Below are 144179 nucleotides of genomic sequence, written 5' to 3'. Positions count from 1 at the left end.
ACTCGTCACGTTGCATATACGCCATTACCCACATAATTCATATAGCAAATAGCTCAAGGATTCCCTTAAAGTCACTTACCAATGTATTTGGGAAAAACAGTCTCTTGGAAATGTAACAACTTGAATTGTCGTTTTAAGAATTAGCATCTCGTTTAGTGACTTAAGGTCTCGAGCATCTTTGCAATATGTCTTATGACCCACGGGTGTGGTCAAGTTTGATTTACTGAAGATCCAAAATTAAATTAAAAGAACAATCCTTATTTAGAAGTTTAAATGGAAAGAGTTGACCAGAGAGTTGACTTTTGAGAAAATGACTCCGGAATGGAATTTTAATTATATCAATAGCTCCGTATGGTGATTATGGACTTAGGAGCATGTCCGAAATTTTTTTGGAGGTCTGTAGTGGAATTAGGCTTGAAATGGCGAAAGATAAATTTTTGGGAAGTTTGACTGGAGGGTTGACTTGTGTGCAAAATTTGAAGTCATTTCAGATTAATTTAGCGTGATTCATCATTTTGATGTTGTTTGATACAATTTGAGGCCTCGAGCAAGTTCGTAATGTGATATGGGACTGGTTGATATGATTGGTTGAAATCTCGGGGGCCTCGGGTGTGTTTGGGGTGGTTTCGTAGCATTTGGAGCTGTTTCGGAACTACTGATTATGGTGTCTGGTTTCCTTCTTCGCGAACGGGAAGGAAGTCCCGCGATCGTGCAGAAGAAATTTTGGGGGTGCTAGATTTGACCTTCGCGAAGGTAAAGAAGTGGACGCGAATGCGAGTCAAGGTCTGGTCGAGCTTACGCGAACGCGACGCAGTGGTCGCAAACGCGAAGAAGGAAGGGGAGCCGAGACCATGAGCTATTAAGCCTTCGCAAACGCGAAGCTTAGACTGTGAACCTGAAGAAGGAGGGCAGTTGGCTACCGTGAACGTGAGAGCTTGAACGCGAACGCGATGCAGTGCATGGTTAGGCCTTCGTGAACGCGAAACTGGTCACGCGAATGCGAAGAAGAAAAGCCTGGGCAGTGAGTTTAAGTTCTGAACTTTTTGACGGATTGGAGCTCGGGAAGAGGCAATTTTCGGGAGTGTTTCAAGGAAAATAATAGGGTAAGTGTTCTTAACTCAATATTGGTTAAATTACCCGAATCCATGGTTGTTTTGAACATTTAATTGGTGAATTAAGTTGGAAAATTATGAAAACCCTCTTGGTTTAATTTGGAGATTTGAGGGTCGAGTTGATGTCGGATTTGGGTAAAATTGGTATGGTTGAAGTCGTACCGGAATGGGTGTTTGGATTTCATGAAAATCATATCAGGTTCTGAGGGGCGGGCCCCGTGATGACTTTGGTTGACTTTTTGGAATAAATGTTTAAGTCAACGTATTATTATCCGGAATTATTTCCAATGAATTTTAATGAAGTTATACAATTATTTTGGATAGATTTGAGCTGTCCAGAGGTCAATTCAAGCAAGGAGGGAATTTTAGAATATCGGCATAACTTCAAAAAGGTAAGTGTCTTACTTAACCTCGAGTGGGGGAATTACCCCTTAGGCATCGAGTCTTATGTGCCATTTCTGAAATATGAAAAGCCGTGTACTCGAGGTGACGAGTAAGTTCTCGGGCTTATATGTGCAAAATATATTGGGATAAGGTCTTAGGCATGTTGTGTAGTAAATTGGATAATTTTTGGCATTTATTAAATCATCTATTTTTTCATGCCTCAACTCTTGTTAGTTTAATTTATTTTTATATGATAATTTGATGTGATTATTACTTGTATATTTATGTGTACTCAGTGAATTGATGATTTGATATTTCTTGAAAAATAATTTCATTATGGATTTTCCATCTGAAATTAATTAATTAAATAAGATTAAGAATAGTTGTTTAACCAAGAAACGACCTCTAAGGGTTCAACCAATACCGGCACAAAGCCTAAACACCATATCTAGCATCATCTACAACTCAACTAATTTATCACCTGATGAAACATGGATATCAATAGGATAGAGTCACTAAACGGTGCCATAGAATCACCCAGGTCACAATTCTCACAGTGCACACCCACACGCCCATCACTTGGCATGTGCGTCACCTCAATACCAATCACATAGTATATAATTTGGGGTCCTGAACCCTTAGAACCAAGTTTGAAAATGTTACTTACCTTAAACCAAGCAAAGTCCTACTCTGGAATGCCCTTGCCTCTCAATTCGTCCTCCGAACGTCCCGAATCTAGCCACAAGTAATACAATATGATCAATATAGGCTAAAGGAATCATTTCCACAAGAAACATTCCAAATTATTGCCAAAATCCGAAATCAACTCAAATCAGGCCCCTGGTCCCATGCCTTGCAATCCAACAAAAATCATAAAACCCGGAAGCCCATTCACTCATGAGTCTAACCATACCAAATTTATCAAAATCCGACCTCATTTCGTCATTCAAATCCCCAAAAATCCAATCTCAAAAATCCCAAGCCCTAACCCCCCCAATTTCACTCCAAAACCCCACTACTTAGGTGAGAAATCAATAGAAAAACACCATAGCTAATGATAATTAGGCTCAAGGAACTTACCTCCTTGAATAACCTTGAATTTCCTTCAAACATCACATCAAAATCTCCAAAGTCCGAGTTCAAAATTGTGGAAATGAGGAAAAATCTCTAAGTCCTCTATTTATACATTCTACCAAGTGAAATCGCACCTGCGGTCCCTTTTGTCGCTTCTGCGATGCCAGATCAGCGGACCAAGATCTGCTTCTGCAAAAAGTCACTTAAAACCCCTGGACCGCTTCTGCGACTCTTGACCGCATCTACGATCATCGCAGGTGTGGAAAATACCTTGCACCAGTAGATTCCCTCTCGTACTTGTTCATGCCTAGCCGCATCTGCGACTCTCGCAAGTTTGGGAATACCTTCGCACCTACGGTTCTTGCCCAGGTCCTCCATGGCCACATCTGTGGCTCCTCAGTCGCTACTACCGCTCTTACTCCGCAGGTGCGAAAGACACCAGAACCAGCAGCTTCAGCTGTATTTCATCAACTCCAATTCTTCCGTTAACCACCCAGAATCACCGCGAGGCCCTCGGGACCTCGACCAAACATACCAACAAGTCATATGAGCCCCTGCAAACTTAATCGAACATTCGAATCACCCAAAATAACATCAAAACACCAAATTACCCTCGGATTCAAGCCTAGTAACTTTTAAACTTCCAACTACTGCAACCGACTCCAAGACCAATCAAACCACGTCCGAATGACCTCAAAATTTACACACTCGTGAAAAATGACACCACAAACCTACTCCAACTTCCGAAAATCCATTCCGACCACGATATCAAAACTTTCACTACCGACCAAAATTGCCAAATTTCCAATTTTCGGCAATTCAAGCCTAATTCTCTTATGGACCTCTAAATCATATTCCAGATGTGCTCCTAAGTCCACAATTAGCTAACGAAGCTAAAGGAACCATCAAAATAAAACTCCGAGATTGTTTACACATAAGTCAACCTCCAGTTGACTTTTCCAACTTAAGATTATAATAAAGAGACTAAGTGTCTCAATTCACTCCGAACCCGAGCCAACTGACCCGGTATATTACAATATAGTTGAAGAACACAAAGAGAAGCAGAAATGGGGAAAACAGAGCTATAACTCTCGAAATGACCGGCTGGATCGTTACATGCACCAAAATTTGCTGACAAGCTTTAAATTGTAAGACATACCTGTTTCAAGTTTCAAGATCAAAATCTGAACCCGTTAGACATAAAATCAGATTACAATCAAAGTTAGGAAATTTCCAACTTTCAAAATACATGTTTTCAGCAAAATGAGTCAAATCAACCTAGGGAACTCCAATTTAAATTTCGGATATACGCACAAGTCCAAAATCAAGATACGGAATTACCGGAATTGTCAAAATACCGATCTGAGGTCGTTTACACAAAATATTAACTGCGCTCAACTCAACTAATTTTAAAGCTAAATTCATGTTTTCTTCAAATTTTTCATATAAATATTTTTCGGAAAAATACACGGCTTGCGGACGCAAATCCAGAAATATTAAATGGAGCTAATATAACTCTCGAAACACGAAAATAAGGGCTAATACTAACAAGGACCTATCGGGTCATCACACTAAATATATATTTTCACTTTTATTTGTTAATGCTAGCAAATCAGGAGAAAGATAGTCTTTGTTTCTTGTTTTACCCTTATCATTAACTACTCATTCCCCAAATTATTTTCTAAGACTTTTGAAATGCTATCATTATTCTTGATAAAATTGTAAAATATATATACTTCATTTATTTTTTCTTAAAAGGTGTGCAAAGTCAAAAATAGACAACTAATAGTAAGCGGAGGAAGTAATATGAAGACAATTTCAAAAATAATTACATATCATAAATCAATGAAGAATTTATATTGGTTAAATTTATGTGTTTAAATTCTCCCTTTGTGAAATTAAAAAATTACTATAGTACTAATAGAGAGTCATGACTGTTAGGCTTATTTGATAACTCTTTAATGTATTTTTCTGTGCATATTTAGCCATATTCGTGCTATAATATTTGAGTTTTAGCCTACGATATGTGTGCCATGCGGCTTTAAATGTGACTCGGTAATTCGGGTAAATAGTTATGAGGTCTTCATGCCTCGCGATTTGTTGTAAGTGTTGTGAAACTTTGAAACGAGGTTTTGGTTAATATGAGGTTAATTGACAATGCTGGAATTAATTATAAACAGCTATTATGACCAGAGACATGGTTATGAGCATACATATGATGTGTGCATAGGCACGAGTAGCTACAACCTGTTGAGACTAACACAGTGTATTTATATAAAAAAATCATACCTTTTTAAATTAATTGGGGTGTGAGAAATTTGGTTTTAAAGTTTATAAATGTGGATAAAATAAATAATCTCAACTGAGATGGTGTTTTCAGATTCATGTTAAATTTGTGGTGACGTATGATCACCCGTGAATATGTGTGTAATAATACACTCTGTAATTTAATCTCCTCAGAATAATTCTTGGAACGTTCGAGGACGAACGTATGTTTTAAGAGGGGAAGAATGTAACAACTCAGCTTGTCGTTTTGTGAATTGGCATCCCGTTCAACGGTTTAACTCATTTAGTAGCTTCGTAAATGTATTATAACGTACGTGTGCGGTAGAGTATTGACTTCTGAGAAAACGAATCCGGAATTGAATTTTGATGATTCAAATAGCTTCGTATGGTGATTTCGTACTTAGGTGTATGTATGGAATTGGATTTTGAATTTTGTAGGTCAATTCGACGCGTTTTGGCGAAAGTTGGAAAAAGGAAGATTTTTAGAAAGTTTGATCGGGAGTTAACTTTTTTGATATCGGGGAAAACTTAAATTCCCAAAGTTAAAATAGGCATGTATTATAATTTATGACTTGTGTACAAAATTTGAAGTCAATCGGAGTTGGTTTGGTATAAATCACCATTAGTTTTAGAATTCGGAAGTTCATAAGTTTCTTAGGCTTGAATCGATGTGCAGTTTCTGATTCTATTATTGTTAAAGGCAATCTGAGGCTTCGAGCAAGTTCGAATTATGTTTTGGGACTTGTTAGTATACTTGGTTGCAGTCTCATGGGGCTCGGATGAGTTTTGGATGGGTTTTTAACGTGTTTGGTGTTCTGTCATTATTTTGAGGATAAACGTGTAATGACCCAAAGGTCCATTTTTAGTTCTAGAGATCGAAATTCAATTTCGAGAATTCTGGGACTTTGATAATGAATTATAGGAATGATCTGGAATGTTTAGTCTAATTTCAACAAGTGGCGATTAGGCTTTTAGCATTAAACATGATTTAATTGTTTAACGAGCGAAGTTGGTATCACATTGAACAAATGAGCTCTGAATTGAGTTTTGATTGAACGACTAGGTTTGTATTATTATTTGTGACTTATAGGAATAAGAATCGTCGAATTTCGAGTTTGTATGATGCAGTTAGAGACTTTTTAGTAAACAATAAATTGCTGGTGTAAACAATTCTGGTGCGAACCTTTAGCGACCGGATTTGGCACGTTTAACAACGTGAATTAGACTTTTAGCGAATATATTAGTGTTTTTATTGGGCAGAAACTTAAGAACCAAAACTGATCATTTCCTTCATTTCGTTTTGGATTGTTGGAGCATGGTTCTTGGGCGATTTTGACGATTTCTTCACGAATTCAACTTGGGTAAGTGTCCTATATCCGAAAGTAATTATATTTCATAGATCCATGGTTATATTCATCACTCAATTCAGATCTATGGAAGAAATTGAGATTTGTGCAAAAAGTTTCCCAAAAAAGAAATTTAAGATTTAGAGATCGAGTTGTTATCGGAATTTGATAAAATTGGTATGGTTGAACTCGTATTCGAATGGGGGTTCGGATTTCATGAAACATCTATCGGGTATCGAGAAGCGGGCCCTGTGTTGACTTTCAGTTGTCTTTTATGATTTTAGACCCGTTCGAGGATGAACGTTTGTTCAAGAGGTGGAGAATGTAACGATCCGCCCGGTCATATTGCTTTCTAGATCCTCGTTTCCCTAAATAAGAATCCCCGTATGTGATTTTACTATTTTATGACTTGCGGGGATGGTTAGTACGGGATTTGGAAGGGTTCGGGTTGAAATCAGAACACTTAATTCATTAATATTGGCTTTGAAGGGTTAAGTTTGACTTGGGTCAACATTTCTAGTAAACGACTTTTTAATGTGAAATTTTAAGTCGACGTTATATTATCCAGAGGTCAATTCAATCCAGAAGACTATTTTGGAATATCGGCCTAACTTAAAAAATGTAAGTATCTTGCCTAACCTTGAGTGTGGCCTTATGTAATGACCCAATCGGTCATTTTAACTTTTAGAACCCCGTTCCCCAAAGTAAAACTTTCTGTAGGTGCTTGTAATGATTTATGACTTGCGGGGATGGTTGGTTCAAGATTTGGAAGTGTTTGAGGTGAAACCGGAACACTTGGTTCCTTAAGTTGGCCTTAAAGTGCTAAGTTTGACTTCAGTCAACATTTTGAGAAAACAACCTCGGAATAGAATTTTGATGATTCCAACAGCTCCGTATGGTGATTTTGGACTTAGGAGCTTGATCAGAATTTTATTTGGAAGTCCGTAGTGAAATTAGGCTTGAAATGGCTAAAATAGGAATTTAAAGTTTGAGAGTTTGACCGGAGAGTTGACTTTTTGATACCGGAGTCGGAATCCAGTTTCGAAATTTTTCATAGCTCTGTTATGTAATTTATGACTTGTGTGTAAAATTTGAGGTCAGTCGGAGGTTATTTGATAGGTTCCGACATTGAATGTAGAAGTTGAAAAATCTTAGCTTCATTAAGCTTGAATTGCGGTATGATTCATAGTTTTAGCGTTGTTTGATGTGATTTGAGGTTTCAAATAAGTTCGTATGATGTTTTAGGACTTGTTGGTATAATTGGTTGAGGTCCCGAGGGCTTCGGGTGAGTTTCGGATGGTTAACGAATCTAAAGTTGGACTTAAAAAGCTGTTGTAATTTTTCCTCTTCTGTTGGGCATTCTAGGTCGTGCTCGAGCACAGGTATCGAGCCCATGTATCGAGCCCAGATATCAGGCCCAGGGCATTCTGGGCTGTGCTCGACCTGCAGGATCGAAGGTCCAGTTCGAGGGCCAGGATCGAAGGTCCAGTTCGATTCCATGATCGAGAGCAAGGCTCGAGGGATAGGATCGAGAGCAAGGCTCGAGGGACAGGATTGAGAGCAAGGCTCGAGGGACAGGATCGAGAGCAAGGCTCGAGGGACAGGATCCAGAGCAAGGCTCAAGGGTCACTATCGAAAGACCATGCTCGAGGACCACGATAGGAGCCACGATCGAGGTCCCGTTCGAGGCCCAAGTTGAGGCAGCCGAGACCCAAGATCGAGGGTCACAATCTAAGACTCAAGCTTGATGCCATGATTAAGGCTATGAACGAAGGCCCAACCTCGATACCCTGATCGAGGCCATGGACCGAGGTCCATGATCAAGCCTGAGATCGAAGACAAGGCTCGATGCCCTGATCGAAGGCACATGTTCGATGCCGCGATCGAGGCCATGTTCGATGCCCAGTTCCGAAGTGCTGGGCAGTGTTATAAAAAGAGTGCATTCGTCCCATTTTGCCATTTTTGACGAACTTGAGCTTGAGCAGAGACGACTCTTGGCAGATTTTCAAGGGAAAAACATCTGGGTAAGTGATTCTAACTCGGATTTGGCCATACGAATATATCATTGTTTTCACCATTTAATTAGTGTTTTGAAATGGAGATTTGGGAAAAGGTGTAGAAATCTCATAGGAACGAAATTTTGGGATTTCGGTATCGATTCGGAGTCGGATTTGAGTGAAACTGGTACCGTTTGACTCGTAATTGAATGGGTTGTCGTATTTCGCAACTTTCGCCCGATTCCGAGATGTGTTCCCCGCGGGTGAATTTTTAATTAATTTCGGGATTTTTATTAAAAATGTAGTATTTACTTATAGAATTTATTTCCTATAACTTTTAGTGATTGTATCGAATTATTTTGGCTAGATTCGAGCCAGACAGAGTTGGATAATCGTGGAAAAGTCAAAATTTGGGATTAAATTGGAGCAAGATGAAGTAAGTCTCTTGTCTAATCTTGTGTGGGGAAAATTACCTCATAGGTGATTAAGATTAAATAATTGTTGCTAATTGTGGGGGCTACGTACGCACGAGGTGTCGAGAGTCCGTGCGTAGCTACTATTAAATGCTAAAGTCCGGGTAGTTTTGGACTCAAAGCATGTATTACTTGTGTAAATTGTATTCTTTGATTAATTAATATTAATTGATATCTATGAATATATATTGTGAATTGGTTCATAAAGATATTAAAGGATGAAAATCCCATAGGCTTGATTTCTATTTAAATCAATTAATTGTCAAAAGAAATTGTTCTCCTCCCAAATTTATCTTATAATAAACATACTGTCTTTCCGGAGGCACATAAGAAAATGTCCTCCTTTCTTGTGGAGCGGGCCGAACGCCTCGGCAGGATAGATGCATTTATGGATCGTGACGCACGTCCCTCGGCAGTGTACACGACACTCTGGATCAGGCCGTACGTTCTCGGTAGAAATCGTGCTTAATAATAATAATTATACGATACTTTAATAATTTATTTCAGCTTGTGAAGCTAAGTAATAAATTGGAAAAATCCTTGGAAATTAATGAATTATTATTCTTGCTTCTTTAGGGATTAATTGTTACTCCTGTAAATGAGATTCAATTGATAAATTGGAATTTACTTGAATTGAAGGAATTTAATTAATATATTGAGAATTGTTACATTTGAAGGAATTTGATTATCTCTGCTGATTAAACAAATTATTGTAAATTCTGTAAATCATGCTGATTTAAATATTCTAGATATATTTCAGTTATTGTTATTGACCTATTGTTAGTGTGAAAGTCGGTCATCTCGTCTCTACCACTTCGAGATTAGGCTTGATACTTACTGAGTACACGTTGTTTACGTACTCATACTACATTGCTACACTTTTTGTGCAAGGATCTGAGACAGGTATTAGTGGAGGACCTATCATCACATACCCAAGTCATCCAGAGGCATAGTGGTGAGCTGCCCTTCTGAGCCATTCTGTAGCTGCCAGTGTCTCTTCTTCAGATATTTATATTCTGTCTATTTCATTTCAGACAGTATTTGGAGTATTGTATAATCTACTAGATGCTCATTCACTCGTGACACCAGCTCTTGGCACACACATTGGTAGAGCTTGGGTTTTATACTTTTCTTTGTTTTAAATTTTATCAATATATGCCTAATTTATAAGTTGGCTTGCCTAGCTGTAGTGTTGGGCGCCATCACGACCTACAGGTAAAATTGGGTCGTGACACCTTAGGCATTGAGTCTTATGTGGAAAATGTGTGATTGAGAGATATGTACGCGTGGTGATGAGTACGTACTTGGTTTATATGTGCAAATTATACCAGTAAAAATTTGTAGACACCCTTATGTATTAAATTGGAAAATTGTTGGAACTTATTAAATCCTTTATTTGTCATGCCTCATTCCTTGCATGCCGGGTTTCTTTTTATATGATAATTTAGTGTGATTTTCACTTTGCTTTTTATGTGAAATGTCGTGGTTGGTTGGGTTGACATCCCTTAGAAATATTTTCATTATGGATTCCTTATCTACAAAAGAATTAATCAAATAAGTATACAATGAGGCATCAATATATATATTTATCAAAATTTTGGATTAAAGAAGGCGTTTTCTATGCTGAGTTACTTTTCCATCTCTGTTGTTATTTTTGAGGTTTTATATACGTTGTGTGGAGCCTTGGACTATTTGATGTGAAATTTATTGATTTTATTGTATCTTTGGAATTGGTTGTGTCCATTGGGCAATTTGTGATAAGAACTGATTGTGTTGTGTTGTTTTGATAATATTCCGTGTAAATTGTTGGGTGATTTGAGTTGTTGCTGTGACGACATAAGGGTGTAATTTCACTATTGATAATATGCGGACATAAGGGTGGTATATCACTGTTGTTATGTATGTTAGGGTATTTTCTGAGAGGAGAGATAAGTGAGGCTACTATAAGGAGAGATAAGGGTGGATATTGGAGAGATAAGAGTGGATATATAGGCGATAAAGGTAGCTATTGATATTATTAGGATGGAGGGATGAGGGTGGATATTATTATGGAGTGATACAGATGGCTATAAGAGAGATAAAGGTGGCTATTGTCAGGGATGATACGTGATGTAGGATTATTGTGTTGTTTTATGTGATGTTGTGATTTTCCTTGCGTTTATTTTTATCTCTTGTGCAACTTGTCTTGTTGTTTCGGTAAACTTGATAATAGTCTAATTCATGTTGAAATTGTGAGTCTGTCGCTATTGCCGGGCGATGTGATATGAAATGTGGGCACGAGGTGCCGGGGAAATATGATGATTTTAATATTGGCATGTGAGTTTTCCGTGCGGTTATGAACGAAATATATGCATGAGGTATTGGGAAAATATGATGATTTTATTATTGGCACATGAGTTGTCCGTGCGGTTGTGATAGAAATATGGGTACAAGGTGCCGTAGAAATATGAAAGTAGGATGAGACCCGTAATTTTTATGATTATGAAATGAGGTGTCACATGGTGACTTTTACTTGAAAGGAATTATATTCAATGACAAAACATGGAAATCTGGCATCATTGTTAAGGGCTTCGACATTCGTCCAAACTAATTGGATAGATCTTTACCCGGTGGCCTTTATGTTTTCTGTTTTGCATCTTTGTTGTGTTTTTCTTTAAGATTTTCTAATAAAATCACTCTTTCTCTATGATAAGAGTGAGCTTGTTGTAAGTGCATGTGATCTTATATATGATCCATCTTTTTTACCTTATTCTGAATCATAAAAACATATTCTACGATTTCTACTACTTAGATAATTGGTGTACTCTTGGATTAATAAAAAGCAAGAATATTATAACAAATAAAAGAGAGAAACGCAAATTAAAGATGTTTTTATCATGTGTCTTACGAGAATAAGAAAATAACTCATAAACATCAAATCCTGGTTCTATCCATACGTTCTTACATTGTGAAAATGAGTTCGCAGCTCGTATAAAGTAAAATACAACAACAACAACCCAGTATAATCCCAGTAGTGGGGTCTGGGGACGGTAGTTTGTACGTAGACCTTACCCCTGTCTTGGGGTAAAGAGTTTGTTTCCAATAGACCCTCGCCATCCTTCCCTCCAAGAAATCCCCAAAATAATTTGTACGCAACAATAAAAACAAGAAAACAGGAAATGGAAGTAAAGCAGCTAACTCATGAAAATGAAATCGAAATGTAACTACCAAAAAGCCTAGAATAACAAGTCTCATAATCTCGTTACAATATCGAGTCAAATCAAACAATCACAAACAAGTACCACACATACAATTCGTTACGGCGTGCAACCCGATCCCACCATATTGTCATCTATCAATATCATAATCCATCCTTATTCCACCATTTTAATACATTATCTTTCAATTTCCGTTGCGGCGTACAACCCGCTTCACAAACCATTTCAATCAACACAAACAATTCAATAACTAAATTTACAAGAATTTCGACATCAAGGGGTAAATGTATAAGGCAATAAGGAACCATAAAGAATCTCAACATCTCGAAGTCTCAACTTTACCAATTCGTCGGTATCTATGAAGTATACAACTCATGCAATGGAATTCACATTTATAGAATACATCAAATATTATAAAACAATAAGGCAAGTAAAGCATGTCACAATTTAGTTATGCAAGTAAAGCAAGTAGAGGCAAGTAGCAACTAAGCATGGAGTCATGGAAGGGACACATAATTTAATACAAGAGTAAGTAAATGACAAGTAACAATTACTACATAGAAGTGTCATGACCCCAAATCTAACTAGCCGTGATGGCACCTAACCCAACCCGTTAGGTAAGCTAATTTACAAATATCCAATACAATTAATATCTAACTGACTCTAATACACTCCCCAAGAACTGGTAGTACAATTCACAAGTTTCTTAGATTAAAATTTACAAAGCATGTGTGAAATAAAAATATGACATTTATTTGAAATATACATGAACATATTAAAATTCTAAAGCTACCATGAACAAGAGGCAGTTATGACAGGAACGCAGGTACATCTTCATATCCAGCTCCCCCCCCCCCATGTACAGTAGCATCTACATCCAAAATTTACACGGAAGGTGCAAAAGTGTAGTATGAGTACAATCGACCCATTTACTGAATAAATAACAAACCTAACCTTAGGTTGAAAGTAGTGACGAGTTGGGACAAGAGTCAGAGTCCAACTCCAATAACTAATAACATCTTATAACAATACAATTTAAAGCAACACAAGTAATAACTTAGTAATAAAATGCTCATCTCGTACAAAAGTCTGGAAAAATAACAATTTTCTTTTTAATATAATAGTAAAACTCAAATCATTTTGCCAAAAGTCACCGAAAATATGAGTAAGTATGAAACTTGTAATATTTCTCAAAAAATTTAATTACATATAAGAAATCTCATTATTAGATGACATGAGAAAAAATACTTCTCTATGCCTATATATCATGTATGCATGTCTAATGCAATGCAGCACAATGATGAACTCATGTACTCACACTCTCAGAGTACTCAATCTCACAATAATATTTATAGCTAATCAGCCTAGGAAATATCCATCCCAAATATATATACATAATAACTAACATTTAGTCACTCAGTACTGTACAGGGCCAATCCAGCTTAGGGAACTCCATCCCAAATATAAATAAATAAGGCAACTCCATGCCTAGAGAATTCCATCCCAAATATAAATATATAAGGAAACTCCATGCAAAGGGAACTCCATCCCAAATATAAATAAATAAGTCCACTCCATTCCCACGGAACTCCTTGCCTAGGGAACTCCATTCAAAAAATAATATATATCCACTGCGCGCATTGTGGGGAGGTGCAGACTCCGGAGGGGCTCCTTCAGCGCAAGTGCTATAATAAATAAATAAATAAATAAAAACATGATGCGGCGTGTAGCCCGACCCCATAAAATCCTCACAATCTGGCCCTCGGCCTCACTCAGTCATCAATTTCTCCAATCTCTCAGGCTCACAATGTCATGAAACTAGCCCAAAATGATGATATGATGTATCAATAAATAACAATAGAGATTTAGATATAATATGTAATGAATGAACATGACTTAGTATGAAATTACAATTTAAACAAATAACTCAACAATAATATGACCTTTGTTGGTCTCAATAATAACGGCATATAGCCTCGGCATGATTTTCAATATGATTCTCAGCTCAATTTCCTTAACACATGAAAGTACATGGATGATGCCAATATTATTTAATTACAAAATTCTACGGAATCACTTACGTCACAAATTTACACGGTGCATACCCACACGCCCGTCACCTAGCATGTGTGTCACCTCCAAATAGTTCATATAACACGTAATTCAGAAATGTTACTTACCTCAAACGGTACAATTCTTTATTCCAATAAGTCTTTTACGCGCGATTCGATATTCAGTCACAAATAATACGATACAATCAACACGAGGTGTAGGAATCAATTCCATATGAAAATGCTAGATTTCACAATAAATCTGAAAAAGTCAACAATGGGGCCTATGTCTCGGAACCCGACAAAAGTTACAAAATATGAACGCTCATTCAAAAGTTCAGACATCAACTCGACCTTCAAATCCTCATATCTTATTTTTAACTCCCTAGGCCCAAATTCTCGAATTACACCTCAAAAACACGTAATCTAATCAAAATATTCTATGATAATTCAATATTATTGACTAACAATGATCACAAGTGACTTACCTCAAGATTTACCGTGAAATTCAATGAAACATCGCCCCCAAGCCATGTTCTTTCGCCCAAAAATGTTGAAATGAGCTAAAGAAACAAAACTGCTCAATCAAAACACATTTCCCATCACTGAAAATCCAATGCCCGTCACTAAAAGTCTATTTCCCGACCCCAAAGATCCGCACCAGAACTTGCTTGCTCGAGCAATTTATATTTTCACCAAAAAGGCTCTAACTCCATCATACGAACTCATAATTTGACGATTCTTATTCCTATGAGTCACAAATAATAAAATGAACCTAGTCGTTCAATCGAAGCTCAACTCGTACATCATTTGCTCAATCCGAATCAATTTCGTTTGTTTAACAATTAACTCATGTTTCGAGCTAAAACCCATTCGCGACGTGATGAAATTAGACCAAACATTCCAGATCATTCTTATAATTCATTATCAAACTCCTGGAATTCTCAGAATCAAATTTCGATCTCTAAAACTAAAAATGGAGCTTTGGATCAGTACATGCTTATGCTCAAAACACCAAACTCTTCCAAAATCTCTTCCAAAACACATCCGAGCCACATGGGCCCCAACCAAGTATACTAACAAGTCCCACAACATGAAACAAACATAGTCGATGCCTCAAATTACATTAAGCAACACAAACACGAATCGTACCTCAATTCAATCTTAATGAAAACTAACAAATTCCAAATTCTACATTCGATACCAAAACCTATCAAAACAAATCTGATTGACCTCAAATTTTGCACACAAGTCATACATGACATAAACAGACCTACTAAAATTTCTAGAAATGGATTCTGACCCCGTTATCAATAAAGTCAACTCCCGATCAAACTTTTAAAACTTCCATTTCCCACTTTCATCATTTCAAGCCAAAATCAACTACGTACTTCCACCTTACCACGCATATACCTGGGGTGATCCTACGTCACCCTGTTGCATATAGGCATGAAAACACAACATAATTGGAAATCATTACTTTAACCGTGGCCCATGAACCTTGGAACCCAATTTCTACCATCCGAAAGTCTTTTCAGGACCCGAATCACACATCTACACGCTTTTTAAGTCTGAACAATTTGTATTAAGCCTTACCCATAACCTTAGATATAATCACATAATATACTACATAACTCGCATACTCGCAACACCATTTCCGATCACAGTAACTACTCAAAACCATCCAAGTACTAGTATTAAACCCCACATTCCACACACCCTCATTCCAAAACTTTCGTACATTACCGATAATGAAAGAAACATACATGAACTCACAACTACTAACCAGATCAATATGTCATGGAGCTTTCACTCGTTCAACGCGTACCATAGCCAAATATTTAAGATGAATTCTAAATTATTCTTCCAACACGCTTTAATCAAACCTAATAGTATCCATTCTAGGTCCAATGACCTTATATCACCAAACACAACTATTCTAGCTATTCCGGGGTAATCTTGCCTTTTAAAAATAAAATGGCACAATACATTTAATAAAACCAACTCATCAAATTCTGTGAGAAGAACATATGTTTGTGCATGTTCACAATTTTCTCAAATTTCCCTGATCGAGAAATATCACAGCATGTAGAGGAAGGAAATAATTAATCAGATAAACGATCAAGGAAATACGATTTCCACACCCTGCATGGACAACTCACGTGCCAATAATATCAATATATGAATCTGCACGGATAACTCACATGCTAATAACATAATCCGCCCGGTATAGTCCTAGACCTCCAGTCCAACATATCATATGGGAGCATTTAAACAGGTATACATGTATATGATGAGTAAGATAAGATTCTCATGTTCCTGGACTGGTATAAATGGCATGCCAAAGCGTAGGCATGTACAAAGTGTGCTATCGTAGGACAAATCAGAAATATTTCATCACTAAGGCATTTATCAAGTTCGTCTAGGGGTTTTAACCCCTATGTAACCTCAAACACGGCTCAAATAGCTCACGCAATGTTACATATATGAGAAACATCATAGCTTAAAGCTTAACAATCAATTCTAGGCTTATTATAGCCTAAACACAATTCGAGAATGAATAAATAGTCCTCTAAAAAGTCCTCAATGACTTAACCATAACACGTACTATTATCTAGTTAACATGGCATCATTTTCACGGTCCGCGGCCCCGAAACAATTTACTTTTGAGAACTCCCAGTCCCCAAATTCATAGAACACATGAACCACCATAACTGATCACAACTGCATCGCTCGAATGACTAACACATATTTCATGCACGATCATCCCACTAGGAATACATCCATAATTTTTCTGTGCCATATAGAAATAATTTTAATACCAACAGTCTATTAACCAGGTGAGTACCACAACACCAATGAACATCCGTAAGTCAAAACAACATGCGCGTTCTGAAATGCACACCCTTTTCAGGAATTACTGAGTAGTTATAACATTCATCTAAATATCTGAAACTGACCATGTTGTCCAAAAATCATGACCTTCCATTTTAAGACTGAACTGTCACCTTGTACATGTAAATCTTAATCCCTCACAACACACCACATATATCATGCCATAATTTGACAAGCACACGAATCTCATTATCAACTCTAGGTAACCATAAAATTACATACCCGGTCATTTAGAAACCTTCAATTTACTCTTATCTATGAGAAAATCACAATACACAACATGTTCCTCATACCGGTAGAAAACATCTGGCTTAAACAATGGTAGAAACCATCAAGAACTCTTTGAAATAAATTTGCACATAACCAAGCTATCAGAACTAAATTCCTCTAACTCGACCAAGCCACACAGGTCACAAAACCCAAGAATATTTCTACCAAAACGTCTGTAAAGCCTCACCACATCATAATTACCCCTCATAAATACCACAACCGAGACACCCACTCTGAAAAGACCTTATGTGAACTTAAAATTGTTCTTTTACCTTTCTTATACTGGAATATAAAATATATAGTCATATAGAATTACTGCAAATCCCGGCACCATCAAATGCAAATCTCAGATTCTCTCCACACACAAGTCCAGAAACATTCTCAATTTCTATATATAAATCTCGAACCCATTAGAATCTTTTTGGGAGTCACCCAATTTGCTCAAATCTAAATTGTACTACCCAAATGGGCCGAAATACATGTGCCTCATTGCACAACAACACTCAAAGAAGTGACTCCCGCCTTATCGCAATTGAGCAAATTCATACTCCATGCACACTACATCCTTCACAAATAACAAATCACTCATCTCATGATTTTTATATACTCATAACGTGCAATATAACCTGTATCTAAAAATGTTCCTTACTCGAGTCATCCTCAATCTCAACCTCCCCAAGCCATAACGGATCTGCAATTATTCCTCAGACCCAAAACTAGTATTTAACACATAACCATGAAATCAAATCGTCAAAATCAGTCTCCCCCACTTGGCTCAAAGCCATAGAGTACTTATAACTCTCTATTCTCATACTCTACTATTACTATAATCACGCACATAAATTCAACTAAATCCTTTGCAAACTCATGTACCCCGCCGGTAGAAATGAAATCCTCCACACAACATTATAGGGATCACACATCCATAGATTTCTCCGCAGGTCATAATCCATATGCCTAGCCTCAAACTAACATCTTTCTATACCCTTTCGCAGCTACAATTACTACGCAATCACTTAATCTTCCTGAGTCTGAACTCATCAAAAGGACATGAGAATCTAATTTGTTCCACAATTAAACAACATGAAAGATCCTTCAACACACAAATTGAGACAGCCACCAAGCACCCAATAGCCCATTTTTCATCACATTCAAGCCACCTGAACACATCCTGTTGTCATATCATACTCGTCACATAGCCATTCAACCACTCATCGAGCCACAGATCCCACTCATAGGTACACTACCGGACATATAAGTCCAAAAGCGTATACTCGCACAACCGAAACTACCGAGCCTAAGTTGTAGTCTAAACCAGGCCTCAAGTCCTCCAGACTATCCCATCACCACAACACACAAAACCCATATTGTACCTCATTCATAGAATCACAATTCGTCGATGCAAAACTGATACCGAGCATTCACACACGCATATGAGTGAGTGGAAGATATTCAAGGAGGTACGCTTCAAGTTGAATCAATGTTGCGCGATAAAGAAAGAAAGATGGGAAGTTTATCCTAAATGCCATGTAGCCTCTCGAAGATAAGTATGGACGTCATCATACCTATCTGCAAGACTCTACTAGATACTTGCTCGTGTGTCATGACCCTAAACTCAAACCTGTAGTGATGGTGCCTATCGATGGTACTAGGTCATCCGACTCCCACAATATTACAACAATGCATTCAAAGATATGCCAAAAGGCGTCTTGTATAGCATAATTTCATAATAGAAACAATGGTTGAACTCAAAACAAAAATGCGGAATGAAAAGTCCCCAAACATCGGGGCATCACTGAGTCATTAGAAACTACTCAAAACTGGTCCGACAACAACAAGACTAACATAGTCTGGGAAAAACCCAAAATACAACTAATGGGAAGATAAAGAAGAAAAAAAAGGTTGCGATCGCCGGCCAGTTACCTTGCTAACTCCAATGATCAGCTACAGGAATATAAATACCCACTACCATGACCAAAAATGCCTGGATCTGTACACAATGTGCAGGGAGTAACGTGAGTACACCAACTCAGTAAGCAATAGAAGTAAATAAAGGCTGAGAAGTAATGATGAGATAAATGCAAGTATTGTTCATATCATAAGAATTTAGTAAAGTGCGGCATGCTATGCAAAAAGATTTTAAGTCAAATCAGTTTGTTTAAATCAAGTTCAAGTAAGACAATCATAAATATATTTCAACAGTTCTCAACCAAGGACTCAAAGTAACTATGAGCATGGATGATGAAATCATGTACTGCCCATCGGGCTAACATCACTCAATCCTCCCAATCACCCCAACCTCACAATTGCTCAAACTCAAAATCTCTCAAGCCTCACAATTGCTCAGCACTAGGCACTCGCACTTAGTAGGTACATGTGCTCACTAGGGGTGTTCAGACTCCGGAGGGGCTCCTACATCCCAAGCGCTATAATCTGCATGGACAACTCACGTGCTATAGTATCATATCAGAATCTGCACTAACAACTCACTCAGTCCTAAACCTCTCCAGTCTCTCGGGCTCTAGGAAATCAAAGAAATCAGCCCAAACAACATTACACGATCCAACAAATAGAATAACAGAGACTGAGTTATGATGTAAAAATACATGAACATGACTGAGTACGGGATATCAACTAAAGCAGTGAGAGGACAGCAAAAAACGACCTCTAAGGGTCCAAACAATACTGACATAAGGCCTAGACATGGTAACTAGCATAATTTACAGTAAATCTTTCTAAAACACATAAGGAGCATATAGCTACAACAGATTGTTCAATTTTATAGTTGCTACGGGACGGACCATGTCACAATCACCCAATGGTGCATGCCCACACGCCTGTCACCTAGCATGTGCGTCACCTTCAAATAGTCACATAACACACAAATCCGTGGTTTCATACCCTCAAGACTATATTTACAATCGTTACTTACCTCAATCCGAGCGAATCTCTACTCCGCATGCCCTTGCCTCTCAAATCGGCCTACGAGCGTCCTGAATTAGCCACAAGCATTATAATACCATTAATATATGCTAAAGGAATCAATTCCACAAGAAAACTACTAAATTATACACAAAACCCGAAAGACCATTCACTCACGAGTCTACTCATACCAAATGTACCTAAATCCGACAACAAAATCCCCCTCAAAACCTCAAAATTCCATCTCAATAACTCTTCCACTTTTTCCCTAATTTTTCACCCCAAATCACAATTAAGATGATAAAAATCAAGATATAATCATAGAATTTAACCAAAACCAAGTGAGAAACACTTACCCCAATCAACTCCCTGAAAATCCCTTCAAAAATTGCCTAAATCTGTGGTCTCTAGCTCAAAATATGATAAATTGGTTCAAACCCCTGATTTTGAAATTTAACATTGCTGCCCAGATTTCCTTCTTCGTGAACGCAGAAGTACCCTCGCATTCGCGAAGCACAACTGCCTCTGCCCAGAAATCCCTTCTATGCAAACACGATCTACCACTCGCGAACGCGAACCTTTACTAAACCTTCTCGTCGCGAACGCGACGTCACCCTCACGAATGCGTAGACTAAATGAATAGGGTCCCCAGCTGCCTCTTCTCTTCTTCGCGAACGCGTTACTCACCTTGCGTTCGCGAAGCTCTCCACTCCTAAACCTTCGCGAACGCGTCCCTTACTTTGTGAACGCGAAGAACAATTCTTCCTCAATCTCCAGATACTCTTCATGAACGTGAGACCTACCTCGCAAACACGTAAGAGGAAACCAGCAACAGTAAAAAAACTAGCAGATCAGCTATCTCTCAAAGGCCATAATTGGTCCGTTAACCACCAGAAACTCACCCGAGACCCTCGGTACCTCAATCAAACATACTAACATGTCCCATAACATCATACTAACTTAGTCGAACCTTCGAATCACTCAAAACAACATTAAAACACAAAATTACCCCCGAATTCAAGCCTAAGAACTTCTAAACTTCCGAATTCCACTAACGATGGCGAAACCTACCAAACGTCGTCCAAATGACCTCAAATTTTATACATGTCACATATGACACCACAAACCTACTCCAACTTCCGGAAATCCATTCCGATCCCGATATCAAATTTTCCACTACCGACCGAAATCACCAAATTTCCAACTTTCTCCAATTCAAGCCTAATTCTACTACGGACCTCCAAATTACATTCCGAATGCGCTCCTAAGTCCAAAACCACCTAGCGGAGCTAACGGAACCATCAAAATTCAAATCTGAGATCGTTTACACATAAGTCAACATCCAGTTGACCTTTCGAACTTAAGGTTCTAAATAAGAGACTAAGTGTCTCAAATCGCTCCGAAACTACTCAGGGCCCGAACCAAATAACCTGAAATATCATAATATAGCTAAAAGCATAAAAGAAAGAAGAAATGGGGAAAACGGGGCTATAACTCTCAAAATGACCGGTCGGGTCGTTACATCGTGACTTGTAGAACATATGAACCTAAAGCTCTGATACCAATTTTTCACGACTCCATCCTAGATATAAATAAATAAGGCAACTCCATGCCCAGGGAACTCCATCCCAAATCTAAATAAATAAGGCAACTCCATGCCCAGGGAACTCCAGCATAAAATCGGGGATGTCCCCCACCACTCGGAGCTACATCTCTGGGACGGCCCCTAACTGGCTGGCCTCCACCTCTAACAACCTAACCTCCACCTCTAGCTGTCTAACCCCTGCCTCTAGTGGGCTAGGCGGGTGGTGGAGCAACCGGTGCTTGTATGATGGCACGAGAATCCTGCTGAGATTTGTTGCTCGACAACCTCGGGTAATACCTCCTGATGTGACCAATGTTCCCACACTCATAACACCCATCCTGCTGCCGTGGCTGCTGAAGCTGAAGCTGACCCGAATGGGCCGGATATCCGATATAGTGACTCTGGAGCATTGGTGCACTGATATGATATATAATGAATGAACATGACTGACTATGGAATTACAATTTAAAAAAATAATTCAACAATAATATGTCCTATGTTGGTCTCAATAATAACGGCACATAGCCTCAACGTGATTTTTAACACATGAAAGTGCATGGATAATGCCAAGAATATTTAATTATAAAATTCTACTGAATTAATTACATCACAAAGTTACAACGTGCATGCCCACACGCCCGTCACGTAGCATGTGCATCACCTCCAAATAATGCATATAAGACGTAATTCATGGATTCATACCCTCAGCTCCAAGTTTAGAAATGTTACTTACCTCATACCGTGCAATTCTTTATTCCAATAAGCTTTTTCCTCGCAATTCGGCATCCGGACGCCTTGAATCTAGTCACAAATAATTGATACAATCAACATGAGGTGTAGGAATCAATTCCATATGAAAATGCTAAATTTCACAATATATCTGAAAATGTCAACAAAAAGCCAACAATGGGGCACACGTCTCGAAATCCTATAAAAGTTACAAAATATGAATGCTCATTCAACCAGGAGTCCAACCATAACAAATTTACCGAGTTCCGACATCAACTCGACCGTCAAATCCTCAAATCTTATTTTCAAATCCCTATGCCTAAATTCTCGAATTACACCCCAAAAACACATAATCTAGTCGGAATATTTGGTGATAATTCAATATTATTGACTAATAATGATCATAAGTGACTTACCTCAAAATTTCTCACGAGATTCTCTAAAGAATCGCCCCAAGTCGTGTTCTTTCGCCCAAAAATGTTGAAATGAGCTAAAAAAAATGCTCAATAAAAACACATTTCAAGTCACTCAAAGTTGATTTCCCATCACTAAAACTCCATTTCCCATGACTAAAGGTCTGCACCAGAACATGCTTGCACCAACAATTTAATTTTTCAATAAAAATGCTCTAATTCCATTATATGAACTCGAAATTCGACGATTCTTGTTCCTATGAGTCACAAATAATAATATGAACCAAGTTGTTCAATTGAAGCTCAACTCGGAGCTCATTTGCTCAATGCCAACCAATTTCTCTCGTTAAACAATTAACTTATGTTTCGCGCTAAAACCCCAATCGCGACTTGATGAAATTAGACCAAACATTCCAGATCATTCCTATAATTCATTATCAACCCCCCGTAAGTCTCGAAATCAAATTTTGATCTCTAGAACTAAAAATGGACATTTAGATCATTACAGACTTATGCTTAAAACACCAAACTCTTCCATAACTCATCCGAGCCCCATGGGACCCTAACCAAGTATACTAACAAGTCCCATAACATGACACGAACTTAGTCGATGCCTCAAATTACATTAAACAACACTAAAACATGAATCGCACTCCAATCAAGTAAATGAAAACTAACGAATTTCAAATTCTACATTCGATGCCAAAACCTATCAAATCAAGTCTCATTGACATCAAATTTTGCACACAAGTCATACATGACATAACAGACTTATCAAAATTTCCAGAACTGGATTCTGAACCCAACATCAATAAATTTAACTCTCAGTCAAACTTCCAAACCTTCCTTTTCCAACTTTTGCCATTTCAAGCCAAAATTTACTACGGAACTATTGGAACCATCCGGATACACTCCTAAGTCCAAAATCACCATACAGAAATATTGGAATCATCAAAACTCCATTCTTGAGTCATTTACAAAAAAGTCAAACATCGGTCAACTCTTTTCATTTAAGTTTCTAAACAAGTATTGTTCTATCAATTTAGTACCGAATCATCCGAGAGCCAAAGCCGACAATTCACACAAGTCATAATACACATTATGAAGTTGCTCAAGACTTTAAATTGTTGATAGGATGTAAATTCTCAAAACGACAAGTCGGATCGTTAAAAGAAGTCAACTAAAACATGTGACAATTTAGGTATGCATGTAAAGCAAATAGAGGCAAGTAGAAACTAAGCATGGAGTCATGGAAGAGACAAACAATATAATATAATAGTAATTAAATGACAAGTAACAATTACGGCATAGAAGTAAATTAAAGCATGTAACAATTAAGGCATGAATCAAGATATATCGTGGAATAAACATGGAAAACAAATATCATGACAACGTATATACACTCGTCACCTAGTATATACGCCATTACCAACATATTTCACATAGCAAATAGCTCAAGAATTCCCTTAAAGTCACTTACCAATGAATTTGGGAAGAATAGTCTCTTGGAAAATCGTCTCTAGAGTATTTAATGTTCTGAAGCGGTGTAAAATGAGCTAAGTCTCGATTTTTCCCTCTTTTACCCAGTTGTGAATGTCGCAATTGCAAAGTAATGTTCGCAATTGTGGACATCGCAAATGCAAGACAAGGATCGGAAATGCGAACCCTTTCACAGAAGCCCAGAAATCGCAATTACGACAAAAGGTGAATAGGCCCACCTTCGAAAATGCGGACAAACCCTTCGCAAATGCGAAGATCACTCAAGAGCACAATGAGTCCCAAATGCGAATGTGGTATCGTAAATGTGACCTCTGAGAGTTTGAAGATGCGAACATTTTCCTCGCAAATGGGAGAATAACCTAGCCCAGTCCATGCTCCCAATTACGAACTCCTATTCAAAAAAGCGAGGCTCGCAAATGCAAGCAAGGCCTCGAAAATACGAGACCTGCAGTAGCCACTAAAACTGGTATTGCACCAAGAATCTTCACACTAACCAAACTCATCTTAAACACGTCTGAAACTCGCCCGAGCCCCTCGGGCTCCAAACCAAACATGATCACAAGTGTAATAACATCATACTAACTCACTCGCACAATCCAATCACCAAAATAACATCTAAATCTACAAATCAGCCCTCAAAACGAATGAAATTGCAAAGTAAACTCAAGAACAACTAGAATCACATCTAAGCGTCTGAATCGTGTCAAATAAATTTTGAATTGCACCAAAATTTGCTGACAAGTTTTAAATTGTAATACATACCTATTTCAAGTTTCAACATCAAAATCTGAACCTGTTAGCTATGAAGTCAGATTACAATCAAAGTTAGGAAATTTCCAACTTTCAAAATACATGTTTTCGGGAAAATGAGTCAAATCAACCTAGGAACCTCCAATATAAATTACGGGTATACGCACAAGCTCAAAATCACGATACGGACCTACCAGAATCGTCAAAACACAGATCCGAGGTCGTTTACATAAAATATTGACTGCGGTCAACTCAAGTAATTTTAAAGCTAAAATTCATGTTTTCTTCAAAGTTTTCATATAACATTTTTTCGGGAAAAGACACGGCTTGCACACGCTAATCGAGAAATACTAAACGGGGCAAATAGAACTCTCGGAACACGGAAATAAGGGCTAATACTAACAAGGACCTATCGGGTCATCACACTAAATATATATTTTCACTTTTATTTGTTAATTTTAGCAAATTAGGAGAAAGATAGTCTTTTTTCTTGTTTTACCCTTATCATTAGCTACTCATTCCCCAAATTATTTTCTAAGACTTTTGAGATGCTATCATTATTCTAGATAAAATTGTAAAATATCTATACTTCATTTATTTTTTCTTAAAAAGCGTGCAAAGTAAAAAATGGACAATTAATAGTAAACGGAGGAAGTAATATGAAGACAATTTCAACAATAATTACATATCATAAATCGATGAAGAATTTATATTGGTTAAATTTATGTGTTTAAATTTTCCGTTTGTGAAATTTAGAAATTACTATAGTACTAATAGAGAGTCATGCCTATTAGGCTTATTTGATAACTCTTGTATGTATTTTTCTGTGCATATTTAGCCATATTCGTGCTATAATTATTGAGTTTTAGCCATAGTCTGTTTGAATAGTACATAAACAGAGCTTCTATTAATCTAAAGCTACCATGAACAAGAGGCAGCTACAATAGGAACGCAGGTACATCTTCAAATCGTGCAACCATCGAGCACAACAACAACAACAACCAACATTTGCACGCAATGTGTAGAAGTGTAGTATCAGTACAACCGACCCCATGTACTGAGTAAGTAACAAACCTAGCCTTAGGTTGAAAGTAGTGACGAGCTTCTACCAAGGTCGAGTCCAAACCAATATTCCACAACAATCCATAACATCGTAAAACAAATAATACCAGAAGTAACTCCGAGATACATTGCTCAGCTAAATCATGATTTCAAAATTTGTTCTTCCTTTCAAGTACATCAGTGAAAAACCCAGATAGTTTACCGAAGTTTTCGAAAATATGAATAAGTTTGAAAACAATAATTTTCCCCAAAAATCCTTTAAATAATAAATGAGATGTTTCATTTTCCTTCCAGATAACCCGTGTAAAAACAAATGCATCACTATGCCCATCTGTCAAGATGTGTGAGAAACCATGAATCATGTGATGTTGTACAACATGAGGAAAATGCATGTCTATGCCTGTATGTCATGTGTGCATTCTAATGTGATAAATCAGTGATAAAATCATAAACAGCCCCTCGGGCAGACCTCACAATCACTCGTATACAACCCCTCGGGCATACCTCACCATCTCTCATGCCTCCTAGTCACTCAGCATTCGTCACTCGACACTCGCACTCAGTAGGTATCTGCGCTTACTAGGGGTGTGTACAGACTCCGGAGGGGCTCCTTCACCCCAAGCGCAATAATCTGCACGGAAAACTCACGTGCCATAATATAAATATCTAGATCTGCATGGCCAACTCATGTGCAATAGTATAATATAAGGATCTGTACGGCCAACTCACATGTTGCATGGCCAACTCACGTGCAATAGTATAATATATGGATCAGCACGGCCAACCCACGTGATGCATGACCAACTCACGTGCAATAGTATAATATATATAAAGCCAACATGGCCTGCTGCGACGTGCCGTCCGATCCCAAAATTATCCTCACAATCAGGCCCTCGGCCTTCCTCAGTCATCAATCTCTCCAGTCTCTCTCTCATCGGCTCACAATGTCATGAGAATAGCCCAAAATGATGATATGATGTATCAATAAATAACAACAGAGACTGAGATATGATATGCAATGAAATGAATATGACTGAGTATGAATTTTCACTTTAAAATAAATTATTCACAACAATATGACCTATGTGGGTCCCAATAATACTGGCACATAGCCTCAACGTGATTTTTAATATGTTTTTTAGCTCAATTTCATTAACACATAAAACCGCATGGAAAATGCCAAGATTATTTACTACAAAATTTCCTCAGAAACAATTATATCATAATTTCTATATTACACGCCCACATGCCCGTCACCTAGAATGTGCGTCACCTCCCAACAATTCACATAATACATATATTCAGGGTTCATACCCTCAGCTCCAAGAATAATAGAGTTACTTACCTCAATCAAGCCCAAATCCAATGTCGAGCAAGCTAAACAATGCTGCAGAAATCCCATTATGTGCGTATCAACTCCCGAACGACTCGAATAGACCACAATTAATTTGATTCAGTCTACACAATTTATAGGAATTAATTCCATATCAAAATACTAATATTTTCCACAAAATCCGAAATTACGCCCCAAAACTCACCTATGGGGCCCACGTCTCGAAATCCAACAAAAATCACAAATTCCGACAAACCATCCAAGTACGAGTTCAACCATTCTAATTTTACTCAAATCCGACTCTGAATGGGTGTTCAAATCTCGAAAATTCATTTTGTGACATTATAGAAATTTCCTTCTATTTCTCTTGAAGATTCAATAATCTTACACCAAAGATGAAGATTAATTCATGAAATATAATCACAAAGGGAGTCAAGAACACTTACCCCAAGTTGTGTGGAAAATTTCCTCTCCAAAATCCTAAAATGGATGAAAATGTCGAACCCTCGAATTTTAAGGTTCTGTCACAGCAATTTCCGCATCTGCGGACATGGGGTCTCACTTGCGGCCCTCGCTTCTGCGGAAAAATGGGTACATTTTTGAGCCAGGCCGCTTCTGTGGAGAGCCAAGCGCGGATGCGATGCCGCACCTGTGGATAAAAATTCTGCACCTGCGGTGCCTGGCTTCCTCACCCTTTTCCACTTATGCGCAAACCCTTCGCATATGCGGCCTCGTAGATGTGGGAAAATTATTCGCACCTATGAGCCCTGCCCAGTTCCACTCTTGGCCGCTTCTGCGACTGATTTCGCGCACATGCGGCTTCGCACATGCGGGTTCGCACCTGCGATCAAAAACTTTGCAGGTGCGATCACACCAGTAGGTAGCAGTTCCAGCATTTCCTTATGTCCAAATTTGATCCGCTAAACATCTTAAACTCACCCGAGCCCCTCGGGACCCCGTCCGAACATACCAACAAGTCCCATAACATAACGCGGATCTACTCGATGCCTCAAATCACACCTACGAAACGACGAATTACACCTTAATTCAAAATCAGCATACAGAGTTATTGGAATCATCAAAACTCCATTCTGGGGTCGTTTGCACATAAGTTGACATTCGGTCACTATTTTAACTTAAGCTTCAAACCTTGTAACTAAGTGTTCCAATTCATTCCAAAACCTCACTGAACCCGAACCATTTACCGCGGCAATTCACACAACAACTGTAAAATACAATTTGAGCAGTAAAGGGGGAAGCGGGGTTGTAATACTCAAAATGACTAGCTAGGTGTTACATTCTCCCCTACTTAAACACACGTTCGTCCTCGAACATGCCAAGAGTTGTTTCCAAGCCATAAAATCACAGTTCCATCTTACCATACACGTACCCGGAGGTGAACCCATGCCACCCTATTCCATGTAAGCTTGACAACACAATACAACTGAAGTCATTGATTTAACTTCAACCCATAAACCTTGGAATTTAATTTCCAACGTTTAGAATTTCTTTCAAGACACTAATCTTACATTCACCCACTGTATGAGTTTGAACAAGCTGTATCAAGCCATACCATCACCATAACCACAGACATAATCACCTAACATATTACACAACTCGCATGCTCGTAGCACCATTCCTGATCGCAGTGACTACTCCAAAACCAACCACACACTAGTATTAAACCCATATCGAACCAAACCTCATCCCAAAACCTTCGTACACTATTGATAATAAAGGAAACACGCAAAATTTCATGACCACTTACCAGATCAACAAGTCACGGAGCTCTCTCTCCCCAACCATAACCATAATCGCTTTCTGAGCCGACTTTCAATATTATACTCCCGAACATACCGAAATCAAACCTGCTAGTAACCACTCTAGGTCCAATGACCTTATATTACTGAACACAAATATTCCAGAAACATGCCGCACTAATATAACTCAGAGCCACGTGCAATCCTTGCATCAATACGCAACAATTCAAATGTACTCAGTCATGGAAAAATGACTAAAATGAGAAAACTGCCCCGCCAGATTAACAAGTACAACCACAATGAAATGTTGAAAATTCACCATACACCGTAGAACCATCACCCGATCCTAACACAAGGTTCATACCTTAACATAACTCTGCTGCAATGTGTGACCCTATCCAAACGCTGGTCCATAATATATACCTCGAGCCACCCCACTCAAAATCAATAACCATAGAGAGGCAAATGACAAAATGCCACACAAAACCTGAAAGTACATAACCATTACGCAATCTATCATGCAATACCCAAATACTCATCACGCTCAAATTCTGCTATAAGGCTCAAATAGAACCGCACCTTATGTGCACATAACCAATAAATTACAACTCCTCGTAGCATAAAGGAGTATCTCACAGATCATTTCAGAACACGAATAAGATCAACATCAACTGAATGACACGTCCCTCAATAATAGCAGTATGGAGCCAACCATCCCGGCTCGGTATAGAATACACATCTTAATTGAGCCTACCAATGGACCCCCAAATCAACTTTGGTCACTCATAAATAGACAAACAACCCTTTGAAAATTCACCGTGACTGATTCATAATACATACTATCATCTGGCTAACTTCGGCCATGACTTCACAGTCCACCGCCATGAAACAGTCTGCTCCTGACAACTCCCAGTCTCCCAATCCCTAGAACACGCGAACCACCATTTCTAGTCCCATCTCAACCAGAAGAGTGCCGCAATACCTATGAAATCTCCATAATTCAAAATATATTGCGCCTTCTTAAATGTATAATATTCTCGTGCAATACCTAATAATTATAACATTCATCTGAACATCGAAAATTGCTCATGCCCTCTAACAATTTATGACCTCCCTTTCAAAGCTAAACTGTGACCTTGTCCACGCCAACCTTAATCCCACACAACTCACCGCATCTATCATGCCAACATTTGAAAAATATGAGAACCTCCTAAACATTTTGAGTCACAAGAAAAATACATATCCGATCAACCAGAAGCCGCCCATTTGATCCCATCCGGTAGAAAATCACAATACTCAGCATGCTCCTTAGGCCGGTAGGAAATTACCCATCAAATCAATATGGAATGACTTCAAATTTTTCACACAAGTCACAGTTCATATTACGGACCTATTTCAATTTCCAGAATCGGATTCCGACCCCGATATCAAAAAGTAAACCCCCCTGTCAAACTTCCCAAAAATTTAACTTTCGGCAATTCAAGCCTAATTCCACTACGGACCTCCAAATAATTTTCCGGATGCGCTCCAAAGTCCAAAATCATCATACAGAACTATTGGAATCATCAAAACCCCATTCCAGGGTCGTTTGCACATAAGTTGACATCCGATCACTGTTTGGACTTAAGCTTTAAACCTTGGAACTAAGTGTTCCAATTCATTCCAAAACCTCACCGGACCCCAACTATTTACCCTGGCAATTCACACAACAATTGTAAAGTACAATTTGAGCATTAAAGGGAAAAACGGGGTTGTAATACTCAAAACAACCGGTTGAATTGTTAGATTTTGCTTTCTAGATCCCCGTTTTCCTAAATAAGAGTCCATGTATGTACTTTTATTGTTTTGTGACTTACGGGGATGGTTAGTACGGGATTGGGAATGGTTTAGGTTGAAATCGGAACACATAATTCCTTAATATTGTCTTTAAAAGGTTAAGTTTGACTTGGGTCAAAATTTTTAGTAAACGACTTTTTAATGTGAAATTTTAAGTCGACATTATATTATATCTGGAATTATTTCCGATGAATTTTGATGAAGTTTTACAATTAATTTGGATAGATTTGAGCTATCCGGAGGTCAATTCAAGTAAGAAGACTATTTTGGAATATCGACCGAACTTCAAAAGGTTAAGTATCTTGCCTAACCTTGAGTGGGGGAATTACCCCTTAGGCGTTGAGTCTTATATGGAAAATGTGTGTTTGAAATCCATGTACGCAAGGTGACGAGTACGTACTTAGTTTATATGTGCAAATTATACCAGTTAAAATTTGTAGACACTCTTATGTATTAAATTCGAAAATTTTTGGAACTTAGTAAATCCTTTATTTGTCACGCCTCGTTCCTTGCTTGCCGAGTTTGTTTTTATATGAAAATTTGGTGTGATTTCCACTTTGATTTTTATGTGAAATGTCGTGGTTGGTTGGGTTGACATCTCTTAGAAATATTCTCATTGTGGATTACTTATCTACAAAAAATTAATTAAATAAGTTTACAATGAGGCATCAATATATATATTTATCAAAATTTTGGATTAAAGAAGGCGTTGTCCTATGGTGAGTTACTTTTCCATCTATGTTGTTCTTTTTAAGGTTTTATATATGTTGTGTGAAGCCTTGGAATATTTGATGTGAAACTTATTGATTTTGATGTATCTTTGGAATTGGTTGTGGCCATTGGGCAATTTGTGATAAGAATTGATTGTGTTGTATTGTTGTGATAATCCAGATAATGTCATCTTTAAATTCAATAATTAATTATGTGTTCCAAGACCTCAAAAAGCACTATTCATCATTACTTGACTTGCGTGCTCAATACGTAAAAATTTTTAGAAAGTTTTTATGTGAAAAAATGAATTAAAATGTGAATTGGAGCTTTAAAACTCAATTGAGTTGACCTTGGTCAACATTTTTAGCAAACAGACTCAGATAAGTGTTTTGACAGTTTCCGTAGGTCCGTATTGTGATTTGGGACTTGGACGTATGCCCGGAATCAAATTCCGAGGTCCCTAGCCCGAGATATGGAATTTTGAAGAAAAATTAAAAGTTTAAATTTAAATAGTGACCGGATGTCGAATTATGTGCAAACAACCCCGGAATAGAATTTTGATGGTTCCAACAGCTCCGTATGGTAATTTTGTACTTAGGGGTATGATCGAAATTTTATTTGGAAGTCTGTAATGAAATTAGGCTTGAATCTATGTGTGATTCATGTTTTTAGTGTTGTTGGATGTGATTTGAAGATTCGACTAAGTTCGTATGATGAATTAGGACTTGGTTGTACTTACGGAAGGGGTCCCGAGTACCCCGAGTGCGATCAGGATTGAAATCTGATCAATTTCTGGACTTAGGCAAATTCTGACATTTTGCAGCTTCTGGCATCATCGCAACTGCGGAGGGACTGACCGCAGGTGCGGCCTCACACAAGCGAGTTGTGGTTCGCAGAAGCGGATGAAGGGCTGCCCAGTTGGAGACGCAGATGCGGCTCATGTTGCGCAGAAGAGCTTGCGCAAAAGCGAGAGGAAGGGCGCAGGTGTGGGTAGGTCCACATGTGCGATGGAATTTTCCGCAGATGCGGTCCAAAGCTTGCAGGAGCGAAGGCAGCTGGGCTGAGAAATTTCCGCAGATGCGGTATTTCACCGCAGATACGGGACCCCGTGTGCGATAATTTTGTCCGCATGTACGAAAGCACTGACCATATTACAAAACATAGGGGTTCCGACGTTTTTGTCATTTGGACATTTTGAACACGGTTTTGGGCAATGTTTCAGAGAGAATTCACGGGGAAACTTGAGGTAAGTGACATGTGTTCATTATTAGTCAATTATATTGGATTATCATTTAGTATTTCGAATAGATTACATGTTTTTAGCTGAAATTAGAGGATTTGGGTCTAGGGATTTCAAAATGAGAATTTGAGATTTGAAGGTCAAGTTGATATCGGATTTTTGTAAAAATGGTATGGTTGGACTCGTAGTTGAATGAGCGTTCATATTTCCTAACTTTTGCCGGATTCCGAGAAGTGGCCCCCACTAGCCAATTTTGAATTAATTTCGAATCTTATTGAAAATATAGTATTTTTTTATGGATTTGATTCTATATTTTTTGTTGATTGTATCGAATTAATAATGACTAGATACGAGTCGATCGGAATCGGAAAATCGAGGGAAAAAAGCATACTACTTGGTTAAATTGGAGCAAGTCGAGGTAAATGACTTGTTTAACCTTGTGAGGGGTAAATTTTCTCTAGAATTTATATTAATGTGATTATTGAAATATGTTGAAAGTCGTGTACACGATGTGACGAGTGTCTACACGGGCTAAATATGAAAGATTATATTTTTAAATTGTGTAGATCATTATTGCGCATTTATTATATTATTTTATCTTGTTATATTATTCATCATTGATATGAGATATATACCTTAAATTTGTTTGACATTTTCCTGCTGATTGTTATACATGTTTAGTTGAAACTTGGTTTCTTTTATTCTGTGCATTTTTTTGAAGGGTGATTTTCTTTAAATTAAACATTATTAATATGAAGTATTTGACATTTTAAATTTGATATTGAGGCAACGTATTAAAGATTTTGAAATATTATTTTCCTGAATTATTTATTCTTGAATATTTTGTAAGATTTTTGTACTCATTGTGATGGAGCCGTGAGCTCTTTATTGTGGAAAAATATTATTGATGATTTATTATGGCATGAGCCGTGAGCTCTTTATTGTGGAAAAATATTATTGTTGAATTATTTTGTCAAGATACATTATTTGAGCACTTGATGTGCAAATTGTGATATTGATATGCATGCGGTGGTATAAGGTTTGGGTATTGAAACGCATGCAGTGAGATAAGGGTGGCTTGATACGCGTGGCTAGTAGGGGGAAACTACTAGAAGTCATGCGGTATGATAAGGATGACTAAAACGCGGGATGTTATTTTGGGAAAAATATTTTCTTTCAAATAAATTGTGAAGGCTCCCGCGGTGAGATAAGGAAATGAGATATTGTGAATTTGTTTATGATTTGGGACTACGTGGCGGTACCTCGAGAGTGCCCTTGTTGATATTGATTTATGGCCGCATTTGCCTTGATTATTTGTTGTGATTTTCTTGAAGTTGAAAGGAAATTCGGTTTTGTTTCCACGAGATATTATTTGAAATTTTGTTTTGTTTCCACGAGATAATATTTGTCATTATTTTTCTTTATTAAATGGTGATACACTACTTGATTCATTTCGAATGTCATTTTATTTTACTATATTGTTAAACATTTTACCATGCCATTATTATATTTCAGTAGGGCTTCACCTGACCTCGTCACTACTCTACTGAGGTTAGGCTTGGCACTTACTGGGTACCGCTGTGGTGTAATCATACTACGCTTATGCATATCATTTTGTGCAGATCCAAGTACATCTTACTACCCTAGATTTCAGTGAGTTACCTGCGCACGGGACTTCGAGGTATATCTGTCAGCGTCCGCAGACTCCGTAGTCCCCTTCTCACATTTTTATGTTGCTTCCTTATTTTTCCTTAGACCTTGATATATAGAGACATGGAGAATAAATTATTAGAAGCAATGGCTATTTTGGATAGGCAGGTTCGAAAGCTGAGGTCAAAAAACATTGCTTCCGTGAAAGTTCAGTGGAGGGGTGATCCGGTCGAAGAGGCGACTTAGGAGACAGAGCATGATATGCGCAACTGTTATCCACACTTATTCACCAGCTCTGGTATTTTTTCTAACTCCGTTTGAGGACGAACGTTTGTTTTAGAGGTGGAGAATGTGATGACCAAAAAAATGTCAACTTTAAATTTAATAATTAATTATGTGTTCTAAGACCTCGAAATGCACTATTTATCATAACTCGACTTGCGTGCACAATCCGTAAAATTTTCCCGAAAGTTTTTATGCGAATAATGAATTAAAATTTGAATTGGAGCTTTAAAACTCAATTGAGTTGACCTTGGTCAACATTTTTAGCAAACAGACTCGGATCAGTGTTTTGACAGTTTCGGTAGGTCTGTATCATGATTTGGGACTTGGGCGTGTGCCCGGAATCAAATTTCGAGGTCCCTAGACCGAGATATGGAATTTTAAAGAAAAATTAAAAGTTTAAATTAAAATAGTGACCGGATGTCGAATTATATGCAAACGACCCCGGAATAGAATTTTGATGGTTCGAACAGCTCTGTATGGTAATTTTGGACTTAGGAGTGTGGTCGGAATTTTATTTGGAAGTCTGTAATAAAATTAGGCTTGAATTTATGTGTGATTCGTGTTTTTAGTGTTGTTGGATGTGATTTGAAGACTCGACTAAGTTCGTATGATGATTTAGGACTTGTTGGTATTTTTGGATGGGGTCCCGAGTACCCCGAGTGCGATCCGGATCGAAATCTGATCAATTTTTGGACATAGGAAAATTCTGAAATTTTGCAGCTTCTGGTGTCATCGCAACTGCGGAGGGACTGACCGCAGGTGCGGACTCGCACAAGCGAGTTGTGGCTCGCAGAAGCGGACGAAGGGCTGCCTAGTTGGAGCTGCAAATGCGACTCATGTTGCGCAGAAGCGCTTGCGCAAAAGCGAGAGGAAGGGCGCAAGTGTGGGCAGGTCGCATGTGCGATGGAATTTTCCGCAGATGCGGTCCAAAGCTCGCAGGAGCTAAGGCAGCTAGGCTGAGAAATTTCCGCATATGTGGGACCGCATGTGCGAGAATTTTGTCCGTAGGTACGAAAGCACTGACCATATTACAAAAACAGAGGGGTTCCGACGTTTTTGTCATTTGGACATTTTGAACACGGTTTTGGGCGATGTTTTAGAGAGAATTCATGGGGAAACTTGAGGTAAGTGACATGTGTTAATTATTAGTCAATTATATTGGATTATCATTTAATATTTCGAATAGATTACATGTTTTTGAGATGAAATTAGAGGATTTGGGCCTAGGGATTTCAAAATGAGAATTTGAGATTTGGAGGTCAAGTTGATGTCGGATTTTTGTAAAAATGGTATGGTTGGACTCGTAGTTGAATGGCCGTTCATATTTCGTAACTTTCGCCGGGTTCCGAGAAGTGGGCCCCATTGGCCAAATTTGAATTAATTTCGGATTTTATTGAAAAATATAGAATTTTGTTATGGATTTGATTCTATAATTTTTGTTGATTATATCGAATTAATTATGACTAGATACAAGTCGATCAGAATCAGAAATTAGAGGGAAAAAAGCATACTACTTGGTTAAATTGGAGCAAGTCGAGGTAAGTGACTTGTCTAACCTTGTGTGGGGTAAATTTCCCCTAGAATTTATATTAATGTGATTATTGAAATATGTTGAAAGTCATGTACACGATGTGACGAGTGTGTACACGGTCTAAATGTGAAAGATTATATTTTTAAATAGTGTAGATCATTGTTGCGCATTTATTAAATTATTTCATCTTGTTATATTCTTCATCATTGATATGAGATATATACCTTAAATTTGTTTGACATTTTCCTACTAATTGTTATACCTGTTTAGTTGAAACTTGGTTTCTTTTATTATGTGCATTTTTTTTAAGGGTGATTTTCTTTAAATTAAATATTATTAATATGAAGTATTTGACATTTTAAATTTGATCTTAAAGTGACTTATTAAAGATTTTGAAATATTATTTTCCTTAATTATTTATTCTTGAATATTTTGTAAGATTTTTGTACTCATTGGGATGGAGCTGTGAGCTCTTTATTGTGAAAAAATATTATTGATGATTTATTTTGGCATGAGCCGTGAGCTCATTATTGTGGAAAAATATTATTGTTGAATTATTTTGACAAGTTATATTATTTGAGCACTTGGGGTGCAAATTGTGATATATTGTGATATTGATACGCATGTGGTGGCATAAGGTCTGGGTATTGAAACGCATGTCGTGAGATAAGGGTGGCTTGATACGCGTGGCTAGTAGGAGAAACTACTAGAAGTCATGCGGTGTGATAAGGATAGCTAAAACGCGGGATGTTATTTCGAGAAAAATATTTTCTTTCAAATAAATTGTGAAGGCTCCCGCGGTGAGATAAGGAAATAAGATATTCTGAATTTGTTTATGATTTGGGACTACGAGGCGGTACCTCGAGAGTGACCTTGTTGATATTGATTTATGGCCGCAGTTGCTTTGATTATTTGGTGTGATTTTTTTAAAGTTGAAAGGAAATTCGGTTTTGTTTCCACGAGATATTATTTGAAATTCTGTTTTGTTTCCACGAGATATTATTTTCCATTATTTTTCTTAATTAGATGGTTACACACTACTTGATTCATTTACAATATCATTTTATTTTACTATATTGTTAAATATTTTACCATGCCATTCTTATATTCCAGTAGGGCCTCACCTGACCTCGTCACTACTCTACCGAGGCTGGGCTTGGCACTTACTGGGTACCGCTGAGGTACATCATTTTGTGCAAATTCAGGTAAATCTTAGCAGCCTAGACGTCAGTGAGTTACGTGCGCACGGAGACTTCGAGGTATATCTGTCAGCGTCCGCAGACTCCGGAGTCCCCTTCTATCATTTTTATGTTGCTTCCTTATTTTTCTTTAGACCTTGATATATAGAGACATTGAGAATAAATTCTTAGAAGCTTGTGACTTATTCTACTAGGTTTTGGGAGTTGAAATTGTTTGAATTGTAGTTTATTTATTTCATATATTTATTATTATTCTGCATTGATAGGCTTACCTAGTCTTAGAAACTAGGTGCCATTACGACATCCTACGGAGGAAATTTGGGGTCGTGACAAGTTGGTATTAGAGCACTAGGTTCATAGGTATTATGAGTCACAAGCAGCTTTAGTAGAGTCTTGCAGATCGGTACGGAGACGTCTCTACTTATCTTCGAGAGGCTATGGGATTGTTTGGAAATATTCACTTCTTTGATTCCTTATTGTGCGCCTTTGTTGATTTCAAAGTTCTAAATAATTGTATTTTTATTCTCTCATAGATGGTGAGGACACACACAACTCGATCCGATGATTAGATACCCGCGCCCCATGTTGGAGCTGCAAGAGGACGCGGTCAGGGAAGAGGCCGAGCTAGAGGCCGAGGAAGACCACATGGTGCAGCCAAAGCACCTTCACGAGCTGATGCACCAGAGCCACCAGTAGCTCCAGTTGGAGAGCATGCACCTAAGATGCCTGTTAATACTCCTGCACTTCAGGAGACGCTTGCCCAGATTTTTAACATGTTTGGCACTTTAGCTCAGGCAGGATTAATTCCACTTGCTCATGCCACATCTCAGGTTAGGGGAGGAGGGCAGACTCCCGCCGCCCGTACTCCAGAGCCACGGGCCCAAGTTGACCATTCCCCAGAGGTTATACCAGTGCAACCAGTTGTCCGAGTTTGGCCTGAGATTAGGACAACAGTTTCAGAGGGGGAGCAACTCAGGCGAGAGGTATAAGAAGTACCACCCTCCCACTTTCAGCGGTTTAGCTTCAGAGGATGCTCAGGGTTTTCTGGAGGAATGTCATTGTATCCTTCGTACTATGGGTATTGTGGATTCAAGTGAGGTTTCTTTCATGGCATTCCACTTTAGAGGAGCAGCCTACCAGTGGTGGCAGGCATATGAGTTGGATAGTCCGCCTGAGGTAGCTTCACTTACTTAGACTCAATTTTCAGATATGTTCTTAAGGGAGTATGTTCCTCTGAGTCTTAGAGATGCATGGCGCGCAGAGTTTGAGCAGTTGCGCCAGGGTTCTATGACCGTGTCAGAATATGCGGTCTGATTCAGTGATTTGGCTAGGCATGCACCAGCCTTTGTTGCTACTGTTTGATAGCGGGTTCGCAGATTTATTGAGGGTCTCCACCCTAGTATCAGACACAGTATGGCCCGAGAGCTAGAGATGGATATCACATACCAACAGGTGGTGTCAATTGCTAGAAGATTGGAAGGTATGCAGACTCGGGAGAGGAAAGAGAGAGAAGCTAAGAGACCCCAAGATTCTGGCACATATAATTCTCGTGCCCTAGTTCCAGCCCATCATGGTAGAGGTTATGTGAGTCATCCTATTCATTCAGCACTTCTAGCTTCCAGTGGTATTCTGGATATTCCCAGACCTCAGGTTCCATATTATGCACCATCAGTGTCTTATGTACCTCCGATACGGGGTGCTTTCAGCGGGCAGTCTAGTCGATCATGCCCGAGCCAGTCCCAACAGCCACGTACTCTGAGGGCTTGTTTTGATTGTGGTGACACTTGTCATTTCACAAGGGATTGCCCCAGACTTAGGAGGGGTGCACCTCCACATATTTCTCAGGCGCCACCTATTCCACAGGGTCCTCAGGCTTCTCAGGCCATGATTACTGCACCAGTTGCCACTCCACCTGCACAGCCAGCTAGAGGTGGAGGTCAGGTTGGTAGAGGTCGCCCTAGAGGGGGAGGCCAGGCTAGATATTATTCCCTTCCTTCTAGGACAGATGTCGTTGCATTTGATTCTGTTATCACGGGTATTATTCTGGTCTATCATAGAGATGCATCAGTCTTATTTGATCCAGGCTCCACTTACTCTTATGTGTCATCTTATTTTGCCCCATATTTGGGCATATCACGTGATTCCTTGAGTTCTTATGTTTATGTATATATACTCGTGGGTGAATATATTATTGTGACCGTGTGTATCGGTCGTGTTTAATTGTTATCAATAGTTTTGAGACCAAAGCTGATTTATTATTGCTCAATATGGTGGATTTCGATATTATTTTGGGCTTGAACTGGTTGTCGCCCTATCACGTTATTCTTGATTGTTACGCCAAGATGGTGACATTGTCTATGCCAGGTCTACCACGGCTAGAGTGGAGAGGTACCTCAAATCATATTCCTAGCAGATTTGTTTAATTTCTTAAAGCTCAATGAATGGTTGAGAAGGGGTGCGTATCTGGCCTATGTAAGATATGTTAGTATTGATACTCCTACCGTGGAGTCAGTTCCTATAGTAAGGGATTTTCCCGATGTATTTCCAACGGATCTTCCGGGTATGCCACCCGATAGGGATATTGATTTTGGCATTGATTTATTACCGGACACTCAGTCCATTTCTATTCAACCATACCGTATGGCCCCAACAAAGTTGAAAGAATTAAAAGAATAGTTAGAGGAATTGCCTGATAAGGGTTTCATTCGGCCTAGTATATCGCCTTGGGGTGCTCCTGTCTTATTTGTGAAAAAGAAGGATGGTTCTATGTAGATGTGTATTGATTACCGCCAGCTGAACAAGGTTACCGTGAAGAACAAGTATCCATTTCTACGTATTGATGACCTATTTGATCAGCTTCAAGGTGCCAGAGTATTCTCTAAGATCGACTTACGTTCAGGCTATCATCAATTGAAGATTTGGGAGACAAATATCCAAAACACTGCTTTCAGGACTCGGTATGGTCATTACGAGTTCCTTGTGATGTCGTTTGGGCTGGCCAACGCCTCCAACAACATTTATGCACTTAATGAATAGTGTATTTCAGCCCTATCTTGATTCTTTTGTCATTGTGTTTATTGACAACATTCTGGTGTATTCCCAGAGTCGGGAAAATCATGAACAACACCTGAGGACTGTGCTTCAGATTTTGAGAGAATAGAAGTTATATGCAAAATTCTCAAAGTGTGAATTCTGGCTTGATTTGGTGGCATTTTTGGGTCATATAGTTTTATGCGAGGGGATCAAGGTAAATTTGAAGAATATTAAAGTAGTGCAAAATTGGTCCAGACCATCCTCAGTTACGGAAATCTGGAGTTTTCCTGGTTTGCTGGGTATTATCGCCGATTTGTAAAGGGTTTCTCTTCTATTGCTGCATCTATAACCAAATTAACCCAGAAGGGTGCTCCGTTCAGGTGGACTGAGGAATTTGAGGAGAGCTTTCAAAAGCTCAAGATAGCATTGACTACAACCCCAGTATTGGTATTACCTACAAGTATAGGGTTTTATACTATGTAATGTGATGCGTTACATATTGGTCTCGGCGTAGTGTTAATGCAAGATGGTAGGGTGATTGCATACGCATCTAGACAGTTCAAGGTGCATGAGAATAATTATCATGTACATGACCTGGAGTTAGCAGCTATTGTTCATGCCTTAAAATTTTGGCGGCATTATTTGTACGGTGTCCATTGTGAGGTCTACACCGATCACTGGAGTCTATAGCATCTGTTTAAACAGAAGGATCTTAATTTGTGGGAGCGGAGATGGTTGGAGTTGCTTAAGGATTATGATATCACCATTCTCTATCATCCTGGGAAGGCCAATGTAGTGGTTGATGCCTTGAGTCGTAAGGTGGAGTGTTTGGGCAGCTTAGCATATTTACTGGTAGCAAAGAGTTCTTTAGCCTTGGATGTTCAGGCCTTAGCCAACCAGTTTGTCAGGATGGATATTTCCTAGCCGAGCCGATTTTAGGCTTATGTGGTTTATCAGTCTTCTCTTTAAGATCGTATCAGGGAGCATCAGTATGATGACCCTCATTTGCTTGTCCTTAAGGATACAGTTCAACACGGTGATGCCAAGGAAGTCACTATTGGATATGACGGTGTACTACGGATGTAGGGAAGGCTTTGTGTACCCAATGTAGATGGCTTTGTGTGAGTTGATTTACCAGGAGGCTCATAGTTCGCGGTACTCCATTCATCCGAGTGCTGCAAAGATGTATCAGGACTTGAGACAACACTATTGGTGGAGGCGGATGAAGAAAGACATAGTGGAGTACGTATCTCGGTGTCTAAATTGTCAACATGTGAAATATGAGCATCAGCGATCGGGTGGATTACTTCAGAAGTTATAGATTCCATAACGGAGATGGGAGCAGATGACTATAGATTTCGTTGTTGGGCTCCCACGGACTCAGCACAATTTTGATGCAGTTTGGGTGATTGTGGATAGGCTAACCAAATCAGCTCATTTCATTCATGTGATTACTACTTACTCTTCAGAGCAGCTGGCTCAGGTATATATTCGCGAGATTGTCAGACTTCACGGTGTACCGGTATCTATCATCTCTGACTGGGGTACACAGTTTACCTCACGGTTTTGGAGGGCAGTACAGCGTGAGCTGGGTACTCGGGTAGAGTTGAGTACAGCATTTCACCCTCACACGGACGGGAAATTCGAACGCACTATTTAGATACTTGAGGATATGCTTCGTGCATGTGTGATAGATTTTGGGGGTCCTTGGGATCAGTTCTTACCACTTGCGGAGTTTGCTTACAACAACAGTTATCAGTCAAGCATTCAGATGGCTCCATATGAGGACTTCTATGGTAGGCAGTGCCGGTCTCCAGTGGGTTGGTTCGAACCGGGCGAGGCTAGACTATTGGGTACAGACTTAGTTCAGGATGCCTTGGAAAAGGTTAAGTTAATTCAGGATCGACTTCATACAGCCCAATCTAGAAATAAGAGTTATGCAGATGGGAAGGTTCGTGATGTTGCATTCATGGTTGGTGAGCGGGTATTGCTCCGCGTTTCGCCTATGAAGGGTTTGATGAGGTTCGATATGAATAGAAAATTGAGCCTTAGGTATATTGGGACTTTTGCGATTCTTGAGAGAGCTGGAGAGGTGGCTTACAAACTTGCACTACCACATAGTCTCTCTGAGGTTCATCCGGTATTCCATGTTTCCATGCTTCGAAAATATCACGGCGATCCGTCTCATGTGTTAGACTTCAGTTCGGTTCAGTTGGACAAGGATCTATCTTTTGTTGAGGAACCAATGGCTATTTTGGATAGGCAAGTTCTAAAGCTGAGGTAAAAGAACATTGCTTCCGTGAAGGTTCAGTGAAGGGGTCATCCGATTGAAGAGGCGACTTGGGAGACCGAGCATGATTTGTGCAGCTGTTATCCACACTTATTCACCAGCTCAGGTATTTCTTCTAACTCCGTTCGAGGACGAACGTTTGTTTTAGAGGTGGAGAATGTGATGACCCAAAAAATGTCATCTTTAAATTTAATAATTTATTTTGTATTCTAAGACCTCGAAAATCACTATTTATCATTACTCAACTTGCGTGCGCAATCCGGAAAGTTTTTATGCAAAAAATGAATTATATTGTGAATTGGAGCTTTAAAACTCAATTGAGTTGACCTTGGTCATCATTTTTAGCAAACGTACTCGGATTAGTGTTTTGACAATTTCGGTAGGTCCGTATCGTAATTTGGGACTTAGGCGTATGCCCTGAATCATATTCCGAGGTCCCTAGCCCGAGATATGGAATTTTGAAGAAAAATTAAAAGTTTAAATTCAAATATTGAACGGATATCGATTTATATGAAAACGACCCCAGAATAGAATTTTAATGATTCCAGCAGCTCCGTATGGTAATTTTGGATTTAGGAGCGTGATCGGAATTTTATTTGGAAGTCCGTAGTGAAATTAGGCTTGAAATGGATAAAATAGGAATTTAAGTTTGGAAGTTCGACCGGGGAGTTGACTTTTTGATATCGGGTTCGGAATCCAGTTCTAAAATTTGAAAGCTCTGTTATGTCATTTATGACTTGCGTACAAAATTTGAGGTCAATCGGACTTGATTTGATAGGTTTCGACATCGAATGTAGAAGTTGGAAATTCTTAAGATTTATTAGGCTTGAATCTATGTGTGATTCGTGTTTTTAGTGTTGTTGGATGTGATTTCAATACTCGACTGCGTTTGTATGATGATTTAAGACTTGTTGGTATTTTCGGACCGGGTCCCGAGTACCCTGTGTGTGATCCGAAACAAAATCGGATCAATTTTTGGACTTAGTAAAATTCTGAAATTTTGTAGCTTCTGGTGTCATCGCACCTGTGGAGGGACTGACTGCAGGTGCGGACTCGCACAAGCGAGCTATGGCTCGTAGAAGCGGACGAAGGGCTGCCCAGTTGGAGCCGCAGATGTGGCTCATGTTGCGCAGAAGCGAGAGGAAGGGCGCAGGTGCGGGCAGATGCGATGGAATTTTCTGCACCTGCGAAGGCGCATATGCGGTCCAAAGCTCGCAGGAGCGATGGCAGCTGGGCTGAGCAATTTCTGCAGCTGCGGTATTTCACCGTAGATGCGGGACCGCAGGTGCAAGAATTTTATCCGCATGTGCGAAAGCACTGACCAGATTACAAAAACAGAGGGGTTATGAAATTTTTGTCATTTGGACATTTTCAACACAGGTTTAGGCGATGTATCAGAGAAAATTCACGGAGAAACTTGAGGTAAGTCACATGTAATTATTGTTAGTCAATTATATTGGATTGTCATTGAATATTTCGAATAGATTACATGTTTTTGAGGTGAAATTAGAGGATTTGGGCCTAGGGATTTCAAAATGAGAATTTGAGATTTGGAGGTCAAGTTGATGTCGGATTTTTGTAAAAATGGTATGGTTGGACTCATAGTTGAACGGGCGTTCATATTTCGTAACTTTCGCCGGATTTCGAGACGTGGGATTTTTTAGTTAATTTCGGATTTTATTGAAAAATATAGTATTTTCTTATGGAATTAATTCTAGAATTTTTGTTGACTGTATTGAATTAATTATAACTACATACGAGTCGATCGGAATCGGAAAATCGAGGAAACAAAGCATACATGAGGTGAAGAGTGTGTACACTGGCTAATTGGAGCAAGTCGAGGTAAGTGACTTGTCTAAGCTTGTGTGGGGGAAATTTCCCCTAGAATTGATATTAATGTGATTATTGAAATGTGTTGAAAGTCATGTACATGAGGTGACGAGTGTGTACACTGGCTAAATATGAAAGATTATATTTTTAAATTGTGTAGATCATTGTTGCGCATTTATTGAATAATTTTATCTTGTTATATTCTTCATCATTGATCTGAGATATATACCTTAAGTTTGTTTGACCTTTTCCTGCTAATTGTAGTACCTGTTTAGTTGAAACTTTGTTTCTTTTATTCTGTGCATTTTTTTGAAGGGTGATTTTCTTTAAATTAAACATTATTAATATGAAGTATTTGACATTTTAAATTTGATATTGAAGTAACGTATTAAAGATTTTGAAATATTATTTTCCTGAATTATTTATTCTTGAATATTTTGTAAGATTTTTGTACTCATTGTGATGGAGCCGTGAGCTATTTATTGTGGAAAAATATTATTGATGATTTATTTTGGCATGAGCCGTGAGCTCTTTATTGTGGAAAAATATTATTGTTGAATTATTTTGTCAAGATACATTATTTGAGCACTGGATGTGCAAATTGTGATATTGATATGCATGCGGTGGTATAAGGTTTAGGTATTGAAATGCATGCAGTGAGATAAGGGTGGCTTGATACGCGTGGCTAGTAGAGGGAAACTACTAGAAGTCATGCGGTATGATAAGGATGACTAAAATGCGGGATGTTATTTCGGGAAAAATATTTTCTTTCAAATAAATTGTGAAGGCTCCCGCGGTGAGATAAGGAAATGAGATATTGTGAATTTGTTTATGATTTGGGACTACGTGGCGGTACCTCGAGAGTGCCCTTGTTGATATTGATTTATGGCCGCAGTTGCCTTGCTTATTTGTTGTGATTTTCTTAAAGTTGAAAGGAAATTCGGTTTTGTTTCCACGAGATATTATTTGAAATTTTATTTTGTTTCCACGAGATATTATTTGAAATTCTATTTTGTTTCCACGAGATATTATTTGCCATTATTTTCCTTAATTAAATGGTGACACACTACTTAATATATTTCCAATGTCATTTTATTTTACTATATTATTAAATATTTTACCATGCCATTATTATATTTCAGTAGGGCCTCACCTGACCTTATCACTACTCTACCGAGGCTAGGCTTGGAACTTACTGGGTACCGTTGTGGTGTACTCATACTACGCTTCTGCACATCTTTTTGTGCAGATCCAAGTACATCTTACCAGCCTAGATGTCAGTGAGTTACCTGCGCACGGAGACTTCGAGGTATATCTGTTAGCGTCCGCAGACTCCGGAGTCCCCTTCTATCATTTTTATATTGCTTCCTTATTTTTCTTGATACCTTGATATATAGAGACATTGAGAATAAATTCTTATAAGCTTGTGACTTATTTCTACCAAGTTTTGGGAGTTGAAATTGTTTGAATTGTAGTTTATTTATTTCATATATTTATTATTATTTTACATTGATAGGCTTACCTAGTCTTAGAAACTAGGTGCCATCACAACATCCTACGGAGGGAATTTGGGATCGTGATAGTTTTTTTGATAATATTCTGTGTAAATTATTGGGTGATTTGAGGTATTTATGTTAGGACATAAGGTTGGAATTTCATTGTTGATAATATGCGGACATAAGGGAGGCATATCATTGTTGTTATGTGTGATGGGATATTGTCTGGAAGGAGAGATAAGGGAGGCTATTATAAGGAGAGATAAGGGTGAATATAGGAGAGATAAGGGTGGCTATATGAGTGATAAGGGTAGCTATTGATATTGTTAGGATGTAGGGATAAGGGTGGCTATTATTATGGAGCGATACGGGTGGCTATAGGAGAGATAAAGGTAACTATTGTCAGAGATGATACGTGATGATGTGGGATTATTGTGTTGGTAATTTTTATGTGATGTTGTGATTTTTCTTGCGTTTATTTTTATCTCTTGTGCAACTTGTCTTGTTGTTTCGGTAAACTTTATAATAGTTTGATTCATGTTGAAATTGTGAGCCTGCGGCTATTGCCGGACGATTTATATTATTGGCGTGAACTGTCTGTGGAGATGTGGTATGAAATGTGGGCAGGAGATTCCGGGGAAATATTATGATTTTAATATCTCCATGTGAGTTGTCCGTGCAGTTATGAACGAAATATATGCACGAGGTGCCGGGAAAATATGATGATTTTGCTATTGGCACGTTAGTTGTCCGTGCGGTTGTGATAGAAATATGGGCATGAGGTACCGTGAAAATATAAAAGTGGATTGAGACCCGTAATTTTTATTATTATGAAATGAGATGTCACATGGTGACTTTTACATGAAAGGAATTATATTCACAAGATTTTACTTGAAAGGAATTATATTCGAAAGATTTTATTTGAAATAATTATATTCGAAAGATATTTATTTGAAAGATTATATTCAAAACATATTTATTTGAAAGATTTATTTTTGTAAGATATTTATTTGAAAGAAATATGTTCGAGATATGTTTAATTGAAAGGATTACATTCTAAAGATTATTATTTGAAAAACTTATAGATAAAAAATGTATATTTTGAGGGACTTTATTAATTGGTTGTACTTGTGTTCATTATTTGTTTGAGTAATATTTATGGTGTTCTTGCTACCTTGTTGTTTATATCACTAGTTGATTATTGTTGCTATCACTCCTATTTATTTTCTATTATTTTTGTATGATATATTGCATAGGTTATTGGACTAGTGAGTGTCTTGACTGTACATCGTCACTACTCCACCGAGGTTAGTCTTGATACTTACTAGGTACCGACTGTGGTGTACTCAAACTACACTTCTTCACATTTTTGTGCAGAGCTAGGTACCAGAGATATTGGACTCGAGAAGAGTTAGTGTGTTGATCGCAAGGATTCAAGGTAGAGTTGTTTGGTCGTTGCAGTCCCTTTGAGTCTTCCCATTTTATTGAACTGTTAATTATTATTCGAGCAGTATTGTATATTCGATCCTTGAGATCATTTCATGATTCAGTTAGAGTTCGTGACCTAGTATTACCAATCTTGGGAGGTTATAATTATTTCCGTTGTTGGTTTTGATTATCTATATAAAAGAAATGGCTTGATATACCTAGTCTTAGAGACTAAGTGTTATCACGATACCTGTGGTGGAATTTTGGGTCGTGACAGTAATATTGCAAAGCACGAGTGAGATTAGTGTCATGAGGTTAAAATTGGGGTCTCTCAAAATTTCAAGGATTTAGAGATTATTTAAACCTTGGTAGTTGCAATACTAGTGAAGTTTCCCTTTAATAACAACACTTATGTTATGCGACATTTAGACAGACAAATCAGTCATAAGTCGACACAGGATTAAAAAAAAAAATAGATACCTAATAGATCCCATAACACACACCTCAAACAAAATCCAAACCAAAAATCTATATAAATATACAAAAGAGGGACTTAACATGCTGACGTGGCACTTCTCATCAATCAGAATACACATTTTCTTTTTTTTCCAATTTTTTCTAACCCTATTTTCATCCTATTTTAAATAACAACAAACAGTTTTCAATCCTTTACAACCGTCATGTTTTAATTGTTTTACCGAACCATCGCTTCTACTTAATTTATCCTCTTAATTAGGTCTTTGTTGTCTTCCTCTTCTGCCTTACAACGTCAATCCCATCCTTTCATAATGTCTTTCTTTTTACTCTTATTTCCTTCCACTGGCCAGCGGTAAAACTCTTCTTTTCATCTTCAATTATTTTTTCTTACTTCGTTTTTCATTCCGTTTCTTTCTCAGATGTAAATAATTTCTTTCTCTCATGTTTGGTTAGACTTTTATGTATCTCTGCATTTGAAATTCTTGATTTCTCTTACTCACTAAAGATATATCTTCTCTTTTCAGTTTTGAAATTTATTTGTTCAATTAAATGCTTGGTGAGTACTTCAGGTATTTGTATAATCAATATTTTCGATTTCTGCCTGGATTTAAGTTTGTCGTAGCACTTACGTTTGCCTCTTCTAGTTTTTTTGTTTCACTTTTTGTGATATTCAATTAATGTCTCATGGAATATACATAAAAATCATTACATAGTTATGTGGACTTTTGAAAATAACGCATATGCTTCCGCCTGTGGCAGGTGCAATCTATTAGCGTATATTGGTTTTTTCCTTTGGACTATTTGAGAATTAATTTGACCAATTTTAGAGTAAAATCAGAAGAATTTATCATTGGAAAATAATCTATATATTATTAAAATCCAAGGAAAAAGGCACCATATTAAGTCAAGTGGCAGCCTAGAAAAAAGCCATATGGCATAATTAGTTAACAATTAATTATTTAGTTAATAATTAGTTATTGGTTATTATTTTTAAACGAGTGCGGAATAATATAAATACTTCATTAATTACTACCACCCGGATCTGGAGTCACAACTCACGAGCTACTATGATTTACTACAAACAGAGTCTAAAAAAGAAAAATACATTGTTTTGAAGTAAGGAAATAGTAAATGATAAAACTAGGAAGAGACTCCAGGGTATGTGGATGCGAACAGATCTACCTTGGGTCTACTGACAGCAAATCCAAGTTGCTAAGCCTCACGATCAGCTAGGACAGTTACCAAAATCAGCACAAGAAGTGCAGAGTGCAGTATCAGTACAACCGACCCCATGTACTGGTAAGTGTCGAGCCTAACCTCGACGAATTAGTGACGAGGCTATGACAAGACAACCACATAATAAACATGTGCAGATAACAGTATATGTACAAGAAAATAACAGTAACAGCTAAACATGTACTATTGGGAGGGGGAACATGCTAAAGGGGCACACGATATAGGAGATACAACGGAAATGATAACCAGAACAGTCAACATGCTTTAAACCAATGAAAAACAACTAAACACAATGAAGAAAATTGCACGTCATCACCCTTTGTGCTTTTGCTCTGGACCTCACAATATAAATCAATAGATACGACACGGCATCACCCTTCGTGCATTAACTCTCATAAAGTAACATTCTAAAGGGGCACAGCATATAGGAGATAAAACAGAAATGATAACCAGAATAGTCATCATGCTTTTAACTAGTGAAAATCAACTAAACACAATGAAGAAAATTGCACGACATCACCCTTCATGCTTTTACTCTCATCCTCACAATATAAATCAATAGATACGACATGGTATCACCCTTCGTCCATTAACTCTCATAACGTTGCACGGCATCACCCTTCATGCATTAACATTCATAATATGGCATGGCATCACCCTTCGTGAATTAACCCTCACAATATGGCACGACATCACCCTTCGTGTATTAACACTCCCCCTTACCATAATTCAATGAACAAATAACAATAGAGAGATAGAATAACAAGTACAAGCCTTACTTAAACATTTGGTTCCACAATACCAACCTCAACTTTGAAATGAATTCTCAATTATCACCAGAAAATCCGTAAATATGATGTCATGACCCGAAATTTCCCACCGACGGGACCATGATGGTGCCTAACATTTCACTTGCTAGGCAACCCCTGACCTCCCTGAGTAAGAACCAGTTCGACCCATCTGGCCACATTAGCAGCCGCTTGAAAAGAAATCTCACTTCCAGTCTCCTTAGCCATCTGCAATCTGATAGGCTGAGCAAGTCCATCAAAAAACCTCCTCACCCTCTCTCTCTCGGTGGGAAGCAGAAGAATAGCATGACGAGCCAAATCCAAAAAATGGGTTTCATACTGAGTAACAGTCATACCACCCTGTTGGAGACGCTCAAACTGACGGCGACGCTCCTCCCTCAATGTGATAGTCAAAAACCTATTTATGAAGAGCTGGGAGAACTGGTCCCAAGTAAGAGCAGGCGACCTAGCTGGTCTTGTCAACAAGTAATCTCTCCACCATTTCTTAGCGAAACCAGTCATCTGAAATGCAGCAAAATCGACCCCATTGGTCTCCACTATACCCATGTTCCGTAAAACCTCGTGACAGTTGTCAAGATAATCCTGGGGATCCTCTGAAGAAGCATCGCTTAAGTGAACATGAAAGAGCTTGGTAAACCTGTCCAATCTCCATAAAGCCTCAGAAGACATAGCTGGCCCATCTCCGACAATAACCGGCTGAACTAATCTGACTGTCTAAGTTGCTGGAGCCTGATACCGGGGAGCTATCTACTCCAGAGCGGGAGTGGTAGGAGTCTGGGCACCTCGTCCAGCCTGATATATTGTTGGTACCATGGGAAATGCGCCAGTCTGGGCCACACACTCCATAAGGCTCACCAAACGGACCAAAGCGTCTTGAAGTACTGGGGTAGCAATTAACCCCTCCGGAACATGAGCTGGCCCGACGGGAACAGTCTCGGCTAGAACCTCCTCGTCAATCTCTATCTGAGGCTCCACTGCTGGGGCTGCTACTCAGGCCCTAGGCTGAGCCATGCCCCTGCCTCGGCCTCTAGTACGGCCTCGACCTATGCCCCGCGTAGGTGCTGTCACTAGAGGCTCTGGTTGCTGCTCAACTGAGGAAGCGGTACGTGTTCTTGCTATCTGCGAGAGAATAAGAGTAGAAAAGTTCAATCAGTATTGAGAAAGAAAAGTTGCACGACAAAGAAGAATAGAAATAAAACTTATTCCTAAACTTCATAGCCCTGGAAGATAAGCACAGACGTCTCCGTACCGACCCTCCAGACTCTACTAAGCTTTCTTGTGAATCGTAAGACCTAGACAACCTAGTGCTCTGATACCAACTGTCACGACCCGAAATTTCCCACCGATGGGACTGTGATGGCGCCTACTGTTTCACTTGCTAGGCAAGCCAACGTTAGAGAATCATTTACCAATTTCTTATTCCCATTCAGTAATTAACATTAATTAACTACAATGAAAAATAACAAGTGCGGAACATCATAAATCTGTACTAACTAGTACCACCCGGATCTGGAGTCACAATTCAGGAGCATTCTAGAATTTACAACAAATAATAGTCTGAAAGAATTACAACTGTCTGAACGAAATAAAACAGTAAGACAAAAAGGAAAGACGATGACTTCAAGGTCTATGAACGCCGACAGATCTACCTTGAGTCTCCAGACAGCGGACCAGTAGCAAATCTCGATCAACCTGAGCCGGTTTCAAAATCTGCACAGAAAGTGTAGAGTGCAGCATCAGTACAACTGACCTCATGTACCGGTAAGTTTCGAACCTAACCTCGGTGAAGTAGTGACGAGGCTAAGACAAGACACCCACATATAACCTGAACAGTATAATCATGCTAGAGGCAATAAAAATAAGTAAAACAATAGTGCAGAAATAATGGGAGGGGAATATACAGTGCGGGAAGACAACATAAAGAGTGAGAATACTGAAAGGACATAATTAAATCGGAAATCCTTAAACGAATTGAGCAATCAAGACAGCAAGGAAAACTGCACGGCATCACCCTTCGTGCTTTATACTCCTCCTCATAATATAATTAAATTATGCACGGCATCACCCTTCGTGCTTTACACTCTTCCTCACAATATAATTAAATTATGCACGGCATCACCCTTCGTGCTTTACATTTTTCCTCAAAATATAATTAAATTATGCACGGCATCACCCTTCGTGCTTTACACTCTTCCTCACAATATAATTAAATTATGGACGGCATCACCCTCCGTGCTTTACACTCTTCCTCGCAATATAATTAAATCAATAACAACGCATAGAGAGAACATTTCACAAGAAATCAATATTTCATAAATGATTACTTTCACAATTTAACATCTCAACCTCGAATCAATATTCACAATTTTATCGACCATGATGGAACCGAATACAAGTCTTCCAACATTTCAACAACGACAATAAGCGTGGATAGCAAGATTTAAAACTACATAATTTTAAGAAATGAAATTTCACTCGCATGCTATGACTGGACCACAACGTATAGATGATCATCACATCAACTATACGTCGTATTCAACAACAAAACACGTAGCAAATACTCACACAATACCTATTCCCTCAAGTCAAAGTTAGACACGACACTTACCTCACTCCGAAGGTCACTAAATCCTCAATCACGGCTTTTCCTTTGGAATTCACCTCCAAACCACTTGTATCTATTCCAAAATGACTCAATAATATCAAATATTGCTAAAGGAATCAATTCTATTGCTTAAATTAAATTCTTCCAATTTTTCTTCCAAAAGTCAAAAAATCGATCCCGGGCCCGCTTGGTCAAAACCCGAGGTTCGGACCAAAATCTTTTTACCATTCACCCCCGAGCCCGAATACGTAATTAGTTTTTGAATCCTACCTCAAATTGAGGTCTAAATCCCAAATTCCCGAAATTCCTAATTTCTACCCTAACCCCTAATTCTACCATGAAAACTCTAGAGTTTTGGTTGAAAATTCAAGAAATGAAATGGTTAATTGAAATAAAGTGATTAGAATCGCTTACCAACACTTTGGGGAAGAAAATGGCTCTTGAAAATCACCTTTACCCGTTTGGTTCTTGAAAAATGTTGAAGAAATGGCTTAAACCCGTGTTTCATTCGATTTTATGCACTGAGCAACAATGTGCATTGCATTCGCGAGGCAACTGTCGCGTTCGCGAAGGGTACTGGCTGCCAAGCCTTCGCGTTCGCGAGACCCAGCTCGCGTTTGCGAAGAAGGATTCTCAACCTCACTGGATTACGCTTCGCGTTCGCGAGAGTGCCTTCGGGAACGTGAAGAACGACATGCCAGAACACAGATTCTGCAGAAAAAAACCAGATTTCCAAAGTCTAAAACACCCCCTGGCCTATCCGAAACTCACCCGAGCCCTCGAGGCTCCAAACCAAACATGCACACAAGTCTAAAAATATCATACGAACTTGCTCGCACGATCAAATAGCCAAAATAACACCTAGAACTACGAATTTAGCACCAAATCAAATAAAATTCTCAAGAACACTTTAAAATCCATAACTTCTCAACTGGATGTCTGAATCACGTCAAATCAACTCCGTTTCTCACCAAATTTCACAGACAAGTCTTAAATATCATAATGAAATAGTACCGGACTCCGGAACCAAAATACGGACCCGATACTAACAATTCTAAATATCAATCAATTCTTAAAAACAAATAATTTTCAAACTTTTAATTTTCATCAAAAATTCATATCTTGAGGTAGGGACCTCCGAATTTGATTCCGGGCATATACCCAGGTCCCATAATTTGATACGGACCTACCGGGACCGTCAAAGCATGGATCCGGGGTACGTTTACTAAAAATATTGACCGAAATCAACTAAAATAAACTTTTTAGGTAAACATTCTTATTTTCATTAATTTTCAACATTAAAGCTTTCCGGAAACCTGCCCGGAATGCGCACGCAAAATTGAGGAGGGTAAAAATGCGATTTTTAAGGCTTAAGAGCGCATATTCGAGTTCTAAACATAAGATGACCTTTTGGGTCATCACACAAGATAAGAACGATCAATTTAATAATACTAGTCTAAACATGGATAACATTAATAAAGAAAGATATAATTCTTCCTCAACCAAAGTTTCAGCTCCTGTTTTGATCATTTTCTCATCAAACACACATGGCTTAGTGCATAGGCACCTTCTGAGGATTTTGCTACAAGGACCATCAGTAAATCCCTCACTGATACAAGCTTTTCTGCATAGTGTTTTGATAATACGTATTCCAGGGAATGTATTGCTTTCTGCTTTGCATTCTCTGGCTTGAACCTCTACAATCATTCACATTTACTAACAAATGTAGAACATAAGAAAAGATGGAATTGAAAGAAAGCTTTTAAACATAAGTAGAATACGGTTCATAAAGAAATATATTGAAGGGGCCGGAGCCTTGGAGCAACGGGTTCACTAATGCTTGTATTACAGTAGGCTATCTATATCACACCCCTTGGGGGGCGGCCCATCGTTGGACCCTGCACGAATGTGTCATGCTTTGTGCACCGGGCTCCCTTTTTATTCCTAAAGAAATATATTGTTCCTATACTATTTTGAAAGAACTAATGCAAATACGTAATCTTTTTCAGGATTTCGCAAAGCCGCCAGACGTATACTATAGAATAATTAGTCACTCTAACAACAAATACATCAAAAAGAATACCAAAAAACAAATTACTTGAAAAACTCATAAGAAGTGTAACTTTATGTTCATTATCATAATTTAAACCAATCATGCAGATATAATTTATATTTATTTTGCTTAAAAGAAGACTTGGGTAATTAAGTGACTGTATAGCAAGAAATAGAATTATATTATAAATTATCTTTTATTAGTTTTATGTATTTTAGAGGAATAAATGGAGACAAACCATAGGCAACAAAGAGCATCATTGCCAGGATAGAAAATTGTCACGTCATTAGTTGTTAACTAAGTACACGTGCGCCACTTTATAACTAGCTCACGATCTTGCACAACTTACTCACGTTCTTGCTATGTCAAGTCAGACTTACCACACTCAAGATCACTAAGAGATGGTAGAAAGAACACAAGAGAAATATTAAAGGAAGCTTTGTATTAGAGAAAACTTGAATTGTTTGCTTGGTAAATTACAAATGAATGGGCCCCTTTATATACTTGTTTCCTAGGGGCTAGTGATTAAATAATAATTATTATACAAGTCCCTTATTATTTACAAGTAAGACCCCTCTCTATAATTCTCTACATAGCTAGAATCTTCTAAGGACTTTCCTAACAAATCCATAGGGTTATAGGGTCTTCCTAGGGAAACCTCTATATTTTTCTAGAACTTTCCTACAAGTACTAGCCTCTTTCCTATGTAAGCTTTCCATATAGTAAACATATATGCCAAGTGGCACCTACGTGGAATGATGATGTGGCGGGTCATGACACTCTCCCCCACCCACTTTTGTGCCGCCCTCAGCACAAAGTATCGACACGTACGTGCGCACCTCGCCTTGGCGTCACCAGAGATATTTGTCCTATATCCATGATGCCCTATGGAGCGGTTCTACTTTCCATATCACAAGGTACTGGTCACCTTTCTTCTTGCCCCGTTTGTATTTTGATGGCTAGCAATGGTGGCCTCAATCCTCCGCCCATCGGATGCCTCTCCTTGCTCTTGGCCTGAATCTCCCCATGACTCAACAAAGTCTAGCAGCTTCTCAAGCATCGGGTACATGCTTCCACTCCCTATTTGGCTTCCCTCCCTGGTCACAACTTTACTGGAAAACTTGACCCCTCTGCTTGGTGCTTCGTCTAAGTTCGATAGTGTGCTATCACTTTGTAACTTGCCATTCTCTTCAACTATGTCCGCCCTACTTTTCTTGCTACCACCGTGCTCCATTTGCATGGCTCCAAGATATGCTTTGGAATCCTCTACTTTCGGCTTAGATTCCAAGTGCATCCCCCCCCAATGCAAGCGGTTTCTCCTGTATCACCCTAATGTACATAAGCAAAGTTCCCGATCATTGCTGCAAACTTCCCCAACTCTGGGCATTCACTTGCCCGATGTGATCCTTTAAAGAAGTAGCATACTCCCTTAGGCACGTACTCGCTACCATATTCCGGTCCCTTTCCGTTTCTCTTGGACCCATGTCTGTTATGGGACGACCCCTTACCATTTCCCTTGTATACCTCGTATATGTCTTTCCCGTTGTTCTTGTCACTATCTCTACTACCTCTTTCGGCATTGCCTTCTTTGGACTTGGCAGGCTCCATCTTGAAGTCAACGAGCGACTCAGCTACCCCTATGGCCTCGTCCATGTTGGCTACTTGATATCTTCTTAACTCCTACTTTACCTAATTTTGCAACCCATCCATGAAGTAGAAGAAAACCCACCCATGAAGTAGAAGAGGGAATCTTCCTCGGACAATGACATAATTTGCAGCATTAAGGTAGTGAACTCGCGCACATACTCCCGAATTATGGCCGTCTGTCGGAGCTCCCTTAGCTTCCGCCTAGCCTCATACACCACATTCACCAGGTAGAATTGCTTCTTCAACTCCTTCTTAAACTGCTCCCACGTCTCAATCTTGCATAGCCTCTTCTCAATGTCAGTACACTTTCGACGCCACCATATCACGGCAACCTCGGTCAAGTACATTGAGGCGTTGTGTACCTTAACAACTTAGTTATCCTCCTTAACTATCTCAAAGTACTTTTCCATCCTGCAAAGTAAGTCTTCCACCTCGCGTGCGTCCCGAGCACCGCCATACTGCTTTCTCTTAGGACCTTCACATTGGTCCCTTTTGCAAGTACAACGCTCTTGGTAATTCCGGCCATGGTTCCCTACAAAGCTTCCTTCTAGTAATTTCTTGTATTCTTTCTAACATTCCTTTAGTCATAACCTATGCTCTGATACCTCGTTGTCACGTCCTTAGTTGTTAACAAAGTACACGTGCGGCACTTGACAACTCGCTCATGATCTTGCACAACTTACTCACGTTCTTTCTATTCCAATTCAGCCTTACCACACTCAAGATCGCGAAGAGAATGGTAGAATGAACACAAAAGAATTGTTAAAGTAAGCTTTGTATTAGAGAGAACTTGAATTGTTTGCTTGGTGAATTACAAATGAATGTCTCCCTTTATTGTCACGACCCAAAATCCATTAAAGGTCATGATGGCGCCTAACACCGCTGTCAGGTAAGCCAACGATAATTAATTAACATAATTACTCATTTTAGTATTTTCAAATCGTAATGTCCTTCAATTAAATAGTAAAAGATAGAACTTACGGAGTAAATGATAATATTTTCGCAACTAAAATACTGATCAACCCATAACCACTCGCAAAATCCGGTGTCACAAGTGCATAAGCATTAACTAGGGAGTAAAATAAAATACAGCATCTGTCCGGAGTACAAATTAGATAGGAAAGATATAAATAACTCTGAAGGAGACTCTGCTGGCTGCAAATCGTAATATAGAATACATCTCTCCTAAGTCCCCGCATTAACCACACCTCTGCGCCAACAAGGCCACTAGACATATATGTACCTGCCCAAAACTATGCAGCAAGTGCAGTATGAGTACGTGAATCAACGCATACCCAGAAAGTATCCAGTCTAACCTCGAAGAAGTAGTGACGAGGGGTCGACTCCGACACTTACTATGGGCTAACAATAAGATACCGATATTATAATTAAGCATGAATTTTATAAAACACCTGAAATTCCAATAAACAAGAGGTAAGTAAACAATTCCTTTAATAATAGGAAGTTTCCAAATTTATTTTTTTCCTCACTTAACAATTTATATCTCAAGCCAATGAAGCATTATCAATTATTATTAGTTCCAAAGATTTATCATGCGCAAATCATGCTGAGATCGTACGGCCCGATCCAACATAAAAATTTAAACTGTGCACTATCGAGGGTCGAACGGCATAAACCATAGATGCATCTATCTGCTACCGAGGCATTCGGCCCGCTCCACAAAAGAGAAAATACATTTACAACAACCAATTCAAGATTTATTAAGGGGACATTAATCAAGGGAATACCAAATTCTCATTAACGGTCAAGAAAATAAAGTTTAACCTTTTACAATTCCTTTATCAAGTCTCAATATGATTTAAGCCAACTAGGGTGCAACCATCGCAAGTATAACACGATTTAGGTCCTAGACTACCCGAACATAAGTATAATAGTAGCTACGCACGGACTCTCGTCACCTCGAGCGTACGTAGCCCCCACAAATAGAAGCACATATTAAATCAATTTGCATATGAGGTTAATTCCCTCTTACAAGGTTAGAAAAGTGACTTAACTTGCTCCGAAATTCAATAACCGGCTCCAAAGCCTTTCCAAAAACTCAAAATGATGCCCATCGCTCCAAAACTAGACAATAAATATGCAAATCCATAAATATATACTCTAATACTCATTATAATTCAATTTACAACAATTTCCAACTCCGCTCGAAAAATCGATAAAATCACCCTGAGGCCCACGTGCACGGATTCCAAAAATTTCTGAAGATAACTGTCACCCATAACACTACGAACTCAAATATATGATTTATTCCCAATTCCATGCCCAAATTCGTGGTCAAAATCCAAGAATGCAAATGTCTAGTTTTTTCTTCAAAATCTCAAATTTCTACTAATGTCCATGTTTAAATTCATATATAAACCATGTATTTAACTCACAATATATGAGAATTACTTACCGCATGATGGATGACAAAATGGCACACCAAAATCGCACCCAAGACCGGCTCCAACGAGAGAAAAGAGGTGAAATGAGCCAAAACCCGATTTGGCTAACTTATACATTCTGCCCAAGCGACTTTCGCACCTGCGAAGCCAAAGGCCGCTTCTGCGGCATCGTTTTTGCGGCACCAAGACCTTTTTTTTGAAAAACACTGGAGGCTACCCCTTCACACCTGCGGACAATGTCTTGCTCCTGCGATATCGCAGGTACGCAAATCCACCCCGCTCCTGTGACCCTCCTGGCCGCTTCTGCAGCTCCACACTTGCGCCCAAAACCTCGCAGGTGCGGTTACACCCGATGCAACAGCTCCAGCATTTCTCCAAGCCCAAACTTGATCCGTTTAGCATCCGGAATCCACCCGAGGCCCTCGGGACCTCAACCAATTATACCAACAGTCCTAAAGTATCATACGAACTTAGTCGAGCCTTTAAATCACATCAAATAAAGCTATTAACACGAATCACCCTCCAATTCAAACTTAATGAACTTTGAAACTTCAAACTTCTACAATCGATGCCAAAACCTATCAAATCACGTCAGATTGACTTCAAATTTTGCACATAAGTCGTAATTCACATTAAGGATCTACTCCAACTTCCGGAATCGGAATCCGACCCCGATATCAAAAAGTCTGCTCCAGGTCAAACATCTCAAAATCATCTGAATTTCTAACTTTCGCCAATTGATGCCGAAATGACCTACGAACCTCCAAATCAACGTTTCAAAATGCCAACTTTCCGTAATAAGCGTTGAAATACTCCCGGGCTACCCAACACTTGACCTGAACATACTCCCAAGTCCGAAATCATCATATGAACCTACTGGAAACTTTAAATCCTGATTCTGAGGTCATTTATAAAAATTCCAAACCTTAGTAAGTTTTCCAACTTAAAGCTTCCGAAATTAGAATTTTTCTTTCCAAATCAACTCTGAACTTCCCGAAATTCTATTCCGACCATACGTGCAATTCGTAATACCTGAAGTGAAGATACTCATGGCCTCAAACCACCAAACGACGCGCTAGACCTCAAAACAACCTGTCGGGTTGTTACATTCTCTCCCACTTAAACATACGTTCGTCTTCGCACGTGCTAAGAACTGTTCAGGAGTTGTCCAAAATTATTGTTTAACACCTCGTGCACCTACCCGTGCTACCATAACCCAGTTGAGCACATTATCTCGAGCCAATCCGTAGATCCTCCCTTTTTATTTAAATCAAGTAAGCCTTAGAGTCAAATTCCAACATCCGAAATTCTCCACCATGCCTGTTTCCAATATACGAACACCGTATTAATAACTTCACACTGTACCAAAACATGATTGTATACCTTTTTTGAATTCATACCATGCACCGTGTAACTCATTTGCCTAAGGCCATCCTGCTCCAACAGCACCACAACTACATGGGATCTCAATACAAGTGCGAATAGCCATATCGTCTCACAACCCTCATGTCACAATAGAGATCACACGGAATAGCTCACGATGGAAACAACATCCAAGACCCGAAGACTGCTCCGTAAACAACGATATGCTGAAATGAACACATCCGGCCTGATATAGAGCCCACATTCATATTTAGATCCATCCACGGACCTCAAGACGATTCTGATCTTACCGCACTGGGCTAATAACCTTTCAAGGATCCACAATAAACCCTTTTTCCCATGACACACAAGGACAACCGTCGAATCCGGAACAAACTTCCACAATTCACAACCAACTAAATAGATCGCCCCTTTCAGGCCTAAACTCTCACATTAACGGTAGTACCAAAGTCTCCATACTTGATTTCAATCTTTAATCAATCAAGTGACTACGTGTCACACTTATACAATCTTCCCGTGGGATACGCTCCCACAACCATCCGCACTATGTAACAAATCTGCACATCCATACTGCCGGCCACACTAATGCTGTAAAGCAAATCAAGTATCCGCAAATCAGTACACAAAGCCTCTTACACAGGACATCGATCTCAGGTGATGCTAAAGACAATACCAGTTTATTTGAACCATCTGAATTCTTTCCTTCTCGTCCGAGCTTGTGACATTCTTGTCAACACCGAACCGCAACCTTGATCCTCAGCTTCCGATTCCCATGCCGCTCACTACACCTAACATGCCAATACGTGAGAGTACAAGAATTCTATAATAACCCCTGATCCACTAATAGAATAAACACTCCGTCATATAGCAACGTTTCACTTAACTCATTTCAGGAGAACTATTGCAATACGCGACCGAATTCTCATAACCGTAGAAAATACAACCCCAAGTAGTGGTCTAAACCACTATGACTCTTTCGTGATCTATATACATATAACAAGGCATAATAACTCCAATGCCTCCAAGTAAAATCAATTCCGGTGGCCGTCAAGCCTCACACGTACCGCCACAACCACTTGTAAAACTCAACACGTTGAAGGAACTGATCATTGCCACCATAATGACGATTCAACTATTGCTAACCGATCCGACTTCTTCTAATTTACTCCGAACTTGCCTTATGAATAATAATAGCCTTATTCAAAATATGATGAACCCAATCCGCACTCATCTAGAAGGACTCTATTTCACGAGACCACATTGTCTCAAAACCTACAAACCATCTCATACCCGCTTGTGCGCACATTCACATCTTCAACTGGTATACCCATTCTGATATTTCCTATACGAATCTGAAGTTATGTTCTCTCATTTCTCCAATGCTACACTGCAGACCGATGATAACATAGAACACTCCAAGCCCCTTTTCGTATTCCGCTGCAATGCTCGATACTTAACCATACTACGAACTCGAAATCCTTAAGCACCACACTTTAAGTTTTTGAATCCACTAGGACCATTGTTGTGAGTCACCCATCTGTCTTTTTCCTAAATGTGATCAAACTCCAAGGTCATGCTAGCACATGAACACCTTCTCAAAGAAGCACCTGGATGACTCACTTCCTTGTATATCATATCTACACGAAGCATAAACTCTGAGTCTCCCCAAAGCCTGAACATGAATCGATAAGGCCAAATATAGCACACATTCCCTAAATCCTTTTCTCAAATTACCACTGATGTTTTATTTCTTTAGTCGTAATAACTCACCAATACACCAATAACCAGAAACCTCATAAGTAGACAACCACACAATCAAATCGTAGACGGTTGGCATCTCCCACTTAGCTTGAAGCTACCATTGCATAACCCTAGAAACCACCAAGACTCCTTATTCCCCATTGACATGATCTTGCACAACCAACCCGCCAAATTTCTCGCAACCTTTCTATTAAACATTTCATGAGCACTCTGAATCACTAGATACATTCACATATTCGATCCCTTACCGGATAGCTGATAGAATTCTTCGTAGAAGCTTTCTCAACACCATGCAACTGCTAACCTGCTCACAAGGGATAACTCACCTGTGGAAGTCCTATGCCGACATCTTCCAACGACGTTGCACTGTGAAAAATTAATACGAAACCAATAAACCCTCATGAGTCCATGCTCATTCACCAGTTGTACAAGTCTGTTCACTCCCCATTGACATCAACAAAAGGTGCGATGATACATTCCAATCCAAAGTCATGTTGTATCCCTCTTCTTATTAAGCAACTCCCTCTTGTCGTATCCAATCTTCCTCATTGTAGTAGCCAATATTTCAAATTAGTCTGTAGACCTATTCACTGTCCACCATGAATCCCAAATCATCAAATATTTTCTCAAGACATGTAGCTATCCTACCACAGAATCCATATGATACTCTGCCACTCTCTATAACGACCCAGCCGGTCATTTTGAGAATTTAAGTCTCATCCGGCAGCTTAAGGCCATGAGCAACTTTATATTATGTATATTGACTTGCGTGCGTGGTAGATTTCAGTTACCGGATAATTCGGAGTGATTTGGGACACTTAGTCCCTAAAATGGAAGCTTAAGTCTTAGGATTTTGACTTTAGTCAAAACTATGTGATGACAACTCCAAATAAGTCCGTGTACGCAGGTGCGAAGGCCACTTCTTATCCTTAATTGAATTGTTCAAAAAACATCATTTTCTGACTAATTTGGAATTAATATTATTTTATCCTATAATTGTTCAGTCTTAATTGAGGTTATGATTACTTTTCCGCTGCTTATCCTTAATTGAATTGTTGAATATCCTTCGTAATTTCCTCAACCTTAAAATAAGTTTAGATATCCTATATCTTAGTCGACTTATTTTATTTGGAATTATTTGATTTGTGTTAGCTTCCCTGTTGTTGAAATGTATATTGTGGGATCGTTGCTACACATTAGTTTTCCCTTTGTTAAGCTATTCTCTTTACACCTAGCATTCTTTACTGTGGTTATTCCTTGAGAATTGGTTCTACCATTTCTTTGTGAATTAAAGTTCTTGAGTTGATTTACTTATCGTACTTTGTATTATTGTCATTGTTGTTGTGGTACTTGTTATGGTGATGCATGAGGTTTCTGCCGTGTGGTTGTTATTATTGTGATACACGAGGTTTCTGCCGTGCGGTTGTTATTATGGGGTTGCCCGAGTTTTCTGTCGTGCTATTGTTACCATTGATATTTGCACATGCGGCGTGACAAGGCGGGATATGTATATATATATATATATATATATATATATATATATATATATATATATATATATATATATATGTGTGTGTGTGTGGAATGCGCATGTGGAGAGATAAGGTGGGAACATTATGATGCACATGTGGCGAGACAAGGCAGACATTTATGTTACTGTTTCACACGTGGCGAGACAAGGTGGGATGGGTTAGGGATTGATTTGTGATGATTTATGGCCTAGGGGTATTCTTGTTGTTGATATTTGTGTAGTGGTATACGTACCTGTGTGAGCTTTATCTTGTGAAAGCTGTGAGAAAATATTCTACGTGTTGTCCGTTCTTCTTCTTCCTTATGCTTATTTGCTGGTATGGACTATGTTAGGACACTTGCACAAGCATACACGCAGTTAAGCACTCTTATCGGATAAGAGGTGTTCTTGATATTGTTGATCATAGATGCTCACCCTTGTTTACTTGCCTTCTATGTGAGAATGGCTCTATTGACATGTGAGTCGTCAGTGCGATTATGAGGTGTTATGAGGGCACAGGATGCCAAGTGTTAGGGTTTAGGTATTGAGAACTGTGAGTTGTGAATTGTCCGAGGTTCGGAACCTCGTGGAGTTGTTGGCTAAAACCTAATGTAAAAGCGGTTGTAGTTGCTGAGTTATTACTTGTCCTTGCTGTATTTATGATTCCGGATTTAGGTTATGTTCCATTCACTTTGTCTGTGTCATTTTCATGATATTCCACTGATACTTGTTGTTTCTTTTTTTAATGCCATTACTGTATTGTGAGCCATATTGCATAGTCCTTATGTAGACATCATACTCATGTTGTTCATATATTGTACCCGTTTAGTTTATTAGACCAGTGGGTGTCTTGACTGTTCCTCGTCACAACCCCACCGAGGTTACCCTTGATACTTACTGGGCACCGATGTGGTGTACTTATGCTACACTTCTGCACATTGTTTGTGCAGATCCAAGTATTTGTTCGTTAGCTAGCAGTGTGGACTGTTGTTGCGTAGACTCAAGGTAAACCTGCCGCTGCGTTCACAGGCTTCGGAGTCACATTCAAGTTTTCGTTTTGCACTGTTTATTCTTATTTCTGGACAGTTGTATTTAGAAGTTCTCTAGCGAACACTCTGTAGAGCTTATGACTTGTACTATCGATTTTGGGAATTGTAAGAGATTTCTATTTAACTTGTTAGATGTTATTTAAATAGTGTTGTTTCAATTAATGTTAGGCTTACCTAGTCCCTAAGACTAGGTGCCATCACGATACCAAACAGAGGAAAAATTGAGTAGTGACACTCTCCCACTTTGGTCAAACCCTCTCCTTAAGCAACTACTCGACTTCTGCTTCTCACACTTGGCCTCCTAGAAATTTAACCACCGCAAGACACCTCCCACATGTCCTTCCTCATACATGCCCAGTTGTTGTCGTAACTCAAATCCATCTCTGTAGTACTTGAACCAATATATCGCTACCACTCTAAACCTCTCAGAAGATCATCCTTCGGAGATCTGTCTTGAAGATTATATAGACATCATACTCCTGATGTTCATATACTGTACCTGTTTAGTTTATTAGACCAGTGGGTGTCTTGACTGTTTCTCATCACTACCCTACCGAGGTTGGCCTTGATACTTACAGGGCACCGCTGTGGTGTGCTCATGCTACTCTTCTGCACATCTTTTGTGCAGATCCAATTATTTGTTCGTTAGCTAGCTGTGTGAACTGTTGCTGCGGAGACTCAAGGTAAACCCGCCACTGCGTTCGCAGGCTTCGGAGTCACCTTCAAGTTTTCGTTTTGCACTTTTTATTCTTATTTCTGGACAGTTGTATTTAGAAGTTTTCTAGCGAACACTCTATAGAACTTATGACTTGTACTACCGGTCTTGGGAATTGTAAGAGATTTCTATTTAACTTGTTAGATGTTATTTAAATAGTGTTGTTTCAATTAATGTTAGGCTTACGTAGTCCCTAAGACTAGGTGCCATCACGATACCAAACAGAGGGAAAATTTGGTCGTGACACTCTCTAACTTTGGTCAAACCCTCTCCTTAAGCAACTACTCGACTTCTGCTTCTCACACTTGGCCTCCTAGAAATTTAACCACCGCAAGACACCTCCTATATGTCCTTCCTCATACATGCCCAATCGTTGTCGTAAATCAAATCCATCTCTGTAGCACTTGAACCAATAGATTGCTACCACTCTAAACCTCTCCGAAAATCATCCTTCTCGAGACATCAATATTAGGAACACTGATTCGATTCTGAATCACTGCACACTGCGATCTCTGACAGCCGCTTCCCCGACACCATTTCACAATATCCTGCCCTGAAGGCGAATTGAAGAAGACCATAACACCGGCGAACTTGACGCATTCAACAAGGACAATGACACCACATCTCAGATGAAAATTCCACCATGCTTGAAAATACGAAGTCTAGTTAACCCATCGACCCAAACCAGAGCATTCGTAGTCCAATTGTCTCTCCTCCATAGGAAATATAATACTAAATCTCTGAATCATGCACTGAGTAAAACCTCATTTCAAGTCATTCACTGCCTCGACAAGCATCCTACCATTACATAAACATTGTGCGATAGCAATGCACGAATCGTCATAACAATCAATTCCAAATCTCAAAACCTTAGGTAATACTGATACTGAACTAAAATGACAAAACAGCCTTCCGCAAGGCGACACCAATAGCCCAATCAAATACGCAGGGAGAAATGTCCTGCACCACATCTGTAGTACCATTAAAATTACTCGATTCCCAGTTGCTAACAAGCGCTTCACGTCGCATAAGATCGAGTAGGAAGGAAATAAAGGCATAAGCGTCAAAGGAAATCAAACCGCACGAAGAGGAATCAAGAAGGGAAATGCTCCTAACAGTCCTGTAGCTTCTCGAATATAAGTACAGACGTCTCCGTACCAATCCGCGAGACTCCACTAGACTTGTTCATGACTCGTGAGACCTAAGTGAATCATAATATAGAATGCAACTCGCCTAAGTCCCCACATTAACCACACCTCTGCACCCACAAGGCCACTAGACATATATGTACCTGCACAAAAATATTCAACAAGTGTAGTATGAGTACGTAAATTAATGCGTACCCAGTAAGTATCCAATCTAACCTCGAAGAAGTAGTGACGAGGGGTTGACTCGAAGATATCGATATTATAATTAAGCATGGATTGTATAAAACAGCTGAAAACCCAATAAACAAGAGGTAAGTAAATATTTCCTTTAATAATAGGAAGTTTCCAAATTTATTTTTTCCGTCACTTAACAATTTATATCTCAAGCCAATGAAGCAATATCAATTATTATTAATTCCCAAGATTTATCATGCGCAAATTATGCCGAGGTCGTACAACTCGATCCAACATAAATATTTAAATTGTGCATTGTCGATGCTCGAACGGTGCGAACCATAGATGCATTTATCTGCTACCGAGGCGTTCAGCCCGCTCCACAAAAGAGAAAGTACATTTACAATAACCAATTCATGATTTATTATGGGGCAATTATTAAAGGTAATACCAAATTCACATTAACGGTCAAGAAAATAAAGTTTAACCTTTTACAATTCCTTTATCAAGTCTCAATATGATTTAAGCAATTAAATTAATAAGTAGGGCGCAACCATCGCAAGTATAACATGATCTGGGTCCTAGACTATCCGAACATAAGCATAATAATAGCTACTCACACACACTCGTCACCTCGTGCGTACGAAGCCCCTACAAATAGAAGCACATATTAAATCAATTTGCCTATGGGGTTAATTCCCTCTTACAAGGTTAGAAAAGAGACTTACCTCGCTCCGCAATTCAATAACCGGCTCCAAAGCCTTTCCAACAATTCAAACCGATGCCCATCGCTCCAAAACTAGTCAATAAATGTGCAAATCCATAAATATATACTCTAATACTCATTATAATTCAATTTACAATACTTTTTAACTCTGCTCGAATAGTCGATAAAATCACCCTCGGGCCCCCATGCCCGAATTTCTAAAATTTTTGAAGATAACCGTTACCCATAACACTACAAACTCAAATATATGATTTATTCCCAATTTCATGCCCAAATTGATGGTCAAAATCTAAGAATGCAAATGTCTAGGTTTTTTCTTCAAAAACCCAAATTTCTACTAAATTCCATCTTTAAATCCATATATAAATCATGTATTTAATTCAAAATATGTGGGAATTACTGACCTTATGAAGGATGACAAAATAAAACTCCAAAATCGCACCCAAGACCGGCTCCAATGAGAGAAAAGAGGTGAAATGAGCCAAAACCCGATTTGGCTAACTTATACATTCTGCCCAGGCGACTTTCGCACCTGCGAAGCCAAAGGCCGCTTCTGCGGCACCAAGACCGCTTCTACGGAAAACACTACAGGCCGGCCCTTCGCACGTGCAGATAATGTCCCGCTCCTGTGATATCGCAGGTGCGAAAATCAACTTCGCTCATGCGCTCCACTCCGCTTTTGCGCTCCATGAAGCCGCATCTGCGCCATCGCAGATGCGGAGAAAGTCTCGCACCTGCGGGCACTACCCAAATTGCCCAGAACTGCTTCCGCGACCCTCTTGGCCACTTCTGTGGCTCCGCACCTACGGCCAAAACCTCGCAGGTACGGTTACACCAGATGACAGCAGCTCCAGCATTCCTCCAAGCCCAAACTCGATCCGTTTACCATCTGAAATCCACGCGAGGCCCTCGGGACCTCAACCAATTATACCAAAAAGTCCTAAAATATCATACAAACTTAGTCGAGCCTGTAAATCACATCAAACAACTCTAAAAATATGAATCACCCTCCAGTTCAAACTTAATGAACTTTGAAACTTCAAACTTCTATAATCGATGCCGAAACCTATCAAATCACGTTCAATTGACCTCAAATTTGCACACAAGTCATGATTGAAATTAAGGACCTACTCCAACTTCCAGAATCGGAATCTGATCCCGATAACAAAAAGTCCACTCCCAGTCAAACTTCTCAAAATCATCCAAATTTCCAACTTTCGCCAATTGACGCCGAAATGACCTACGGACTACCAAATCAACATTCGGACATGAACCTAAGACCAAAATCACTATACAGAACTATTCCCAGGCTCAAAATTCCAAACGGACATCGATAAGATCAAAATCTACTTCAACCCAAACTTAGAAATTTATTAAACCTTCAAAATGCCAACTTTCAGTAATAAGCGTCGAAATACTCCTGGGCTACCTGACACTCGACCTGAACATATGCCCAAGTTTGAAATCATCATACGAACCTATTAGAACCTTAAAATCCCAATTCCAAGGTCATTTATAAAAATTCCAAACCTTAGTAAGTTTTCCAACTTAAAGCTTTCGAAATTGGAATTGTTCTTTCCAAATTAACTCCGAACTTCCCGAAATTCGATTATGACCATACGTACAAGTCATAATGCCTGAAGTGAAGCTACGCATGGCCTCAAACTACTGAACGACGTGCTAGAGTTTAAAACGACCTGTTGGGTCGTTATATATATATATACTAGTCTCCTAGGGGCTATTAAATAATAATTATTACACAAGTCCCTTATTATTTACAAGTAATACCCCTCTCTGGAATTCTCTACATAGGTAGAATCTTCCAAAGACTTTCCTATCAAATCCATTGGGTTCTAGGGTCTTCCTAGGGAAACCTCTACATTTCTCTAGAACTTTCCTAAAAGTTCTAGCCTCTTTCTTATGTAAGCTTTCTATATGGCAACAATATATGCCAAGTGGTACCTACGTGGCATGATAATGTGGCGGGTCATGCCAAAATGCCATGAAACACAAGGAGCGAGCCATAGTCTCTTTGAATGAGTAAAAAAGGATAGGAATATTAATAATAAGAAAGATTGCAATTCGGGTGAACCCTCTTCCGCTCTACTAAATTCACCTCTGGGTGTGACCCTTCCTCGGACCATGATGAATGCAGCATGCTTTGTGCACTAGGCTATCCCTTTTTTTTCTAAAGAAATATATTGTCCCTATACTATTTTGAAAGAACTAATGCAAACATGTACGTTTTTTCAGGATTTTTCAACGCCGCGAGACGTATACTACAAAATAATTAGTCACTCTAACAACAAATACATCATAAAGATGACCACACTTGAAAATTTATGCGGTAAAAGAAATTACTTGAAAAAATCATAAGAAGTATAACTTCATATTCATTATCATTATTTAAACCAGTCATGTAGATATAATTTATCTTTATTTTGCTTAAAAGAAGACTTGGGTAATTAAGTGATTGTATAGCAAGAAATAGAATTATATTATAAATTATCTTTTATTATTTTTATGGTGTTTTAGAGGAATAAATGGAGACAAACCATAGGCAACAAAGAGCATCATTGCCAAGATAGCAAATTCCATGAAACACAAGGAGCGAGCCGTAGTTGATCTCTTTTAATGAGTAAAAAGGAAAGTACACTTCTTCGCTCTTCTCTCGGCGTACGATAGAGTGACTTTCTAAACGTGCGCATCTCGGCCACCATGGCCAGAGGAAGGCCAAAGAGGACTAATAACAAGGCGATTGGTAATGTTCAGAAATTAATTGATGTTGTGAAGAATTTGGGGACTGGGAAAGCTAGCACGCCGGTTAACGAAACTCGAAATACCGCTGAAGTGTGGCCCCCTTTACCGGTGCGTGGTTCTGAGAATACGACCCCGGTGAACCTTAGTGGGCAGAAGACAACCAGCAAGGAGCTCAATTCTGCATCTTGGATGAACAATTCCAATCTAGGGTTGTAGAGGTCAAAAGTGTTGTGGATGTTGGAGCTCAGAAGAAGCTTGATATGGGAAAGGAGTCACAAACCTAGACACAACAAGTCACTATGGTAGAGGAGCTCAACAATACAACTGTTGAAGCTTTAAAGATACCAGAACTAGGTACTGGGACCTGGGAAAATTAGTTGCTAGGAACAAATTTGCAGCGAGGGGGATAGGCTTGAGTTATGTAGCTCCAAAAATATCAAATGGTAAACTAATAGTGGAATTGCAGCAAGCATAAGTGGAAATTGCGACTGAAAAATGGAAGGTGGATATCATCCTATATGTTGTCGAAGATACACCAAGCATAGGCGCAGTTGAAAGATTTATTGCGGCGCAATGGAATTTTGTATCGAAACCTAAGGTATATTATCACAACGATGGCTACATTGTTATAAGGTTCAACAATTTGGAGGAAAGGAATGAGGTGCGTTACTCGGGCCCATACATGATCAATAACAAGCCTATAATAACCAAAGCATGGGCAGCAGATTTTAGCTTTAATGATGAAGTTCTGAAAACTATTCCTATGTGGGTGAGACTCCCTAATCTCCCTCTTAATTGTTGGGATATTGATTCTTTGAGCATGATTGGGAGTGGACTAGGAAATCCTATATATGCTGACGATTGCACTACAAATGTGCACCTCCTCCCATATAAAGCCTCGTACGGAGCCATCTGAATACTTGACTGATAACTGTTATTATATGCAAACCCCGCGAGTGGCAGAAACTGGTCCCATGAACCCCCAAAGTCAATAACACAATCGCACAACATGTCCTCTAATATCTGAATACTGCGCTCGGACTGCCCGTCCGTCCGAGGGTGAAAAGATGTGCTCAACTCAACCTGAGTGACCAACTACAATGTAAACTGAGTGCCCCTATCTGAAATGATAGAAACTGGGACACCATGCGGGCGAACAATCTCTTTAAGGTAAATCTCATCTAACTGCTCTGAAGAGTAAGTAGTACCAACTGGAATGAAGTGCACGGACTTGGTCAGCCGATCCACAATAACCCAAATAGCATCGAACTTCCTCAAAGTCCGTGGGAGCCCAACTACAAAGTCCATGGTGATCCGCTCCCACTTCCACTCCGGAATGTATAATCTCTGAAGCAAGCCACTCAGTATCTGATGCTCATACTTAACTTGCTGACAGTTGAGACACCGAGCTACAAACCCAACAATATCCATCTTCATCCACCTCCACCAATAGTGCTGTCTCAAATCCTGATACATCTTCCCGGCACCCGGATAGATGGAATACCGTGAGCTGTGGGCCTCCTCAAGAATCAACTCCCGAAGCCCATCTACATTAGGCACACATATCCGGCCCTGAATCCTCAACATACCATCACTGCAAATAGTCACATCCCTAGCATCACCTCTCTGAACCCTGTCCTGAAGAATGTTCAAGTGGGGGTCATCATATTGACGCTCCCTGATACTGTGATAAAAAGAAGACCTGGAGACCATACAAGCCAATACCCGAGTAGGCTCTGAAATATCCAATCTCACAAGCTAGACCACTAAGGCCTGAACATCCAATGCCAAAGGTCTCTTTGCTGCTAGAAGGTATGCTAAACTCCCCAAACTCTCCGCTCGGCGACTCAAAGCATCAGCCACCACATTGGCCTTCCCCAGATGGTACAAAATAGTAATATCATAGTCCTTAAGAAGATCCAACCATCTCCGCTGATGCAAATTAAGATCCTTCTGCTTCAACATATGCTGCAGACTTCGGTGATCACTATAGATCTCACAATGAACCCCATACAAATAATGGCATCAAATCTTCAAGGCGTGAACAATGGCTGCTAACTCAAGATCATGGACTTGATAGTTCTTCTCATGGGTCTTCAACTGGCGCGAGGCGTAGGCAATCACCTTACCCTCCTACATCAAAACACAACTAATGCCTATCCTTGAGGCATCACAATACACGGTGTAAGAACCTGAAGCTGATGGCAGAAATAACACTGGAGTTGTGGTCAAGGCAGTCTTGAGCTTCTGAAAGCTCTCCTCACACTCATCCGACCACCTGAATGGAGCACCCTTTTGGGTCAATTTGGTCAAGGGTGATGCAATATATGAAAATCCCTCCACAAAGCGACAGTAATAACCCGCCAAACCAAGAAAAGTCATGATCTTCGTGGCCGAGGATGGTCTAGGCCAACTCTGCACCGCCTCTATCTTCTTCGGATCCACCTAAATACCCTCACTGGACACCACGTGTCCCAAGAATGCTACTGAACTGAGCCAAAACTCACACTTGGAGAACTTTGCATAAAGCTTCTCCTCCCTCAATCTCTGTAATACAATCCTCAAATGCTGAGTGTGCTCCTCCTGGCTACGAGAGTACACCAGGATGTCATCAATGAATACAAAAATGAATGAGTCCAAATAGGGCTGGAATACACTATTCATCAAATGCATGAACACTGCTGGGGCATTGGTCAACCCAAAAGACATCACCAAGAACTCATAATGGCCATATCAGGTCTTGAAAGCTATCTTAAGAATATCTGAATCCCGAATCTTCAGCTGGTGATAACCGGAACTCAAATCAATCTTGCAGAACACCCTCGCTCCCTGAGGCTGGTCAAATAAATCATCAATACGAGGCAAAGGATACTTGTTATTGACTGTGACCTTGTTTAACTGCATGTAATTAATATACATTCTCATGGAACCATCCTTCTTCTTTACAAATAGAACCGGTGCACGCCAATGTGACAAACTAGGCTGAATAAAACCATTATCAAGGAGTTCTTGAAGGTGACATATGATACGGTGGAACAGAAATGGGTTGAGTACTCGGCACCAAATCAATACCAAAGTCAATATCCCTGTCAGGCGGCATGCCCGACAGGTCTGCAGGAAACACATCTGGAAAATCACATACTACTGGAAAAGAATTAATAGTAGGAGTCTCTGCACTAACATCCCTCACAAACGCCAAATAAGATAGGCAACCCTTCTCAACCATACACCGAGCCTTCAAATATAAAACCACCCTGCTTGGTACATAATCTATAGAACCGCTCAACTCAACCCTCAGAAATCCCGGCATAGCCAATGTCATCGTCTTAGCTTGACAATCTAGAACGGCAAGACATGGGGATAACCAATCCATACCCAATATCATATCAAAGTCAACCATACTGAGCATCAATAGATCCACTCGGGTCTCCAGACCCCCAATAGTTACCACACATAACCGATACACGTTGTCCACAATAATAGTACCGCCCACAGGAGTAGATATATGTACAGATGAAACTAAATACTCACGGGGCATATCTAGAAAATAGAAAACATTTGAATACGTGGAACCAGGGTCCAATAATCCTGAGGCATCTCTGTGGCAAACTAAGACAATACCTATAATCACAGCATCTGAAGGAACCTTGCCACCTAGCTTGTCTAGTGTACACCCAGTGTTTCATGTTTCCATGCTCCGAAAGTATATCGGAGATCTTTCCCATGTTCTGGACTTCAGACGGTTCAGTTGGAGAGTGATATGACTTATGATGTGGAGCCGGTGGCTATTTTGGATCGGCATGTTCGAAGGATGAGGTCAAAGGACATAGCTTCAGTGAAGGTGCAGTAGAGAGGTCAGCCTATGGAGGAAGCCAACTGGGAGACCGAGTGGGAGATGCGGAGAAGATATCTACGCCTATTTGAGACTCCAAGTATGTTTCTATACCTGTTCGAGGACAAACAGTTGTTTAAGAGGGGGGAGGATGTAACGACCCGACCGGTCGTTTTGGGAGTTATAGACCCGTTTTTCCCATTTATGTTTCCTTTATTCTCTTAAGATATATTATGATATACCGGGTTAGTTGGTTCGGGTCCGGAGTGGTTTCGGAGTGGAATGAGACATTTAGTCTCTAAAGTAGAAGCTTAACTTGAAAAAGGTCAATTGTATGTTGACCTATATGAAAATGATCTCGGATTTGAATTCTGATGGTTCCTGTAGCTCCGCTAGGTGATTTTGGACTTAGGAGTGTGTCTGGAATGTGATTTGGATGTCCGTGGTAGAATTAGGCTTGAATTGGCGAAAGTTGGGAATTTGGCGATTTTGATCGGCAGTTGAAAATTTGATATAGGGGTCGGAATGGAATTGCGGAAGTTGGAATTGGTTCGTAGTATCATTTGTGACGTGTGTCCCAAATTTGAGGTCATTTGGACGTGGTTTGGTTGGTTTCAGCATCGGTTGCCGAATTTGGAAATTTAGAAGTTCTTAGGCTTGAATCCGAGGGTAATTTGGTGTTTGGATGTTGTTTTGAGTGATTAGAAGGTTCGACTAAGTTTATATGTTGATATATGACTTATTGGTATTTTTGGTTGAAGTCCGGAGGCCATCGGGGTGATTCCGGGTGGTTAAAGGATTTGTCGAAGTTGGAATTTGCAGCTGGAGCTGCTACTTCTGCTATTTGCACACCTGCGGAATGAGGAGTCGCATGTGTGAGGTCGCTGGTGCGCAAAGGGGGTTCCCAGGTGTGAGAAATGCTGGGTTAGGCAGGATGCGCAGGTGCGAGAAGGTTATCGCATCTGTGAGCCCGCAGGTGCGAGTCCTGGGGCGCAGATGCGGAAGGAAGGAAGAAGGCTGGCTTCGCACATGTGGCGCACCATGCGCAGGTGCGATGGGTTTTCCATAGATGCGGAGTCTGGGCAGAAAAGTGAATTGTGCTGGTAAGGCTCCTTGGACGGCAGGTGCGGTCGCGCGGGTGTGAGTAAAAGGCCGCAGGTGCGAGAAACCTGGGTAGAAAGTACATATTGCACACTTCACGAATTTTGGTGCATTCTTCACCATTTCTATTCCGTTTTGGAGATTTTGGGAGAGATTTGAAGAGGGAATCATAAGGTTTTCATAGAGGTAAGTTACATGAGCCCTAATACTCATATATATGGTGATTTCCCATTGTTTAAACATGTAATTAGTGAAAATGAGGGGTTAGGGCTTGGGATTTTTGGAGGAGTAATTTAAGGAGTCGAAGGACCAAACGATGTCGGATATTTATGAATTTGGTATGGTTAGACTCGTGAGTGAATGGGCTTTCTAGTTTTGTAAATTTTGTCGGATTTCAATACGTAGGCTCGGGGGCCGGGTTTGAGCCAATTTCGGATTTTGGTCTAATTTTCTTGTGGAATTCTTTCCATTAGCACGTATTGATGGTATTGTACTGATTGAGAATAGATTCGGAGCATTTGGAGGCCGAGTCCATAGGCAAAAGCATTGTGGCATAGATATTTGACCGGTTTGAGGTAAGTAATGATTGTAAATCTAGTCCTGAGGGTACGAAACCTCGGATTTTGTATCATTCTGCTATTTTTAGTGACGCACATGCTAGGTGACGGGCGTGTGGGCATGCACTGTTAGGGATTGTGACTTGGTACGTCCCGTAGCAACTGTAAAGTTGCATACTTTGTTGAAACTATATGATACTTATATGTTTTAGAAAGAGTTTCTATAAATTGGGTTGAATGCCATGTTTTGGCCTTGTGCCAGTGATGTTTGGACCCTAAGGGTGCTTTTTCTTACTATCCTCTCACTGTTTTTGATTGAAAATATATACTCAGTCATGATTACATATGTTTACTGCATAACTCAGTTTTATGACTCTATTTTGATGCATATAAATGTTTTGGGCTGAATGCCCTGTTTTACTTAAATGCCCGAGTGGCTTGAGAGGTTTATGACTGAGTGAGGCCGAGGGCCTGATTTGTGAGAATATTTATGGGATCGGGCTGCAAGCCACAACATGTTTGATATAGGCCGAGGACCTGAGTAATTTATGCTATGATTTGGCTTGATATAATGCTTGGGCTGAAGGAGCCCCTCCGGAGTCTGTACACACCCCTAGTGAGTGTAGGTACCTACTGAGTGCGAGTGCCGAGTGCTGAGTGACTGGGAGGCATGAGTGATTGTGAGGTATGCCCGAGTGGCAAAGAGTGATTGTGAGGTATGCCCGAGTGACACGAGTGACTGTGAGGTTTGCCCGAGGGGATTTATATGAGTGATGTTTTGCCCGAGGGGCTGTTTATGATTACATCATTTTTGTTCACCCTTGCATTTTTCCTCTGTTTGAAAAATATCTTCAAATGCTTTTTACTGCAACTGGATTTAAACGAGATGTTTTGATTGAAATCCTGATTTTAAAAGCATGTGGTTTTACTGAGTTTTCCTGATATGAACGTTATATGCTTTATTACTCATCACTACTGCTCAGTCTTTATTTATTGTTGTTACTTACTTAGTTTGCGTACTCACATTACTCCCTGCACTTTGTGTGGAGATCCAGGTGTAGGTGGACACGGTAGCGGTTGTTGATTGTTTTGGTTGCAGATTTTTCCGGGGATAGCAAGGTAGTTGCCTGGCGATCATTGCCCTACTCTTCTCCCTCCTATCTTCCTTTAGTTGTAATATGCTATTTTCCAGACTGAGTTGGTCTTGATATTGTTAGACAGATTGAAGTAGATGCTCATGACTAGTGACACCCCGATGTCAGACTTTCATTTTCGCACTTTTGTTTTGGTTTGAACTCTTTTACGAAATATTTTTGAAATGAAATATTGGTTTGTTTTGGAATGAGTCGTCTTGCCTAATTCCACGATAGGCGCCATCACGACATGTTAGGATTTTGGGTCGTGACAGATATTTATTTGAAGGAAGTATATTCGAAATATATTTATTGAAAAGGATTATATTCTAGAGACCTTTATTGAAAAACTTATAGATAAAATATGTATATTTTGAAGGACTTGATTAATTGGTTGTACCTGTATTTATTATTCGTTTGAGTAATATTTATGATGTTCTTGTTGCCTTGCTGTTTAAATCACTAGTTGATTGGTGTTGCTATCACTCCTATTTGTTTTCTATTATTTTTGTATGCTATATTGCAAAGATTATTTGACTAGTGAGTGTCTTGAATGTACCTCGTCACTACTCCACTGAGGTTAGTCTTGATACTTACTAGGTACCGACCGTTGTGTACTCATACTACACTTCGGTTCATTTTTGTGCAGAGCCAGGTATTGAAGATATCGGATTCGGACAGAGATTAGAGCATGATCGCAAGGATTCAAGGTAGGACTGCTTGGTCATCGCAGTCCTTTGGAGTCTTTCCATTTTATTGTACTGTTAATTTCTTATTTGATCAGTACTGTATATTCGATCCTCGAGATAATTCCATGTATTCAGTTAGAGTTCGTGACTTAGTATTACCAGTCTTGGGAGGTTGTATTAAATTATATGTTTTAAAAAACAAAGGTCTTGAATTATGATTATAATCGGCTTATTTAGTCTTAGAGACTACGTATTACCAGTCTTGGGTGGTGACAAGTTGGTATCAGAGCTCTAGGTTCATAGGTTCTACGAGTCATGAATGAGTTGGTATCAGACGTCTGTACTTATCTTCATGAGGCTACAGAGCTAGTAGGAAAAAGAATTCACTTCTTTCATTCATTATCGTGCAGAATTGATTCAGCTTGAAGCATATATCTTATGTTCTTTTGCATCCACTCGTGTATGAAATTGCACACTCTGTATCAACTATGCGCCTACAGTTCGTGATACTACAGAGGGGTTATAAGGGAGCCAGAGTTGCTCAACCATTATTACAACGTGTCGTCCAGATCGAAGATGTGGAAGTATTGAGAGATCATCTAGTTGTGCACATTGGGGTGCAGCAGGTTCTGACATCTGGTTGATAAGTATGATATTAAAAAGGTTTAATTAATTTCCTAATCGTCACAATCGTATTAGGGTTATGAGGTGGATGTAGATCTGAAATAGTTGGTGGTATTAGAGACTATATAGTTCGTATGGGGTTTTTATTTAGCGAAGGGCACATATGCAGCCAAGGCACAGGAGGAAGCGAGTTTAAATGTCATACGGATGACATGCGCCAAATAAATGGCTTGAGGTGTCTTATGAACGGTGTCCTACGAGCGATGAAGGTTAGTATTGTGGATCATCAGAATGTGTCATATGGCTTCGCGCCAAGTCAGGGAGTCCACTATCAACGATCAGATTGCGGGGTCATGTGTTATATCAGTTTTGGCCTGATATGTATTTATGAGGTATTGACAGGTTCTACAAAGTTTGTATATGATTAAGAGGTGAGATTTGTATGGGATGATGATAGGGCTTGCGGTATTCCTGCATCCTTAATAATTCTAAATTTCAATACCAGCGGGGTCACAAAAACAATTTCAGAATATTCGGGGTGCTACAGTAAGTTTTTTTAATTACATCACCAGCACGGGGGTTCTTTCAGTGGTTATTCCAGTTATCCGGCAGAGATTCAGTATGAGCAACCGCGCCCTCATAGGGGTTGTTATGAAAGTGGTGATACTAGACACATCAAGTTGAATTGTCCCAGAACACTCAGGCTACAAGCTTTATTCTAGTTAATACTCGACGTGCATAGCCAGTTAGGGGTGGAGGACAGGCGGGGTAGATGGTGCCTAAAAGGTGGAGGCCAGACCCATTGATATAATTGTTATGAATTGGCTAAGGCCAATACACCAGATGGTATAGTTACAGGTATGATTTAATTTATAATAAAAGGAGCACCATTCTTATTTTGATTTGATTCTGATTATCGAGGTGAGAACTCCTTTCATGCTCCTTACATATGGTTGATTAGTGAATTTGTACTCCACTACCGTATTTATCCTTGTAGGGAGATTTTATGGTGTTAGTCCGTGGGTATTATTTTTGTTTTGTACATTATTGTGGGTTATGAGTCCAAATGTGACTTTTTATTACTCTCTATAGTGGGGTTCGATGTGTTTTCGAAGTAATTGAATTCAATTTTATGAATTATATGCCTTACCGGTATGAGAGTTCATTAGGTGTTGAGAAAAAAAATTATTTACGAAATTTATTAAAAGCAAGAAAGAAGGAAAATTAAAGTTTTCAGTTGGCACAATGTGCAAAATACTTGTGATTCGGAGTTGAGGACGAGATCCTCACATTTTTATATGATGTGAAATATTTAAATTCGGCTACAAGCCGTGGTGGAAGTTGTATAAGGACAAGATCCTTGTGATGAGAGTTTATGTGTTTAAATTCTTCATTTGTGAAATTAAAACTTGTACTATAGTATTAATAAGGAGTTATTCCTGTTAGGCTTATTTGATAATTATTTTATGTGTTTTTGTGCATATTTATCCATAATTGGGAGGCAAATATTGAGTTTTAGCCAACGAGGTGAGTGCCCAGGCGGCGTTAAATGTGACTCGTTAAGTCGGGTAAATAGTTATGAGGTCTTCATGCCTCACATTTTGCTGTCAATATTGTGAAAATTCGATACGAGGTTTTGGTTAATATGAGGTTAATTGGCGATATTGTAATTGACTATGAACAACTATTAAGACAAGAGATGTGGTGATGGGCATACATATGATGTACTTCATGTCCTGATATCATTATGATAATGCGATGCTTGAAATGCTGAGATTAGTGTTATTGATATATACATTGTGGTGCTTTGTTGGGTTGTAGATGTGTTGTTAGGAGTTGTTTTAGTATTATTCTGGCAGGTGGATAGGCCTCATTTACAGGGGAGACTCTGCCAAAATTTCTGAAAATTTTGGGAGTTAGTAAAATTTGGGGGATTGAGACGTGTGAAAGAAGGGATAAGTTATGTTATGTGTTTGAGGGCGGACTCTACTTCTCATTCAAGGGCGAATGATCCTAAGTGGGGGAGAATATAGCACCCCGAAAAAATTTCGAAGTCCTTCAACACTAACAAGAAAGTTGATGTGTGCGTAGGCACAAGTTGCTATAGCCAGTTGAGACTAATATTGTGCATTGATGTAAAAATCATGCCTTTTGGAAATGTGTGGAGTGTAAGAAATTGGTTTTAAAGTTTATAAGTATGGATAAAAGAAATAATCTCAACTGAGATGGTGTTTTCTGACCCATGTTAAATTGCGGAACATAGAATCACATGAGAATATGTGTGTAAGAATACACTTAGTAATTTAATGTCCTCATAAATATTCCTGGCACGTTCGAGGACGAACGTATGTTTAAGAGGTGGAGAATCTAACGACCCGACTTGGCGTTTTAAGAATTTATGCCTCGTTCAGTGACTTATAGTCTCGAGCAGCTTCGTAATATGTATTATGACCCGCGGGTGTGGTCGAGTTTGATTTTCGGAAGATTCGGGATTAAATCGAATGAACAATTGTCATTTTTGAAGCTTAAATGAAAAGAGTTGACTATAGTTGGACTTTTGACTAAACGACTCCGGAATAGAGTTTTGATTATTCAAATAGCTTCGCATGGTGATTTTGGACTTAGGAGTGTGTCCGAAAAATTATTTGGAAGACAGTAGTTAAATTATGCTTGAAATAGCGAAACTATGAAGTTTAAGTTAGAAATTTGACCGGGGAGTTGACTTTTTGATATCGGGGTCGAAATCCAGCTCTGAAAATTTTCATAAGTCTATTATGTATTTATGACTTGTGTGCAAAATGTGAGTTCAATCGGACTTGATTAGATAGGTTTCGGCGTCGAATGTAGAATTTGAAATCTCTTAGCTACATTAAGCTTGAATTGGGCTATGATTCATGGTTTTAGCATTGTTTGGTATGACTTGAGGTTTTGACTAAGTCTGTAATATGTTTTGAGACTTGTTGGTATGTTTGGACAGGGTCCCGAGTGGCTCGGGTGAATTTCGGGGTGGTTTCAGACCATTTTTAGTTGCTGGTTTTTGGGCACAAAGGTATGCATCGTGATCGCGGACAAACGGTCGCTATCGTGAAGAGCAATTTTGTTGTTTGGATACAGTGAATCGCGATCGCGGAAGCCTTTTCGCGATTACGGAGAGGAAATCTTTGTTGCACCGACCCAACTTTGGAAGCTTATATCTCGCAATTTATATGGAATTTGGAGATGGTCCAAAAATGAAAGTTGTAGCCCTTTGTGCCTAGTTTTCATAAAGTTAAACCATTAGAAATTTCAAGTTTTGTACAAAAGGTTATGACCATTATACTAGAGGTTGTCTAGAAGAGGTGGGCACTTGTTCTTCGCGATCGCGAAGCATTTTCCGCAATCGCGAAAGGCAAATTTTGGGCTTAGAAAAGTTGTGCTTTGTGATCGCGAAGCATTTTCCGCAATCGCGAAGAGTAAATACCTGGGCAGTAGCTATATTTCGAGGTTTCAACCATTTTTAACATATTTGGAGCTATGCAGCTCGGATTGAAGCGATGTTTGTGGCGATTTTACCGTATGGATTGGGGTAAGTGTTATATATCCTAAAGTGCTTATATTTCATGAATCTATGATTCTATTCATTATTTAATTTGGATTTTAATGGAAGAAATCAAGATTTTGGCTAAATCTTCCAAAAATAAAATTTTAAGATTTGGAGATGGAGTTGTTATCGGAATTTAATATAATTGGTATGGTTGAAATCGTATCGGAATAGGTGTTTGGATTTCATAAAAATTATGTCGGGTTCCGATACGCGGGTCCCGCGTTGACTTTTGTTGACTCTTTAGAATAAAATTTTAAATCGACGTATTATAATCCGAAATTATTTCTGATGAATTTTAATGATGTTGTATAATTAATTTGGATAGATTTTAGCTGTCCGGATGTCAATTCAAGCAAGAAGGCGATTTAAGAATATTGGCATAACTTCAAAAAGGTAAGTATCTTGCCTAACCTCGAGTGGGAGAATTACCCCATAGGCATTGAGTCTTATGTGGAAATTGCATGATTGGAAGCCGTGTACGCGAGGTGACGAGTACGTACTCGGGCTTATATGTACAAATTGTATTTGTCTAAAGTTTTAGGAATTTTTATGTATTAAATTTGATAATTGTTGGCATTAGTAAATCCTTGAATTATCACACCTCATTCCTTATTTGTCAAGTTTGTATTTTATATAATACTTTGGTGTTATTGTCAATTGGATTTTATGTGAATTCCGTGTGTTTGTTGATTTGATATTTTTCTTGGAATTAAATTCATGATGAAATCCTTATCTGCAAATATATATTAAATAACTTTAAATTGAGGAGTTAATATAATTATCAAGAATTTGGATTAATGAAGGCATTGCCCTATACTGAGTATTTTTCACCTTTGTTGATTGGTTTGAAGATTTGTATGCGTTGTGTGGAGCCTTGGGCTATTTGTTGAGAAATTTATTGATTCTGCTACATATTTAGAATTTGGTTGTGTTTAGTGGACAATTGTGATATGAATTATTGTATTGTGTTGTGGTTTAAACACTCTCCTTGATGTTATTTATGCTTCCTACCTTGCTTGTTAATGATATACATGTGCTTGGTAAGGAAGAGTGTAAAGCACGAAGGGTTATGTCGTGCCATTTGAGAGTGTAAAGCACGAAGGGTGATGTCGTGCCATTTCATTTATATTATCAGGTGAGGATGAGAGTAAAAGCACGAAGGGTGATGCCGTGTAATTATTTTTATATTATCATATATCCATGACACGAAGGGTGTTTCCGTGCAGGCGAGGAGGAGAGACATACATTATATTGTGATATCGTTTTGTTGTGTATACATTTATGCCTTTATCTTGAGATGTTATTGTGCACCTATATTTTCTGTGTGACTTGTAGTTGTTGTTGCTTCCTGTTTGCCTCCACTTTAGTTCTTTTATTGTTATTTCCATTTCTTCCACCTAGTTGGTACTGTTATATGTATGCACAGTGAGAAAGATATAAATGCACGAAGGGTGTTACCGTGCCAATTGATTTGATCTACATATATATATTGGGTGCGAATGAGACAAGTGCACGAAGGTATTGTCGTGCCATTTGATGTGACATGTTGAATATATTTCTCACGCGAGAAAAGTTAAATGAGGTGTCACATGGTGACTTTTATTTGAAAGAATTATATTAGAAAGATATTAATTTCAAAGAATTATATTAGAAAGATATTTACTTGAATGAATTATATTATAAAGATATTGACTTGAAAGAAGTATATTTGAAAGATATTTACTTGAAAGAAGTATATTTGAAAGATATATACTTGAAAGAATTATATTTGAAATATATCTACTTGAAAGAAGTATATTCAGAAGATATTTATTTGAAAGAATTATAATGAAAATATATTTATATGAAGGAAGTATATTCGAAATATATTTATTGAAAAGGATTATATTCTAGAGACTTTTATTGAAAAACTTATATATAAAAGATGTATATTTTGAAGGACTTGAGTAATTGGTTGTACCTGTGTTTATTATTTGTTTGAGTAATATTTATGGTGTTCTTGTTGCCTTGCTGTTTAAATCACTAGTTGTTTGGTGTTGCTATCACTTCTATTTATTTTCTATTATTTTTGTATGCTATATTACACAGATTATTTGGCTAGTGAGTGTCTTGACTGCACCTCGTCACTACTCCACTGGGGTTAGTCTTGATACTTACTGAGTACCGACCGTGGTGTACTCATATTACACTTTTGCACATTTTTGTGCAAGCCAGGTATTGAAGATATCGGATTCGGACAGAGATTAGAGTATGATCGCAAGGATTCAAGGTAGGACTATTTGGTCATCACAGTCCCTTGGAGTATTTTAATTTTATTGTACTGTTAATTTCTTATTCGATTAGTACTGTATATTCGATCCTCGAGATAATTTCATGTATTCAGTTAGAGTTCGTGATTCAGTATTACCAGTCTTGGGAGGTTGTATTAAATTATATGTTTTTAAAAAATTGCTTGAATTATGATTATAATCAGCTTACTTAGTCTTAGAGACTAAGTGTCATCACGACGCCTGCGGTGGGATTTTTTGGGTCGTGACAATATGTCTTTTGTATGTATTTTATATATGATTTATATATACTTTGTAAGTGGTGTGTTCTTCTTCATCTCTGAAATTTCAGTCAAAACTTCTTCTCTTAAACAATTTTGATACATTTCAACAACTTTATGTGTAAAGATAATATTTATAACCTAAATACAAACTTCATATAACGATTCATACATTATACGACTATTTTTCACCTTTCATACAATATTCAAATAGTATATATATATATAATTACAGCAGAATTCAACTTATATACAATTTACATACAACTTTATTACAATTTAGTAAGTATATTGTATGTCATGTGTTCTTCTTCTTCTTCTTCTTTTTCTTATTTTTCTTTGCCGAGTTTCAATCTGAAATTCAGTCAAAATCAAGTCTAATCTTAACAAACACCCTCAAAATTGAGATATAAACTCCAAATAATATTTTCAATTATTTGCAACAACACCCAATTCAAACAAATAATAATTTTTGAAAACCAAAATCCGAATTCAAAGCTTCAGAGCTTTTAATGGCTATCAATGGTGGAAAATCAAATACATTCAAAATTTATTGATTGACAATTTCCATTCGAACACAAATTGTGCAACATGAAAGGAAATTGCTAAGCTAAAACTCGATATTATAACAATTGAAATTCATTGATGAATTTCTTAGAAAACATGAGGATAAAAAACAAAGAAAAATGAAGGAAGAAAATTGGGAAAAGAATAGAGAATGAGAGGAAGAGAGAGAGAGAGACGGAGAGAGAGAGCAAAAGAGAGAGAGAAAGAGATAGAGAGAGAGAGAGAGAGAGAGATGGGGATTCCCTATTCAATTGTCACGATCCCAATTTTCCCTCTGTAAGATGTCGTGATGGTACCTAATCTCTAAGCCTAGGTAAGCCTAACACTTACTAAATAAATAGAAGAATTCAACCATCCAATAATAAATACGAGATAAAATATTATACACAATTATAATTTCCCAAAACCGGTAGCACAAGTCATAAACTCTACTAAGTTTACTAGGAAATCCCTAAATACAACTGTCTGAAATACAATTAAACAGTACAATGAAAATATCAGAAGGTGATTCCAGGTCTTGCGAATGCGATGGCAGATTTACCTTGAGTCTCCACAGCTCTACCACCCAGCTAACAATTAACAACAATCGTGGCACTTGGGTCTGCACAAAAATGTGCAGAAGCGTAGTATGAGTACACCACAATGGTATCCAGTAAGTATCTAGACTAACTTAGGTGGAGTAGTGACGAGGGACAGTCAAGACACCTTCAAACTAAACAACATGAACAAGTGGGAAGGTGAACTAGCATACAAATCAATATTAATATAAAGCTAAGCACGATAAGGAATACAAAACCATACTTACAAGGATACACTAGGACAACAATATTTAACAGGAAGCAATCAGGTAATAATGTTATAGAGTAAGCTAAACACAGTCTAAGTCTTGTGAAACCAAATAAAGCAATGAAATGGACGTCGCGACAAGCACAACAAGATTAGCTACATAGAACTGAGCAAATAAAGCAACACAGAGGAAATCAATTAGTAGTATGCTAAGGAAAAAGAACAATCAAAGCCAAGTGCACAGAAAGGGGGAGCTGAGAATAGAGCCCTCCCGAGGTACCGACGCGGGAGCCTTTATATTTAGTTTTTGAAAAATTATTTTTCCGAAATAGAATCCCGCATTTTAGCCCACCTTATCACACCGCATGCCTTCTAGTAGTTCCCCTACTAGCCATTTCTCACCGCATGCATTTCAACATCGAGACCTGATACCACCGCATGCGTATAAATAACAATTGCATGATAGAAACCTCGTGCAACACAATAACAACTGCACGGTAGAAGCCTCGTTGTGATGACCCAAAAGGTCATATTTAAATTTAATAATTATTTTTGTGTTCTAAGACCTCAAATAGCACCATTCAGCTTTTCTCGACTTGCGTGCACAGTCCGAATAATTTTTCGAAAGGTTTTTTTTTTGCAAAATTGATTAAAATATGAAATAGAGCTTTAAACTTAATTAAGTTGACTTTGGTCAACAATTTTAGCAAACAAACCCGGATCAATGTTTTGACAGTTCCATAGTCCCGTACCGTGATTTGGGACTTGGGCGTATGCCCGAAATTTAATTTAGAGGTCCCTAGCTCAAGTTATGGCCATTTAATGAAAACTAGAAATTTAAAGGCTAAAGATTTCAAAAGTTTGACGACAGATTTGACTTTTTGATGTCGGAATCTGATTCTGGAAATTTGAGGTCAATCAGACTTGATTTGATAAGCTTGGGCATCGAATGTAGAAGTTGAAAATTCTTAAGTTCCTTAATCTTGAATTGGGGTATGATTCGTGGTTTTAACGTTGTTTGATGTGATTTGAGGTCTCGACTAAGTTAGTATGATTTTTTAAGACTTGTTGGTATATTTGGTTTAGGTCTCGGGGGCCTTAGGTGGATTCCGGATGGTTAACGAATCAAAAATTTGGACTTAAGGAAAATCTGAAATTTTGGGCCTTCTGGTGTAATCGTACATGCGGATTTTAGACCGCAGGTGCGAATTCGCAGAAGCGAGCCATGCCTAGTAGAATCGAGCAATGCCTTGTAGTAGCGAACAGTCCGCAGAAGTGGATGGGGTGTTGCATAGGCGCGACCGCAGAAGCGGCCCACGCATCGTTGATGTGGGAAAAGAGGGAAGGGGCAGCCTTTCGCAAAAGTCGACTCTTGTCCACAGAAGCGGTCCAAATTTCCGCAAAAGCAGAACCGCATATGCGGTCAAGTGTACGCAGATGCGAAAAAGCCTAGACAAAACTCATAAAATCGGAAGTTAACCATTTTTACTCATTTTTAAGTTTTTAGTCTCGAATTTAGGCGATTTCAAAGGAATTTTTCATGATCTTGAATTGGATAAGTGTTCTATAACCGAAAGTGATAATATTTCATAAATCCATGTCTATATTCATCATTTATTTCAGATTTAGATGGAAGAAATTGGAATTTTTTTAAAACTTTCCAAAAACGAAAATTTAGGATTTGAAGGTCCATTTAATATCGGAATTTCATAATTTTTGTATGGTTGGACTCATCTCGGAACGGATGTTCGGATTTCGTAAATTTTTTGAGATTCGAGATGTGGGCCCCACTGTTGAATTTTTAGATGAATTTCGGATTGTAATCCGAAAAATTAATAAATTCATATGGAATTAATTCGTACGATCTGTATTGAGCATATTGAATTGTTTATGACTAGATTTGTTGATTTAGGACACAAATTCGCGAGAAAAAGGTTTATTGGAATCTTGAATTTGGTTGCAAAGGGAGGTAAGTGTCGTGGTCAACCTTGACTTGAGGGAGTAGGATTTATTTGTCTATTTGCTACTGTAATGACCCAACCACTCATTTTAATTTTTAGAAACACGTTCCCTAAAATATAACTCCCCGAACATTCTTTTATTAATTTATGACTCACGGGGATGGTTGGTTCGGGATTTGGAAGTGTATGGGTTGAAATCGGAACACTTGGTTCCTTAAGTTAGCTTTAAATGGACAAGTTTGACTTCGGTCAACATTTTGAGAAAATGACCCTGAAATCGAGATTTGACGGTTCCAATAGGTTCGTATGATGATTTTGGACTTGGGCCTATGTCCGAATCAGGTTTTGGATAACCCGTGAGCGTTTTGACGCTTAATAGTAAAAATTAACTATTTGAAGGTTTAAAATTCTTTAGATTTGGTTTGGAGTATAATTTTGAGTAATTGAAGTCCGTTTGGAATTTCGAGTTTGGAAATAATTTCGTATAGTGATTTAAGACTTGCACGTAAAATTCCGCGTCATTCCAAGTACTTTAAGTAAATTTCGGTGCATTGGAAGTAATTTGAACAACTTGAAATTCTTAAGTTTGAATCAGTTTGGTTTAGGGTATGATTCTTAGATTTGATGTTGTTTTACGCGTTCCGAGAGTTTGAGCGAGTCTGTTTTATGATTTCAAACTTGTTGGAATGTTCGGGCGGGGTCCTGGGGGCCACGAGTGTCAATCGGACGAGGCTCGGACCAAGTTGGAAGTTGGAAGCCAAACCTGAAACTCCCAACTACTATCAGAATCGCACCTACTCTTGGCCAGTGACCGGTGCGACATTCGCAGATGCGACAGAAGCTCGCAGGCACGACACTCGCAGATGCGATATTTCTTCGCAGAAGTAGAAAAAGGAATGGGAAGCCTGCCACCGCATGTGCGAAATGTTGGGCACACCTGCGAATGCGCAGATGCGAGAATTGGCCAGTCGAGTGGAACTCGCACCTCCGAGGATTTTTCGCAGGTGCGGAGCCACATGAGCATTCCAACCTCCGCAGGTGCGACAGGCTTGTTTGGCAGAAAGCTTAAAAGAACGGGAATCCCGATAATTTGAGCGTATGGGCCCGGGGTGAATTTTAAGAATTTTACCTTTTTCGATAAGGTAATTTATTTAATAGATAAATTTCGAATCATTTAGCATATATTAATTATTTTGTATAATATTTGGATAGTTTTTGAATTTGGGCGTCGAATCCAGAATTCAACGCAACGTGGTAATCAGAAAGTTGACTTTGAAACGAGGTAAGTCTCTTGTCTAATCTTGTGAGGAGGAAATTACCCCATAGGGATTAAATTGAATAATTGTTGCTAATTGCGGGGGCTACGTACGCACGAGGTGACGAGAGTCCGTGCGTTGCTATTATTAATGCTAAAATTCGGGTAGTTTAGGACTCAAAGCATGAATTACTTGTGTAAATTGTATTCTTTGTTTAATTAATATTAATTGATATATATGAATATATTGTGAATTGTTAGATAAAGATATTAAAGGATGGAAATCTCATATGCTTGATTTTTTGTTTAAATTAATTAATTGTTAAAAGAAATTGTTCTTCCTCCCAAATTTATCTTATAATAAATATACTCTCCTTCCAGAAGTAAATAAGAAAATGTCCTCCTTTCTTGTGGAGCGGGCCGAATGCCTCGGAATGATAGATGCATCTATGAATCGCGTCGCACGTCCATCGGTAGTGTACACGACACTCTGGATCGGGTCGTACGTCTTCGGCAGAAATCGTGCTTAATAATAATAATTACACGATACTTTAATAATTATTTCAGCTTGAGAAGCTAATTGATAAATTGGAGAATCCTTGAAATTTAATGAATTATTATTCTTGCTTGTTAAGGAATTAATTGTTATTCTTGTAACTGATATTAATTGATAAATTGGAAATTATTTGAATTGAAGGAATTTAATGAGAATTGTTGCATTTGAAGGAATATGATTATTTCCGCTGGTTAAATAAATTATTGTAAATTCTGTGAATCATGCTGGTTTAGATATTCTAGTTGTATTTAAGTTATTATTATTGACCCATAGTGAGTGTCAAAGTTGGCCATCTCGTCTCTACCACTCCGAGATTAGGCTTGATACTTACCCGGTACACATTGTTTACGTACTTATACTACACTTGCTGCACTTTTTGTGCAGGACCTGAGGCAAGTACTAGTAGGGGACCTATCGTCTTACACCCACATTATCCAGGGGCATAGTGGTGAGCTGCCTCTCTGAGCCGTTCTGCAGCTACTAGTGTCTCTCCTTGTATTTTCCATTCTGTCTAGTTTTATTTCAGACAGTATTTGAGGCTTTGTATACTCTGCTAGATGCTCATACACTTGTGATACCAGGTCTTGGCACACACATTGGTAGAATTTGGTGTTTTATTATTTTCTTGGTTTTTAATTTTGTTAATGTATGCTTAATTTATTAAGTTGGCTTGCCTAGCTGTAGTATTGGGCGCCATCACGACCTATAGGTGAAATTGGGTCGTGATAGCTACGTGATTTAATGTGCGGGTACAACGTATATGTGAGGTGATGAGTACTTATGTGTTGTGCTTGAGTCAAAGCATACTAGAGGAATTTATTTCATTTTGAATAATTGCTTATTTAATTAAGATATCCGTGCTTAAGTTTATTATTTATTATTTGATCATTATTCATGAAATGTTATTGATTTAATTATTGTTGAATATGGTGAGAATGAGTGTAAAAGCACGAAGGGTGATGCCGTGCCATTTTTATTATTTATACTATCATTGTCTTGGTGAGAAAGAGTGTAAAAGCACGAATGGTGATGTCATTCCATTTTCAGAGAGTGTAAAAGCACAAAAGGGGATACAGTGCCATTTTCAGAGAGTGTAAAAGCACGAAGGGTGATGCCGTACCAAAAGAGAGTTATAGCACGAAGGGTGATGTCGTGTCAATTATTATTATTTATTTATCAACTTATGGGAGGAATGAGAGTAAAAGCACGAAGGGTAATGTCGTGCCATTTTCATATTATCAGTTGCTCATTTTATTGTTGATGAATTAATTGGTTACTACATGACACTTCTCCTGCTGAAATCTCTATATCATTCCCCTTCGCATGTTCCTTCTCAGGTTTATAAATTGTTATTTATTGTGTTATTGTTGTTTCTTATTTGTATATACTTGTAGAAGTTATTTACGTATGTGTCTTGTCATAGCCTCGTCACTACTTCGTCGAGGTTAGGCTCGACACTTACGGAGTACATGGGGTCAGTTGTACTCATACTACACTCTGCATTTCTTGTTCATATTTTGAAGTTGGTCCCAGCGGCGTACCATAGACTTGCTCGAATTCAGCTACCTAGAGGAGACTTGAGGTATAACTGCACAACGTCTTTAGTTCTGAAGTCCCCTTCTATCTTGTCTTAGCTGTGTATATCTTTCAAACAGCTTGAATTTTATTTAGACCATTATTTGTATTATCCTAGTAGCTCGTGCACTCGTGACACCAGATTCGGGGATGTATTTTGATGATTCGGTTGTTGTGGTCTTCCACACTTTATTTCAGTAACTGACTTCCGCTTAAATTTATTTGTTTAAAAATGGTTAAGAATTTTCTAATGTTGGCTTGCCTAGCAAGTGAAATGTTAGGCGCCATCACTGTACCGAATGTGGAAATTTCGGGTCGTGACACTTGTGCGACACAATAACGACCGCATAACAGAAACCTCGTGCAACACAATAACAATTGCACGGCAGAAACCTCGTGCAACACAATAACAACCGCACGACAGAAACCTTGTGTAACACAATAACAACCGCACGACAGAAACCTTATGCAACACAATAACAACTGCATGGCAGAAACCCCGTGCAACATAATAACAACTGCACGGCAGAAACCGCGCGCAATACAATAACAACCGCACAACAAAAACCTCGTGCAGTACAATAACAACTGCATGACAGAAACCCCGTGCAATACAAGACTGAATACAACAACCACAATGACAATAACACAAGAATACGGCAAGTAAATCAACTCAGGAACTACAGAACACAAAGAGACGGAAGAAAGAACTCACAAGGAAAGACACAACAGGAAATAATGGTACAACATAGCTATAGTTCAACAAGGAAGAGATATTGGGTAGCAATGATTCCACATAAGTGAAATTCAACGATAAGAGGGATAACATGAATCAATGAGTCCAATTAAGGATAAGTCAACAATGATAAGGGATAACAAAACTTCAATTAGGATGGGCAATTACGGAAGAGATTCAACAAAGTCAATTAAGGATAAGCATATTACAAAAATTATAATTATAACTTCAACTAATGATAAACAATTACGGAAGGGTTGGCATAGCAAATAAAAAGAGGCAACAACTTCAGTTAAGGCACATAAGAATTTAATCAACAATAATGGTAAAACATGGAGCAATCATTTTCAATTAATACATGTACGAGTGGATTTAGTAAATGGGCAATTTAACATGATAACACAACATCATATTTAATGGACATAAGAACCTAAGAGCCCTAAACAGTTAAATTTCTATAAATAAGCCTGAGCACGAACTCGTCACCTCGCGTACACGGACTTCACATGACACAATTAGCACCAAAGACTCAAATCCTAAGAGATAGTTCCACCACACAAAGTTAGGCCAGATACTTACCTCAAAGAAGCTAGATCGTTACTCTAAAATGAACTTCTCGAGTGATACAATCTCCAAACGTCTCAAATCTAACCAAAATAACTTTAAATCAGAAATGAACCTCACAAGGAATAAATTCTGGATAATAAAGCCTCAATCTTTAACAAAAAATAAAAGTCAACAAAAAAGAAAACCCGGGCCCGCACCTCCGAAACCCGATAAATTTCACAAAACCCGAATACACATTTCGATACGAGTTCAACCATACCAAAATTATTCATTGCCCACATCAATTCGTCCTTCAAATCATCATTTTACATTTTGGAAGATTTCTTCAAAAATTTCCATTTTCCTCAACTCAAAACACTAATTATAAGATAAACTCAAACATAGAATCATGGAATATAATAAATTCCGGATGAAGAACACTTACCCCAATGATTAGCTTGAAAACACACGAAATATCTCTCAAATCCGAGGTCTACAACTCCAAAAAGGATAAGAATGGCTAACACTAGAAATACATTAGTTTTGTATTCTTCCTAGTTATAACACATCGCGATCGCGAAAAAAGTAATGCGATCACATACAAGACATTACACTGCCCAAAAAATGCACTACGCGATCGCGTGAATAGCACTATGATCGCGTAAAAGACAGTACACTGCCCGAGCATAAGCCATATTTGAACGCAGACTGGTCTATGCAAACGCGGAGAGGAAAAGGACCAGCCCACCAAACAGCCTTCGCAATATCGGCAGCACTTACACGGTCGCATAGAAGGATATCAGACATCAGAACTTCAACATTCCAAAACTTGAGAAAATGGCTCGTAGCCCATCCGAAACACGCCTGCCCCCCCCCCTCCCGGAACCCCGTCCGAACATATCAACAGGTTCCATAACCTAACACGGACCCGCTCGAGGTCTCAAATCATATCTAACAACGTCGAAACTAGGAATCGCACCAAGAATCGAACTTATGAACTTTTAAATCTTCAAACTTCCAAAACTCGTGTCGCTCAATCCGGAATGACGCCAAATTCTGCATGCAAGTCCCAAATGACATAAGGAGATAATCCAACTCACGGAATCGCATTCCGACCCCGATATCATCAAAGTCAACTCTGGCTCAAACCTCTCAACCTTACAAAACATTAACTTTCCATATTTTGCCGAAATGCTTCAAATTATCCTACGGACTACCCAATTCAATTTCGGACACACGCCTAAGTCTAAAATTACCACACGAAACTACTGAAATCATCAAAATGCCATTTCGGAGTCGTTTACACAAAAGTTAAATTTCGGTACACAAAAGCTTCTAAAACAAGAATCCTTCTTCCAAATTGACCTTGAATCATCCGAAGCTGCTCGAGACCTTATGCCGCCAAATGCGACTTTAATTATCAAAATGGTCGGTCGGGTCGTTACCTTCTCCCCCTCTTAAACAAACATTCATCCTTGAACGTGCCAAGAATCGTCTAGAAGTCATCAATTCACTAAATGTATTCATCCTACACATACCCGCTGGATAACCCACATCACACCAATCCACATAAGCTCGATGACACTATCTCAACTGAAATTTATCCCTTCCACCAATACCAATAAGCCTTAGAACCGAAATTCTCACCATCAAATAATCTCCAAAAGACCTGATTCCTACGTACATACCTGGTATCAACCTCAACCAGTTTCAACAACCTATGCATACGCCTACAAGGTACAACCACACGACGTAACATGTCACACATATGTCCATGAAAGCATCTCTGGTCACAATAGTGGCCCGTAATCAAATCCATTACCAACAATTAGCCTCATATCTGTTAGAACCCTATTTCAAACCTCCACAACACTGACAATGATGGAAGAAACATGAATATATGATAACTATTCACCTGAATTAACAAGTCACCTCTAAAGCCACCGGGGCACACACCTCGCAAGCTAAAATTCAATAAGCACATCACGAATACAGTTAAATATGCAAGGAGAAACACATAAGAAAAATCTCAAACAATCCCGAAAGGCACAACTCCCTACCAGTACCATTCTACGAATCAATTTAACAAGGAAGAATCAAAGTATCTGAACAAATCACAAGGATCCCATCCTGATATAACATCCATCGTGGCATGCAGCCCGATTCAAACACATTAAATCACATAGAATCGCTAGGGTCTCACCCTCAACTCTGAATCCTAAGTAGAATACACATCATAACAACTGAAACCTTCCACTAATTAAATTCCGCCAACAAAAATCACAACACATACTGAACTATCACACTGGTAGAGCATCTAAATCATAGGTCGAAACCAATGACTCAAAGATCACATCAAAACCTACCGTAATGGGTAATAGTAGTCACTTATAGTCTTATAACTCTCAATAATGAATAAGAACAGAACAATAGGCACGGTCTACCACTATAGGATCTCCCAACCATGGTAAACACACAAACAGAGTACAAATCACGAAACGCATCCATATGTGTAGCAAAATAGGAGGACTCACACTGATAAGCAGAACCGAAACAAAATGTGAATGACACTCATCTGTAACAAATCGAAACCATACATGTACATCATCATCTTGTGCAGCGGTCTCAACCCTACCATAGAAAATACCTCAATGGGTCGGGCCTCCTCCTCTTAGGCGCCCTCTACTTACCTGACCTACAATCTAAGTTGGCGGTGTAGGGATATTAGCAACTAAAGAAAAACGCATAGCTTGAATACCCCGCTATAATACATATGTCTGGAGTCTGGACAAATCTCTTACCATGTGGTTGGTGTCTCCACACTCAAAGCAACGTCTCTATTATTGTATCTGTGGAAGTTGTTCGATACGGGCACCTTGAGACGCATAGGTACCTGACACACCGTGTGAAGTCTGAAGTGCAAACTAAACTAGTTGACCCACAAAACCTCTACCATGTCGTACCATGCCTCCATAATAGGGACCAGTAGATCTCTCTGGTCTACGAGGCCTCTTAGCCTCCCTGACCTCTCTTTCCTGATGTCGCATGCCCTCAAATTATCAGGCGATCGTTACTACCTGCTGAAATGAAACATCCAACTCCAACTCCCGAGCCATGCTAAACTAGATATCATGCCTGAGCCCCTCAACTCATCTGCGGACTCGCTCTCTAACTATAGAAACCAAAGTAGCAATATTCCTTGACAAATCACTGAATATAACAGCATACTCTAGCCCTGACATAGTGCCCTGGCACAACTGCTCAAACTCAACGTGCCATGCATCCCGAAGGGTCTGGGGAACAAACTCTCCCAAGGACATCCCTGAACACCAAACCTATAAAAGTGAAGCTACATCGGCCGGACTACCCAACTCATACACTTGCCATCATTGATATGCCTCTTCTTTAAGCTGGAACGTACTAAAAGCAATCTCACTCGTCTCCACAATACCCGTAATGTAGAGAATATGATAGCACTCCTCTAGGAACCCATGCATATTCTCTAAAGCCAACCAATCGAAAGTTGGAGGGTAATACTTCTCGAACCTTGCAAGTCTAAAATGTTCTTCCTCATATGTTGAAGCCATAACCACTGGTTGAACTGGAACAACATGCTATGTTGGTATGACACCTGGAACCTGACCAATGTTGGTTCCCTGCTTTGGAGTACGGGCGGCGTAAGTCTGATCTCCTCCCCCGATATGTGAAGTAGTTAGTGCAACCAGAATCAACCCCGGCTGAGTCAATGTACCAAACATACTCAGTAACTGTGTTAAAGTCTCCTGAAGTCTTGGGGTAACCATATGCGCCTCCGGTACCTATCCCCCAATAGGAGCTACTGGCGTCTCCTCAACTGTTGCTCTGACAGGTGCTCTAGCAGAAACATGTGCTCCTCCTTGGTCTCTACCTCTTCCTCTGCCCCGGCCCCTAGAAACATTGGCTCTGGGGTCAGTGACATCGGTAACTGCAAGTTGTGTCATCACTATTTGTGAGAGAATAGTATGATAGATTCAAACTCCGAGATCAATGAACCCGCACGATAGGAATGAAGGGAGTGAAACTTTCCTAATAGTTATGTAGCCTCTCGAATATAAGAACATACGTCTCCGTACCGATCCGCAATACTCTACTAAACTTACTTATGGCTTGTAGCACCAATGAATCTAGAGCTCTGATACCAACTTGTCATGTTCCCAATTTTCTCTCCGTAGGATGTCGTGACAGAACCTAGTCTCTAACACTAGGTAAGCCTAACACTTACTAAATAAATAGAAGAATTCAACCATCCAATAATAAATATGAGATAAAATCTTCTACACAATTACAATTTCCCAAAAATGGTACTACAAGTCATAAATTCTGCTGAGCTCACTAGGAAATCAATAACTACAACTATTCGGAATAGAATCAAACAGTACAATGAAAATATCAAAAGGTGACTCCAGGGCCTGTGAATGTGACGATAGGTTTACCTTCAGTCTCCATAGCTCTACCAGCCAGCTCATAATCAACAACAACCGTGGCACCTGGGTTTGCACAAACAAATACAGAAGCGTAGTATGAGTACACCACAACGGTACCCAGTAAGTATAAAGACTAACATCGATGGAGTAGTAATAAGGGACAGTCAAGACACCTACCAGACTAAATAACATGAACAAGTGTGAAGGTGAACTAACTAAGAAAACAATATTAATATAAAGCTAAGCAGAATAAGGAATATAAAACCATACTTATAATGATACACTAGGACAACAATATTTAACAGGAAGCAATCAAGTAATAATGCTATAGAGTAAGCTAAACACAGTCTAAGTCCGGTGAAACCGAATAAAGGAAAAGAAATCAGCAACAACTCAATAAGAACAACCGCTTTCACACCCGGTCTGTTCATGCAATTCCACAAGGTATCAAACCTCAAAATCACAGCTCACGGGTTCCAATTATTGAACCCTAATCACTTGGAATCTTGTGCCCACATTTCAATTCATAACCGCACGAACGACTCACGTGCCAAGAGGACAACTCTCACACAAAAGGCAAGTAGACAAGAGTACATGTAATGGTCAATAATGTCATGATTCATCTCGTTAAAGATATGGGTGATTCATCTACGTTTATGCTTGTGCAAGTGTTCTACCACAATTTAAGTCAACAATTAAGAGTAAAGCCAATGAATGGCACATAAGAAACTATCTCCACAAAATATACAGTATAAATAAGACAGCAAGGAAACGGACGTCACGACAAGCACAACAAGATTAGCTATATAGAACTGAACAAATAAAGCAACACGGAAGAAATAAATTAGTAGTATGCTAAGGAAAAATAACAACCTAAGCCAAGTGCACCGAAAAGGGGAGATGACAATAGAGCCCTCCCGAGGTACCGCCTCGTAGTCTCAGATAGTAAAATAAATTACAACTTTCTTTATATCATCGCGAGAGCCTTTATATTTAGTTTTTGAAAAATTATTTTTCCGAAATAGCATCCCGTGTTTTATCCCACTTTATCACAGCGCATGGCTTATAATAGTTCCCCTACTAGCCACGCGTTTCAAGCCCACTTTATCTCACCGCATACATTTCAACACCTAGACCTTAAACCACCGCATGTGTATCAATAACTAAAGCACGACAAAAACCTTGCTCAACACAATAGCAACCGCATGGCAGAAACCTCATGCAAACATAATAACAACCGCATGGAAGAAACCTCGTGCAACACAATAACAATCGCGCATGACAGAAACCTCGTGCAACAAAATAACAACTGCATGGCAGAAACCTCGTGTACATAATAACAACTGCACGAAAGAAACCTCGTGCAACACAATAACAACCGCATGACAGAAACCTCGTGCAACACAATAACAACCGCATGACAGAAACCTCGTGCAACTCAATAACAACCGCATGAAAAAAATCTTGTGCAATACAACACTGATTACAACAGACATAACGACAATAACACAAGAATACGACAAGTAAATCAATGTAAGAACTCCAGAACATAAAGAGACGGAGGAAAGAATTCACAAGGAAAGACACAACATGAAATAATGGTACACAATAGAAATAGCTCAACAAGGAAGAGATATTGGGTAGAAATGATTCCACATAAGTGCAATTCAATAATAAGAGGGATAACATGAATCAATGACTTGAATTAAGGGTAAGGCAACAATGATAAGGGATAACATAACCTTAATTAGGGTGGGCAATTACGGAATATATTCAACAAAGTAAATTAAGGATAACCAGATTACGAAAAAGATAATAATAACATCAACTAATGATAAACAATTACGGAAGGGTTGGCATAGCAATTAAAAAAAGGCAACAACTTTAGTTAAGGCACATAAGAGTTTAATCGACAATAATGGTAAAATATGGAGCAATCAATTCCAATTAAGACACGTACGGGTGGATTTAATAAATGGGGAATTTAACATTATCACACAACTTCATATTTAATGGACATAAGAACCTAAGAGCCTTAAATGGTCAAATGTTCACAAATAATCCCAAGCACGTACTCCTCGCGTCGCGTACACGGTCTTCACATGATACAATTAGCAACATAGACTCAAATTCTATGGGGTAGTTTCCCCACACAAAGTTAGACTAGATACTTACCTCAGAGAAACTAAACCTTTACTCTAAAATGAACTTCTCGAGTGAAACAATCTCCTGACAGCTCAAATATAGCCAAAATAAGTTCAAATCATAAATACAACTCATAAGGAATAAATTCTGTATAATAAAGCCTCAATCTTTAACAAAAACTAAAAAGACAACCAAAATGTAAAACCCCGGGCCCGCACCACGAAACCTGATAAATTTCACAGAACCTGAGCACATATTCCGATACGAGTTCAACTACCAAAATTATCAATTTCTGACATTAATTCGTCCTTCAAATCATCATTTTATATTTTAAACAAAATCTTCAAAAATTCCCATTTTCTTCAATTCAAAACATTAAATATAAGATAAAAACAAAGATAGAATCATGGAATATCATAAATTCTGGGAGAAGAACACTTACCCCTATGATTTTCTTGAAACACCCACGAAGCATCACTCAAATCCGAGTTCTTCAACTCCAAAAATGATAAGAATGGTTAACCCTCAAAATAGATTACTTTTATATTCTGCCCAATTATAACACATAGCGATCGTGGAAAAAAGTAATGCGATCGTGTACACGAAATTATAAAGCCCAGAAAACGCACTATGTGATCGCGTGAATAGGACTTTGATCGCTTAGAAGATAGTACACTGCCCCACCAGAAGCCTTATGTGAACGCGGACAGGGGGATGCGAACGCGGAGAAGTAGAAGGCACACTTCCGCGATCGCGGACTAGTCTATGCGAACGCGAAGAGGAATATCTGTGATGACCCAAAAGGTCATTTTATGTTTTAGAACTCGAATCTGCACTCTTAAGCCTTAAAATCTCATTTTTACCCTCATCAATTTGCGTGCACAGTCCGAGCAGGTTTTCCGAAAGCTTTTATGTTGAAAATTGATGAAAATAAGAATTTATGCCTTAAAAGTTGATTTTAGTTGACTTTGGTCAATATTTTTGATAAACGGGCCCGAATCTATATTTCGATGGTCACGTTGGATCCGTATAGAATTATGGGACCTGGGCGTAAGCCCAGAATCAAATTCGGAGGTCCCTAGCTCAAGTTATGAATATTTTATGAAAATTAAAAGTCTGAATATTTATTTGTTTTTAAGAAATGATTTATGTTTGAATTGTTAGTGTTGGGTCCGTATTCTGGTTCCGGAGCCCGGTACAGGTGCATTATAATATTTAAGACTTGTCTGTAAAATATGGTGAGAAACGGAATTGATTTGACGTGATTCAGACGTCCAGTTGAGAAGATATGAATTTTAAAGTGTTCTTGAGAATTTCATTTGATTTGGTGCTAAATTCATAGTTCTAGGTGTTAGTTTGACGATTTGATCATGCGAACAAGTCCGTATGATGTTTTTAGACTTGTGGGCATGTTCGATTTGGAGCCCCGAGGGCTCGGGTGAGTTTCGGATAGGCCACAGGATGTTTTGAACTTAGAAAATTTTGCTGGTATAACTGAACCTGTTGCAGGCCTCTAATCTCGCAATTGCGAGATCAGGCTTCGCAAATGCGAAATAAGCAGGCCTCGCAATTGCGAGGTATCTATCGCAATTGCGAAGAAGGCCGAGGCCAGCATGTTCTCGCAATTGCGATGGGGATCTGGAGAAGGGTATGTTCGCAAATGCGAATTTCTGCCCGCAAATGCGATGGGCCAATTGTCGCAATTGCGATATATTCTTCGCAAATGCGAAGGAAGCGGAAATGTGAAGGATCTCACATTTGCGATGACCCCTTTGCATTTGCGAGCTTCGCAATTGCAAAGCTCAGGTCGCAAATGTGACGTCCGCAGCTGATAACTTTGGACTTAAACGGAAATTTTCATTTCATTCTTCAATTTTTCGAACCCTAAACCTTAAGAGGCGATTTTCCAAAGACCAAATCTTCCCCAAATCATAGGTAAGTGATTCCTAACTCTTTTATTTCAATCTTTTACATCTTATAACAAGATTTCAACCTAGTATCTAGAAATATTATGGTGAAATAGAGATTTTTGGGTAGAACTTAGGAATTTCGGAAATTTGAGGATTTAGACCCCAATTTGAGGTCGGATTACAAAACTAATTTTATATTCCGGCTCGGGGTGAATGGGTAAATGGATTTTGGTCCGAACCTCAGGTTTTGACCAAGCAGGCCTAGGGTGTGTTTTTGACTTTTGTTGGAAAAAATTAGGAAAACTGTAATTATGCAGTAAAGTTGATTCCTTTAGCGATAATTGATGATATTAAACTAATTATGATTAGATACGAGTGGGTTGGAGGTGAATTCTAAAGGGAAAGCGTTACTTGAGCAGTGAGTGGCTTGCGAAATTGAGGTAAGTGTTGTGTCTAACTTTAGCTTGAGGGAATAGATATTATGTGAGTATTTGCTCCGTGATTTGTTGCTGAATACGATGTATAGTTGAGGTGACGAGCATCTATGCGTTGTGGTTGAGTCATAGCATGCGAGTGAAATTCCATTCTTGCAAATTTGTAGTCTTATATCTTGTTATCCATACTTATTGTTGTTGTTGAAATGTTGGGAGACTTGTATCCGGTTCTACCAAGGTTGATAAAATTGTGAATATTGAATCGAGGTTGAGATGTTAAATTGTGAAAGTAATCATTGATGAAATATTGATTTCTTTGTGAAACTTCTCTCTATCCGTTGTTATTGATTCTATGAATTGTGACTCCAGATCCGGGTGGTAGTAATTAATAGAGTTTTATGATATTTCGCACTTATTATATTTTATCTTAGTTAATTATTGTTAATTACTGAATGAAAATAAGGAATTGGTTAATGATTCTCTAACGTTGGCTTGCCTAGCAAGTGAAATGTTAGGCGCCATCACGGTCCCGTCGGTGGAAAATTTAGGGTCGTGACAATATCAGACAACAGAACTTCAACATTCCAAAACTTGAGAAAATGGCCCGTAGCCCATCCGAAACAAGCATGGGCCCTCGGGGCCCCGTCCAAACATACCAACAAGTTACATAACCTAACATGGACCCTCTCGAGGTCTCAAATCACATCAAAGAACGTCGACTATGAATCACACCAAGAATTAAACTTATGAACTTTCAAATCTTCCAACTTACAAAACTCGTACCGAAACATACCAAATAAATCCGGAATGACGCCAAATTATGCATGCAAGTCCCAAATGACATTTCAATTTTCGCCGTAATGCTTTAAATTACCCTACGGATTTCCAAAACCAAGTCCAGACGCACGCCTAAATCCAAAATCATCACACGAAACTACCGGAATCATCAAAATGCCAGTTCGAAGTCGTCTATACAAAAGTCAAATTCCAATCAACTTTTACCGCTTAAACTTCTAAAGCAAGAATCCTTCTTCCAAATTGACCCTAAATCATCCGAAAACTAAAGTCGGCAATACATGCAAGTCATAACACATAATATGAAGCTGCTCGAGACCTTATTCCGCCGAACGAGACTTTAATTCTCAAAACGACCGGTCGGGTCGTTACATTAATTCCTAATATAATGGGATATTCATTAATACTAATTTGTATATAATTGGTAAATTGTATATGCCCATATAATTAAGTTAAAACTTAATTATGGAGGGTAATAAAATTTCATAAATAGTATAGGAAGGTAAGAATACATTTATTTATCCAGAAGATTTAAAACAAAACATGGGGGGCCTTCACCAGATAAATTATGAATTAATATAGGTCTGATTTTGATACCATGATTAGAAATTGACCTTGAATCTTGTCTTTAATTAACTCCAAAAGTTAAATTAAGGCGGGAATTACTCAAGATCATTGTGGCACTCTAACATAGCATGTGTTTGTGTTATTGTTGTGTTCAAGTTTAACTTCTATTTTCATTAATTATTATGTATGAAGGGGAGTCTTGGAGCAATGGTAAAGTTGTCACTATGTGACCCATAATAGGTCGCGAGTTCGAGTCGTGAAAGCAGCCAATAGTGCTTGCATTAGGGTAGGTTATCTATATCACTTCTCTTGGGATGGGGCCCTTAACCAGCAGGGGCATATCTAGCTTAAGGGGTATCAGTTCACATGAACCCAATTAAAGTACAAGAAGGGGGGGTTAATTGTAGTCTTTTTAAATTTCTAGTCGACTACTCCTCAAACCTAATCGACTGATACGAAGACAACCTACACAATACTGTTAGTACTTCGATTCAATCAAATACTAATCTTAACAAATATTAATTGCTTATAATAAAATATGAAAGCAGTAAGGTAAATGACAATAAGAATTTTATACGGGTTCGGAACCAATGTGGTATCCTATTCCAGTCGCCTTGGGTTGCAAGGATGTTATCTCTTGATCTCTTTGTAAAATGAGTTGAGTACAACTTGTATAATTTTCAACATTCACCAACAACGAACAAGGGTTGGTTTTCACTCGCTCACCAACAACGAACAAGGGTTGGTTTTAACACGCTCACCAACATCGCAGAAGGTTGGTTTTTACTCGGTCACCAACAACGACTCTTTGGTTTTCACTCGCTCACCAAAGAAATGAATAATGAAACAACCTCTAAGAACACACTGCCTCTCTAATATTTATCTGTCTCTCTTTACTCTATTGTATACACAGTAAATCTATTAAAAGTGAATTATAATGATTAATTGTTAAGAGTAGAATAAAGAACTTGTAGTTGAATAGACAAATGTATAGAAGGGTGCGTACATTCTTCCTTCATAGAGCTTGTATATTTATAGCCCTTTCAACATGTTCTCGCTATTACATATCCCAAGGGAATTTGACCGTTGCTCCTTTATTTGTTTCCATAATTTGCAGCTCCAGTACTTGTATGCATATGGACAGTATATTGACTTGGAACTCTTTTGAAAGTGGATATACCATAGGCATTTTTGCAACATTGATTTCCTTTCCTTTTTTGGCTTATTGTATTTGGACATAATTGTCTCCACTTTCCTTTCTTGAATATGTAAAATCTTCGTTGAGTACCAGCATGAGAATCCTCGTGTAGAGGATTTTTTTCGTTTTTTCTTTTCTTGGTGCTTGAGTCAATGAGCTCACAATTTGATCATAAGTAATTTTCTTCACAATTCTACAACATTCCTTTTGTTGATCCTTCATTCATTGCACCTCTTTTTCTTTTTATGGTAGTAGAATATTCTCTCTTTATTTGGATGCAATATCTTGGTTGATCTTCTTTAGAAAACCTTGCATTTCATAATTAATATTTGCTGCATCTCCAATCATTCTTCAACCTTCTATAGTATTGATTAAATATTCTTGAATTTCCATAAGAGAAATAGTCATTCTTTACATGGAACTCAAACTTATTTCCATAAATTATTATCTTTCCATACCAAAGAAGGAATGTAGTTAGAATATTTTCCCATAAATAATAGTAGCATCTTTGAACTCCTATTATATTGAAAATATTTCTTTTTTGATCTTGGAAAATAATCTTCCATTATATAGATTATACTAGATCCATAACATATTTTCTTTTTATAGAAAATACATTATTCACCTATTATATTTAAAATATTCCTTTCTTGATCTTGGAAAATAATCTCTTTCCATAATATAGATTGTACTACATCTATAATATATTTTCTTTCCATAGAATATATTCTTCCTTGGCCTTGTAGTATCTTTTTCATATAATATTTTCCTTTCACAAATTAATATATTTTCTTCATGATTTTAGCAACTTTCCTTTCAAGATATTGAAAAACCTTTCTTCCATAATTTCCGCAGATTCTTCTTCAATTCAATCTGGCTATCAAATATTATTCCTTCTATGACGCTTGGAGATAATCTTCCTTGATAATATTTTTGCTCATAAATTCTTCACATGAAATTCTCTTTCTCATATTTCTTTGAATTTTTACCATCATCTTCTTCCTTGAATAAACTTGTGCAAGAATAAGATTACCACAAGTAAATATTCTTTGATTAATAATTATGTTGGTTTGTTATCACCAAAATCAATACGTAAAACATTGAGGCTAACAATCTCCCCCTTTTTGATGATGGCAAACCATTGAGTACAAAATAAGAGAATTTAATCAAATGATAACTTTATCGAATCAATTGAAAAGTCTAGAAAACTTTCAAGAGGGAAATTCACAAGTTGTCTTAGTTTTTCAAAGCACCCTTGAAATGTAGTAGAAGAGTTGCACCATATTCACAAAACAAATTAAAAAACCTGCAAATAGTTGGAAAGATTTCAACAAGATTTGTATCGAGTCGAAAGATTTGTATATAACTAGAACCTTAGGCAAACTTCAACATATAAACACATAAGAGACAAGATGATAATGAATTAGTTACCATGCTTGAGGAATCATATGGTTTGTTATCATCAAAATGTGAAACCTTGAGGCTAACATCCCTAATCTTTTACTTAATTAAACCATGTATAATAATGTTATATTTCTTTAAAATTACTTAACTATTTGTGTGTGCACCCAAGCTTGAAACATCCTATGGTGTAATAATTATTGGGTGCACCTCTACAAATGAAATTGGCGGTTTAAATCTAACTTTGAACGATCTTGTTTTTGGTATAAGTATATATATATATATATATATATATATATATATATATATATATATATATATATATATATATATATATATAATAAATATATGTGTGTGTGTGTGTGTGAAAATCATGTAAATTTCAAAAAGAATATAATTTTGAGCCTATAATTTCAAAAGTTTATTGAGTTCATGGTAAGAGACTAAAGTTAAACTCGTCTAATGTAAATTCTAGATCCCCTTTTTCACAACAATGCACTCATTATCTTGAAATTCTTAATCTGGCTTTATTCCTCGAATCCTGTGTGAACGCGGAATGCTTTGTGCACCGGGATATCCATTTTTAATTTATTATTGTTGATGAAGTCTTACTAATGCTGATGTGATTCTGAGTTCTTTTACCAGCTCCGCTTGTCACCAAAATGTAGTAATTGCTAGGAGTTTTGTTTTTGGGAGGGGGTGAATAACTAGTTACTGAAAATTTATGAACATGAGGAATATGTGTTATTGATTTATCTCCATTTGCTTCACATATTTATTGGACCAATAAATTTATCTACTCTTTTTTTCGTTTTCATTTATTTTTTGCTTCAAAAGATAAGTAAAAGTTTTTCCACTCTTATGTTTTTAAATTAACTTGCCTTCACTTCAGGCATAGTGCCTTCAGTGTTGGGTCAGGCTAAACCCTTTCCATTCCAGCAAAAAGAAACACCAAAATACATGAGTGGGGAGGGGGGAATAGACCAAACCTCCTAGATTCAAGAGTGCGGGCAATAAGGATGTAACATATTTCCTTCAAAACAATGGGAAATGGAAGTTCTATACCGAAGTCACTTCCATTTCATCAAACTAAATTAACTTACACAAAAATTGCATTTGTCATATCTTCTCCTAATACTCGGAAGTTGACATTTATCAAGTTGAAACACTCCCTTCACCTCTTTCGGTAATTGTTGGGAAGAGTAATAGAAAGTACTGTTTCCACTCATAGATGCCATTTTTGCAAGGAAGTTGGCCACTTGATTTGCTTCCCTGTAGCAATGAGATATGGTTACTTCTGCACTCTTCATCAATTGAGAAGTGTATGTTATGATCCTTCTGAGTTTAAGATTCGTTGTGTCTTCCTGCTTGATCATGTTGGAAATAATCAATGAATCAAGTTCCAGGTTGAATTTTAGGATCCTATTCTGAATGCACCATTTTGCTCCATAGTTAGCAGCTGCAGCCTCAATTTGGTTATTGCTATTACAGTGTAAAGGAACTGAAAAGGCCATAATTAAGTCTCCTTTGTGGTTTCTTATAACTCCTCCCATACCTGCTCTATTAATATGTGGAATGTAACTGCCATCAGTTTTTACCTTCACCAAATTAAATGTAGGTCTAATACATGAAACAAGCCTCCAGCTAATAACTGGTTTGAGTCTATCAATAGTGTCACACATATCAGCTCATCTTCCAGAAAGCTTAACATTAGGATATGTTGTACCTAAGGCATCTTTGATAGTCCAACAAATATGTTACCCCATCTTGTTTTTACAGATCATTTTTTGCTCTCCATATTTGCAAGATATCCAATTTCTCCACCAACTAATCACAACTGGCATAAATTGTAATATAAATTTGTGGACTTTGTTTTTGGGCTTAAGCTCCCACCATATATTGAAAACTCTCTTAACATTCCAATGTTGATGAGTAATTCCAAGTGGAGTCCCAAAGTATTTCCATATATATGTAGCAGCTTCACCCTTAATGAATGAGTGTTGCATTAAGTCACTCTGTGTATTATGACAACAATAGCACCTGGATCTTATTGGATTGCTAAACATGTTGAACCTGTTGATAACTTCATTAAAGGGTAGCTTCCCTTTGTATAACCTCCACGCCAAGAAGGAAATTTTGAAAGGAATGGATTTGTGCCATATTTTATTCCACTCAAGGTTCTTTTGGCTACTATGTCTGATGATATGCCATGCTGATTTGTTGGAGTAGTGTCCATCAGAAGAGTCCATCCACACTGCATAGTCACTTCGATCATGTTCTCCTATGTCAATTAGAATTATTTGCTGAACCATGTCCTCTGGTACTACCAACCTGTGTCTGTCAATGTTCCATATACCATTTATGATGTAGTCCTTGACTAGGATTTTGGAACTTCTGCCATTGTAAGGAATTAATTTGACCAAAGCTCCCTTTTCAAGCCAGTTATCCCAACAAAAATTGCTCTCACCAATATTGATCTTCCAAACCATTCTTTCTTCAACTTTATCTCTGAGAAGAATCATGTGTTTACATAATTGAGAGTCTTTATTGGTCACTTTTTTCTGTGCTGGATGACTTCTACTACAATATTTGGCTTTTAAGAAGTTAGCCGAAAGAGAATGTTGAGTTCTAAACCTCCACCATCTCTTCATATCCAGTGTATTAGCAATGTCTTCCATGCTTCTTATTCCAGCACCACCTTCTGTCTTTGGCATACAAATATTCTTCCATGAGCTCCAATGATACTTGTTTTGATCCTCATTAGTTCCCCAGAAAAATCTAGCAAACTATTTTTTCAGAAGCTTCAAGGTACTTTTGGGTGGACATATTGCAGATAAAATATATGTGGGGAGAGCCTGAAGTACACTTTTTATAAGTACCATTCTGCCTCCATAAGATAATATTTTTCCCTTCCAACCGCTAAGCCTCTTAATTACCTTTGTAGGCATGCCATCAAAGTAACTGATCTTCTTTCTTCCCACATAAATAGGGCATCCTAGATATGTAAATGGGAATTGGTTATCCATAAATCTCTTGCACACTCTCAATCTATTAATTCTGTATGCACTGGTTTATAGAGCAGTCAAAAGGAAACTTTTTTTACTATTATCTATCTGCCCAGAAGCATCCTCATAGTTCTTGATTTGTTTCATAATGAGCTTCACTGACTTGCCATTACCACTATTGAAGATAACAATGTCTTCTGCATATGCTAGATGATTAATCTGAGGTCCCCTGGCGTTCACAGAGAAAGGAATAAAGTGAGAGTTGTTATACAAGTTATTCAAGGATCTAGATAATACTTTTGCTGCTAATATAAATAAAGATGGGGATAAAGGATCTCCCTGTTTAGGTCCTTGAGAGGAAGTAAAGAACCCTTGTCTAGAACCATTGATGATTATTGAGTACCATTCTCAAGAGATTTGGTTCTCAATAATCTGAATCCATTTTCCATTAAAGCCAAATTTCTTTAATACATCAGTTATGAATGGCCAAGACATTCTATCATATGCCTTGGCCATATCTAACTTCAAAATAATGTTCCCTCCAGCATTTATTTTTGAAATTCCTTGAACAATCTCCTGAGCCATCATGAAATTCTCTGTTATGAGTCTACCTATAATGAAACCACTTTGATTGTCAGAGATAAGATTAGAAAGTAGAGGGTTAAGTCTCCTAGATAGAACCTTGGAGATGATCTTATTAGTCACATTGCTGAGACTAATTGGCCTATTGTCTGTGAAACTATCAGGTGATTCAACTTTAGAAATAAGAGCGAGGCAAGTATGCGTATAAATTTTAGTAAGTTTTTTGCCACTAAAGAACTCCAGAACAAAGTCAACATTGTCAGTCTTGATAATGCTTCAACAGGCTTGAAAGAACTACCCATTATACCCATCCGTCCCTGCACAACTATATCTACTCATACTAAAAACAACTTCCCTCGTCTCAATTTCATTAGGAAGATTTGTGAGCATCTTATTGTCTTGAGAAGTAACTATAAAAAGAATGCAATCTAGCAGCGTGGGATTCATGTTAGTCTGGCTGAGGTTAAACAGTTGCTCGAAATGCTTAATGGCAACTTTTGCAATCTTGTCATCACCCTGAATCCATCTTCCTTTATGGTTCTTAATTCTATAGATATCCAATTTTCTTCTTCTTTCTCTTAAGACACTATGAAAATATTTGTTGTTATAATCTCCTTGTTGGAACCAGTTGAGTTTGGTTTTATGTTTGAGAAGAGACTCTTGCATTCCCAGCCATTTAATGTATTCGGTATGACCTTTGTTATCTATCATGTTCTGAATTATGAAGGATGTCTAATTCTTCAAGAATGTGGACCTTAGCTTCCCAGGAGCTAACATGTTCATTAATATCTCCAATATGTTTCTAGACCATTGACTTAGCCTTTAGCTTAATGCTTTCAGTTTACACTGTAATCTCCACATATCATTACCTTGGACTTGCATATTCCAAACTTCCTGGACCAAATCCATAAAACCTTCTTGCTCTATCCAAAGTTTAAAAATCTAAAGTATTTAATACTTTGTTGTTGATCATTATGGCTTTTCATTAGCAATGGACTTTGATCAGAGCCAGTTCTCACTAAGTGTTTAACGAGGTTATGCTGTGTCCATTGATCATTGACCAGAATTCTATCAAGTCTTTTCCATAACCTTTTAGCAGGTCTCCAATTATTTCAGCAGTTGTGGTTAGGCCCAACAAAACCAATGTCAGTGAGACCACATACTTCCATATGTTATCTGTTGAGCTCTATGTGTCCTCCCCCCCCCAACTTCTCCTCTGTGTCCATAATAACATTGAAGTCACCCTCCATGCACCATGGCCCAGTGATTAAGTGGCTAGTACTTCAATACTATCCCACAATTCGCTTCTTTCCCCAGAGGTAAATTTGGCATAAACAGCAGTGACAAAAATATCAGAATTATTCCTGGGGCATTTAAAATTTAAAGTCATATGTTGATCATCATTGGCCAGTACAGAAGTGTTGTCGAGATGATTCCAAAAGTACCAAATTTTCCCACTTGTATTAGACATACAATATTGGAAACCCAAAATTTTTCTGTAATTACTCATAGCAACAAGAGGTTCACAAACGGCAATGAAAATTACCTTGTTAATGTCGGCAATAAGTTTTAGTGTGTGAATTGCTTTTTGGATCTCACCCCCCTAATGTTCCAGAATATTGAACTAATCATTGAGAAGTGTAGGGGTGTGTTTTTTTTGTTTCCTTTTCCTCTGTTGGGAGATGTGGACTTTTCTCTATTTTCCCTTCCTTATTTCTTACCTCTGCTTCTACCTCTGATAGCAGGTGAAGTTTCAATATGTTGTATTTGTATGGACTCCATTTCATTGTTACTAGCGAGGTTGGCGTATATCGATTTTTCAGTGTTGCCTCAATTTTTTTCATTCTTTCTGTTTCTGCTTCTCCCTCTTGTGGTAGGTGACATCTCTCCGTGTTGAGACTATTTTTCATTTTCAGGATTGTTGTGAATAGATTTTGATTCAGAGAGTTTGATCCACTCTTATTTGATTGCCTATAAATACCTCTATTGTGTTAGTGTTCATTCACAACTCTGAATTGCAATCTTTCTTATTAATATGGCTCGCTTCTTGTACTTCATGGCATTTGCAGTTTTGGCAATGATATTGTTTGTTGCCTATGGTTTGTCTCCATTAATTTGTTCCTCTAAAACATAATAAAAATTAATGGAAATTGTGTGAAGTTTAATTCTCTTTCTTGCCATCCAGTCGCTTAAGTACATAACTTTAACTTATATACTCCAATAGTGTACCACTAGTGTAATATTTCTTAACACTATCAGGTCTATGTTATATGTGATAATATTCTACTTGCCTTCTTTTCTCATTTTTTAGGGAGCGCTACCCGTAAATATCTTTTGAAGAGACCTAATACTGTAAATTATTTGTGTTCGTGTGTGTATGTTAAATACCTAATAAATTTTTCAAGTGTGGCCTTTTTTTTTTGATGTACTTATAAGTGCTATTTGAATGATTGTAGAAGTGCAAGCTCAGAGTAGTTGCAAAGCATATAGCAATACATTCTCTAGATTTTATATAACCATAGAAGATGGAAATATATGCAAAAAAGCTTGTATCAGTGAGGGATTTACTAATGGTCATTGTACAAAATTTATCCCGAGGCAGTGCCTTTGCTTTAAGCCATGTGTATTTGATAAGAAGATGACTAAAACAGGAATTCTGTCACATAATAAAGTGCAGCCCTTCTTAAAATGATAGCTAATGTTGTGTTCTAATTGGCTTTTAGTAGCCTTTTGTTACGCTTTAAATAAGTGTGGCACGTCAATCCTTTGTGCAATAATATTGCACTAAGTTTATTTGTGTACTTTTAATGAAAATGGCCTTTTATGGTCTTTGTTTATATTATCCATTTTTCTAGCTTTCCCTTTTGTTATTTTCTCCTTTTTTTTATAATCTTTTATAGTAGTAAGTACTAGAGGAGCTTTGGAGTACTGGTAACATTGTCTCTGTATAGATCAGGGTTCGAGCCGTGAAAATAGTCATTAATGCTTAAATTAAAATAGGTTGTATACATTAGGTGCAACCCTTTCTTATATCATGCGTGAACGCGAGATACCTTGTGCACCGAACTGCCCTAGAGATAATTTGGGCCCAATCTCAAGAACAGAATTTTTTGAAGAAAAGTTGAAGTTAACTATTTTCTTACTCCCAAAAGGAAAAACAAGAAAAATAAAAAAGGAACTCAATACTAAGACACTAATGAAAGAAATAGCAAACAATCACTCATATTAACTTTATTTTAGGGAGAAACAACAAAAAGTGTAAAGTTTTTGTCACGACCCAAAATCTGACCCGTTGTGGTGGCGCCTATCTCAATACTAGGCAAGCCGATAACATCAATAACCCTCGATTTCCATTATGTTTGAAAATATAATATTTAAATACAATATAAAATCCCACAAATACTGATACGAACACTCCCCAAAACGTGGTGTCACTGAGTACATGAGCATCTAATATGAATACAAGTCTGAAAAATACGATCTATAATAGTTTAAGACCAAATACAGTAAACAAGGAGGTAAGAAATGAGAGACAAGGTCTGCGAAATACGGCAGCTGCCTCTGAATCTCCGAAAAATTAACTATACGAAAGAATCAACACCCGCTATGACCGAGAACACCTGGATCTGCACACGAAGTGTAGGGTATAGTATGAGTACAACCAACTCAACAAGTAATAATAATAAATAAGGAACTGAAGATAGTGACGAGCTACACAACTACAGTTCATTTTCAGTAATTCCCGCAGAGATTAGACATGCTTTCAAATCCAACAGTTTAAGTCAAATCAGTTTTATAAAGTTCAAGTTCTTGTAATCAGGATATAAAATCTTTCAGAAAATTTCACAACAATGACAGATAGCAACTAAGTGCAACAACAAATGAAAAGCAAGTACACCCTCTCAGGGCAACAGTTACTCAACTCGTCACAACAGCTCAACCACTCGGCTCTCAGCCCTCAACACTCTCACTCAATGGGTACTCGCGCTCACTGAGGGTGTACAGACTCCGGAGGGGCTCCTACAACCGAAGCGCTATAATCTGCACGGACAACTCACGTGCCATAGTATAAATATATGAATCTGCACGGACAACTCACGTGTTGTACGGACAACTCACATGCTATAGTATATATAAGGATCTGCACGGACAACTCACGTGTTGCACGGACAACTCACGTGCTATAGTATAACATCTCACAATCAGGCTCTCGGCCTCGCTCAGTTATAAATCTCTCCAGTCTCTCAGGCTCTCAACAATCATGAAATCATCCCAAACAACAATGATATGATGCATCAATAAAGAACAATAGAGACTGTGATAAAATAATTACGTAAACTATGACTGAGTACAAAACAACAATTAAGCAGATATTTCAACATATACACGACCTCTATGGATCCCAACAGTACCAACATATAGTCTAAACATGATTTCTAACATGACTTATAGACAAATTTCCACAACACATAGAGAGCTCACAGTTATCAATAAGTTATTCAACTTTACAGTTTCCACGGGATGGACCAAGTCACAATTCCCTCGGTGCACGCGTACACGCCTATCACCTATCATGTGTGTCACCTCCAAAATAATCACATGACACAAAATTCGGGGTTTCATACCCTCGGGACCAAATTTATAGTTGTTACTTACCTCAAAACGTAAAATTCTTTACTTTGCTATGCCTTTGCCTTACAAATCGACCTCCGAATGCCTCGAATCTAGTCACAAATAATTCATTTCAGTCAATCAAATTTATTGAAATAAATTCCATATGAAAATATAATTTTTCCATAAACAATCCGAAATTTAACTCAAAAATCGTATGTGGGGCCCACGTCTCGAAACCCGACAAATATTATAAAATCCGAAAGCTCATTCCAACACGAGTCTACCAATACTAATTTTACCAAAATCCGACCTCAACTCGACCTCCAAATCATCAAATCTTATTTCCAAATCTCTAAGTTCAAATCTCCGATTTACATCTCAAAAACATGTAATCTAGTCGGATTATTCGATGATAATTCAATATTATGGAGTAGAAATGATCACAAGGGATTTACCTCAAGTTTTTCCGTGAAATCCTTGCTCAAATATCGCCCAACCCAAGCTTGAAATGCCCAAAAATGAAAAAAGCTCGGAACCCCTCTGTTTTTGTACTGCCTAGGGGTTTTCGCACCTGCGACAACTTAGACGCTTTTGCACCAACCGCATGTGCGGAAAACTCCCCCGCATATGCATCATTGATCGCATATGCGCGCCTGTGTGCGCTTCTGCGCAAGTCACTTTTGTGCGCGTCCTTCCACATCTGTGCTCACACAGGTGCGGAATTTCCCTCGCACCTGCGACCACTGCCTCACAGCCCTCTGCCCGCATCTACGCTTGCCATGCTCGCTTATGCGAGCTCGCACTTGCGATGGAATTTCCACAGGTGCGATTACATCAGATGGCAGAAACTTCAGCTTTTTCTTCTAAGTCCGAATTTGATCCGTTAACCATCCGAAACTCACCCGAGGCCCCCCGGGACCTCAACCAAATATAGCAAAGAGTCCTACAACATCATACGAACTTAGACGAGTCTTCAAATCACATCCAATAACACTAAAAATATGAATCCCACATAATTGAGCTTTGAAACTTCCATTTTCTACAAACGACGTCGGAACCTATCAAATTACGTTCGATTGATCTCAAATTTTGTACACAAGTCATAAATGACATAACGAAGGTATTCAAATTTTTAGAATCGGATTCCAACCCCGATATCAAAAAGTCAACCCCCCGGTCAAACTTTTCGGAATAATTCAACATTTGCCATTTCAAGCCTAATTCCACTACAGACCTCCAAATAATTTTCCGGACATGCTCCTAAGTCCAAACTCACCATACATAGCTATTGGAATCATAAAATTTCAAATCCGATATCGTTTACATATAAGTCTACATCCGGTCAACTTTTCTAACTTAAAAGTTTCAATTATGAGACTAAGTGTCTCATTTCACTCCGAATTCTCTCCGGAGCCGAACCAACTAACCCGGTAAGTCTTAAAATGACTGCAAATCATAAATTGAGTAGTAAATGAGGGAACAGGGTTGTAATACTCAAAATGGCCGGCCGGGTTGTTACATTCTCCCCCACTTAAACATACGTTCGTCCTCGAATGTGCCAAGAGTTGTTTCCAAACCATCAAATCACTATTTTATCTTACCATGCACGTATCCGGGGGTGATCCCACGCCACCCTATTCCATATAGGCCTGACAATACAATAAAATTGAAGATCCTTACTTTAATCTTAGTCCGTAAAACATAGAGCCCAATTTCCAACATCTAGAATAAGTCTAATCAAGCTACATCGAGCCATAACCATAACCACAGATACATTCACATAACATACTACACCACTTGCATGCTCGTAGCACCATTACCGATCACATTAACTACTCCAAAACCAACCCAGTACTGATATTATACCCCATATCAAATAAAACCTCATTCCAAAACCTTCGTAAACTACTGATAATGAAAGAAATACGCAAAAATCTCATGACCCCTCATCAGATCAATAAGTCATGGATCTCTCTCGCCCCAACTATAACCATAATCACTTTCTAAGTTGACTTTCAATCTTATCCTCCCGAATATACTGTAATCAAACCTGATAGTACCCATTATAGGTCCAATGACCTTATATTATTAAACACAACTAACCCACATACACGTCACATCAATATAACTCCAGCCACAACTGCGCAATCTGTGTACGCAAATATGGGAGATGTCTCAAGGAAGAGAACCGTATTGCAAGTTCAACAAGCACCACGACAACCACAATGTTACAACCAACTCCTCAAATTTCGTGAAGAGGATAACCGTAGGCGCATGTGCATAATTGTAGGGGAAGGAAATTAATGAATCAGATAAATTATCATAGAAATAAAATTCCCACACGCAGCACGGACAACTTACGTGCCAATAATCTGAATCGCATGGCATGGTTACAGGCCTCCAGTCCCAACATATCATACATGAGAAATTAAACAAGCACACTTGTATATGATAATGAAATAAGATTATCATACTCCTGAGCTTGTATAAATAGCACGCCATAGTGTAAGTATGTACAAAGTCTGCTATCATACTTCAAATCGGCAATTTTACGCAGAATTAGTAACTACCCCATTTATTTAGGGAATCATCTTCTTTGTAACCTCAGGTATAGCCCAAATAGTTCTCAACAAAGGTATGAATATCGGAAATGTTATAACTTTACACTTAACAGTTAACTCTAGGCATATTATAGCCTAAGTATTCTTTCGAGTATGAATATTTTCTCTAATGCCCGCACAATGGCTCAAACCTCACATATATGCGCACTCAAAGTGCATAGGTATCACAGATATTTAACGCAACTAGTGCCTCCACTGTGTTTTAAATAAAATAGTCACTTCAAATAGGTCGCAACCCCGAAATAATATACTTCTGAGAACTCCTAGTCTCCAAATTCATCGAACACATGAATCACCGTAACTGATCCCGACTCTAGCACTTAAATGACTAACACATCTTCCATTCACGATAATCCCATGAGGAATACTTTCATAATTCTTTCGTGCCACATAACAATAATTTGAATATTAACAGTCTATCAAAAAGGCGAGTACTGCAGTACCAATGACATCCGTAAATCAAAACATAATGCTCCTTTTGAAATGCGCACCCTCATCAGGGATTTCCGAACAGTTATAATATTCATCTAAATATCTGAAACCAACCATTATGTCCAAAATTTGTTATTTCTCTTTCAATAATGAACTGCCAACTTGTACATGTAAATCTAAATCCCGCACAACACACCACATCTATCATGTGAAAGGCACGAGAATCTCATTATAAACTTTGAGTCACCAGCAAATTACATACCTTATTAATTATAAACCTTTATCTTTCTTCTTTACAGGAAGAAATCACAATACATAACACGTTCCATATACCTGTAGAAAATATCCGGTTCAAACAATGGTAGAAACCATCATGAACACTTTGAAATCTATTTGTACATAACCAAGCGATCATAACTGAATTTATCTAACTCGACCAAGCCACACAGGTTGCCAAATCCGAGAGTATTGCCACCAAAACACCCGTAAAGTCCCACCTCATCATAAGAACCAAAAGCAGCGAGCATACTATTACAATACGGATCCAGCATGTTACCCATTTGTACTATTTTCTCCGATTTTCTTCTGAATTACCCTCAAGTTGACATTTCTCCTTGTCAGAACACTACTATCCTTACCCAAATCTCATTACAAGACATCCTAACATAAAACCACACCGCCCTGTGGCCAATAAACCATTGTATTCTTCTTAAGCACCTCCATAGATACCACAACCGTAACACTCACTCTGAAAATATCTTATGCGAATTTAAAATTGTTCCTCTTTCCTTTCTTATACTGAAATGTAGAATCCATAGTCAAAAAGAATTACTGCACGTCCCGATACCATCCAATGTAAGTAACTGATTCTAGTGATTTACAAATTCGAAAGATTTTCAATTGCCACATATACATTTTGAATCAATTAGAACCCTATCGAGAGTCATCCACTCTGCTCAAATCTAATTTGCTCCACCCCAAACGGGACGAAAGACATGTCCTCCTTTAGCACAATCAACACTCAAAGAAGTAACCCTGTCTTAACACAACCAATCAAATTCATACTTCGTGCGCACTACATCCTTCAAAATAACAACTTAATTATTCCATAATTTTCGTAAAGTGCAACGTAACCCGTATCCAAGAATTTACTTACCCGAGTCATCCTCGATCTCAACCTATGTAAGTCATAACTAACCCACAAGTATGCCTCAGCCCAAAACTAAAATTTAACACTTAACCATGAAATCAAATTGTCAATAGCAAGCTCCCCCACTTAGCTTTAAGCTACAATTATATAAAATTAGAACCCGCAAGGATTTCTCCTTCTCAATTACCAAGATCTCGCACCATTAACCCGCCAGAATTTTCGAAGTCTTTTGTTAAGCTTTTCATGAACATTCTAAATCACCAACCACAGGTACACACTCGAACTCTCACCGGATAGCAAGTAATATTCCTCGCAGAAGCTTCATCAATATCACGCCATTGCTAACTACTCATAAGAGATAACCTACCTGTGGAATTCCTTACCGACATCTTCCAATGACGCTGCACTGGGTGCAACGACTACATAATCAGTAAATTCTCCTGAGCTCATGTTCGCCCACCATTTATATAAGTCTGCACTTTCCCTATTGACATCAACTGAAAGTTAACCAATACCTTCCGAACTCAAGTCATATTGCGCCTGAAATGATAATCAGATCTTCACATCCCTCTTCATTTCAAACAAACTCCTTTCTACTATATTCAATCTTTCTCCGTACAGTAACTATCACTCCAAATAAAGTCTGTAGGTCAAATCACATTTTATCACGATTCCAAACCGTTCAACACTTTCTCAAGGCATGCGAGTACCCTACCACAGAATCCATATGCTAATCTGCCACTCTTACTTCGGTTAAACCATCTCCTTTAAGCAACTTCTGAACCTCTACTTCTCCTGCTTGACATGTTAGTACTTCAACCACCGCGAAACACTTCCCATCATTTCTTGCCTCACACTTTGCTGCCCAACTGTTGCATCAAATCAAAATACATCTCTATTGCACCTGAACCAATAAAATGTTACCGATTCTAAGCCTTTCGAAGATCATCTTTCTCGAGCCATCAACATTAGAAATACCCATTCGCAACCATAATTACTACACAATCACTTACTCTTCTTGAGTCCAAACTCATTGACAAGACATGAGAATTTAATTTGTCCCACAATTTAACAACGTGAAAGATCCATCAATACACTCACAACTCGAGACTATAAGTCAAATCAAGACAGAAATCAAGTACCCAATAGAAAACTCTTGAGTCATAAGAAAACTTTATTCGTCACATTCAACCCATCTGAGCACATCCCGCAGTCACATCATACTTATTATATAGCCATTCAATCGCTTATGGATCCATAAATTCCACTCCTAGGGACACTACCGGACATATGAGTCCAAATGTACAAGTTCACATAACTGAAGCTATCGAGCTTAGGCTGCGGTCTAACCCTGACCTCAAGTCCTCCAGACTGGCCCATCACCAAAACACAGAATACATATCACGAATCTCGTTCATGGAATCACAAGCCAATGATGCACAACTAATACCGAGAGCTTACATGCACACACGAATGCATGGAAGAAATTCAAACAGTTATGTTTCAAGCTGAATACCTTCCACATGATAGGATACAAGAAGGGAAATTTTCCTAAGGGTTCGGCAGCCTTCGAAGATAAGTACACACGTCTCAGTACCGATCTGCAAGACTCTACTAAACTTGCTCATGACTCGTGAGACATATGTCACCTAAAGCTCTGATACCAACTTGTTACGATCCAAAATCTGACCAATCGTGATGGCGCCTATCTCAATACTAGGCAAGCCGATAACATCAATAACCAACGATTTCATTTAAGTTTGAAAGCATAACATTTAAATACAATAAAAAATACCACAAATACTGATACGAATACTCCCCAAAACTTGGTATCACTGAGTACATGAGAATCTAATATGAATACAAGTCTTGAAAATACAGTCTATAATAGTCTAAGACCAAATACAGTAAACAAGGAGGTAGGGAAGGAGAGGCAAGGTCTACGAAACACCGCACCTGCCTCTAATCTCCGAAAAATCAAATGTACGAAAGAATCAACACCCGCTATGACCGAGAACACCTGAATCTGCACACGAAGTGTAGGGTGTAGTATAAGTACAAGCAACTCAGCAAGTAACAATAATAAATAAGGAACTGAAGATAGTGACGAGCTACACAACTACAGTTCATTTTCAGTAATTCCCGCAGAGATTAGACATGCTTTCAAATCCAACAGTTTAAGTCAAATCAGTTTTATACAGTTCAAGTTGATATAAACCGGATATAAAATCTTTCAGAAAATTTCACAACAATGACAGATAGCAACTAAGTACAACAACAAATGAAAAACAAGTACACCCTCTCAGGGCAACAGTCACTCAACTCGTCATAACAACTCAACCACTCGGCTCCCAGCCCTCAGCACTCTCACTCAATGGGTACTCGCGCTCACTGGGGGTGTACAGACTCCGGAGGGGCTCCTACAACCGAAGCGCTATAATCTGCCCGGATAACTCAAGTGTTGCATGGACAACTCACATGCCATAGTATAAATATCTGGATCTGCACGGACAACTCACGTGCTATAGTATAATATAAGGATCTGCACGGACAACTCACGTGTTGCACAGACAACTTACGTGCTATAGTATAATATATCAAAATCAGGCCCTCGTCCTCGCTCAGTCATAAATCTCTCAAGTCTCTCGGGCTTTCGACAATCATGAAATTAGCCCAAACAACAATGATCTGATGCATCAATAATGAACAATAGAGACTAGGATAAAATAATCAAGTAAACTGTGACTGAGTACAAAACAATAATTAAGCATATAGTTCAACATGTACACGACCTTTGTGGGTCCCAACATTACCAACATATAGCCTAAACATGGTTTCTAACATGACTTATAGTCAAATTTCTACAACACATAGAGAGCACATAATTATCAACATGTTATTCAACTTTACAGTTTCCACGGGGCGGATCAAGTCACAATCCCCTCGGTGCACGCCTACACGCCCGTCACCTAGCATCAGCGTCATCTCCAAAATAATCACATGACACAAAATTTGGGGTTTTATACCCTCAAGACTAGATTTATAACTCTTACTTACCTCAAAACGTGAAATTCTTTACTCTGTTATGCCTTTGCCTCGCAAATCGGCCTCCGAATACCTCGAATCTAGTCACAAATAATTCATTTCAGTCAATAAAATTTATTAGAATTAATTTCATATGAAAATACATTTTTCCATAAAGAATTCGAAATTTAACTCAAAAATCGCTGGTGGGACCCACGTCTCGGAACCCGACAAAAGTTACAAAATCCGAAAGCCCATTCCACTACGAGTCTACCCATACTAGTTTTACCAAAATATGACCTCAACTTGACCTCCAAATCATCAAATCTTATTTCCAAATCTCTAAGTTCAAATCTCTGATTTATACCTCAAAAACATGTAATCTAGTTGGCTTATTCGATGATAATTCAATATTATGGAGTAGAAATGATCACAAGGGACTTACCTCAAGTATTACTGTGAAATCCTTGCTCAAATATCGCCCAACCCAAGCTTGAAATGCCCCAAAATGGCAAAAGCTCGGAACCCCTCTGTTTTTGTACTGCCCAGGGGTTTTCGCACCTGCAGCAACTTGGCCGCTTCTGCGCTAACTGCATGTGCGGAAAAAGCCCCCGCATATGTGCCTTTGCTCGCATCTGCACGCCTGTGTGAGCTTCTACGCAAGTCGCTTCTGCGCGTGTCCTTCCGTATCTGCGCTCACGTAGGTGCGGAATTTCCCTCGCACCTGTGAGCACGGCCTCACAACCCTCTGCCCGCATTTGCGCTTGCCAGGCTTACTTTTGCGAGCTCGCACCTGCGATGGAATTTTCGCAGGTGCGATTACATCAGATGGCAGAAACTTCAGCATTTTCTTTTAAGTCCGAATTTGATCCGTTAACCATCCGAAACTCACTTGTGGCCCCCGGGACCTCAACCAAATATACCAACAAGTCTTACAACATCATACGAACTTAGTCTAGTTTTCAAATCACATCCAACAACACTTAAAACACGAATCCCACATAGATTCAAGCCTAATGAACTTTGAAACTTCCAATTTCTACAAATGACGTCGGAACCTATCAAATTACGTTTGATTGACCTCAAATTTTGCACACAAGTCATAAATGACATAACGGAGGTATTCAAATTTTTAGAATCGGATTCCAACCCTGATATCGAAAAGTCAACCCCCCGGTCAAACTTCTCGAAAAAATTCAACTTTTACCATTTCAAGCCTAATTCCACTACAGACCTCCAAATAATTTTTCGGACATACATCTAAGTCCAAAATCACCATACGGAGCTATTGGAATCATAAAAATTTAAATCCGATATCGTTTACACATAAGTCCACATTCGGTCAACTTTTCTAACTTAAAATTTTCAATTATGAGACTAAGTGTCTCATTTCACTCTGAATTCTCTCCGGAGCCGAACCAACTAACCCGGCAAGTCTTAAAATGACTGTAAAGCATAAATTAAACAGTAAATATGAGAACAAAATTGTAATAGTCAAAACGACCGGCCGAATTATTAGAGTTTTGCACCATGAATGTTTGAAAAGCAAAGCAACAAAAAGCTCATTAACTATTAAGTTATTATATACATTCGTGAGTGTAAATTTTTTTATATTAATACACTATTAAAAATGTGCCCTTTTCGAGAGAAGCGTATTGAGGGACAGTGTCAGTACCAAAGTTTGCGATAGATAATTCGACACAATATATTGAAATTAGCAAATTATTTTATTCTCTTTACAAAATTGTCGTATTTACGTGCCAAAATTCGTGCATATTTGTTTCCTGCAATGTTTATTTAATGGAATATTTAACAGCATAATAGTACAATAATAAATGCTTTTATTTCTATGGATAACCATTAATAATACATGTACGAAATTATGTGTGACACATCAATCCCTATAATATGAATTTTAGCTCGCTTTGGGAACTTAATTGTTCTAAGAAGCTCCAGTATCTGTAATGACCTTGCTTAAGTGTTCTATTTTTTGTTAAAGAACACAATTTGCTAAAACGTTAATTACTTTTCATGGTGACTATCACTTTGGCAACATTTCTTTGTCGGCCACGAAATTGTGTGGCAACCTAACCTTGTAACAAAGAAAATTACACGATGAATAATCGAATTCAACTTAACAAGTAAAATTTCATATAGCCGACCAACTACTTAAATTTATTTCAAATATCAGACATTTTAGAAAATCAAAATCTTTTTCTTTCCAATTTGTGCCTCGCAAACAGACGTCTTTCATTTAATAAGTGTGGTTCGATTCTCCCATGTAAAAAAGAAAGAAAAAAGAATTGTGCCTTGCGGTCTTCATGTGATAAATAGCTTGCGCTTGATAAAGCATGCTCAATATTTAGTCCCACATGAAAAAAAATTAGTTTCAGCGGTTGGGCGGACAACTATTTAGGTTAAAAGTCTTCTATTTTTGATAATGGGGTTGATGTTTCTGGGCAATTGTTTGTTTAAGCATTATTATAGAGAAGTTAATTGTATAGCTCACTTTCTTGCTAACATGTGAGAGCATACAAAGCAAGATTTAGCTCTTCCTTTGGTAGCTAAAAACTTTTGAAGAATGATATTGATGATCTACCCAACTTTCGGATTAAAGCACAAATAAGGAATTTCACTTTTGGTTATGGATAGCTGTAACATGATAGATGTACCGTGTATGGTTCACTTTTGTCAAATTGTAAAGGAGAAGTCCTCCTCAGTAGGTTTCCTTTTGGTACAACTGTCTAGTAGAAAATTTTCATTCTACCATCACTTTGTATTGGAAGCAAAGATTTATGTCCTCTACCATATTCTCTTCTTTTGTGATATATATAGGTCGGGTCAAGCCTGACCTCATATCGATAAGGTTGTTCTTGAGGGAAAAAAAAGTCTTCTATGTTTTATCGCCTCTCAATAAGGACCAAGAAAATAATGAAGTTTTGTTCTTGGAATATAATGGGATTGCAATGACCATAGAAGATCATTTTTCATTAAAACATACATAAACTTGGTACTAGATCAAAAGGATTGACATGCCACACTTATTTTAGGGTAACAAAGGCTACTAAAAGCCAATACATTAGCTATCCTTTTAAGAAAGGCAGCAACTTTATTATGTGTGACACTGAATTAATCCTTTTCTCTAATCTCTAATTAGTTATCCATTAACTCTTCTTCAAGCAAAGCTGCAGCCAAAGTTTTTGCTTCCTCAGCAAAAGTTTCAGCTCCTGTTTTGATCATCTTCTCATCAAACACACATGGCTTAGTGCATAGGCACCTTCTGAGGATTTTGCTACAATGACCATCAGTAAATCCCTCACTGATACAAGCTTTTCTGCATGGTGGTTTGGTAATGCATAATCCAGGGAATGTATTGCTTTCTGTTTTGCATTCTCTAGCTTGAACCTCTACAGTCATTCACATTTACTAACAAATGTTAGAACAAAAGAAAAGATGGAATTGAAAGAAAGCTTTTAAACATGAATAAATTCACGGTTCATAAAGAAATATATTGAAGGGGCCCGAGCCTTCGAGCAACGCGTTCATTAATGCTTGTATTAGAGTAGATTGTCTGCATCACACTCTTTGGGTGCAGCTTTTACTCGGACCAATGCGACATGCTTCGTGCACCGAATTCCTTTTTTTTTAAAAGAAATATATTGTCCTATACTATTTTGAAAGAACTAATGCAAACACGCACATTTTTTCAGGATTTCTCAAAGCCTCCAGACGTATACTACAGATTAATTAGTCACTCTAACAACAAATGAATCAAAAAAAAGATGACCATGCTTAAATATTTATGCGGTAATCAAAACACAATGTACTTGAAAAAATCATAAGAAGTGTAACTTCATGTTCATTATCATAATTCAAAACCAGTCATGTAGATGTAATTTATATTTTATTATTTTTATGGGGTATTAGAGGAATAAATGGAGACAAACCATAGGCAACAAAGAGCATCATTGCCAAGACTGCAAACGCCATGAAACACAAGGAGCGAGCCATCGTTTCTCTGAACGAGTAAAAAAGGATAGGAATTTTAATAATAAGAAAGATTGCTATTTAGAGTTGTGAATGAGCAGTAACTCAATAGAGGTATTTATAGGCAATGAAATAAGAGTATAAAAACTTGTACTTATCTTTTGAAGCAAAAAAGAAAATGAAAAAAATAATGTGAAGCAAATTCATAAATTTTCCGTAACTAGTTATTCTCCCCACAAGAACAAACAATACCATACTCACAACGGCTATGTAGAGTTCCACAATTTTCAGTAACCAGTTATTCGGAATTGTTTATTTTTAATATTCGTTATGCTTTTGGTCTATTCATTTTGCTGTCGTTAGCAAATCTTCTCATATTTGTTCTAACCAAAGTGAAATGAGTAGTTCACATTCTTTAAAAAAAAGACCCAAATTTACCCCACTTTTTATTAGGAGTCAATAATAAAATAAAATATTTTCTAACAATAAGGTAATAATATACTATAGGTGTGATCGAAGATAAAATTGTTCAATTTCGAAAAAGAAAAAAACAAATTTTATGCATTCAACACAAAAATTAGTGACTCGTGAAAGACGAGTGTTCCAAATGGTCCCAAATGTACAACGTTGTCTACTGCCAAATAACGTACTATAGTAGGTGGGTTATTAAGAATAAATGTTTTTTTTACTTGAATATTAAAAACGTGTCTATTGGCAAACCCTTAGTAATAAGGCCGATCCTGCCATGGTGGAACATATAAGGTTGTCTTTTTAGGATCAATTAGACATTCTTGAAAAAAAAAAAATAGGGTTTGATTATAAGCTATTCGTGCAAATCGAGTTTTCTTGAGCAGAACCGAAATATCGGACCCGGATCGCCTAAAATTTTGTCGCTCCTTCACAAATGACCTACGGAACAATAGTCATTACTATGCCATGGCCGTCCCTTATTTTTTGGCGTTTTAAGGCCATAAAACTGGAATTCCGTCCGATTCCAAGATTTTCGTGTGCTAGCCCACACCATATGCATCCATCCGGGTGACCGGACCCGAATTGCCTAACATTTTGCCCGACAATCAAAAATGAACTAAGGAATAATAATCATTGCTTTGACATGCCCGTTCCTCACATTTTGACGTTTTAGGGCCATAAAACTAGAATTCCGCCCGATTCCCAGATTTTCGTGTGCTATAGCCACGCCATCTGCATGGGCATAACCTAATATTTTGCTTGCCCATCAAAAAAAACCTAAGAAAAATTAATCATCACCTTGACATGACCGTTCCATGTTATTTCGCATTTTAGGGCCATAAAAATGGAATTCTTCTCGATTCCCAGATTTTCGTGTGCTACGCCATCTGCATGGGCCAGGGTGTCCTGACCTGAATCGTCTAAAATTTTGCCGGCCCATCAGAAATGACCTAAGGAATATTAGTCATCACCTCGCCATGGCCGTTTTTCGTTTTTGGTGTTTTAGGGCCATAAAACTGAAATTCTGCCCGATTCCCATATTTTCATATGCAATGATGGCCCACGCCATATGCATGTGCCCAGGCGCCCACACCCGAATCGCCTAACATTTTGCCGTCCCATCAAGAACGACCTAAGGAACATTAGTCATCGCTTCTCCATGACCATTCATTTTGTTTTTCGCGTTTTAAGGCCATAAAACTAGAATTTCGCCCGATTTCAAAATTTTCGTGTGCTACAGCCTATGCTACCTGCATGACCCTGGGCGTCCAGACCCAGATCGCCTAAAATTATGCCGGCCTAACAAACACGACCTAAGGAACATTAGTCATCGCCTCGTCATGACAGTTCCTCCTTTTTAGTATTTTAGGGCCATAAAACTAGAATTTCGCCCGATTCCTATATTTTCGTGTGCTATGGCCCACGCAATTGGCGCAGGCCCGGGCACCCGGACTCGAATCGCCTAACATTTTGCCAGCCCATCTAAAACGACCTAAGGACACACTGGTCATAGCCTCGCTATAACCGTTTCTCATTTTATGCATTTTATGGCCATAAAACTGGAATTCCACCCGATACCTAAATTTTCGTGTGCAATAACCCACACCATCTGCATGGACCCTAGCTCCCGGACTAGAATCACCTAAAGGTTTGCTATCCCATCAAAAATGCCTTATGGAACATATCCATCGCATCGCCATGACCGTTTCTCTATTTGTTTTTTGCATTTTAGGGCCATAAAACTTGAATTCTACCCGGTTCACAGATTTGCATATGCAATAGCACATGCCATCTGCATGGGCCCGGGCGCCCAAACCCGAATCATCTAAAATATTGCTGGACCATCAAAAATGACCCAACGAACATTAGTCGTCGCCTCTCCATGACAGTTCCTCATTTTTAGCGTTTTATGACCATAAAACTGGAATTCCGCCTAATTCCTAGATTTTCGTGTTCTATAGCCATGCCATCTGCATGGGTCTGGGCGCCCAGACCCGAATAGCCTAAAATTTTGCCTGCCCTTAAAAACGACCTAAGGAACATTAATCATCGCCTTCACATGACCGTTCCTCGTTCCTTGGCGTTTTAAGGCCATAGAACTAGAATTCTGCTCAATTCTTAGATTTTCGTGTGCTACGCCATCTGCATGGACTAGGGCGCCCTGACCCGAATCGCCTAAAATTTTGACGGCCCATCAAAAATGATTTAAGGAATATTAGTCATCGCCTCGCCATAACCGTTCTTCGTTTATGGCGTTTTAGGGCCATAAAACTTGAATTTCGCCCGATTCCCTGCTTTTCGTGTGGTATTGCCCACGCCATCTACATGTGCTTGGGCGTCCGCATCCGAATCGCCTAAAATTTTGTCGGCCCATCAAGAACGACCTTAGGAACATTAGTCATCACCTCTCCATGACCGTTCTTCGATTTTAGCATTTTAGGGCCATAAAACTGGAATTCTGTCAGGTTCTCAGATTTTCGTGTCGTATAGCCCACACCATTTGTATGTTCTCGGGCGTCCGCAACCGAATCGCCCTAAATTTTTTCGGCCCATCCAAAACGACCTAAGGAATATTAGTAATCGCCTCACCATGACCGTTCCTCCATTTTTGATGTTTTAGGTCCATAAACCTGGAATTATGTCGTGTGCTATAGCCTGCGCTACCTACATGGCCACGGTCTCCCAGACACAGATCGCCAAAAATTATGTCGGCCCATAAAAAGTGACCTAAGGAACATTAATCATCGCCTCGCCATGACCGTTCTCCTTTTTAGTATTTTAGGGCCATAAAACTCGAATTTCACCCGATTCCCATATTTTCATATGCTATGGCCCACGCAATTGGCGCAGGCCCAGACGCCTGGACCCGAATCACCTAACATTTTTTCGGACATCTAAACCGACCTAAGGAACACTAGTCGTCGCCTCGCCATAACCATTTCTCATTGTTTGGTATTTTATTGCTGTAAAAGTGGAATTCCACCATATTCCTAGTTGTTCGTGTGCAATAGCCCAGACCATCTGTATGGGCCCGGGCGCCCGAAACAGAATCGCCTAAACTTTTGCTGGCCCATAAAAAATGACTCATGGAACATTTGTCATCGCCTCGCCATGACCGTTTCTCATTTGTTTTTTGTATTTTAGGGCCATAAAACATAAATTCCGCCCGATTCTCAGATTTTCGTGTGCTATTATTAGCCCACGCCATCTGCATGGGCCCGGGCGCCGGACCTGAATCGCCTATAATTTTGTCGTCCCATCAAATACGACCCAATGAACATTAGCCATCGCCTTTCCATGACCGTTCCTTATGTTTAGCGTTTTATGGCCATAAAAATGGAATTCCACATGATTTCGAGATTTTCGGGTGCTATAGCCCATGCCATCTGCATGGGCACGAGCTCCCGGACCTGAATCACATAAATTTTTGCCGGAACATAAAATATTATCTAAGGCACATTAGTCATCACCTCGCCATGACTTTTCCTCCTTTTTTGGCATTTTAGGGCCATAAAACTAAAATTCTACCCGATTCCCTAATTTTTGTGTACTACAGCCCACGCCACCGGCAGAGGGCCAGACGCCCGCGCCTGGATAATCTAAAATTCTTCCAGCCTATAAAAAACGATCTAAGTAATATTATTCATCGCCTCGCCATAATCGCCATAATATGGAATTTGCCTGATTCCCAGATTTTCTTGTACTGGCATGGGCCCGGACGGCCGGACCCGAATCTTCTAACATTTTGCTAGCCCATCAAAAATAACCTAAGGAACATTAGTTATCGTCGTGTCATGACCGTTCAACATTATTTGGTGTTTTAGGGCTATAAAACTAGAATTCCGCTCGATTCCCACATTTGCATGCGCTATACCCCACCCCACTGGGTGTGGGCCCAGGCACCGCGACCCGGATCGCCTAAAATCTTTCTGGCATATCTAAAACAACCTAAGGAACATTATTCATCGCCCCTCCATGAGAATTCCTCTTTGTTGGTTTTGGTGTTTTACGGCCATAAAACTAGAATTCAGCACGGTTCCCAGATTTTCATGTGCCCACACTACCATCGTGGGCTCGAGCGCCACGACCAGGATCACCTAAAATTTTTCCGGCCCATCTAAATAACCCCAGGAACATTAGTCATTGCCTCGCCATGACTGTTCCTTTTTGTTTTGCATTTTAGTGCCATAAATGTAGAAATTCGCTCGATTCCCATATTTTCGTGTGCAATATAGCCCACGTCACTGGTGTGGGCCCGGGCACCCGGTCTCGTATAACCTAAAATTTTGTCGACCCATCAAAAATAACCTAAGGAACATTATTCATCGCATCGCATCGCCATAATCTTCCATACTTTTTGGTGTTGTAGTGTCATAAAATAAGAATTCACCCTATTTCCAAATTTTCGTGTGTTTCGGGCGCCTTACCCGTATCACCTAAAATTTTGCCGGCCCATCTAAAAAAACCTAAGGAACATTAGTTATCGCCTCTCCATGACCGTTCCTCCATTTTTGGCGTTTTAGGGCCATAAAACTGGAATTTCGCACGATTCTCATATTTTTGTGTGCGATAGTACACGCCACTGATGTGGGCCCGGTCGTCCGGACCCGGATCACAAAAGTTTTTGCCGCCCTATAAAAAATGACATAAGGAACATTAATCAACGCACCTCCATGACCGTTTCTCCTTTTTGGCGTTTTAGGTTTATAAAATTAGAATTCTACCCGATTCAAAGATTTTCATGTGTTATAGCCCACGCCACCTGCATGGCACAGGCACACGGACCCAGATCACTTAAACTTTTGTCGGCCCATAAAAAATGACGTAGTGAATATAAGTCATCTTATGGCCATGACCATTCCTCCTTTTTTGGCATTTTAGGACCATAAAACTGGAATTCCGCCTGATTCCCACGTTTTCGTATGTTATAGCCCACGCCACCAGCGTAGGATTAGGCGCCCGCATCGCCTAAAATTTTGACGTCCCATAAAAAATGACCTAAGGAACATTAGTCATCACATCTCCCTGACCGTTCCTCCTTTTTGGCGTTTTACGACCATAAAACTGGAATTCCGCCTGATTCCTAGATTTTATTGCGCTATATCCTATGCCACCAACAACCTAAAAACATTAGTCATCGCATCGCCATGACCATTATTTATGTTTTGGAATTTTAGCACCATAAAACTTGAATTTCGCACGATTCTCAAATGTTTGTGTGGTATAGCCCACGTCATCTGCGTGGGCCCAGGCGCTCGAATCCGAATCGCCTAAAAGTTTTCTAGCCCATCAAAACTGACCTAAGGAACATTAGTCATTACCTCGCCATGACCGTTCCTCCGTTTTTTGGCATTTTAGGACTATAAATCTGGAATTCCGCCTCCACGCCACCGGCGTGGGCCCGTGCCCAACAGATCAGTGGTAACTGCCCAACCGGCCTTCAAACGGTGGTAAATGCATAACTACCCAACCGGTGGTAAATAATAATATATAACTGCCCAACCGGTGGTAACTGTTCGACCGGTCGTAGCTCGGTGGTAGATGTATAACTGCCCAACCGGCCGTAGCTCGGTGGTAAATGCGTAACAGCCCTACCGGCCGTAGCTCAGTGGTAAATGAAGATGCGTATATCACAGTACTATTAATATTAACATCTTTATCAAATACCTCAACAGGGAACTAGAAACATTCTTAGACATGCTTGAATATCGCTTTACAGGAATGAATAATGTAGATATCCTTAATTGTTAAGAGTAAAAACACTTATAAAATAACATTACGTTTACGTATCGTTACTTGGATCATGCCAAAATGAAGAATTAGCCTTAACATGCCTGGAGTAGGGAAAAATCCGTATGATATTCCTGGAAAAGGTTGTACCGTACTCCCTTAAAATCGCAAAATCTCACGTTGCTAATGTGCTAATAATTCTCGTTGGAATTATTTGGTGCAGGAATTGGTTGAAGAATCACGTTGCTACTGTTTTGTAGGAATTTCAACGAAATTGGTAACAATTTATAACAAAGTCACCTTACTAATCTCCAAACCTCACGTCGGATTGTCTATATGGTTTGTATGGAAAGTCTTAGAGTTGAGGTGTCTTGTATTTAATGAATTAAATTGCCTCCTAATAAGAAATGACTAAAAGTCATTTGCTTAAGGAGTGGCTTGATGCCACGTGGTGGTGGAGGTGAGAAATATTATTCTTTATCCACTTATTAGGTAATTAGGTAGTGTCCCATTACCCGATAATTAACCAATTACCCGCATAACTAAGAATTGTCTCAAATTACTTAAAATTTAATTTATTTTTAATATACTTTGTACATAATACTATCATGGTCGTATGGTACCATATAAAATAAATACATACACTTATTATTTTATTAAAACATCCATATAAAAAAATACATATATATTCTCAACTTATAATTTTTCTAATCTCATATAAAGAGTAAAAATTCTCGTACGCTTAATTCTTAAAATGGTAAAAAGATAACCTTCTTTTCTTGTGAGAAAATAATTTCTATATTTACAATAAATAAAATCTCATAAACTTTCTTATATTATGTGTATAATTTACCATATTCAAAAATAGTAATAATGGTGACTATCCAAAATTATACTTATAAAACTTTTACTAAAATACTCCACTTAAAAGAAAATACCACATTAGCAAAATATCTAACAGTATCAATGTTGTTAAACTTACGGAGTCTTACAATAACATAGTCGCAAATCCTCTATAATCTCATGAATGGTCTTAATCCCTTCTAGCTCATATGGATTACTACGACTAATTCTAATATTAATTTACGGGATGTAACATCCTTCCCCCCTTTAAAACATTCGTCCTCGAATGTTAACTCTTAGAGATTTACAAAAATGTTCTCTAGGGTCTCCTGTGTAAACTAAACTAAAATCCAACCTCTATCTGAAGTCTCGACTATTCACAATCTCTTGTACTTGAATATCTCGTATCTTCTTCACCTTTACCTTACTTACCTTTCAATATCGCATCGTATCTTCTGTTTCTTTCATAACTTCCCTTCCACATAAGTAGAAATTACATCTACGCCTTAAATCTCTATTGTTATAGCACCTCTGGTGCATACCAAATTCGTAGGAATCTTTATACTGACTTCTTACGGCTTAGCTCTATGGAACGATCTGGAAACAAAAGAAGGGTAATATTTCCTAAATGCCCTATAGCCTCTCAATTATAAATGTGGCGCGCAACAAACCCATAAGTGAGATTCTACTAGGCACGGTTTTGTAGACTCTCTATGACACGACCCGCTCTGATATCACTTTGTCACGCCCCAAACCTGGGGAGGCGTGGCTGGCATTCAGTGCCGTACTGGCCCGAGCGACCACTCTGTAATTTATTTTTTTCTTCTGCAACTATCATGGGCCTACATGTCCATAACTCGTAATGTATAACTATAAGTGGGCAACACTGTATCAAGAAACTATCATTCTTAAAATATGAATACATATGGGCCGTTAAGGCCGCTAACATACTGTACAAAATGAACCTCTCTCTACAAAGCCTCTAAGATTATTTGACATCAAATGGGACAGGGTACCGGCCTACTCATACGTCTATAGAAAACTCTGACACGATGACTCATAGACTCGGCTGCACTGCGAATAAGGTGGAGTCTTACCGATCCTTCGCTGAATGCCAATCTCATCTACTATGAGGGCTCGTCAAACTGATTATCTATACTTGCAGGCATGAATGCAGCGTCCCCAATTAAAGAACATCAGTACGAATAATGTACTGAGTATGTAAGGCAGAACTGAAATATAACAGTAAGTCAACATTAATTGAAGACATATAAGAATCAACCCGAATCTCTGAAGTGCGACCGTATATGCATACTTATTATACTCATATATATACAATGCTTCTATTTCAGACTATTATCCATATCGTATGATGCATGACTGCCCAACTGATCAGTGGTAACTGCTCAACCGGCCTTCAAACGGTGGTAAATGCATAACTACCCAACCGGTGGTAAATAATAATACAAAACTGCCCAACCGGTTGTAACTGTCTGACCGGCCGTAGCTCGGTGGTAGATGTATAACTGCCCAACCGGCCGTAGCTCGGTGGTAAATGCGTAACTGCCCTACCGGCCGTAGCTCGATGGTAAATGAAGATGCGTATATCACAGTACTATTAATATTAACATCTTTATCAAATACCTCAACAGGGAACTAGAAACATTCTCAGACATGCTTGAATATCGCTTTATAGGAATGAATAACGTAGACATCCTTATTTGTTAAGAAGTGAAACACTTATAAAATAGCATTACATTTACGTATCGTTACTTGGATCATGCCAAAATAAAGAATTAGCCTTAGCATACCTAGAGTAGGAAAAAATCCGTATGATATTCCTGAAAAAGGTTGCACCGTACTCCCTTTGAATCGCAAAATCTCACGTTGCTAATGCGCTAATAATTCTCGTTGGAATTATTTGGTGTAGGAATTGGTTGAAGAATCACGTTGCTACTGTTTGTAGGAATTTCCACGAAATTGGTAACAATTTATAACAAAGTCACCTTACTAATCTCCTAACCTCACGTCTGATTGTCTATATGGTTTGTATGGAAAGTCTTAGAGTTGAGGTGTCTTGTATTTAATGAATTAAATTGCCACCTAATAAGAAATGACTATAAGTCATTTGCTTAAGGAGTTTCTTGCTGCCACGTGGGGGTGGGGTGGGAAATATTGTTCTTTATCCACTTATTAGGTAATTAGGTAGTGTGTCATTACCCGGTAATTAATCAATTACCCGCATAACTAAGAATTGTCTCAAATTACTTAAAATTTAACTTATTTTTGATATACTTTGTACATAATACTATCATGGTCGTATGGTACTATATAAAATAAATACATACACTTATTATTTTATTAAAACATCCATGTAAAAAAATACATATATATTCTCAACTTATAATTTTTCTAATCTCATATAAAGAGTAAAAATTCTCGTACGCTTAATTCTTAAAATGGTAAAAAGATAACCTTCTTTTCTTGTGAGAAAATAATTTCTATCTTTACAATAAATAAAATCTCATAAACTTTCTTATATTATGTGTATAATTTACCATATTCGAAAATAGTAATAATGGTGACTATCCAAAATTATACTTATAAAACTTTTACTAAAATACTCCACTTAAAAGAAAATACCACATTAACATAATATCTAACGGTATCAATGTTGTTAAACTTACGGAGTCTTACAATAATATAGTCGCAAATACTCTATAATCTCATGAATGGTCTTAATCCCTTCTAGCTCATATGGATTACTACGACTAATTCTAATATTAAATTACGGGATTTAACATAGGCGATTCGAGTCCGGGCACTTGGGTCCATGTAGATGACGTGGTCTATAGCACACGAAAATTAAAGAATCGGGCGGAATTCAAGTTTTATGGCCCTAATACGCAAACAAGGAGGAACGGTCGTGGCGAGACGATGACTAATATTCCTTAGGTCGTATTTGATGGGTCGGCATAATATTAGGCGATCCTGGTTCGGGCGCCCATGCCCACGCCGGTGGCATGGGCTATAGCATATGAAATTTGGGAATTGGGCTGAATTGCATTTTTATTGCCCTAAAATGCTAAAAGTAAAAGAGGAACGGTCACGGCGAGGCGATGAATAATTTTCCTTAGGTTTTTGTTTATTGGCTGATAAAAGTTTAGGTGATCTAGGTCTGGGCACCTAAGCCCACACCCCATGGGGTGGGCTATAGCATACAAAAATCTTAGAATCAGGCGGAATTCCAGTTTTATAGCCCTAAAACGCCATAAAATGAGGAGCGGTCATGGTGTGGCGATGACTAATGTTATGTAGGTTTTTTTTGAGGGGTCAAAATATTTTTAGGCGATTCGGGACAGGGCCCATATAGATGGCGTGAGATAGAGCACACGAAAGCGTCGGGATCCAGATCGCCTAAAAACTTTTTGCCTCATCCAAAATGACCTAAGGAACATTAGTCATCGCCTCCACATGACTATTCATCATTGTTTGCATTTTAGGTTAACAAAACTAGAATTTCGCCCGATTCCTACGCCATCTGCATGGGCCCGGGCGCCCGGACCTGAATCGCCAAATATTTTGTCGGCCAATAAAAAATGACCTAAGAAACATTAGTCATCACCTTACCATGACCGTTCCTCATTGTTTGGTGTTTCAGGGCCATATTACTAGAATTCCAACCGATTTCCAGATTTTCGTGTGGCCATCTACATGGGCCTAGGTGCCCGGACCCAAAACGCCAAAAATTTTGCCAGCACATAAAAAATGACATAAGTCAAATTTGTCATCACTGGCCACGACCGTTCCTTATATTTGGCATTTTTTTTTACCATTCCTCAGTTTTTGGCTTTTTAAGGCCATAAAACATGAATTCCGCCCGATTCCCAAATTTTCGTGTGCTATATAGCCCACGCCATCTGCATGTGCCGGCACGCCCGAACACAAATCACCTAAAATTTTGCCGTACAATCAAAAAGGACCTAAGGAACATTATTAAATGCCTCTCCATGACCAGTCCTCCTTATTTGGCGTGTTAGGGCCATAAAACTGGAATTCTGCCCGATTTCCAGATTTTCATGTGCTATGGCCCATGCCACCGATGTGGGCCTAGGCGCTCGGACCCGGGTCGCCTAACATTTTGTCGGCACATCAAAAATTACATAAGGAACATTAGTCATCGCCTCAACATGACTGTTCCTCCTTTTGTGGCGTTTTAGGGTCGTACAATTGGAATTTCACCGATTTTCAGATTTTCGTGTGCTTTATTCCACGTCCCCGACGTGGTCTCGGGCGCCTGGATCTGCATTACCTAAAATTTTATCGGTCCATCAAAAATGACTTAAGGAACATTAATTATCGGCTCCACATGACCATTCCTCTGTTTTTGGCGTTTTGGGGCCATAAAACTGGAATTTCACCTAATTCCCATATTTTCGTATGCTATAGCCAACGCCAACTGTGTAGGCCTGGGCGCCCGGACTCGGATCGCCTAAAAGTTTTCCGGCCCATCAAAAACAACCTCAGGAATATTAGTCATCACCTCGCCATGACAGTTCCTCCTTTTTGGCATTTTCGACCATAAAACTAGAATTCCTCCCGATTTACAGAATTGTTGTCTGATATAGCCCACGCCATCGGCGTGGGACTGGGCGCCCCGATCGGGATCGACTAAAATATTTTCAGTCCATCAAAAAGGACCTAAGGAAAACTATTTATTGCCTCGGCATGACCATTCCTCCTTTTTTGAATTCCTAGTTTTTTGGGTGCTATAGCCTACGCCATCGGTGTGGCCCCTGGCCCGGATCGCCTAAAATTTTGCCGGACCAGCAAAAGCGACCTAAAGAACATTAGTCATTGCCTCGCCATGACCTTTCCTCATTGTTTGGCGTTTTAGGGCCATTAAACTGGAATTCCTCCTGATTCCCAAAATGCATCATACGATATGGATAATAGTCTGAAATAGAAGCATTGTATATATATGAGTATAATAAGTATGCATATACGGTGGCACTTCAGAGATACAGGTTGATTCTTATATGTCTTTAATTAATGTTGACTTACTGTTATGTTTCAGTTCTGCCTTACATACTCAATACATTATTCGTACTGACGTCCTTTTAATAGGGATGATGCATTCATGCCTGCAGGTATAGATAATCAGTTTGACGAGCCCTCATAGTAGATGAGATTGGCATTCAACGAAGGATCTGTAAGACTCCACCTCATTCGCAGTGCAGCCGAATCTATGAGTCATCATGTCAGAGTTTTCTACAAACTTATGGGTAGGCCGGTACCCTGTCCCATTTGATGTCAAATAATCCTAGAGGCTTTGTGGACAGAGGTTTATTTTGTACAGTATGCGGCCTTAACGGCCCATATGTATTCATGTTTTTAGAACGATAGTTTCTTGATACAGTGTTGCCCACTTATAGTTATACATTACGAGTTATGGACATGTAGGCCCATGATAGTTGCAGAAGAAAAAAATGAGTTACAGAGTGGTTCGCTCGGTCCAGTACGGCACCGGGTGCCAGCCACGCCTCCCCAGGTTTGGGGCGTGATAAAGTGGTATTAGAGCGGGTCCTGTCCTAGGGAGTCTACAAAGCCGTGCCTAGTAGAATCTCACTTATGGGTGTGTTGCGTGCCACATTTATAATTGAGAGGCTATAGGGCATTTAGGAAATGTTACCCTTCTTTTGTTTCCGGATCGTGCCATAGAGCTAAGTCGTAAGAAGTCAGTATAAAGATTCCACCGAATTTGGTATGCACCAGAGGTGCTATAACAATAGAGCTTTAAGGCGTAGATGTAATTTCTACTTATGTGGAACAGAAGTTATAAAAGAAACAGAAGATACGATGCGAGATTGAAAGGTAAGTAAGGTAAAGGTGAAGAAGATACGAGATATTCAAGTACAAGAGATTGTGAATAGTCGAGACTTCAGATAGAGGTTAGATTTTAGTTTAGTTTACAGAGGAGACCCTAGAGAATTTTTTTTAAATCTCTAAGAGTTAACATTCGAGAACGAATGTTTTAAAGGGGGGAAGGATGTACATCCCGTAATTTAATATTAAAATTAGTCGTAGTAATCCATATGAGCTAGAAAGGATTAAGACTATTCATGAGATTATAGAGGATTTACGACTATGTTATTGTAAGACTCCGTAAGTATAACAACATTGATACCGTTAGATATTATGTTAATGTGGTATTTTCTTTTAAGTAGAGTATTTTAGTAAAAGTTTTATAAGTATAATTTTCGATAGTCACCATTATTACTATTTTCGAATATGGTAAATTATACACATAATATAAGAAAGTTTATGAGATTTTCTTTATTGTAAAGATAGAAATTATTTTCTCACAAGAAAAGAAGGTTATCTTTTTACCATTTTAAGAATTAAGCGTACGAGAATTTCTACTCTTTATATGAGATTAGAAAAATTATAAGTTGAGAATATATATGTATTTTTTTACATGAATGTTTTAATAAAATAATAAGTGTATGTATTTATTTTATATGGTACCATACGACCATGATAGTATTATGTACAAAGTATATTAAAAATAAGTTAAATTTTAAGTAATTTGAGACAATTCTTAGTTATGCGGGTAATTGGTTAATTACCGGGTAATGGGACACTACCTAATTACATAATAAGTGGATAAAGAATAATATTTTCCACCTCCACCACCACGTGGCAGCAAGCCACTCCTTAAGCAAATGACTTTTAGTCATTTCTTATTAGATGGCAATTTAATTCATTAAATACAAGACACCTCAACTCGAAGACTTTCCATACAAACCATATAGATAATCAGACGTGAGGTTTGGAGATTAGTAAGGTGACTTTGTTTTAAATTGTTACCAATTTCGTGGAAATTCCTACAAAACAGTAGCAACGTGATTCTTCAACCAATTCCTACACCAAATAATTCCAACGAGAATTATTAGCACATTAGCAACGTGAGATTTTGCGATTCTAAGGAAGTACGGTGTAACCTTTTCCATGAATATTATACGGATTTTCCCCTAATCCAGGTATGTTAAGGCTAATCCTTCATTTTGGCATGATCCAAGTAACAATACGTAAATGTAATGCTATTTTATAAGTATTTCTACTCTTAACAATTAAGGATGTCTACGTTATTCATTCCTGTAAAGCGATATTCAAGTATGTCTAAGTTTGTTTCTAGCTCCCTGTTGAGGTATTTGATAAAGATATTAATATTAATAGTACTATGATATACGCATCTTTATTTACCACCAAGCTACGGCTGGTAGGGCAGTTACGCATTTACCACCGAGCTACGGCCGGTCGGGCAGTTACCACCGGTTGGGTAGTTATACATTTACCACCGTGCGAAGGCCGGTCGAGCAGTTACCACTTATCAGTTGGGCAGTCATGCATCATACGATATGGATAATAGTCTTAAAGAGAAGCATTATATATATATATGAGTATAATAAGTATGCATATACGGTGGCACTTCCAAGATTCAGGTTGATTCTTATATGTCTTTAATTAATGTTGATTTACTGTTATGTTTCAGTTCTGCCTTACATACTCAGTACATTATTCATACTGACGTCTTTTTGTTGGGGACGCTTCATTCATGCCTGCAGGTATAGATAATCAGTTTGATGAGCCCTCATAGTAGACGAGATTGGCATTCAACGAATGATCGGTAAGACTCCACCTCATTCGGTGTGCAGCCGAGTCTATGAGTCATTGTGTTAGAGTTTTTCTATAGACTTATGGGTAGGCCAATACCCTGTCCCATTTGATGTCAAATAATCCTAGAGGCTTTGTAGACAAAGGTTCATTTTGTACAGTATGTTAGAGGCCTTAACGACCTTTATGTATTCATGTTTTAAGAACGATAGTTTCTTGATATAGTGTTGCCCACTTATACTTATACATTACGAGTTACGGATATGTTGGCCCATGATAGTTGCATAAGAAAAAAATAAGTTACAGAGTGGTTCGCTTGGGCTAGTACAACACCGGGTGTTAGCCACGCCTCCCCAGGTTTGGGGCATGACAGCCTAGAATTTTTCCGGCCCATAAAAAATAACATAAGGAACATTAGTCATCTCCTCGCCCTGACCTTTCCTCATGTTTTGGCATTTTAGCACCACAAACCTGGAATTTCGCCCGATTTCAAGATTTTAATGTGCATAGCCCATGCCATCTACATGGGCCCGGGTGCCTGGACCCGAGTCGCCTAAAATATTGCCAGTCTATCAAAACCTACCTAAGGAACATTAGTCATCGCCTCGCCGTGACCGTTCCTTATTTTTTTTTTGTGTTTTAGGGCCATAAAACTGGAATTCCGTATAATTCTCAGATTTTCGTCTGCTTTAGCCCACACCACTAGCGTGGGCCCGGGCGCCTGAACCCAAATCGCCTAAAATTTTGTAGGCACATCAAAACCGACCCAAGGAACATTTTCATCGCCTCACCATGACCGTTTCTTGTATTTTGGCTTTTTTGGGCCATTAAACTATAATTCTACATGATTCCTTGATTTTTGTGTGCTACCGACGTGGGCTCGGGCACGCTTTTTCCAGGCCATAAAAAATGACCTAAGGAACATTTGTCATTGCCTCGCCATGGCCGTTCCTTTGGTTTTTGTATTTTAGGGCAATAAAACTGGAATTTCGCGATTCCTAAATTTTCGTGTGCTATATAGCCTACGCCACCGGTGTGAGCCCGGGCGCTAGGATCCGGACCACAAAATATTTTTTCGTCCAATCAAAAATGACCTCAGGAACATTAGTCATCGCCTTTCCATTACCGTTCCTCTACTTTTGGCATTTTAGGGCCATAAAACTGGAATTCCGTCTGAATCCCAAAGTTTTGTGTGCTATAGCCCATGTGTCCTGCATGTGCCCGAGCGCCCTGACCCGGATAGCCTAAAATTTTGTCGGCCCATAAAGAATGACCTAAGGAATATTAGTCATTACCTCGCCATGATCGTTTTCATTTTTTGGCATTTTAGTGCCATAAAACTTGAATTCCGCCTGATTCCCAAATTTATGTGTGCTATAGCCCATGCGACCGGCGCGGGGCTGCCACTGGCGCCCGGACCTGGATCGCCTAAAATTTTGCGGCCCATCAAAAACAACCCGAGGAACATTATTCATTGCCGTGCAATGATTTGTCGTCTTTTGTTTTGGCGTTTTAGGGCCACAAATCTGGAATGCACCCCGATCCCTAATTTTCGTGTGCTCTAGATAACGCCACCGGCGTGGGCCCGGACGCCCATACGCCCAGACCAGGATCGCTTAAAATTTTGCCAGACCTTCCAAAACAAGCTAAGGAATATTTGTCATCGCCTCGCCATGATTTTTCCTTTTGTTTTGTCCTTTTAGAGCCATAAAATTGGAATTCCGCCCGATTCTTATATTTTCGTGTTCTATATAGGCCACGCCTCCAGTGTGGGCCCGGGCAACCGGACCTGTATCACCTTAAATTTTGTTGTCCTATCAAAAATGACCTAAGTAAAATTAGTCATCGCCTCTCTATGACCGTACCTCCTTTTGTGGCGTTTTAGGGCCATAAAATAGGAATTCCGCCCAATTCCCATATTTTCGTATGTTATAGCCCACACCACCGATGTGGTCTCGGGCGCCTAGACCCAACTTACCTAAAATTTAGCCGGACCATAAAAAATAACCTAATAAGTATTAGTCATCACCTCGCCATGATCGTTCCTCATGTATTGGCGTTTTAGGGCCATAAAATTAGAATTACACTCGATTCCAATTTTTTCGTGTGCCTTCGCCCACGTCTACAGTGTGGGCTCGAGCGCTCGGACCCGAATCGCCAAAAAATTTTACCTGCCCATCAAAAACAACCTAAGGAACATTAGTCATCACATCTCCATGATCGTTTCTCCTTTTTGGCATTTTAAGGCCATAAAAAGGGAATTCCGCCTGATTCCCTGATATTCGTGTGTTAAAGCCCACGCCATTGGCGTGGGCCCAGGCCCCTGGACCTGGATCCCCTAAAAATTTTCCGCCCCATCAAAAACTACCTAAGTAACAATATTAATCGCCTTTCCGTTCATCCTTTTTGGGCATTGTAGGGCCATAAACTGGAGTTTGCCCGATTCATATATTTTCGTGTGCTATAGCCCACGCCAGTGATGTGGGCCAGGGAGCCCGGACCCAGATCGCCTAAATTTTTTCGGCCCATAAAAAACAACCTAAGGAACATTATTCATCACCTCGCCATGACTGCTCCTCCTTTGTTTTGGCATTTTAGGGCCATGAAACTTAAATTCTGTCCGATTCCCATATTTTCATGAACTATAGCCCACGCCTCCAGTGTGGGCCTGGGTACCCCAAACCGTATCACCTAAAACCTTTTTGGCCCATCAAAGCTGACCTAAGGAACATTACACACCGCTTTGCTATGACCGTTCCTCCCTTTTTGGCATTTCAGGGCCATAAAACTAAAATTTTGCCCGATTCCTAGATATCCATATGTTATTGCCCACGCAACATGCATGGGCACGGGCGCTAGGACCAGGATCACCTAAAATTTTGTCGGCCCATCAAAAATGACCTAAGAAAAATTAGTCATCACCTCTCTATGACCGTTCCTCCTTTATTGGCGTTGTAGGGCCATAAAACTAGAATTCTGCTCGATTCCTTAATTTTCGTAAGCTATAGCCCATTCCACCAGCATCGACCTGGATGCCTGGATCGCCTAAAAGTTTTCTGGCCCATAAAAAATGACCTAAGTAACATTAGTCATCATCTCTTTGGAAAATTGGAACAATACCTATGATGATGTTGTCAGATGATTTGTCCTCAAGTCTAGTATGTATAAAAATGGGGCTAAGCCCCACCAGTCTAACCTCCATCTCTCGGATGGCCTCTAGCTGGATGGACTCTACCTCTAATTACCTGACCTCCACCTATAATGGCCTGACCTCCACCTATGGCAACCTGACCCCTACCTCTAGCTGGCTGAGCGGGCGGTGGAGAAACCGGTGCCAGAATCATGGCACGAGAACTCTGCTGGTGCATGCTGCCCTATGATCTAGGGAAAATCCAGAAAGGTGCCTTGAATCTCCCCAAGTGTAACAAGCCCTCGGCTGCTATGACTACTGACCCTGGAACTGGCCGTGTCGACCTGGATAACTACTCTGATAACTCTGGATCGGAGGTGCACTAATAGGAGCTGGGGTGAACTGTAGGCTAGCTGCTCAGGATGAGATACATAAAGACCACGACTACCTGAATCACCGTAGAGTTCCTGAAGCGCTGACTGAAATGGTCTATGAGGATGGCCTCTACCAAAAGTACCCATGCCTCTAGACGAGTCACCACTGAAACTACCAAAATGACGAGGCCTCTTATCGGATACTGTCCCCCTCTCCTGACTGCGAACCATCTAGATCCGTCTGACAATATCTATGAACCTCTAAAAAGAAATATCATCTCAAGTCTCCTTGGCCATCTGTAGCATGATAGAGAAAGTGAGTCCATCAATGAATCTCCTTACTCTCTCCCTCTCGGTAGGGAGCAAGATAATGGCATGGCGAGCTAGGTCCACCAATTTAGTCTCAAATTGGGTAACAATCATGCTACCCTACTAAAGACGCTCAAACTACCTATGATAATTCTCTTCTAGAGTGAAAGGAATGAACTTTTCTAGAAATAGTTGCGAAAACTGATCCCAAGTAAGTGGAGGTAAATATAACGATCCGACTGATCATTTTGAGAGTTGTAGCCATGTTTACCTATTTACTTATTATTTTATGCTTTATAGTTGCTATGTAACTTTCCAGGGTAGTTGGTTCGAGTCCGGAGAGGTTTCGGAATGAGTTGATACACTTAGTCTCAAGGTTGGAAACTTAAGTTGAAAAGGTTGTCTGGATGTTGACTTATGTGTAAAAAAATCTAGAATGGAGTTTCGATAGTTCCGTTATCTACGTTGGGTGATTTTGGACTTAGGAGCGTGTCCGGATAGTGATTTGGAGGTTTGTGGTTGATTTAGGCTTGAAATGGCAAAAGTTGGAAATTTAGACGTTTGATCGAGAATGGAGTTTGTGGTTACCGGGCTCGAATTGAGGTTCCAGGAGTTGGAGTAGGTCCGTTGCATCATTTGTGACTTGTGTGCAAAATTTGAGGTCAATCGGACGTGATTTGATAGGTTTGGCATCAAATGTAGAAGTTAGAAGTTCAACAGTTCATTAGACTTGAATTGATGCATGATTCGTTGTTTTAGCATTGTTTGATGTGATTTGAAGGCTCGACTAAGTTTGTATCGTGTTTTAGGACTTGTTGGTATATTTGGTCCAGGCCCCGGGGGCCTCAGGTTGAGTTTGGTTGGTTAACGGATCAGGTTTGGAAGTTGAGAGGTTGCTGAAGCTCACCAGTTCTGGTGCAATCGTACCTGCAGAGTAATGATCGTAGGTACGAGCTCGCAGGTGCCAGAGAGGTGCAGATGCGGCCTGGAGTTGAGTGTGCAGTGGGCCCAGGCTAACTTTTGTGAGTGTGCCAGAGAGGTGCAGATATTGTGACTTTTATTGGATTCTGAAATGTGGGCCCAGGGCTAACTTTTGAGTTGACTTTTTGACTTTTGGTTATGAGCTTAGTATTTTCTTATG

The 144179-nt window shown here is 38.8% G+C and overlaps 2 protein-coding genes and 3 long non-coding RNA genes across 5 annotated transcripts; 2 read left to right on the top strand and 3 right to left on the bottom strand.

The window, feature by feature from the left end:
* Positions 1–50289: 50289 nt before the first annotated feature.
* LOC138900993 (uncharacterized) lies at positions 50290–50859 on the bottom strand. The gene has a single exon (XM_070188718.1). It carries the CDS (start codon positions 50857–50859, stop codon positions 50290–50292), a length of 570 nt encoding a protein of 189 aa, XP_070044819.1.
* A 3465-nt stretch (positions 50860–54324) lies between these two features.
* LOC138900733 (uncharacterized) lies at positions 54325–110775 on the bottom strand. Its single transcript, XR_011411962.1, has 2 exons — positions 110730–110775; positions 54325–54490 (listed from the first exon to the last, which is right to left on the bottom strand). It is a non-coding gene; the product is annotated as an uncharacterized lncRNA (long non-coding RNA).
* On the top strand, positions 69361–124595 carry LOC138900734 (uncharacterized). The gene is made up of 2 exons (XR_011411963.1): positions 69361–69407; positions 124545–124595. It is a non-coding gene; the product is annotated as an uncharacterized lncRNA (long non-coding RNA).
* LOC138900735 (uncharacterized) lies at positions 69480–70780 on the top strand. The gene is made up of 2 exons (XR_011411964.1): positions 69480–69746; positions 69859–70780. It is a non-coding gene; the product is annotated as an uncharacterized lncRNA (long non-coding RNA).
* On the bottom strand, positions 123476–124596 carry LOC104094401 (defensin-like protein). Its single transcript, XM_009600329.4, has 2 exons — positions 124465–124596; positions 123476–123924 (listed from the first exon to the last, which is right to left on the bottom strand). Exons 1-2 carry the CDS (start codon positions 124526–124528, stop codon positions 123671–123673), a joined length of 318 nt encoding a protein of 105 aa, XP_009598624.1. The 5' UTR covers positions 124529–124596; the 3' UTR covers positions 123476–123670.
* Between the last annotated feature and the right edge of the window lie 19583 nt (positions 124597–144179).

This window comes from Nicotiana tomentosiformis, chromosome 11 (assembly GCF_000390325.3).
Source record: "Nicotiana tomentosiformis chromosome 11, ASM39032v3, whole genome shotgun sequence".
NCBI classification, from domain to species: domain Eukaryota; kingdom Viridiplantae; phylum Streptophyta; class Magnoliopsida; order Solanales; family Solanaceae; genus Nicotiana; species Nicotiana tomentosiformis.
This window is presented reverse-complemented; position numbering and strand designations above follow the sequence as displayed.

Excerpts from the sequence above, each read along its gene's own strand:
- LOC104094401 (XM_009600329.4), bottom strand. The coding sequence starts at position 124,528 with ATGGCTCGCTCCTTGTGTTTCATGGCGTTTGCAGTCTTGGCAATGATG. Across the intron at positions 123,925-124,464 it reads GATGCTCTTTGTTGCCTATG|AGGTTCAAGCTAGAGAATGC; the intron begins GTTTGTCTCCAT and ends GAATGACTGTAG.
- LOC138900993 (XM_070188718.1), bottom strand. The coding sequence starts at position 50,859 with ATGTCTTCTGAGGCTTTATGGAGATTGGACAGGTTTACCAAGCTCTTT.